Source organism: Apodemus sylvaticus, chromosome 13, assembly GCF_947179515.1.
Source record: "Apodemus sylvaticus chromosome 13, mApoSyl1.1, whole genome shotgun sequence".
Taxonomy (NCBI): Eukaryota; Metazoa; Chordata; class Mammalia; order Rodentia; family Muridae; genus Apodemus; species Apodemus sylvaticus.
Window position 1 is genome coordinate 71,440,037 of NC_067484.1, and position 136,633 is coordinate 71,576,669.

General features: G+C 43.0%; 2 protein-coding genes and 1 pseudogene across 3 annotated transcripts; 2 read left to right on the plus strand and 1 right to left on the minus strand.

The window, feature by feature from the left end:
* The first annotated feature begins 3,380 nt into the window (after window positions 1-3,380).
* Window positions 3,381-91,116, plus strand: Fam13b (family with sequence similarity 13 member B). The gene is given in 23 exon segments (XM_052156122.1): window positions 3,381-3,484; window positions 32,841-33,007; window positions 34,541-34,732; window positions 35,152-35,364; window positions 37,919-38,096; window positions 38,393-38,534; window positions 45,031-45,191; window positions 56,572-56,704; window positions 64,490-64,554; window positions 66,711-66,759; window positions 67,449-67,599; window positions 70,230-70,295; window positions 71,619-71,829; window positions 75,510-75,639; window positions 76,203-76,284; window positions 79,865-80,043; window positions 80,045-80,095; window positions 82,874-82,957; window positions 83,211-83,306; window positions 85,841-85,924; window positions 86,017-86,180; window positions 87,424-87,525; window positions 88,942-91,116. Coding segments are annotated over 21 exon segments (2,622 nt in total). The 5' UTR covers window positions 3,381-3,484; window positions 32,841-33,007; window positions 34,541-34,575; the 3' UTR covers window positions 89,066-91,116.
* A 1,590-nt stretch (window positions 91,117-92,706) lies between these two features.
* On the minus strand, window positions 92,707-117,017 carry Pkd2l2 (polycystin 2 like 2, transient receptor potential cation channel). 2 transcript variants are annotated; one of them, XM_052155845.1, is made up of 14 exons: window positions 116,939-117,017; window positions 116,527-116,628; window positions 113,948-114,081; window positions 111,838-112,094; window positions 109,709-109,930; window positions 103,389-103,617; window positions 101,494-101,664; window positions 100,725-100,906; window positions 99,006-99,126; window positions 98,558-98,659; window positions 96,274-96,338; window positions 94,601-94,655; window positions 93,300-93,412; window positions 92,707-92,797 (listed from the first exon to the last, which is right to left on the minus strand). In XM_052155845.1, exons 1-14 carry the CDS (start codon window positions 116,967-116,969, stop codon window positions 92,713-92,715), a joined length of 1,869 nt encoding a protein of 622 aa, XP_052011805.1. In that variant the 5' UTR covers window positions 116,970-117,017; the 3' UTR covers window positions 92,707-92,712. The 2 variants fall into 2 exon arrangements, with proteins under 2 accessions (XP_052011805.1, XP_052011806.1); XM_052155846.1 differs by lacking the exons at window positions 99,006-99,126; window positions 100,725-100,906.
* Window positions 104,444-109,518, plus strand: LOC127664110 (protein SET-like; annotated as a pseudogene).
* Window positions 117,018-136,633: the final 19,616 nt, after the last annotated feature.

A 136,633-nucleotide genomic window follows, 5' to 3' on the forward strand; every position in this document is an offset into this window, starting at 1 on the left:
TTTCCTCAGCTACTTTGTGAGTCTTGAGACTCTGTCTCAACCCAAGAAACGGAGGAGAAGGAGGAGGAGGAGAAGGAGGAGGAGGAGGAGGAAGGAAGGAAGGAAAACTGTTGATTTTGTTGATTTCCTACCCTGGCTCAGTGAGTTATCAGCTCTAAGAGTTTCCCACGGGAAGCTTTAGGGTCTATTAAGAGTCCTGCGAATGGAATCAAATGTTCTTCCTTTCACATTAATATCCTTTCATTTCTTTCTCTTGTCCATTGCTCTGGCTAAGCCCTCAAGCACTATATGGAGTGAGAATGGAGAGAAGAGGAATATTTTTAGTATATCCCTAGTCAGGATAATGCTGGCAATGGGTTTTGTAATGGCCAGCAGGTAATTGCACTCACAGTGAGAGTAAGCGTTAACAAGAACACGGACTGAACCGATTGTCCACAGGATGAGCACAGAACGCCACAGAAGAATGCAGACGCTGGGCTGTGATGGAGGACATTTATTTATGTAGAGACGGGGTTTCTCTGTGTAGCCTCAGCAGTCCTGGAGACACATCCACTTTTTAAAAGTCTCATTGTGGTGGCTGCTCTTGGCTGTCAACCTGACTACACTTGGAATTAACTAAAAACCCAAGGAGCTGAGCACACCTGTAAGGGGTTTTTAGCTAATACTTGGTTCATTTGCTAAGACTCACCTTAAATCTGGCTATTGTGAGGCGATCTGCGCCACGTCTCACGGCAGCCTATATAAAAGAGGAGAAAGAAAGTTCTCTTTGTATGACTGCCCTTGCTGGCAAGGCTGCTCCTTACTGTGAGCCTTTCCCCCCCTGGGTTCTGGTGTATATGGAAGGCCAGCTAAGACATCCTGCCCATGGACTGAAAAACCACTGGATTCTTGGACTTTTGTCAGAGGACAGCTGCCATTGAACTAGTAGGACCACATTCTGTAAGCCATTTTAATAAATCCATACAGGCACATGAATATGCATGTGCGTGCGTGCGTGCATGCATGCGTGTGCGCGTGCGAAAACACACACACACACACACACACACACACACACACACACAATTAGTTCTGGTCCTCTAGGAACCCTGACTGATTTAGCCATGAAAATCCTTAACCTAGAATTGTATCCTGAGTCAAACTAAGACTTGACAGCACAGCAAAGAGATTCTTAGGTACAGTGTTGATACTTCTCTCTCACACATCTTGAGAAAGGATCTCATTTGGCTAGCCTGCGGGTTCTCAGCCTTCCTGATGCTGCAGCTCTTTACAACAGTTCCTCGTGTTGTGCTGACCCACAACCTTCAAATTATTTTGCTGCAGCTCCATAGCTGTAACCTTGCTAAGGTTATGGATTGCAATGTAAATACTTTTGGAGATGGAGGGCTGCTAAAGGGGTCTTGGCTCACAGGTCAAGAACCACTCTTCTAGGCTGACTCCAGTTCACTACATAGCTGACACTCTGTAAACCAGGTGGCCTGGAACTCAGAGAATCACTGCCTCTGCTTCCTGAGTGCTGGGACTAAAGACGTGAATCACTGCACTGGGCCTGGCCTTGAAGCCTTGAGACTCAGGGGCTCCACCTGGGTCCCAGGTACTGGGAGTTTGGGCGTGTTCCAGCACACCTGCCTTTGTGCAGTTTCTCAAGAAGCAGTTTATCTAGGCGGAGAAGTCTGCAGGTGTGTCTGTCTCACAGCTGGGATGAGAGGCTGTAGGCAAGGCCTGCAGGGAAGTATTCCTGGCTTGAACCATAAAGTATTTGTGGACGTGTGACTAGTCAGGAAGGCGACAAAGGCAGATGAAAAAGGATGATTACCAAAGTCCAGATGCTGGCCAGCTGGGAACACAGAGGGAGAGGGAGAGAGGGCTGGGGAGATGGCTCAGTGGTTAAGGACATGTACTGCTCTTCCAGGGACCCAGCCTGGTTTCCCAGCGTCCACACGGAGTGGGTCACAACTTTCTGTAATCCCAGCTCTGCAGCTTCTGAGCCTTTTGGGTCTCATCCAACATCTGCATCCGAGATCACAACCGCGCATAACTGGTTCTTTTGTTTTGCTTTGCTTTTCTAAGACAGGGTTTCTCTGTGTAGCCCTGGCTGTCCCAGAACTCTCTGTAGACCAGGATGGGCTAGAACTCAAGAGATCCGGGTGCTGGGATTAAAGATATATACCACTACTGCCTGGCCACATGTCTGTATCTTCAAAAAATAAAGTAAAATTAGAAAGAGGTGGGGACTGTGGCCAGAGGAGCATCTTAGGGGGGCTGGCACTGTTTATTTTGGGATCTGATTTTGTTTTAAAATACAGATTTTGCTTTACAATTCCATGTGACTCCCCTCTGACCCTCCCTTACCTTTCCTCCCTAACTCTCTACGTAAACACATATGTCATTTTCTGTGTCCTTTCTATTTCATCTTGTGTGTGTGTGTGTGTGGTTACAGATAATTGTGAGGGCTGAGAACCTAACGTGGCTTCTCTGTAAGAGCAGCCAGTGCTCTTACCCGTGAGCCACGTCTCCAGCCTTTCTAGTATTATATTTTAAAATAGACTACTTAAAGACATTGCGGTAGCCCACGGCTCTACCACCCTGTAGGCTCCTGGTCCCGTCTACAGACAGCCAGTTGTGGTGGTGACACCCTCATCCCCAACACTCAGCCAACAGGATTGCCATGAGTTTGAGGTGAGTATGGCCTCCATAGCGAGACCCCACCTCAAAAGCAAGCACTAGAGGAGGGTATAGAATATGGGGGGTGGAGGTGGGGTAGGGGGGCAAAGGCAGGAGGATCGCTTCAAACATGAGGCCAGTTAGGACTATACAGTGTGACTCTGTCTCAAAAGCACAACAGAACAACAACAAAAAGCAAACCCAAACAGAGCTGGAGAGAGAGACGGCTCAGTGGTTGAGAGGACTGAGTTTGATTCATAGAACCCACATGGTGCTGCACAACTGTCTGCGATTCCAGTTCCAGAGGAAGCCAATGCGGCCTTCTGGCCACTGCTACCAGGCATGCGTGTGGTGTCCAGAGTACACTCCGTCCATAAGCTTGAAAAATAAACTAAAACCCCCAAATTAGCCAATAAACCACAAAAGCCACCCAAAAAGTGCCTTTGCCCTCTGAGCCATCTTCCTGACCCCATTAAGGTATTTCTTTTGGCCTCAAAACACAGCGGAAAATTCCCGAGACACTATGAGTTCTTTGAGTAGAGAAAGTTTGGGAACTTCCAGTCTATAAAAAGTCCTTGGCGCGTCAAAGGTGCTCAACAAATGCTATATAAACTGTTAAGGAGCTTTGTACAAGGGAGGAAGCTCCTTCCATTGTATTTGTGGAGTTAGGGGAGGTCATAGCTAGATAAACAACAATCTGCCATAAACAGCATGTACACAGCCACGTACACAGCCACAGCCACATACACAGCCACAGCCACGTGGGGCACGTCAGCCGACTGAGCTTGGTGCTGAGGACAAGGACCAGAACAAGACCCTCAAGGTGAGTAACGTTCTCACAGCCTACACCGGCACAGTGCAAAGCACAATTTGTTGTCTAGTTCTGTTTTCTATCATCAAATCGTTCTGTTGTAGGATTTCTGCTTAATAATGTTCCACAGAACACCAACAGGTTTGGAAGCGGTTGGCTGCAGTCTGGACCGAGTTGACAACAGGCCTGGCTACATTAAGGAAGTTGTCTCAAGTGAGAGTTGCGTTATAGAAAAAGCCAATCAGCTATCGTTTTAACCTAGTTCACTAAGCGTTGCTGCTTTGTGAACCATTATAGAACCAATGACAACTGATAATCTTCCAATATCTTGGCATTTAAAAATTACACAAGAGCCGGGCGGTGGTGGCGCATGCCTGTAATCCCAGCACTCTGGGAGGCAGAGGCAGGTAGATTTCTGAGTTTGAGGCCAGCCTGGTCTACAGAGTGAGTTCCAGGACAGCCACGGCTACACAGAGAAACCATGTCTCGAAAGATCAAAAAAAAAAAAAATTACACAAGAGCTGGGCATGTGGCTCAGCTGGTCAGATGTAGGTTCAGCCAGTTTGAGCCAGTTTGTTGCGTGGAACTCCATAAACAAGGCACGGAGGTGCACCCCTGTAAGCCTGGCAATACACAAGTAGAGGAAGGAGGATCGAACTTCCGTGCTCGGCTGTGTGCTGAGTTTTCGATCAGCCTGAGATACAATAACTGGATAAATTAACTTAGAAGAGAAGATGTAATTGCGTTCTTTATGCAATGGAGCCGGGCCACCTTCCTTAGTCAGCGCAGCATCTCCAGTGACTGCTGGCTTGGTTTGTTTGCAGGCTAGCTGCTAGGTGAGAGGTAATAGTTACTGAGAATTGTTACATTTCATTAATTTGTGTATGTGTATACATGTGTGCTTGTACAGGTCAGCGTGCGCGTGCAGAGGTCAGGAGAGCAGTCTGTGGGAGTGGGGTCTCTTCTTCTACCGCAAAGTTCTTGGGGATCGAACTTAGGTTTGTCGGACTTGGTGGCAAGCATCTTTCCAGCTGAGCCATCTTGCCAGTCCCTGGTTAACAGCTTTAACGTGGTAGGAAACACTAGTCTCCTAAACTCCGTCTCCCTTCCTTCGTGGCTTTAATCTCTAAGCAAAGCTTTGAGAGCAGGCAATCCTTTGTTCCTGGTCCCATCGAATAGGAGTCTTTATGACAGAGAGACAGGTTTATTGAGTACTTGCCTCATGGTGGAATGCAAGTCGTAGCCTTGGACTTCTGTCTGATCGTGGTTCCTTGCCTTTTTACAAATCGGGATGCCTTCTGGCAGGTTTCTTGAAAAAAAAAATGAAGGATGCAGTTTATGAGGATAACTTTTAGAAAATGTGTAGTTGAAACAAAAAACCAGGGCTGGAGAGATGGCTCAGCGGTTAAGAGCACTGACTGCTCTTCCAAAGGTCCTGAGTTCAATTCCCAGCAACCACATGGTGACTCACAATCATCTGTAAGGGATCTGATGCCCTCTTCTGGTGTGTCTAAAGACAACTACAGTGTACTCATCATATATATTAAATAAATAAAAAAAATTTTTTTTTTGGTTTTTCAAAACCAAAAAAAGGGTTTCTCTGTGTAGTCCTGGCTGTCCTGGAGCTCACTCTGTAGACCAGGCTGACCTCGAACTCAGAAGTCCACCTGCCTCTGTCTCTCAAGTGCTGGGATTAAAGGCATGTGCCACCACTACCCGGCTAAAATCTTTAAAAACAAAACAAAACAAAACAACCCAGAGACTGTTTCTTCCCAATCTTTCTCAGATTTTAAAATTTTAGACAGGATCGCCAAGGGCTGGGTGGAATACATTTTTAATCCCGACACCTAGGAGGCAGAGGGTAGGTGGATTTCTATGAGCTCAAGTTCAGCTTGTCAAAATAGCAGTGAGGACCCTGCCTCAAAGAAGTGAAAACCGGAACTGGGTGCAGTGACCCAGCAGAGGCAGGAGGATCTCTGAGCTTTAGTTCAGCCTGGACCACACAGTGAGCTCCAGGATAGCCAGGGCTACATGGAGAGACCCTGTCTCAAAAAAAAAAATGAACTCAAAACAAACTCAAACAAAAGAATGGGACTGGAAAGATGGCACAGTGGTTAAGATCACGTGTTGCTCTTGCAGAGCACCCAGGTTCTGTTCCCTTTAGCTCTGTATACCATTTTTAATAGGATTGTTTGGCTCTCTGGAGTCTAACTTCTTGAGTTCTTTGTATATATTGAATATTAGCCCTCTATCAGATGTAGGATTGATACAGATCTTTTCCTAATCTGTTGGTTGCCATTTTGTCCTATTGACAGTGTCCTTTGCCTTACAGAAGCTTTGCAATTTTATGAGGTTCCATTGCCAATTCTTGATCTTAGAGCCTAAGCTAATACTGTTCTATTCAGGAAAATGTCCCCTGTGCCCATAAGCTCCAGGTTATTCCCCACTTTCTCTTCTGTTAGATTGAGTGTATTTGGTTTTATGTGGATGTCCTTGGTCCACTTGGACTTGAGCTTTGTACAGGGAGATAAGAATGGATCAATTTGCATCCTTCTACATGTTGACTGCCAGTTGACCCAGCACCATTTGTTGAAAATGCTGTCCTTTTCCCAATGGATGGTTTTAGCTCCTTTGTCAAAGATCAAGTGACCACAGGTGTGAGGGTTCTTTGAGGTAGGAGACTCCCGAGTTCATCCTGAGTTCAAAGAGGCCTTCTGACGTGGGTTCTTTCAGAGCTGAGACCTTCCTCAGCCTTCGGTGAACTTCAGTCAGAGTGCTAGGGTCCAGGATGGCCAACATGCAGCCACATGAAGCCAGTGGCTTCTCAGTTCCCTGTCTCGTGTCCAAAGCTCGTTGATTGGCTAGTATAGCTAGGTTACTCCGGAGGGACCCTGCCTCTGCCTCCTGAGTGCCAGAGTGCCAGAGTTCTGGAGCCGCAGTGTGTCTGCTTGGCACTTACACAGCTGCTGGGTCTTCTGATGGTCTTCCCATTTGGGCAAGACCACTGACTTCCCACCAGCTAAGCCTTCTCCTCACCCCTCATCCTAACTTTCCAAAGGTTGGAGTGTTTTAAAGTTTAAGACTCTGCTAAGTGTGGTGTATGTAAGCCCAGTCCAGGAGGCTGAGGAGGAGGAGGGTGTAGAGTTCTAGGCCAGCCAGTGCTACACAGCCAAGGCTACACAGTGCTACATAGCTACGTCTAAACAACAACATGGTACTATTACACAGAATATGTACACAGACACACACCCACGTCTCAACAGCAACATGGTACTACATGCCCATGTGTAAACAACAAGATAGTAATATATAGCCATGTTTGAACAACAACATAGCATCCTGAAACTAATGTGCATATACCACACATACCACACATATACATATCATACACACACATACAGATATTCACCCACTACACGCATACCACATACATATAACACACACATATCCACTCACACATGTAGCACATATCACATATACACACACACAGAACTCACATATATATTCACCTCTACACATACACACACACACACATTGCATACACATACCTTGAACATACACACTATACACATTGCATACACATACCATGCACACACACATTACATACATATTCATCCCCTATATGTATACCACACACATACACACCAGACACACAAGACATACACATATTCACCCCCTATACACACACTTACACCCACACAATACACACACACACACACACACACACACACACACACACACAAACCGCCTCTGTGGTCTCTTTCTAACTCACTCCACCCTACCAATTGACAGAGATCTCACCCTTCTCAGATTAGATTATCACAGGAAAACAAAAAACCAGGAAGGAAAGGAAAGAAAAAGTCACGAGGCCCCAGGAGCATTTCCGCAGGGGCTCCAGGCTGACTCCATAGTCACAGACCCTTTACTTGAAGAGTCAGATAACATGCTTCTAAAAGTGCCTGGAAGCTGGAACACGGTCAGAGATGGTTGTCAGACACACGGCTTTCCAGTGTCCAGCCCAGGGCCTGGCTCACTTTTATTCTATAATTATTGGAGGTCTTTAATTAGGTAGAAGTGGAAAGAGTAGCTCTCATGGTTTGAATATGCTTGGCCCAGGGAGTGGCACTATTTGGAGGTGTGGCCTTATTGGAGTAGGTGTGTCACTGTGGGTGTGAACTTTAAGACCCTTGTCCTAGCTGCCTGGAAGCTAGGCTTCTCCTAGTGACCTTCCATGAAGACATAGAACTCTCAGCTCCTCCTGCACCGTGCCTGCCTGGATGCTGCCATGTTCCTGCTTTGATGGTAATGGACTGAACCTCAGACCCTGTAAGCCAGCCCCAGTTACATGTTGTCCTTATAAGAGCTGCCCTGGTCATGGTGTCTGCTCACAGCAGAAAACCCTGAGACGGGAGCTTAACATGCTTTCGTGTATTCATCCTTCAACAGTTTCAAGCTATTTTCAATTTATTACACAAGTATCTTGCTAATGTGGCTGGAGGAAGAGAATTTAGTGATTTCTCAAATGTGATTCACTAAGCCTTCTCTCTGAAAGACAATAATTAATAGAGCATAGGTCAGAGTATTATTTATTATGTTGTATAGCTTACTCAGATTTTAAGAAACCATGGCGGGGGGGGGGGGGGAGGTTGGAAACAGAAAAGAAACAAAAACCCCAAATAAGAAAACAAAACATGCTAATTTTTGCTTTGCTTTGTTTTCTGCTGTTAGAGACAGTTTTGCTATGTATTTCTTTCTGATTGGTCTGGAACTATGTAGCCCAGGCTGACCTTGAACTCACATCAATCCTGCCTCAACATCCTGATTGTTAGGATTACAGGTGTGAGCCACAGGGCCCAGAGAAGATAATTTTAGGAAGATCCTTTCATTGTGAGCTAGTTAATGAGAGGAAGATGTGAGCTAGTTAATGAGAGAATTATAATTACTTTGATTACATAAAAAGAGGCTGAGACTGTCTATTTGTTATTTAGACTTGTAATTAAAAGTTCATCTAGAGGCAGCTCCGCATACCTTTATTCCCAGCACTCAGGAGGCAGAGGGAGGTGGAGCTCTGACTTTGAAGCAGGAGTGGTCTACGGAGTTAGTTCCAGGACAGACAGGGCTACACACAGAAACCCTGACTCCAGAGCCAAGTCAAGTCTCCAAAGCTCAGCATGGCATTGTATTGTAATTGCAGCATCTCTGAGGTTGAAGTAGGAGGATTCTAAGTTCAAAGCCAACTTAGACAACGTAGTGAGATCTTGTCTCAAAAATAAGAGGGAAGCTAGGACAAGAGAGTAGAGAGCCCAGAAAGCCTCAACTCCCTGAAAAAAATCAGTTGTCCAGGACTCCTTCTTAAAAAATTAACACATTTGTGGGAGGAGGGTAGATCTGAAAGTTTGTCACGCTCTGGGTCCCTGCTTTGCCGAGATGTGGATTGAATGGGGCCAAGGTCTCTATGTTTCTTGGTGTTCCCATTTTATTTATCTTTGACCCTTGTCCTGTGGGCTGGTTCTTTATCTCCTAAGGACGGAGATAATAGCCGGCCAAGTCGGCCTGAACAGCCATTTGGGCTGCATTCCTCCTTGTTTCTGGGGAGAGGACCGGATGGTGAAAACCTCTCTGTTGACTGACATGAGTACCTTGGGCTGAGCCGGGTGAGTCCCTTCCCTCTGAGGCCTCCCTGTGAGTGGAAGGAAGTGTTGGGAACGGCAAAGGAAGTGGCACTTTTAGAGTAAAATTGGCTAGGGCTTGATTAGGTTAGAGGTGGTGGTGCATGCCTGTGGTCTTATGGAAGGCTGAGGCAGGAGGATTGCCAATTGAGTACAGGATGTGCTACATTGTGCTACCCTGTTTTAAAAAATGAAAGCCCCGTTTAATGTGGTAACTGGCTCACAGCCAAGTGCTCTGTGTTTATGATCAATATGAAGAAATTGAATGCAGAAAAATAGGCAGCAGGGATGGATGGGAAACTCAGAGGTGACACTTGTGTCCCAGGAGCAATGTACCTTCACCTGTTGTTACAGAAATGCAGTTAAACACAGGAAGAAGCCACCACTGCTTCTTAGCCTCTTCAGATGAATGTATGTCAGGTGTGGTGGCCCAGGCCAGCAATCTCAACACTCGGGAGACTGAGGCAGGAGAATTGCTGTCAGTTTGATGCTGGCCTGGGCTACACAGTAAATTCCAGGTCAGCCTGACAGGGTGAGAGCCTGTCTCAAAAAATAAAAAAAAAGAAAAGAAATTATATACAGCATCCATTGTTGGTCAAAGTCCACGTGTTTTTACTGTCTTGATTTTTTTTTTCTTTTTTAACATTTACTTTATTTTGAAGCAAAGTCTCCTGTAGCTCTGGATGGCTTTAAACTTGCTATGTAGTTAAGGATGACCTTGAATTCCTGATCCTCCTGCCTCCACCTCCTGAGTGTTGGAATTACAGGTGTGGGCTACCACACCCCAGCTAAGTGTCTTATTTTTCTACCTGGTTTTACTTGGTTGCTAGGATCATGTTCTCTACAAATATGTGTGTGAATAAGCAAGCATCTCCCAGCACCTTTTCATGGAAAAACTGAGAACTAGTGCACAGATTGGGCATATTTCTGTGGAATAGTATATGTAAAAACTAGATGGAAGCTTTGGTGGTGGCACACGCCTTTATTTCAGAGCACTTTCCAACACTTCAGAAGCAAAGGCAGGGGGATCTCTGTGTGCTTGAGTACAGTCTGGTTCCAGCTCAGCCAGGGCTATTTTATATATATATATGTGTATATATATATGTATATATGTATGTATATATGTATATATGTATGTGTGTATATGTGTATGTGTATATATATGTATATATGTGTATACATATATTGTATACATATATATTATATACATATATATTATATATACATGTATATATATACACATACATACACACAACACATACACATACATAATACATATATACCTACAGACACACATATACATACATACATACTTACACAGGTACAGACACACACATACACATATACACATACATACATACGCACATACATTGTTCTGTTGCAGAGAACAAAACCTTCCCCCACAAAGTAGATGGAATATTATGGGACACTTTTTTTTTAAATTTGATACAGGCATGTTAAAGGATACACTTCACAAGGTTTACTTCTGTAGGAAAGGGAGTAGAATTTAGAGATGGAAAAGAAACTTTTTTGGTTCATAAAAATATTTAATTTTGTGTATATGCATAAGTGTATGTACGTATGTGTATCACATGTAAGGGGAGCCCATGGCAGTTCCCGGCAACTGTAAGCTCCTTGTCAGTGCTGGGGACTGAGCTGGCCCCCTGTGTGGGCAGTCAGTGAGCACTCCGGCTGCTGAGGCTGAGCCGTCTCTTCAGCTGTCTTCTTGGGATTTCGAGACAAGGTCTCACTCTGTAAGTCAGGCTGACACGAAGCTTACTATGTATGCAGCGTGTAGCTTAGACTGACCTCAAACCCATGGCAGTTCTCCTGCCTCAGTCTTCCAAATGCTAGTATTCCAGACATGAACTGTAATACAGGGCATTCTTATGTAGTGCAGGCTAGTCCAGAAATGACTACACAGACCAGGCAGGCCTCAAACCTGCAGTGAGCCTCCTACTTCAGAGGGTTGAGAGTATAGGTGTATCCAATATTCTCTGCCGTGAGAATGCTTTTCCATATGTTGTTACTGTGTGTGTGTGTGTGTGTGTGTGTGTGTACATAAACTGTACCCATGGGCAAGCTAAGTAAGCTAGGCAAGAATTCTACTATCACTGAGCTACACCCATCCTCCATTGCCCATTTTTTTATTGTTCTGAATTCTCAATGACTATAATATATAGTCATTGCTTGTGCCTAAATCCAGGAATATGTATTATTTCAAATCATTTCATTCATTCATTCATTCATTCATTCATTCATTCACCTATTTTGTGTGTGTATGGGAGACTATGCCACTGTGTTTGTATAGAGAACGGAGAACCACTTTTCTCCTACCTCGTGGGTCCTGGGATGGGTTATCAGGCTCGGTGGCAGGTGTTTTTACCTGCTGGGCAATCTTTCTGGGCCCATATATTTCTTTCTGACTTGATAAAATGATGAAGCTGGCTGTGGTGTCACTGGGGAGGCAGAGGCAGACAGATCTCTAAGATCAAGCCCAGCCTGGTTTACAGGGTGAGTTCCATGACAGCCTGGCTTACACAGAGAAACCTTGTCTTTAAAAAAAAGTCAAAGAAGAAGAGGAGGAGGAATAGGAGGAGGAGGAAAAACAGTAATGGAGCGCCCCAAACTGTCTCTCTAAGACCCTCTTGATGGTCTTGCTGTATCTAGCTTCCAGTTGGGTGAAGTTTGGTGATTCATTCCAGAAGCACGAGAAGAACTCGAATTGTAGAAGGAAACCCTTAACAGGAAAGAACCAGATTAGAAAGTAACTAGAAGGAGAAAGGAGAAGGGAGGGGGGAAAGTGGGCCACAGGGCATCGTGGAAGGCAGAGACAGAAGGGTCAGAGTTCAAAGTTGTCCAAGGCTGGCTTGAGGTAAATAGAAACCTGCCAATAAAAAGGAAAGGAGAACTTCCAGTTTATGGTGGTTGGGACTGCCTGTCAGGGTCACTAAATTCAGGAGCGATGGTCTGAAGATGGCTGATTTGCCTCTGGGCTCCTGAGGAGTCTGTGGCAAGGAGCCCTGGTCCCATCAATTCCCTGACAAATTAAGGGTGAGGCATCCTTCCTTCCCTCTTCCAATCTGGGCATTAATTTCTCCAGCATCTGTTTGCTTGTAATATGCATGTTGGCCCTTCTCTAGGCTCTTCTGTCCCAGAAGATTAGGGTTCCCTGAACCCTGGGGTGTCCCTTATCCGTCCCCTGAGCACAGTCACTGCTGCTCAGGACGATCTTATTCTGACTGTCATCTGCAGAGTCAGGTTATTACAAAGCTTTTGAGCAATCTTTAATAACTGGGACCTATTGATGCCCTCAAACCCTTCTTCTGAAGTTTCTTTCTAATACCTTAGAAAACTGTATAACAAAAGAAATAATTGGCTGCTTGCTGGCTTTGGGGGTATCTAGGCCTATGGGGGTAAACATCCCGTAAGTTCCTAGATGCTCTCCAGGAACCCACAGACAATTCTAGGGGTTCTTGTAGTACCTCACCTACCTTAGACAGATTGGTAGGTTTTCTTTTCTTTTCTTTTTTTTTTTAACATTTATTTATTTATTATATGTAAGTACACTGTAGCTGTCTTCAGACACCAAAAGACAGATGGTTGTAAGCCACCATGTGGGTGCTGGGATTTGAACTCATGGATTGGTAGGTTTTCTAGCAACTAACTGCCGTTAATCCTCCTCTAAGGGCCTGTTGTAAGTTTCCCAGCCCTGCCTCCTTACCTTGGTCAGTGCTGGGGTCCTGCTCAGGTTAGGCAGAGGAGAAAACCCCCTCTATCTGGATATACTGATCAGTAGTGATTCCCTGCCCGATCTGACTGTTCCTCAGCTATGCAGAGGAAGAGGATGACTGTTGGCGGTCATCCTAGGCCGGCTAGTGACAGACCGTCTCAAGGAGGCCAATGAGATCCTGAGGCTTTTTAGAGAATGGTGGATTCTAAGCTTTCCAGTTATACAGATCACTGGTTGGAAAGAGACATAAACTATGAGAAGGGCAAACACAGAACATTCAGGGGTTGGGCCAAAGGGGAGGAGCTCATCTCCCTTAGAGGGAGAATGGGGGGGGGTACCCCTTCCCCATGGAAATTTCTCCCAGAGCCCTTGTAGCCAGAGTCACTCTTGAGTGTGTGGAAGGGAGAGGGGACCCAAGGTAGAATATACAACCCACCCACCCCAACATAGCCAGGGGATTTCCTTCTTAAGGTGGGGTGGGGTGGGGTGGTGCTGGACATTCAAAAGGGAAAACTCAGCTTCCTCCTGTGGGGCTGAGAACAGGCAGAGGTTTGGGGTTTTCTGGTTAACCTGGCCAAACCAAGAGGACTCAGGTCCCCAAGGCAAGGACACAGGTCTTAAGCCAAGATCTTGTACCAGAGAAAGCCATTGGTGAGTGTAGGGAAATTAGTCAGGGTAGCCTGAGTTTCCAGGCACTATGTTCCAGACAACCTGAACTGCTTGGGGGTCCAGAGATCTTCAGAGATCACCGAAGGCCTGGAGTTTCCCAGGCTAGAAACAGACACCCCAACATTGTCTTGAGACTGCTCACCCCACCTCCTATCACAGCTTTAATCTTGTAGCCATTGACAAAGCTTGAGGAATTGACAAAGCCAGAGGGACAGACACACAGACAGGAAGCAGTAAAGACAACCAGGAGAGGGCACTACATAGACTTAAACCAGGAGTTCTAGCGATCTCTCACATAGATCCAGAACACTGGAATTTGGGCTGTGTCCAGTTTTTCCTAAGCATACCACCCAGAAGGTGCCATAGACAGACTCAGCTGTACAGGAGACAGATCCAGGAAATGCTCTGTAACCTCCCATCAAGGGTGGAGGCGTGGGAGCCTGTAGGGCACCAGGAGTAGAGACCCGTGCAGTTCCTGGGGCCCTGGAATGTCTTGGGGTTTGCACTCCTAGGAACTGTCCTTTCTCTGTGCTGTTTGCCCCTGAGATAGCCCAAGACTCCCAGTGTCTTGGTGTCTCAACCTCTAGAGATTTTGCTGGTCCCTCAAAAATGTTGCGAGGTAATTCCATTAGAGAATGCAGAGAAACTCTTAATGCTAAATAGAAAGTCTTTGTTACTGCCCAGGGAACATGTGAACAAAAATCACATCCTGGTTGACACACTTCATTTAGCAAGAATGATTAGCAACGAGAAGAACTACAGAAGGCAAAAAAAAAAAAAACCAAGGTTAGTACATTTGGAGGCTTTCCTGGAGCCTGGAACTACAATCAAAGACTCTGCCTTTGATTGATTAGGTCTTTAATCCTATTTTGGCACGTGTTGGAGCCTGTGTACTGGCTGGGTTTTAAGGTCAGCATGGCACCTCCAACTTGGTGTCACGTGTGCTGAGGTCTGAAGTCCTGTTAGAAGTGCACTCAACTTTAAGATCCTAGAACATTCTTCCAGTTGGTCAGGCCGTTGTTTACTGTAGGGGGTACTTCAGCCTACAGCATCTGCTTTCGAACAGGGATGGTAGCTGAGTGAAGAGGCTCTAGTTTCTTGTTTGTGAGTAGCTCCTCTAGGAAACAAGTGGATTCTGGGTGACACGTCTCTCAAGTCTGAACAGAGAAAGCACTTTCCCTTGGGTCCCTTGGCAGCTTCTGGGAAAGGGTCTAATAATTATAGGTAACTACATTCTGATCTTCAGTACAGATGAGCAGGCAAGGTTAGAGAGGTGGTCGTGTAGGGATGCAAAGTCAGTTCTGGAAGATTCCAGGTGAATATAGGTCACTGAGGGGGAGGTGAAAGTCTTAGGCTTAATCACAGTGCATTTATGACAGGCAAGAACCACGTCCTGAAGGCTAGAGTACAAATGCTGAGTTTACTGCAATGTTTCCAGCACCAAGCACCAGGCCTAACAGATCCTAGGACTCAGTGAATACTATTTACTGAATGGATAGATACTCCAGGAGAAAGAAACAAAGAAAACAAGAAACAAATAGCAAAACGTTACTATAAAGGCCCAGCTGGTAGCATACCTGCCCATTTAATCCCAAAACTCTGGTAGTAGAGGCAAGTGGAGTTCTGGGCCAGGCATACTGAGATCCTGTCTCAAACACACACACACACACACACACACACACACATACACACCCTAAATAAATATAAAAATATCAATACCTCCTTACTATAACACAACACATTGGGTTAAACTATGGGTGCACTCTCTTCCTTTGTTTTATTTTGTTTTTGTTGTTGTTTTGATTGTGGCGGAGTCTAATGTAACCTAGGTTGGCTCTGAACTTGCTATGTATTAAAAAGTCTGTCCTTGAACTCCCCATCCTTTTTGCTTTTAGCTTTTTGCTGGTATTACAGGCTTGGGACACTACACTAGACTCTTTCTCTGAGACAGATCTTACCATATAGATTTGGTTGGCCTAGAATTCACTATGGGGGGGGGGGGACAGAGAAAGGTTTTACTATTTGAAATGTAAATGAAGATTATATTCAATAAAAAAACAAAACAGAAAAAAAAAAGACTATGTAGATCAGGTTAACCTTTAACTCATAGACATCCACTTGCTCTGTCTCCTGAGTGCTGAGATTAAAATCGATCCCAGGCTAGTGCGCCCAGTCTCTGAATGAGCACTTTCACACTAGTTATCTCCTGTTGCACCCTTGCGCTAAAACTTAGCACACTAAGCATTTGGACCATCAGTCTGCCACAGACAGGCTCCAATGAGAGATGGGTGAAAAGGAGTCTGGGCGGCCAGATGTGCCAGACCCTCAGGGCCTCTGAGGTAGAGATGGGCTCTGCAGAACACGAAGACCATTTCAGGCCAGATGTGCCAGACCCTCAGGGCCTCTGAGGTAGAGATGGGCTCTGCAGAACACGAAGACCATTTCAGGCTGAGGAGCAGACAAGGGTTTATTGTTCTGTGAAGGTCACCGTCTGAGGCTCTGTAAATTCTGTTTCCCTACATGAATACGAGGAGAGGGAGAGAAAGAAAGGAGCATCTACTCATTGATATTTATTTCACTTCTTTATTTCTAAAAATACTGTTCAGTTGTAGAAAATAGATGATTGTAGGCATTTCATCAAGAAGCCAAAAGAAATTTGTCTACAGCAAATGTTCACATTATTGTCATACAAAGAATTCCAAATCATTAGGCCAAAAAATGTGGACTTGGCAGAAACGAGCGTTACTGTCAATTGTCGCAGCTCCTCAAACTCGACGTGGCTGGCACTAGGGCTTCTGGGAGTGAATATAGCAACAGAAATCTACATTGTGTTGACTTTGGCCCTGTTCCAAAGCCATTCTATTTCAGAGAGATGCATGATGAAGCCTTTACAGGGCAGAGATCATTAATTCTCCAGCATATCATAATAGTTGCTCAGGAAATATGTGTTAAGAAAATAAATGACACAAACGCCACTTTGGGTTGCTAAGGGCAGAACAGTATCTGCCATTATTTTGGATGCTGGCGTGGGATTTGTACTCTCTGGAACAGCCTCTTCTCTTTGCAGCTAGGAATTTTTTTGTTGTTGTTTATGAAGAACATACGTTCTTGCACTGGTACACTGGTCCTGGGCAAATGGTACAGACAGCCTTCTTGTGCATCCCTCAGAAGAGGCAGCAGTGTCCCGCTCTAATGGTAAGTTGTTTCTCCTCTATCAGAAGACTGTAGTTTGGTAGATTCTGAGTCCTTCCTCTCTTCTCAGGAGAGGGAGGAACTTCAAGGAAGGGGAATTAATGAGCTAAGTTTGACTGACTGGGATAGCATTGCACACTGCACGGCTCTTCGAGAATCAGAGTTGACTATCTCTGTCCCTATTTGGCAACGCCTCACCCTTTCCCTAAACAGCCTGTGTTTTCTCACCCCTATCTAGAGGCATGGCTTATCTTACAAGCAGATCACATAACTATTCTTCTAATTAGGGAAGAGAGTCTCTTTTCTTTTTTCCTTCTCTTGTCTTCTCCTCCCTTCACTTCTTTTGCCCTCCTGCCCCATTCTCCTTCTCCAGCTCTGAGACAGGCTCTTTCTAGGTAAGGCTAGCTTTGAACTCACCATGTAGCCCAGGCTTGCACTGGCCACCCTGTCTCAGCCCCTGAGCACTAGGATTGCAGGCATATATCACCATACCTGGCAGGAAAACATGTCCTGTAGAACATGTCAGTAGATCTTTAAAATAGCACCAAGAACAACAACTTCTTCTTCTTCTTCTTCTTCTTCTTCTTCTTCTTCTTCTTCTTCTTCTTCTTCTTCTTCTTCTCTTCCTCCTCCTCCTCTTCCTTCTCCTCCTCCTCCTCCTTCTTCCTCTTTCTCTTCCTCCTCTTCCCCTCCCCATCCTCCTCTCCTCTCCTCTTCTCCCCTCCCCCCTTCTTCTTCACTTTTGGTTTTCATCTAGCATATTGACCAGGGACAGAGTGTATAGCACAAGGTTCTGGGTTCGGTCCCCATGAGTTAGAGGCTAAGCTGGTCTACAGAGTGAGCCCCAAGACAGCCAGGACTACATAGAGAAACCCTGTCACATAAAACAAAACAAAAAAGCACATAGACAGACAGATGAACAAGCATTTGGTAACATCTGGGAAGAGTCTCCACATAGAGACTCATACCTAAAGATCACTAGAAGCAAAATATTTCCAGAGATATCATTTTGGTTTCAGAGAGGAGAGAAGTGAAAAAACATTGTAGCATACAGTTCATAAAACACCCTTTAATATATAAATTCATGTCAGTTTTCCCTTCCTTTCCCTTTCTTTCCTCCTCCTCCTCTTCCTCCTCCTCCTCCTCCTCCTCCTCCTCCTCCTCCTCCTCCTCCTCCTCCTCCTCCTCCTCCTCCTCCTCCTTTTTTGTGACAGGGTTTCTCTGTGTAGCTCTGGCTGTCCTGGAACTAGCTCTATAGACCAGGCTAGCATCAAACTCACAGAGCTCTGCCTGCCTCTGCCTCTTGAGCACTGGGATTAAAGGTGTGGGCCACCACCACCTGGCTTATATTAGTTTTTCTATTTTATCATTGGGAACTCCAAGGTACTTGACCAGACCCACAAGGCTAGGGACAGAGTCTACAACTCAAATCGAAGTTTTCTTATTCTAAGTTCAGTATGTATATGTACTAAATGGTTGTGTATTTAACTTTGTAAGTTATAGAATTGGGGATAGAGATGTCTTTTTGTGATTGCTAACTTCTGTGGCTCATTACTTACTAACATTGCATTAAAGATATAATGGCAATCTCGACTGAGCAAAACTGGCCCACTCCAGCACTCAGATAACTCTGGGGTGGGTGAGATGAGTAAGGACGGGACACTCAGTTTCTCCTCAGCAGGCAGAAGAGATGGCTTAGAAGCTTTACACTGAGAGGAACTCAAGTCTACCATGTGAGTGTTAGGGGGCGTCGGGAAGTCTGTTTTCATTCTCTAAGGGTTGTAAAGTGACAGAAGACAGAGTTACTTAGGCCTCATCCCAGGGAGCCATACGACCCCTAGGGGTCAGACATGCTTTCAGTTAAGGCATGTGCTACCCCTCTCCAGTGATTTCATGCACAGCCTGACCTCTGGGATTCATAATGCCTGAGTTCAGAGAAGGATGAAAGACTTGTTTTACTGCGCTAAAAATCATCTCAAAAAGAAAAGATGAACGATAATCTGTCTTAGTCAGGGTTTCTATTCCTGCACAAACATCATGACCAAGAAGCAAGTTGGGGAGAAAAGGGTTTATTGAGCTTACACTTCCACATTGCTGTTGATCACCAAAGGAAGTCAGGACTGGAACTCAAGCAGGTCAGGAAGCAGGAGCTGATGCAGAGGCCATGGAGGGGTGTTTCTTACTGGCTTGCTTCCCCTGGCTTGCTCAGCCTGCTTTCTTATAGAAAACAGGCCTACCAGCCCTGGGATGGCACCACCCACAATGGGCCCTCATCCCTTGATCACTAATTGACAAAATGCCACAGCTGGATCTCATGGAGGCATGTCCTCAAGGGAGGCTCCTTTCTCTGTGATAACTCCAGTCTGTGTCAAGGTGACACATAGAACCAGCCCGTACACTGTCCCATTTCTAATAATAACTCTCCTCACCTGGATTAATGTCAGGGGTTCTTAGGAGCACACAGGCTTCGTCACTTTTCATCCTGGCTAAATAGCTGTAGTTTGACACTAGAAATATATAAAACTATGAGGTCTAACCCAGTGTGGTGACATACACTTGCAATCCCAACACTCAGGAGGTGGTGAAAGCAGGAAAATCAGGAGTTCAAGGCCAGCCTGGTCTATGAAACTGTGTGCTCCCTACTCCCGCAAGTAAATCAATGTGAAAAAAAAAGTCCCATCGTCACTGTGGAGCATTCTGTGCTGTGTGTAAGATTCGGCAGCAGCCTTGGTAGTTACTACCAGGTCTGTCCAGATCCATCCATCAACAACGGATCTATGCAGTGGTCCCAAACTTGTCCTGGTTGGGAACTATTTTTGTAATTAAAAGCACTTATTATGCATGTACTTGGGAGGGGTGGGCAGTGTGCTGGCATGAATGTGGAGGTCAGAGGACAACATCTAACATCAGTTCCTGCCACCCACCTTTACTCCGGGTCTGGGGATTGAACTCAGGTCACTAGGCTTGCATGGAGTTATCTTGCCCACTGGTGAACTACTATTTTAGTGGAAGTACCATGAGTGATCTTTGAGGTACATCCTTTTTAGAAATTCTAGACAGTAGTGGGACCATGACACTAAATATAGTTATTTGTCAAAGGTGATGTGAGAACTATTGAAGATTCCTTTGGGGAGTGCAGCTGTATGCTGTATGCTGCCATCTTACCAGAGGCAGGCACCTATCTGTCTCTTACCTTAAGCAGGTGACAGGGCACTTCCGTGGAACTACTCAGCTCTTGTCATGTTTTTCTTGCAGTTAGAAGGCATAGTGGTCTCTCTCTCTCTCTCTCTCTCTCTCTCTCTCTCTCTCTCTCTCTCACACACACACACACACACACACACACGCCCCTCCAAGCAGACTATGGAGAGTTGGTCTTGGACAGTGACAGGGCCCAGGGCCTTGGCCTTACAGCTAACTGACAGGGTCCTCACAGATGAACAGTCTTTCCACAAGCGGCTGAGGGAAAGCAAAGCTTGTGTGCACAGGGTTCTGCTCGGATCACAGGCAGACCATGACAGGGCGGGCCAGCCTCTGAAGTTAGGACCCATCATCAGGAAAAGTCATTGTTAAAGACGTAAACCTAGGGAGTAATATCTGTTGGCATGGAAGAAATCCCCTTGCTGCTCCTTTCCTCCCCTCTCCTCCCTGTGGCTCTAGCTAGCAAAGAGGGGGAGGAGAAGCAAGAGCAGGCAGTGTCCCCGCTGAAGAAGAGGGCAGGCTCCCTTTCTTGTGACTCGCCCATCACAGGACTTTCTATTCCTAAGGGGACCCACAAAGCACATGAACTTTCTTGTCTTTTCAATTAGGTTATGATGATTCCCACTGGACAGATTCAAAGGGATGGCAAAAGGTTTTTAAATGAAAGAAAAGTCACTGCCTGTGCCTATGATTAGGTCAGAGAGCAACGCTGGGTGTGGGTGTGGGGTGGGGTGGGGGGTGGGGTGGGCTCAGGACTTTCCTCCCACCTTGTTGAGGCTGGGCTCATTTCTGCGCTCTGCTACCCTGGGTTAGCTGGCCCACGAGCATCCTGGCAATCCTGTCCCCACCTCTCATCTTGATACAGGAATGTTGGGATCCCACATGCATCCAGCTTTCTGTGGGTTCTGGGACTGAGGCCGGCTCTCAGGTTTGTGTGTCTTGTGCCTTTTCCTGTAGAGCTCCCCCAAGGCTAGCCTTTGGTTGGCTGGTTGGTTTTGTGAGAAAGGTTCCCTGAGTAGTTTCAGCTGGCCTGAGCTCACAGCAGCCTCAAGTCTTTGCTTTCCGTAGGTCTGCCACTGCTCCTGACAAGATTCTGTTTTTATTTTAGAAATTATATCACACGAGCTCTGCATACTCAATACTCTAATTATTAAGATCCAGAATTTGTTTTCTAAGACATGTCCTTGAATATCCCAGGGGGGAGATGTTCAGTGAATCAAGTCACTAGTTTTTTGAAAACCTGTACTTCAATAGGGGCAGGCGGGGAGCTAGCGTCTTGGGCTTCATACAGAGTACCTATTCCAGGCAGGTGTGGCCCCAGGGCCGTGCAAGTGGGGCGCCGGCAGCCTTTGTGCTCTCTCGGGCGTTACTCCTACTTGCTTGTGATTACACTTTGGAAACACGCTGCCCCAGTTTCCAACCGTGGACTTTTAGGTAGAGGCTTTATTCAAACTGTTTAGCTTGGTGGAATTTTTTTCTTATAAACATTTTAACATTTATTTATTTACTTACTTACTATGTGTTGGTGACACAGTATGGGCAGAGGCCAGAGGCCAGCCTGTGAGCATGGGGCTTTGCGTTTATCAAGGACATACATACGTTTTCTCTCTTCTGCCGAGGTCTGTGATTTGGACTCAGGTCCTCAGGCTTGGAACAAGTACCTTTACCTGCTGGACCATCTCGCTAACCCAGCAGTGGTGGAATTTTCAGTTCTAATAGTTTCATACTTTTGTGAAACATTTCTAGTGTTTGTTCTTTGTTTGTTTGTTTGTTTGTTTTTTCCCTGAGACAGGGTTTCTCTGTGTAGCCCTGGCTGTCCTGGAACTCACTCTGTAGACCAGGCTGGCCTCCAACTCAGAAATCTGCCTGCCTCTGCCTCTCAGAGTGCTGGGATTAAAGGCCTGCGCCACCACAGTCTGGCTTCCAGTGTTTTAAAAATCCTCTAAGAATTTGGAAATGGCTGACAGAAATTAATATTGGTGTATTCCCAGAATTCATTATTTGAAGAAAATGTTGTAAAAACTGAAAATATAGTTCCTTTACTAATGGATCTTAAAAAATAATCAGTTCCTTGAGAATTCCATACAATGTATTTTGATCGTATTTATCCTTTGCCTTCACTCCATCCAGATCCTTACCAACCTAACCTTATGTTCTTTCTTTTAAAATTAATTTTTTTTGAGACAGGGGCTCTTTCTCTAGCCCTGGCTGGCCTAGAACTCCCAGAAAGGCACCTGCCCAGTGCGGGGATCAAAGGCTCTGTGCCATCACACCAGTCTTTTCTTTTCAGACAGGGTTTCTCTGTGTATCCTTGGCTGTCCTGGAACTTTGTAGACCAGGCTGGCCTCCAGAGATCTGCCTGCCTCTGCCTTCCAAGTGCTGGGATTAAAGGTTTTTAATCCCAATACCTCCCAGAAAAGCCCACAGTGCCCTGAATTCCAAAGCAGTTTCTATCTATGTACTAACCAGGTTAACCCTGCTTAGCCTCTGAGATTGGATAAGATCTGTCAATTTCAGGGAGGGAGGGTCACAGACTTGTTGGCCTTTTGTGATTCTGGGTCTCATGTTGTCTGGGTTTGTGTCAAATCATATAGTTGAGGATGATCTTGAACTTTTGATCCTTCTTCCCCCACCTCTGGAGTGCTGGACTGAGTAATCGTGTGTGGGCTCAACAGGTAGTGTTCCTCTCGTAAGTCGGTTAATAAGTTAATCGGTTTCCTTATTTCCAAAGCAAACATTTAAAGAAAGGTACGAGGCAAAATGTCAACTGCACCCTGAGCTGCTATGGTGCAGGCTTTGGTCATTGGTTTGGCAGGACTTTTTACATTCATAGTGTGTGTGTGTGTGTGTGTGTGTACATGCATGGAAGCATGTGTGGAAGTCAGAGAACAATTTGTAGAAGTCCCTTTGTCTGTCTGTCATGTAGGCCCCAGGATCAAAATCAGGTTGCCAGACTCGGCAGCACCCTTGCCTGCTAACCTGTCTTTGCTGGCCTAGTTTGGCAGATGTGGAAACCTGAATTCCACTTGCTCAGGTTTAATTAGGCTTTGAGGAACTAATTTGGATGGAACAACTTCAAAATTCAACCCAGTGGATGGAACCTAATTTATCAATTATGCTGAGAGTGGACTGAGACTGGAAAGCTCTCCAGCTGTCACCTGGCGCCCTGGACTATTTGACTGCGTGTTTGGAGGGACCCTTGAGGGATGGAAAGGCTACTGGCTGAGTTTGACATTGGAGCATGGGGCTTTGCGTTTATCAAGGACATACAGGGTTTAATTTTGCTAGGAGATACCCCCCCACCCCACCCCAGGGAAGAATTCTATTTGCTAATGTGTCCAAAGAGGCTAGAGTATAGTTATTTGTTTGGTAAGTATTGATTAAATGACTGTATGAGAACTGTCTTAGTCAGGGTTTCTATTCCTGCACAAACGTCATGACCACGAAGCAAGTTGGGGAGGAAAGGGTTTATTGAGCTTACACTTCCATGCTGCTGTTCATCACTAAAGGAAGTCAGGACTGGAACTCAAGCAGGTCAGGAAGCAGGAGCTGATGCAGAGGCCATGGAGGGATGTTTCTTACTGGCTTGCTTCCCCTGGCTTGCTCAGCCTGCTCTCTTATAGAACCCAATAATACCAGCCCAGAGATGGTACCACTCACAAGGGGCCCTTCCCCTTGATCACTAATTGAGAAAATGCCCCACAGCTGGATCTCATGAAGGCACTTCCCCAACTGAAGCTCCTTTCTCTGTGATAACTCCAGCCTGTGTCAAGTTGACACACAAAACCAGCCAGTACAGAGGACTACAGGTTTTTTCTCCTCTGAGTCTCAAATGATGCTCAGGACTGTAATCCCAGACTGGGATGCTGAGACAGGCAGATTCATGATCCCAGGTCAGCACAGGCTGCAGAAGGGACAGTCTGTCTCATGAACAAAACAAACTTTTTTGGGGTGGGGTGAGAGTGGGTACTGGAGATTAAGCTGCTAAAGTGTTTATCCACTGACATATACCTCAGAGCTTTACATTAGGGTTTTTGCCCTGATATTGGGTATATGATCCTGGTCATCAGAGCCAGCTATTTTTCTTCTGGACAGAGTGGGAATTTCTCTCTCTCTCTCTCTCTCTCTCTCTCTCTCTCTCTCTATATATATATATATATATATATATATATATATCACAAATACTTTTTTTTTTTGATTTGGTTTTTTCGAGACAGGGTTTCTCTGTATAGCCCTGGCTGTCCTGGAATTCACTTGGTAGACCAGGCTGGCCTCGAACTCAGAAATCCGCCTGCCTCTGCCTCCCAGAGTGCTGGGATTACAGGCGTGCGCCACCACTGCCCGACACACACAAATACTTTTAACTATTTTATTTTTAATTATATGTGTGTCTGTACATGGGAGTGTAGGTGGCTAAGAAGCCACATCAGTGTGTCAGACCCGTCCCTTGGACCTAGAGTTCCAGGCAGTCTGAGCTGCCTGACTTGAGTGCTGTGAATCACTCAGGTTTTGTTGAAGAGGAGGAAAAGCTCCAGAGCCACATCTCCAGCTCCTACAGTCCATTCTTATCTAGACGCCATGGTTCTAGACTTCCTGTGGACCACACCCTTCACTTATGACAGCATCACCTGCACATGCGACCCTTATCTTACAGATATTTTCAGTCTCTCTGATGAAGTTTGGGAGCTACTTTGGTCTCTAACATTTACAGATAGATCATTGCATAGGGTGACTTTTTAATAACTTATTTCTATGAGCATTATATTAGTGTTTTGCCTATATGTATGTCTGTGTGCGGGTGTTGGATCCCCTGGAACTGGAGTTACAGACAGGTGTGAGCTGCCATGTGGGTACTGGGAATTGAACCTGGGTCCTCTGGAAGAGCAGCCAATGTTCTTAATTGCTGTGCCATTTCTCTAGCCTTCCAGGAGTTTTTATTTTATTTTTTTATTTTTTTTAAAGATTTATTTATTTTATGTATATGAGTACATGGTAGCTGTCTTCAGACACACCAGAAGAGGGCATCAGATCCCATTACAGATGGTTGTGAGCCACCATGTGGTTGCTGGGTACTGAACTCAGGACCTCTGAAAGAGCAGTCGGTGCTCTTAACAGCTGAGCCATCTCTCCAGCCTCAACTTTTTATTTTTATAAATCTTTATGGATTTTTCAGACAAGGTAGTCCAGGTTACCTTAAACTCATTATGTAGACCAGGTTGGCCTTGAACTTCTAATCCTCCAGCCTTTACCCCACAAATGCTGGGATTGCTTTTCATAAATCTTGTGTCAAGGTCTGTGAGGTTTTGTTTTTGTTTTTTGTTTTTTTACGTTTTCCAGGTTACTAACTGGACAAAGGCAGACGGGGAATTGTGGTCGTTTGTTTTTTATTAATTTTGTTGTCTTTTGAGGCAGCTCGGAATGGTTTCCTACTTGTTATACTTGTTATAGGTTGGCCTCCAATTGGAGGTGATTCCCCTGCCTCAGCTTCCAGAAGTGCTGAGATTACAGAGGGATGCCTCCACACCCCTGTTGTGGTTCTCATTTTTTTTTTTTTTTGAGACTGCATTTTTTTTTCTCAAAGCCACTAACAGAAGAGATGATGTAATCATATTATTGAGGATGCGAGGGAGCTGCAAAATTGGTCTACGTAGTCACATAAGCAAGGTCATAATCCTAGGCTCACAACTCCTCTCTTCCTGCCCTACAGCTCTGGTTTAGTACCACAAGTTCTCTGGGAGCAAGTAGTCTATTAACGGCCATATTCCGATCCCTCCGGGAGCCACGGCTCGTCCATCTCTCTGAAGTCTAGGTCAGGTACCTAGGTAGACTACGCGGGGTGCGGGTGGGATAGGGAGAAAGGGGCGAAGCAGAGCCCCAGGAATCGATCCAAATCGCCGGCGTTAGGAAATGGCTAACATTACGGCCGGACGGACAGCTTCGTAAAGGTTTATGAAATCCTCACTGTTAGAGACTCCTGGACCTTCTGCCCGCGGGCCCTGGGGCGCAGCTTAACAGAGACCAGGCGCTCCTCAGTTTCCCCTTTATCCCTCCCAAGCCCTCCCCCTCCCAACGTCCCTCGGCTGGCGTCTGGCCGAGGACCTTGGAACCCACTAGTGGGCGGGCCGGAGCCGCCCGCAGTCCAGCGCCGAATCCGGGTTGTCCGGGGCGTCGCGAGCTCGCCCCGCCTCCCGCGTCACTTCCGGCCCGGCCGCTCGCCCTCCGCCCTGTTCCCCTCCCGCTCGCCGTTAGGGAGGCTCTGCGCCTCAGCCGCCACCGCCTCCGCCGCTCCCGCCCACTTCTCCGCGTCTGCCGCCGCCGCTGCCCGGGGTCTCCGGGGGGTCGCTACCGGGCTGGCCCTGCGCCACTGCAGTCGCTTCAGCCTCGCGCTAGAGGCCGCTTTGGGAGGAGACCCGCCGGCCGCCGTGCCACTTAGGGCCTCAGTGCTCGCCTTGTCGACGTCGCCAAGGGTTCTGGAGAAGCGGCCAAGGCCGGGGAACGGGGCTTCGCGGTTCCAACGGTGGGTAAACGGGCGGGTGCCCGGCACCGCGCATGCGCAGCTGGTCGCCACGGCGGCCCTTCCCCCCCCCCCTACTCTGCGGCTGCCAGGCAGCCCGGGGTCCCACCCGCGGCGGCCACTGGGCGACGCCGTTCGGGGTCTGGGAGATGCGAGGCACAGCCCCGGTGGGCATTCGGTCGAAGGGGCGCTTCTTGTCTGCTGGGAAGAGGAAGAACAGGCGGTGGCCTTGGCTGTCGGGGGGGGTGTGGCAGCCTTGAGTCTCCAGCCGCTGCAGTGAGCGCAAACGGGTGTGTGCCTCACCGCTCAGCCTCGCCTGTCCACCGGTTCTGTGCCACCTCTGCGCCCACTTCCTTCAAGCTGGGCAGAGTTGATGCAGGCCAAAAAAAAAAAAAAAAAAAGGGTGGTGGTGGTGGTAGTGGTTTATTCCGGGCTCAGCCGCGTCCCTTTTTACGGTCACGTGAGTTGAGTGGCTGCTGACTTCCTTAAGTCGCTCAGAGAATATCGCCAAAATTCGGCTGCTGTTGGTGCACTGGGACCTCATTTAGAAGGCACTCAGCCAGAGCCAGGCCTGAGGGGTCCCTATGTAGGGCGTTGAGTTTGAGATGGGGCGCCCAGCTAGATAAGATTATAAAAAGTGGAATCAGTTGGCACACTCGCCTAGTGGGAACTTCTTTGTAATCAATTAAACCCCAAAACTGTTGCATAATTTCATCCGGTTCCCTGGTAGGCCTTCTAATCAGCTTGGAGGAAGTCAAACTGGAAATGGCATCCACAACTGCAGTATATTTGGCTATTTAACATTAAATAGCCGTGGCGTGCAAGTTTGTAGGAGTTATTAAAGGATAGTTTTGAATATTAACTTTCTGTTCTTGGGTTAGTGTGAATTTGTGCCTTTAACACTCCCCCTTTCTTAACCTGAAGTGCAGTTTGACCTGGGTTTTCACAGACCCTGAATACTTGTTGAGTGACCTGGCCATTTGTTTGTCTTTTAGTGCCTCCTCTTTATCCTTTAAAATTAGGATGTTTTCTCCAGTTTTACCAGTTACATATCTGTAACATTGTTGAAGTTCTTGCAGTGTAGAAGGGTCTACCTTAGTGACATTATAGTCTTCATTGGATAAAGTAAAAGTGACAGTGTGATTTACCAGTATTTCCCCAACAATAAAAAAACAGTTTTATTTTGTGACATGGTCTCGTGGAAGTCTGACTTACACAGCTGAGGAAGAACGACCCCCAACTCCCAACTCCTGATTCTCCTGGCTCCCTCCCAAGTGTTGGGACCCAAAGCATGCACCATCACACTAAGATGCAAATTCCTTTTTTTAAAAAAATATTTTTAATTGTTTATTGTTTGTGTGTTCTTGTTCCATGGCAAACTTTGCAGGCTAGAGTACAGCTCTCAGGAGTTCTGACTGTGCCTTGGCTTCTGGGGTAGAACTCAAGTCACCAGACTTGGTGGCAAGTGCCTTTACTCCTTGTCTTCTCTCTAATCTCCAAATTATATGTATAAAATTTACCGTTTCATAGCTGACCTGCAGTTTTAATTTTTGAGCTTGTACTGAAGCTCCCTGAGTGCTGGGATTACATTACAGGGCACCAGCACATCCAGTTGTAGCAAGTGTTTTTTCTTCATAACACCACTAGTTTCTGCCCAGAGTGTGTGTACCTATTCCAATGCCCCTGCCTTAAAAAAAAAAAAAAAAAAAAGAGCATCTGTGTGGCTTTTTTACAGAGCTCCCAACAGCTGAATCTAGGTATTCTTCCTGACTTTGGACTTGGGATGCTCTTCCTTCAGTGTTGAGGTTATAAGCTTGCGATGCCAGTTTTTGTGGGGTTGGTACTGACTAGGGCTTTGTTTCTGATGCAAGCACTATTGTCTACTGAGTCACATTTTTGGTTTTTTGGATTTGTTTTTTTTTTTTTTCCCCCCCCCCCCGAGACAGGGTTTCTCTGTGTAACCCTGGCTGTCCTGGAACTCACTCTGTAGACCAGGCTGGCCTTGAACTCAGAAATCCGCCTGCCTCTGCCTCCCAGAGTGCTGGGATTACAGGCGTGCGCCACCACCGCCCGGCCTGAGTCACATTTTTAGCCTCTCCTGTGCTTCTGATTTGTATGTCTCTAAAGACTGGTAGTAGGCAACTTCAAAAAGTTTTTAGCTGTGCGTAGGTGTAGGTTTTTGTGTCATGGTGTGTAGAGGTTGTCATAGGACAACTTTGTGGAGTTGGTCATTCCTTCCACTTTTTAATGTTTCTGGATGTTTTGCATGTATGTAAATCTGCACCATATGCATGCCTGGTGTCGCTGGAGCCTCAAACTCCTGGAACTGGACAAGATTTAAACAGCTTGTGTGGGTGCTTGAACCTAGGTCCTCTGGAAGACCTGCTAGTGCTCTATCCATTGAGCTCTCTAAAGCTCTCCTTTTACCTTTTCGTTGATTCTGGGGATTGAACTCAGATTGCCAGGCATGTGGGGCAGCGAGCAAAGGTGCTTTATATATATATCCTTGAGCCATCTTGCTGGTCCCAAGATAGCTTTTCTACGCTTACTGTCCTAGTTAGGTTTCTCTTGCTGGGATAAAACACCATTACCAACAGCTTGGGCAGGAAAGTGTTCATTTTACCTTATCTGGTGATAGAAGTGTTTCACTGAGGGAAGTCAGGACAGGAATTTGAAGCAGAACTGAAGCAGAGGCCATGGGAGAAGGCTGCTTATTGGCCTGCTCCTGGCTTGTTCAGCCTGTTTGCTTATACAACCCAGGACCACCTTTTGGGATAGTACTTAACATTAGTGGATGAGATTCTCCCACATCAATCATTAATCAAGAAGGTGCTCCACAGACTTGCTCACAGGCCAGTCTGGGTTCCACCTTCCCAGATGGCCCTGGCCCCTGTCAAGTCACAAAGAACAAACAGCTAGCACACTTACTGTGTGATATTTTTGGAGAATATCTCAAATCCATACCCATTTTTAACTTAGTTGTTTCCTTGTTGACTTGTAGGTGTGGTCTTTTTATTTTCTATATGGGTTAAATCTTGTTTTTAAAGACCTAACATTTCTGAAAATGAATTATTGAAAATTAGTTTTATATAGCATCCTATTTTATATAGCATCTGTTTTACAGATAAGCAGCAAAGAAGCTGATTTTATGTTTATTTATTTATTTATTTTTGTAATGGTTCTCTCTGTAACTTTTCTTTCTTTCTTTCTTTTTTTTGGGGGGGGGGTAGGTTTCGAGACAGGGTTTCTCTGTGTAGCCCTGGTTGTCCTGGAACTCTCTGTAGACCGGGCTGGCCTTGAACTCAGAAATCCACCTGCCTCTGCCTCCCAAGTGCTGGGATTACAGGAGTGCACCACCACCGGCTCTCTCTGCCCAGCTCTCTCTGTAACTCTTGCTGTCCTAGAACTCTCTCTATAGACCAGGCTAGTCTCAAACTCAGTGATCTGCCTGCTTCTGCCTTCTGCATGCTAGGATTAAAGACATGCACTACCAGCTTGATTTTTATATTTGGAAAAGGGTCTTAGCCTAAATTTAGACTAGATATGTCAATACCAAGGATCTGTTTCTGTCACATCAGTATTAAAAAGGCATGCCTGGCAATACACTTTAAATTCCAGTGCTTTGTAGGCAGAGTACGCCCAGGTATGTCTAGGAGATCCAGGTTAGTCTTGTTTATGATTGGTTTCTAGGCTAGCCAGGGATATAGAGTGAGACACTCACTGTTGGAAAAACAAAACCAATGAATTAATGAATAAGTATTTTTCAGATATATCTTTGTTAATAAAGTATTTTTGTAGCATGCCAAGAATGTGGGAGGAGTTAGCAGTCTAGAAAAAAGAAGCAAGGAAATGTATAGATGAACTTGCCTACAATTTGTGTTCCCCAAACTTGAGTGTATTGGAACTTCTCCAAGAGAGAACAGAAGGTTAATTTGTGAGTAGCTGATTTTAACTAGAAATGGAACAGTGAAGGATTGGAATAGAGTATAATACATGTCACTAATGCAGCAACTCATTTCACATGGTACATTAAACATGGGAATGACGCTGTGGCTTCATACATTTTAAGGAAAATTGAAGCAGCAGTTTCAGTGGGATCTATATTTGTTAGCTAGAAAGGGCATCCACTTCATAGTCAGTTGCAGCCTTAGGCCTAAGCTCTGGAAGTTGACCAGTTTTATCAGCTCTCTGAGCCTTTTTCTTTTTTTTCCTCCTTACCTCACTGGATGGTTGAAGGATTCTGATGTGTAGTGAACTGGAAAGTACTGGAAATGATAGCATCAGGTCAAATACTTGGATTCTTGTGTTGGTTAGTTTAGAAGTAGAAACAAAAAAATGAAGTAGTCTTTATTGTTGAGATTTGCTCAAGGTTCACAAAACAAAAAAGTATACCTTTTTCCATTTTGCAGACATTAGGATCAAACCCATGGCCTTTTGCATGTTAGGTCAGCGCTGCTTTTGTTCACACGCCTATCTCGTGCGTGCGGTTGTATGTACTTACAGGCACATATGGCTGTGGATGGTAGCGTTCCTGTGTGAGTTTTCATTTGCCATCCACTTTGTTTTTTACACTAGTCTTTGACTGGGAGCTGGGGCTTGCAGATTATTCTAGGGCTCACAGTCTACTGTGAGTCCCAGGATCTATCTGCTTCCCCAGCACTGATTCCATGGGCATGCCACCATGTCTGGCTTTTTATATGGGTGCTGCAGATGAAACACAGGTCTTCTTTTTTGTGGGGTGAGCACTTACCTCTCTCTCCTCAGTCGCCATCTTTCCTTTATTTCCCCCACCAAAGGAATTTTTTGCCAGCTGTGTAGAATGAGAAAAGTTTCCATTTCTGGAAACCAATTTGTCTAGAGTAAGTTATAGAATTCCTTTAATACCTTTTTCTGAATAAAACAAGTGCATTGTAATTTTATATTAAAAAATTTAAAAAATGAGTTATCCAAGTATGGTTTCATAGTACTCAGGAGGCTGAAGCAGGAGGATCTTGAATTTTAGACTAGTCTTGACTACATAGTATGACTCTGTCTTTGGGAAGAAAGAAACAAAAAAGATGGGTTGGAGAGATGGTCCAGTGGTTAAGAGCACTTGCTGCTCTTGTAGAGGACCTAAATTAGGTTTCCAGAACCCACGTCGGGTGGCTCACAGCTGCTTGAAACTCCAGCTCCAAGGGATCCAATGTCTCCTGGCATCTGCATCTGCAGTCTCACACAAACGCATTCTCTCTCTCTCTTCCTCTTTCCCTCCCTCCCTCCCTCCGCCCCCCCCCCCCCACGCATATACACACAGGATTTCTCTGTAGCCCCGGCTGTCTGTCCTGGCACTCCCTCTGTAGGCCAGGTTGGCCTCAGACTTACAGATCCACCTGCTTCTGCCTCTTGTGCAAAGGCAAGTGTGTCTTTATTACTTTCAGCTTTAGTACAGTTTTCATTTCATTCTGTTTCTGTGTGTCTCCCTCCCTCTCTCCCTCTCCATGTTCCCCATCCCGTGGGTGTGGTGGGTGCGTGTGGGTGTGGGTGTAGGTATGGGTGTGTGGGTGGGGGAGGGTGTCAGAGGACAACTTTCAGGAGTTGGTTCTTTCCTTTCACCAAATGGGTCCCAAGGATCAAATTTGGGTCATTAGGTTTGGCAGCAAGTACCTTCCTTTACTCACTGAACCCTCTCTAGCCTACCCTGTGGGCTGTGACCCCTTTGGGAGTCACAGATCAGATATTCTGCATATCAAGTGCTTACATTATGATTCCTAACAGCAAAATTATAGTTATGAAGTAACAACAAAATAATTTTATGGTTGGGGTCACTACAGAGTGAGGAACTATATTAGAGGGTCATAGCATTAGGGAGGTTGAGAACCACTGCTTAAGCCTTTTAAATTTCTTAATGTATTATATCTATGTATGTTGTATATTAGTGTATCATTCACAACTCTGTTTTAGAAAAACAAGATATGTGTAGATATGTGCTCTTAATCCCTCCACCCCAGAAATACAGAACTTGGATAGTGGGAGACAGTTGAGAGATTTTGTTCATTTGGATGATTAGATTTGGCTGGGAGGCAGAGGCAGGATGATCTCTGAGCTTGAGGCCACCCAGGTCTACATAATGGGACCCTGTTTTTTTTGTTTTTGTTTTTGTTGTTGTTCTTGTGTTTTTGTTTTGTTTTCTAAGATATTTTTTTTCAACACCTATCTAGGAATAGTTGCTAGATCTTGAAATCCCAGGTGTTTTCTGGGAGTTCATTGGCTGGTTATTCTACCTAACCTGGTAAGCTTCAGATTCAGTGAGATTCTATTAAAAAAGATGGATTCTTACTCTTAAAAAATAAGAATAGAAGACCACACACATAAAACTATGAGAATTGAAACAGTTGTTTTTTTCTCTCTTTATAGATTAACTGCTGAAGTACTGATCGAGTTCTGCGTTTCTTCAATGAGGAACTACAGGCTGATCTTCTGCCATAATCTCAAACAACCATAAATGACAGAAAGATGCTTGCTCAGTGAGGGTAGCTGGTGCAGAAGCCGTTTTTTAAACTTAGGTGTTTAAGTACTCAAAGGTAAGCTTTCTTAGTAATGCTCTATAAATCCACAGATGCTTTTAGAGTTTGCTGTTTGTAGCTGCTGCTAATTTTTCTTCCATTTATTATTATTATTATTATTTTATTTTATTTTGCTTTCAATGATTCATGTAGTTACTGCTATTTGGTTAACTTTGAGGTTTTGTATTAATTAGCTGATACCAAGTATATCAAACAATAGATGTTCTTTTTCTAAGACTATGTGAATTCATGATATTTTCTTGTCTCTAACTCAATTTTTACCATTCCTGAAAATTGGATTGTTTCCTGGTCATGCTATAGTGCCTTTTTTTTTTTTTTGGATTTGTCTCCCTCCCTCCCCCAGACAGGGTTTCTCTGTATAGCCCTGGCTGTCCTGGAACTCTCTCTGTTTACCAGGCTGGCCTCGAACTCAGAAATCCGCCTGTCTCTGCCTCCCAGAGTGCTGGGATTACAGGGTTTCTCTGTATAGCCCTGGCTGTCCTGGAACTCTCTCTGTTTACCAGGCTGGCCTCGAACTCAGAAATCCGACTGCCTCTGCCTCCCAGAGTGCTGGGTTTAAAGGTGTCCGCCACCACCCCCCTGTTATCCTTTCTCTTTTTAAAAGAATGGATTTTTACTGGGATTGGTTACTTTTTTGGACTAGTTATTTAATGCTTCAGAGACTGGAGACAGTTATTTCTTTTCTTTACTGATCTCTATCCTACAAAATTAAGACAACCATTTCTGGACTAGCTTGAGGATCTGGAATTTTTCCTCACTAAAGTTGAAGTATGGTGATGCACACTTTTAATTACAGCACTTGGGAGGCAGAGGCAAGTAGCTCTCTGGGGTTGAGGCTACCCTGGTCTACAAAGGGAGTCTGGGACAGCCAAGGCTTGTTACTCAGAGAAACCCTGTCTTGAAAAACAACAGCAGCAATGATTGTTACTCTTGCTCCTCTCAGGCCTTTGTTTATAAAAAAAAAAAAAAATGATTGTTAGTGAGGAGTGTTACATGTGGAGTTAGGAGGCTAAGGCAGCAGGGTCTGAGGATAAGGCCAAGCCCAAGCTTGAAACTATGTCTCAAATAAGACCATCGGTTTATAGAAGGAGATTCTTTTCCTGATTACCCACTTTGTGAACTGAGGGTTCATATTGTGGGGTTCAGAGTTGGATTGGGTTTGGCTTCTTCTAAAAACTTCATTGTTACTGTGTTTCAGAGTGAAAGTCTTGGGGCTACATTTGGCCCTTGGGATCCCCTTGTCTTGGGATCTTAATGTCACTTTCCAAAAAGTTTTAGATGACTTGTTTGATGGGGATAAAGTGTCTGGATTTTACAGAGCATTGTATAGTAGAGAAAAACTTAGGTAATTATGCTGAGATTGTTGGCTGTCTCATGGGCCTGATAACTGGAACATATTTAAATAGATGAGTGCACATTCAGGTGTAAAAGCATTTTTTCTTTAATGTATTTATTCATATTGCCACCTGTTAATTATTATAGTCTTTTTTCCCCCTTTTTCTATTTTCTTTTTTGTCTTTCATTTGGCAGAAAAGACAGCTTTGATTTCTGGCTGCAAAAAAGCTATGAGGAAGAGCTCCTCCCCTTCCTTGAGTAACTGCAACTCCGATCTTGCTAGCAAAATATTTGGAATTCCACTTGATGAGCTGCAGCAGGGAGGACATCCAGACAATGAGGTTCCGTTCCTAGTCCGCCACGTTGTGGACTATATTGAGGAACATGGTATACATTTCCTTATTTTGAGGGCTAGCTTTTGTTGTCATAAACACAATTTACCCCTTTTTGATTTTAGATTTAATTTTTTTCTTAGTATGGATAGTGCAAAGTATGAAGAACAATATAAACACTAGAAATGATAAATATTTTTACTTAAATTGATTTACCTAGAAATCTCAGTTGCCCAGCTGAGGGCATTTTCGGTGGGGTGATAGGGAATCTGAGAATGAGGCTACAGGGTGGGGTGAGACGGGGCGTCCCTCAGACAGTGTGTGCTAGGTGGTCATAGGGTTTTTAGTTAAACCTGGGGAGCCAAGAAAGGCTTTCCAACAGTATTAGCATTTTAAGTTGAGAGTGAATATTAATATGAATATGTGGCTAGACACTTGAAGGTGTAGCTTAATTCTTGCCTTGAACTAACATAGGAGGTCTGGAGCAACAAGGGCTGTTTCAAGTCAATGGGAATGCTGAGACAGTGGAGTGGCTCCGGCAGAGATACGACAGTGGAGAAGAGGTGGACTTGGTTAAGGAGGCAGACGTGCCCTCAGCTATTAGTCTCCTTAGGTTCTTCCTGCAGGAGCTCCCGGAGCCCGTCATACCTGGCAGCCTGCACAGCCACTTGCTGCAGCTTTCTCACGGTAACCATTGGATTTCATCAGTCATTTATTAGTCTTAGACTCTTTGCCTTTTAGAAATCTGAGAAGTGGTTTAGTTTAATATATATTTCAGAGATTAATTTTTATTTCCTTGTTTGCCCTCTGGGTATATAGTTAAGGGAGTGGCAGTTTTCTTGGATCTTTGTAGTACTTTTTAAGTATGTATTTTTGTGTATATGATGTATGCTTATGTGTACGTGTCCCACTGTGTGTGTATGGGCATCAGGACAGCCTTGAGTGTCGTTACTCACCTTTCTACGAGATTCAGACAGTCAAGGAATTAAACTTAGGTTTCCAGGCTTTGTGGCAAGTTCCTATACACGCTGAGCTAAAGCTTAAAGGTATATATAGAGAAATAGATGATCAATACAAAATAACATTATGAATTGGAGATATTAGGTATATTTAGTGCTAATTGAATTTTGCTTTTAGATGATATAAGTGACTTAAAAGATTATTTTTTTTAAGTGTGTGTGTGTGTGTGTGTGTGTGTGTGTGTGTCCCCGTGTGAGTGCAGGTTCCTGCAGAGTCCCAAGATAGTGTCCGATCCTTTTTTTTTTTGTTGTTTTGTTTGTTTTTGGGTTTTTTTTTTGTTTTTTTTTTTGAGACAGGGTTTGTCTTGCCCTGGAACCCATTCTGTAGACCGGGCTGGCCTCGAACTCAGAAATCCGCCTGCCTCTGCCTTTCAAGTGGTAGGATTAAAGGCATGCACCACCACCGCCCAACCGCCCAGCCTGTCTGATCCTTTTGTGCTAAGGAACTGAACTAAGAATCTCTGCAAGAGCAGCACATACCAAACTGTTGAGAGCACACACCCACCCACCCACACCCTTGTGTGTGTGTGTGTGTGTGTGTGTGTGTGTGTGTGTGTGTGTAAGCTCTTCAAAGATGTTAACAAATGCTTTTTCACTTGTCTGTTTATGTGCTTTTGTGTGTGTGTGTGTGTGTGTGTGTGTGTGTGTGTGTGTCAGAATCTCTCTATGAAGTCTTTGCTGTCCTAGAGCTCTCTATGTAACCTCTGGAGTGCTGGGATTAAAGGCGTGTACCACCATATCCAGTTACAATTACAACTAATTACAGACATGATGTCTTAAAAACATTAAATTATTGAAATATTAAATATAACAAAAATATTAAAATGATGTGGTTGTTTCTGTAATCTTAGGCATGTTTCATTCAATTGTGAGGTCAGAGTACTAGTATATTTGAATGTACAGTTGCTAATATCACAAAGTATAGGAAAGTCATTGCATTTAAAAATCTTAAATCATGTGACTATACCCCTTCCTGATACACTTTTGAGTGAGTGAGTGAGTGTGTGTGTGTGTGTGTGTGTAGACAAGAGGTTGATGTCAGTTGTCTTTTGTCATTCTCTACCTAATTTTTTGAGATAGATTGGCTGGCCAGCAGGCCCCAGGGTTCCTCATGACTCTGCCTCTCTGGTCCTGGGGTGACCAAGCCATGTCTCTGTATTTGGTTTCTTATGGGGTGTTGGGGATCTAAATTCGGGTGCTTATCCTTGTGCAGCAAGAATTTTACTGACTTAAGCTGTCTCCCCAGCCCCTGATAAATTGTTTACAAATCTGTTGTCTTGCAGAAATGGCCAGTATTATCATGGCCATAAATAACCTTTTACCACCCCTCCAGGTGAATTTTAAGAAACCTGCAGGATAAAAATGAAAGTAATTAATTACTTTATTTTGAAGTACCTCTGAGAAATTCTCCAAAATTAAACCATCACCCACTAATGGGGTTTCTAAAACTCTAGTTTTTGTTAGTAAAAACTCATTGATATAACAAACATAAGGCCAGCAGCTTCTACGATCACATGCACTTGGTAAAAAAAAAAAGAAACCAGAGCCAGGTATGGTGGTTTATGTCTGTAACCCCAGCACCAAGGCAGGAGGATTCCCTATGAGTTTCAGGCTAGCCTGGGCCAGTCAGTCTAAGCTACCAAGTGAGACTGTCTCAAAAACAAAACCCAAAAATTTAGGGAGAAAACCAAATGAGAAACAGAAAACCTTTCAATTTAGTTGGACCATATTACTTATGTTTAGTGATTCTTTTCTGAGTGCCAAGAGAGAAGAAAATCTTCTGTCACTCTGTTCATTTCTTATTTTCTTATTTGTTCATGAAGAAAATTGTCATTGATAATTGCTTGCTGATGACTCCTTAGTAGTTTTTGTTGACTGGAGGTCAGAGTATTTTGACTTCTTTGAGTTGGCATTTGTTTGGAGACCCAGGTATAGTCATGCAGGAGACAGCATGCAGAAGAATTAGAGACTTGGGGCACCTGAGTAACAGCAGGGGCAGCCATCATACAGTAATTGAGGGATGAGTCCTTTTTCTCCACCTCCCCTTTAAACTCTTAATAAGGGAAGTGCAAAGCCCTAAGGTGTTTGGCCTCTCCAGAGGAAGTGCAGAGGTTTGAATTGTTACAGTAAAAAAATGATGTGGGTGGAGTAATGTGAACCTGGCAAAATATCTGAGCTTTACTTTTTACTTCATTAAGAAAACCTGTCATTATGTTTTATAGATTATAATAATGAAGATGAATTTGGAAGAAAGTTGAGGTTCCTCTTGCAACAGCTTCCACCTGTTAATTACAGTTTGTTAAAGTTTCTGTGTAGGTTTTTAGCCAATGTAGCATCACATCATGAAGAAATTTGGTCTGCAAATTCTTTGGCTGCTGTTTTTGGTCCAGATGTCTTCCAGTAAGTTATTTCACAACTTTTGTTTAAGTTTTTAAAAATTGGATTTGTGAGAGGGAATCATTATATTGTCTTCCCAAGGATCATAGGACTCTTGGTGAACCATTATTTTTTATAGTATATCTGATTAATTCTCAGAGCATTGCTGTGTTCAGGGTACAAATTAGGTTTTACGGATGGGAAAACTGAGGCACAGAATGATGACATAAATTGCTCAGGTTCATAAAGTGACTCACTGGTGGTTTTCTCATTTTACCTGTAATTTAAGAACTCAGCTCAATTTCAGCTTTTATTCTTAGCATTTACACAGATGTGGAAGATATGAAAGAGCAGGAAATTGTGAGCAGGATAATGGCGGGACTTCTGGAAAATTATTATGAGTTTTTTGAGAATGAAGAGGAAGATTTTTCATCAAATGATTTGAGTTCAATTACTGAGCAGGTGAGCATATTTAAAATTCTATTTCTTAGAAATATAAGCATATGCTCTTACTGGCTTGACATGAACTTACATAGAATTTACTTTCTAAACTAGAGGTGGTTCTCTGATTGTTTTGTAATTAATCCATGTGGCATATGATTGGATTTCATACCCATATCCATACCCATCAGATCAAACTTTCTGAACTCAGTATAGGTACTAAGCAAAAGGCATTTATTATAAATTAACTTATGGTGCTGGGGATTGGACCCAGGGTTTTGAACAGGATAGGTAAATCATTCTGTCATTGTCTGTAAATGTTCAGCTAGGAAAAAGTCAAGAGTACACGGTAGAAATTGTTTTGTACTTTATTACCCAGCCCCTCCTTTAACTTAGAAATTGTTGATTTTGTGTAGCCCAGACTGCCCTTGAAATCTAGATAACTTCTTTTTTTTTGAGTGCTGAGATTTCAGATATACCAACACACCTGGCTAGTGGATAATTTTAAATTCTGTAAATTTAATAAATTACTTAAATACCATGATTTTGGTATTGATTTTTGGATTGTTTTATTTTTGGCTTTTATTCTTTGTGTGAGGATAGGGTCTTAATTTAGCTTAGTCTGGCTTGACCTCAGTAGGTAGCCTAGGCAAATCTTAAATTGCAGTAGCTTTCCCAGTGCTGGGATCAGCTTCCATGCCTGGCCCTTAAAATCCATTGTTTAAACTACATTGTTTTTCTATTTTCTTTTGTTGAGGGAGGATCTCCTGGCTGGCTTCAGACTTGCTGTGCAGGCAGGAATGACCTTGAGCTTCTGATTCTCCTGCCTCTACCTCCCTGGTAGAACTTTAGGCATTCCCTACCACACTTGGTTTATGAAGTACTATTCACACTCTGCCTGAGGTATAGCCTGAGTTCCTACATTTTTACATTTTTCCTTTTCCTTTAGGAATTAGGAATTTTAAGTCTGAATAATTGCAATTTTTTTATAAAGTCATTATTAATTGAGACTCCTTAGGTTTAGAATTTGTGAATTAGAGATCTGTTTGAAATTTTTTTTCTTACAATTTGAGTGGTTTGTCACAAGAATTTTTATTTTTTCATTGAGACAGAGTGTCATTGTATATTTCTGTCTGGCCTGGAGCTAACTGCAGATGACAGACTGGCCTTCATCTCACAGATCTGTTTGCCTCCGCTGCCTGGGTGCTGGGATTAAAGGCATGAGCCTTTAACTGGGATAGCTTCTCGATGTGGGGTCTTCTGTAGCACATAGTGAGGTCTTGACCTGGTTGTGTAACATAGATTGGTTTTGAATTACTGGTGCCCTTAGTTCAGGTTTCTTTTTGTTTGTTTGTTTGTTTGTTTGTTTGTTTTTGTTTTTTCAAGAGAGGGTTTCTCTGTGTAGCCCTGGCTGTCCTGGAACTCATAAATCCACCTGCCTCTGCCTCCCAAGTGCTAGGATTAAGGGCATATGCCACCACTGCCCGGCTTCTTATTAGAATTAAGAGTAATAGCTGTTCAAAATAAAATAGCAATATATATGTTTATATCATTTATTTTTCTGTTTTCAAGATTTTTTTATAGATGCCTAAAATTTGCAATGTATGCCTTGATTGTGCTTTATATTGTGATAGAATTTTGTTTTTTTTATAATTTCCTTACATATGAACTATATGTCTATATGTATTATGTTAGTATTTTTATATTTTTTCAAGCATTAGAAAAATCAATTTTAAAATATATTGTGGTTTACTCTTCAAAGGACGATACTTAAGCAAGACTCAGAAAAAATGTTGAAATTCTTTCTGTTTGCCCATGGATGGAAAAGATATTAGTAAGGCTGGCATGGTTGTACATGCCTTTGATCCCAGCACTCAGGAGGGTCTCTGAGTTTGAGGACAGGCTGGTCCACAGAGTAAGTTCCAAGACAGCCAGGGCTACACAGAGAAACCCAGTCTTGAAACAACAACAACAACAACAACAACAACAACAAAAAAAAAAAAAAAAGAAGAAGAAAAAAGAAAGAAAAGAAAAAGATAATAGTATATTGAGCAAAATAGCTCCAAGACATAGGGTAGGTTCTGAAGTAGGGATGTATGTTTAATTATCAGTTGGTAATTACTGGTATTTCTTTTCTTTAAAGAAACATTTAATTTTATGTTTATATGTATGGGTCTATGTCTATGCACCATGTGCATGCCTGGTGCCCTCATAGGCCAGAAAAGGGTGTTAGGTCTTCTGGAACTGGAGTCATATATGCTTGGAATTGAACCTGGGTACTGGAAGAGCAGCCAGCACCTTTAGCCATTGAACCATCTCTCCAGTCCCTGGGGTCTATTTTCTTACCCATTAAAAAATAAACTTCTTGTTTTTCTTTGAGTAGTTTTGATTCATTAGTAGAATTGATGAGGTTTCTGAGTGAAATTAAGATAGTTTCAAACTCTGAGCAGTTGTATTTAAATTGCTTTAACTTAAATACTTAAGCTTCATTTACTTATTTTAAGATACCTATAAGTATGGCTGTCTGGCAGTGCTTTGCTTTTTATTTTAATTTTGATATCTGAAGGAAGCCAAGTTTATTTAGTATTGATTTGGAGTTTCGTTCCATTGACCCAGGTATTTACTTGTTAAACTCTCTTGAAGGTAGTAGGTAGTTTTATTCTTTGTATGTGTTGAAATGATGAATAGGGAATGTTTGAGAAACAACTTGATAAAGCCAAGTGGACTTTTAATGGGCTTTATAAATAATGAAAATCCAGTAAGGTGGTTTGAAGTTGGAAGTGATAATTATGTTTCTTTATACATTTGAGAAGACAGGTAGCAGCAATCTTCACAGTCGAGTCTGGAGAGCAGGCATTTCCCGGGGCCCTAGAGAAGGGAATTAGAGCAGTCAAAGGAGGAAGAGATGCAAGTGTGGTGAAGGCTGTCCTTAGGTGAAGTCAAAGCAGCTCCATACTGCAAGCTCCAGTTAACTTATGGATAGAGAGTTGTTGAGCAGACGGCCAAGTGGACAAAGGAAAGATGAAGAACTTTCATGGATTGATTTGGAATGAGAGAGGACATTTTACTGTATCCTTTATGTCCTCTCTTGCTCTAAGTAATTGGACCGGTCATTACTGGAGGAAATTCTATGGATTGTACTAGGAACTGGAATTGAGAAAAATCCTACAGGTTATATTTTTAGTTGATTATAATAGTGCTGATGAAAATATTGCCAGTTATGTAAGGCTTATTGACTAGATACATTCAGTATGAAGTAACATAAGACTTTCATAGTTCCACTTTTTTTTAAAATTTTTTTATTTTTTTGGTTTTTTCAAGACAGGGTTTCTCTGTGTAGCCCTGGCTGTCCTGGCACTCACTCTGTAGACTCAGAAATCTACCTGCCTGTGCCTCCCAAGTGCTGGGATTATAGGTGTGCGCCACCACCGCCTGGCCATAGTTCCACTTTTTAAAAATAATTATTCACTTTTTTTTAAATTTTTGAGAGTGTGTGGTGTATGCATATTTGTAGGCTAGAGGACACTGTGTGTCTTCCACTGTTGCTCTCTACCTTATGAGAGGGGGGGTCTCATTGAATTAGGTGCTCCCTGATTGGTCAGTGTGTGCTGGCATCTTCCTGACTGTGTCCCCAGTACTAAGTTTACAGATGGACATGACCACGTCTGGCTTTATATGGACATGACCATGTCTGGCTTTATATGGACATGACCACGTCTGGCTTTATATGGACATGACCATGTCTGGCTTTATATGGACATGACCATGTCTGGCTTTATATGGACATGACCACGTCTGGCTTTATATGGACATGACCATGTCTGGCTTTATATGGACATGACCACGTCTGGCTTTATATGGACATGACCATGTCTGGCTTTATATGGACATGACCATGTCTGGCTTTATATGGACATGACCATGTCTGGCTTTATATGGACATGACCATGTCTGGCTTTATATGGACATGACCACGTCTGGCTTTATATGGACATGACCATGTCTGGCTTTATATGGACATGACCATGTCTGGCTTTATATGGACATGACCATGTCTGGCTTTATATGGACATGACCATGTCTGGCTTTATATGGACATGACCACGTCTGGCTTTATATGGACATGACCACGTCTGGCTTTATATGGACATGACCATGTCTGGCTTTATATGGACATGACCATGTCTGGCTTTATATGGACATGACCATGTCTGGCTTTATATGGACATGACCATGTCTGGCTTTATGGCATCTGTGGATCTAGACGGAGGTCCTCATGCTTGTGTGGCATGCTGTCTGAGCTAACTGAGGAATCTTAACTTAATTAGTTTATACATATATGTGTTTGTGATGGATATGTGTTCATATGTACATGGGCACACTTGTGCAAACATGCATGTACATGTGCATACCTGAGTGTGGAGGCCAGAGGTTAATATTGGTGTCTTCCTTGATTACGTTTTGTTTATTGTGGTAGGGTCTCTCATTATGCCCAGACTTCACTGGCTTGGCCTAGTCTACTAGCTAGCTAGCTTGCTTTGGGAACCCTGACTCTGCATCTTGAATACCGGGATTACAGGCAGGCCATCATTCTTACCTGGCTTTGTACATGGTGTGGGAATCTGACCTCTAATCTCATACTCGCATGTTATACACTTTACCTCTGAGCCATCTCTTTAGTCCCCAAAATGATTTGTAAAAGTGATACATGTTAAAATAGTACCTTTTAACCAAAAATAGGTGGACTGAATTAATAATCTGTTTAAATAAAAATTAGTTCTAAATCTGTTGTGTATGTGGTTAATGTCATGGCTCCTTGTAGAGGTTCGAGGACAACTTGGGGAAGTTGTTCTAGGGAACAATCTTAACGGACATCTAGTCAGGCTTGATGGCAAGTACCTGTATCTGCTGAGCTGTCTATCCAGTTCATTGCCCCCTTTGAGGTTTTTTCATCACTGTTTTATGGGGGTAGATGAGGCATTACATTTATAAGCACGAGTTAAATGGAGTCTGTCATGTATTTACAAATTGAAGCCATTGACTTTTGTTGTTGTTGTTTTGAGGTACCTACGGTAAGTTATACCCATAGTCTTGGGTATGCTAGGCTAGTGGTACAGCGCTGAGCCGTATCCTCCAGCCATCTGACAGATGGTACCAGTTATTGTTGAGAAGCTCCCACTTGGGTTTATTTAGTTTTGTTTAGGCAGCCATGTTGAGAAGACTTGGGTATAGTGTTTGACACTTCTTCCTCTGACTTTTACAGTCTCCATGCTCTCTCCATCAGTGTTCACTGAGGTTTAGGTGCAGGAGTTCTTGTTAATATATCAGCTGGGGCAGGCACCCACACTCAGCTTGTTTTCTGTGTTTTGATGAGATGTGGTTGTCTGGTTAGTTTGACTAGGCCCTGACACAAGATGCACCGCTAAGTGTTTTAATGACTGGTACTAGCTTATAAAAGTTATTATGTATTTATACTAGTCTTCTTTGGTAAGATTTATTTTTGAGGCAGGGTCTTGTGAGTAGCTCATGTTGGCCTGAAAGTCACTGTGGAGCCCAGGCAGGTTGGACCGCTGCAGGTCTGTGCCACCACATCCAGCTGCTGCTTTTAGACAGCCTCAAATATATTTCACTTAAAAATGGCTTATTAACTTTTCTTTAGTATTTTAGTGGTCTTTGATAATTTGTTTTTGTTAGTGATTACTTAATAGCGTTGATTTGATGATGGAGATAATATATACATCCTACTAGAAAAATATAATTATAACATTGTACTTAATAGTTAAAATGTGGGGCTGGAGAGATGGCTCAGTGATTAAGAGCACTGCCTGCTCTTCCAGAGGACCTGGGTTCACTTGCCAGGACCCACATGGCGGCTTACAACTGTCTGTAGCTCCAGTGTCTGCTACCCTTATATAGCTGTACATGCAGGTTAGAAGCCAGTGCACATGAAGTAAAAGTAAGGTACTCAAAAAATAGCTACAATATAAGTTCTTTGTTTCAGGATTTTATTTTGTTTTGACTTTTTTTGGACAGTGATGGAGCCTAAACTCAGTACCTTGTAAATGCTAGGCAGGTGTTCTTGCCAGCGCTATGTCACTTGCTAGCGTTCCATTTCTTCATGGAAAAAAATGTGATCAGAAGTTAGCTGACACTTTCTTACTGTTACATGCAAGCTTTTTTTTAAAGATTGCAACATTATTCATATTTGTTCTGCATCAAAATGCTGTTTGACATAAAATTAAAAAGTTAAATTGTCTTGTTTTTATACTTGTTTATTTTTATTGTTATTTATTTATTTAGTTTTGCAGTGTTGGGGATTAACCTGGGGCCTTGAGCATGTTAGGTAAATGCTTTTCCTGTTCTATAATTTTATTTTGATATAAGAAAGTTGGCACTTTATAGGAGAAATTAGATTACGAAATTTAAAAATGAGTTACTTGCCTTTATACTATTATTTTAGGATAGTGTATTTAGATAAGGTTTATTAAATTTAATCCTGAAATTCCTTTGAATGTAGGTTAATGAACTTTCTGAGGAAGAAGAGGAAGATGAAAAGCTGGAACATATAGAAGAACTTCCAGAAGAAGGTGTAGAAAAGTCAGCTGGCATGCCAGAGGTGTTGCAGTTGAGGATGACTGAAAACCTCCTGGACTCAGACAGTGTTACAGCATCAACAAGGTAGTCAACTTTGACTGTAGAATCAAGCACGGAGAGATGCTTGTGAAGCTGAGTGGGGCACAGCTACTGTTGGAGAGTTTGTCTAGCACATGTAGGGCCCTGGGTACTGAAAAGGAGAAAGAAAAGGAAATCATTTTGGCTGGATATGGTGGCATGTTCCTGTAATGCCCGCATTTGGGAGGCAGAGGTAAGAGGTTCTCTTTAAGTAGGAGACCAGGTCATGCAGGCTATATACAGTAAGACCCTTTCTCAGAAACAAAGACATTTGAGTATAAAAAAAGAGCAAAAAGAAAACTAAAATCCATTAAGGATCTTTCATTTGCTGATGTCCAACTTTTCTTCAGAAATAAAGCCTTGTGTATATTTTCTTAAAATTGTTTTCATATTAGATAGATAGTTGGGTTGGGTAAGATTTTATAACCTTTGAAATAGAATTTCTGTGCTGTGACAGAACACCATGATTAGTTTCTAAAAGAAATCATCTAATTGGGCTTATGGTTTGAGGGAGTTAGCGTCCATGATGATGGGGCAGAGCATGGCAGGGACAGCTCAGAGCTCACATCTTGATCTAGAGGCAGGAGGGGAGAGAGAGCGAGAGCAAGACAGAGAGACCACACACAGAGCCTGAGCACATTGGGCATGCTCTAGCCTTTTAAACCCTCAAAGCCCTGCTGCAGTGACACACTTCTCTCAACAAGGCCACACTTTCCTGTTCTTCTCAGTTTCAGCAGTTGGGGACCAAATATTTAAACATAGGAGCTTATGGGGACTACTCTCATCCAGATTACCACATTGACTTTTAAATATTTCATTTTAAATTATGTGTGTATGTGTGGAGGTATATACACACACACACACACACACATATACATACATAAATGCAGTGTCCATGGAGGACAGAAGAGGCTAGCAGGAATTGGAGGCTTTTGTAAACTTCCTGACCTGAGTGCTAGGGTCTTATGTACGCTTAGCTTCTTAACTGCTGAGCCACGTCTGGGGCCTTCTGAATTGACTTATGTTTCTAGCTTCTAGGTTGGGGTTGGGTTGAATATGGGCACAAGGGTAGAACTGTGAGCATGATGGAACGGCTTATCAATTTCTGCCTTTTAAAACAAAGATTATTTAGTGTGATATGTGTTCTATTGTGTTCTCTCTCATTTTCTGTATGCATGAGTGTTTTGCATGCATGTGTATATGTACACCATTTTCATGCTTGGTGCTCATGGAAGTCAGAAGAGGATATCAGACTTCCTGGGATTAGAGTTACAGATGGTTGTGAGCTACCATGTGGGTGCTGGGAATGAACCCAGTTCCTTTGTAAGAGCAACCAACACTTTTAAACACTAAGGCAACTTTCAAGCCTTGAAAATAAATATTAAAACAAAATCCCACAGATCATTTTATTAGCTCTCTTCAGTATCATCCTGTTTTATTTGTAATAATAAGCAATTCTCAAATGAGCTAGAGAGTCATGTAACTAATCTTCACACACACACACACACACACACACACACACACACACACACACACACACGCCCACACCCACCCAACCATCCCACTGGCAACCACCTCACCTTTTTTTTAACTTTGACTCTTGGATAATATGCCTTTGGTCATTCTCTTCTGGCTATAGCAGAATTCCTCAAATGTGCTAAGTCATATTCCCCTTTTTGAGCCTTTGCAGTTTCTTTTTATTTAGATATATATCCCCCTAGATTGCTTACTTCTTTCAAATCTTTGTAAATGTTACTTTTTAATGATGACTCCTGCCCCCCCCCCCTTCTTTTTAAATTCTTTTCTATATTGTCTGTAATGGTTGTGGCCATGTAATTGCTACATTTTGGATCTTTAATGCCCATCCGAGGCTTTAAAGTTGTGTTCTCCAGAGTAGTGGTGTTGGGACGGGATTAAACCTTTAAGTTGTAAGATCTAGTAGTTTTCTTTAGGTTATTAAAAGCCCCTGAATGGGATTTTGGGGTCCCTTTCTCTTCTTTTTTGTTTGCTTCTTGGCCATAAGACTAACAGTCTCTGCTCAATTTCCCTCTGATATGCTATATAACCATTGGACAGAAACCACATCACCAGCCACTCAATGGATTAAAGCTTTCAAAACAAGGAACTGAAATAACTATCTCTTGTTAAGTTGGTTAGCTCCAGTGTTTTGTTACAGTGGTATACAGAAAGCTGACTGATGAGTGACATATGCTAATTACTGTCGTCTTCCAGCACTGGCACGCAGAACGCAGTGGGCTTTTGTTTACTTACATCCTTTTTACTTACAGGTGTCAGTCACATGCATGTGTGCATTCCTTTGTGCACTTGTGTTCAGCCATGAACCACTCACTGAACCTAGATCCTGCTTAGGCTAATTTTAAACTGGCTAAAATCTTAAGAATCTGCCTGTTTTTCCCTTCTCCCCCAGTGCTGGGGTTATAGATGCATACCATGCCAACTTTTGTATGTGTACTGTAATCTTAACTCTTCATTTTTGCACAGCAAGTCTTTTACCCAGTGAGCCATCTTCCCTATCCTACTTCATATTTGTAGCACTAAGTTGCCCATCAAAATGCTGACTATCAGTGGCATGATGTACAAACTTTAGTTTTCCAATGTAAACATATTTTTTATTCACCTGAGGTAAATGTTGTCTGGAGGCTTACTGCTAACCTAGGCCTAGTCCTGGACGCTTCTAGCCTCTGTCCAATCTAATTTAGGCTTAGAATGTTTTCAGCCTCTGAGACTTACTGTTGAGTAAGTTCACCTGTTCTTGTCTGAGCTCTGACTAGCTCTTTCAGTTCAGCTCAAACTCCTCTCCAAACGATTCAGTTTGGCTTCTCTCTCTCTGCCTCTTCGGAGCTGCTCTGCTTGATCTCATATTAACCTTGTCAGTCTGTTCTGATCTTCTGGTTCCTTCTCATTCTCTGGCTCATTCTGTCTGCATCTGTATTTAGCTTGTTCTCTCTCTGCAACCTGTCCTTGTACAGCTGTCCCAGTAAAATGCTTCCCCCTTTCTGTACTGCCTATTAAGTAGCGTCCCTTTTCTCTTTCTTTTCATGAGAGTTGGGCATATTCTGTTAAATCTTTCTCTGATTTGTTCCTTTGTCTGCTACTCAATTAGAAATCACTTTCAAACATGGTGGGTGCTTGCTTCTATAAACTAACTTTCTCTTCATTGTTTGGGATCAAAGGTGTGTACTAAGGGCATGTCTGTATTCTAGCCAGAGAGGCTAAAGGTAAAGTGGAGCCTCACCACATTTAGAAACAACATTTTTCAGTAAATAACATGATCTCAGGGTTCACACTGTGATCAAATATCCTGCAGCATTTCCCCATTTTGTTTAAATAAAAGACTCTTTCTCTAACATCAATAAACTATATACTGTCTGGTAAGAATTACACTCACGCTGGCGGTGGTGGCGTATGCCTTTAATCCCAGCACTTGGGAGGCAGAGGCAGGCGGATCTCTGAGTTCGAGGCCAGCCTGGTCTACAAAGTGAGTTCCAGGACAGCCAGGGCCACACAGAGAAACTCTATCTTGAAAATAAACCAAGAAAAAAAAAAAAAAAAAAAAGAATTACACTCACAATGTCTAGTTCATTTGTATTTGGTATCCTTAGAGAAAATACTTTACTATATCCTATCTTGGTGACTCCAAAGTTATGTACTAAATCATTTTCTATCATAACTTGAACTTATCAACCTAAAACCTTCAGCCTCTTCAGAGACCTGAGAAGGATAAATATTATCTCAAACAGGAAATGTAGAGCAAGCAGCTTCTAAAACTGTAGAAATGCTGGCTGTCTAGACAGTCACCTAAGATTCCTCTGCAATGTTGGAACATCTATCTATTCCACCTACTAGCTTATAATATCTGATAGAGTTTTCTGTGAAACAAGAATTATATGAAGGAGTTAACATACCTTGTCCTGGCAGAGTTGAACATTTGATTTTCTTTGTGTCCTGCTTGTCTACCGCTTATACGGCAAACTGTCAGCAGTTAAAGCAAGGGCAGTCTCTTGCCCAGTAGCAGCTTTCTGCAGTTGAAGGCAACTCCATAAGGAGGTTCTTCAGTGCTCATTATCTTCTTTGAAGTAGTATGGGGGTGCTACCAGGAGCTGACATGTCTCATGGTCAAAAAAGTCTTAATAAGATGTCTTTAAATGCCACATTATGTAGATCACCTATCAGTATATTTGAATAGGCAAATGATGCTTGTTTCTAGTTATTTACTATCTGATTAACTTAGAAAACATCTGTGATTAGCTGAACCTAACAAAACCATACATTTGGTTGACTATTAACTTGCATTTCTTAATTATCCTAAACAATTTGTAATGGTAGCTTTCTTTCTTTTTTTCTTTTTTTAAAGATTAATTTATTTTATTTATATGATTGCACACCAGAAGAGGGCATCAGATCCCATTATAGATGTTGTGATTCTCCATGTGGTTACTAGGAATTGAACTCAGGACCTCTGGAAGAGCAGTCAGTGTTCTTAACTGCAGAGCCATTTCTCCAGCCCACAATGATAGCTTTCAAATGAACTGGAACAGGTGTCCACTGTTTTGCACAGAACTTGGTAGTAGAAGAGGCATGGAACAGTTTTGCCCAGTGGTATTGAGATGCCAAATCTTTTAAATTCAGATTTCATTTTAGAGAACCTGACCTAAGTTTGAACTAACAGGTTGGTATGTAGCATTAGTTTCCAAGTTGTCCCCAACAAAACCTAGCCCGAGTCTCTAGCTAATCCCCAACAAGACCAGAGTTTCCAGGTTACACCCTCAACAAGACCAGTGTCTCCAGGTTATTCCCCCAACAAACCTACACCCCCAGGTTACAAGCCCACCCCTTGCCTAATGACCACCAATGCAGAGGGAAGCAAAAATTAAGTTTATGATAGTATTCCCAGCACCAGCCAATTATGTTAAAGGCCATAGCAGCTTTCCAAATATATGCTTGCACATGTACTCCCTGTTTGCTGCTTACTATAAAGCCTTGCCCCATAGACATTCAGGGCTCCCCTGCACCAAAACTGTTCTATGTGACGATGGTGTGTTGGGGGGGCCGAGCTAGCTAGAATAGAATAAAGACCCTGCTGTAAGTTGTATCAGATGGGCTCCTGTGTGTGTGTTTGGGATCACTGACGTTTCCCTGGCATCACAGTATTGTTACTACAGTCCAAGTGGCTCATTATTATGGGATCCCCCTCATCATCTTGGAAACCATTGGGCGTTTATATTATTTTTTGTGGGACATTTTTTACTCTTTTTCGTAAGGTGTTTCATTTATCCAGTGGTCTCCAGAATCCTTAGTTGTATGCTTTTATTCTGGGAAGATACAACAAAACCCTGCCCCAACCCTAATTCTGGGGTCTTCCTTTTTTGGCCAGTTATATCATTCCTAGGGCAAGATGTTTTTTGGAAATAGAGAGTTAGCTAGTTAGTTTGTTTCTTTCTTGTTCTCTTTCTTTCTTAAAATTATTTATTTGTTTGTTTGTTTGTTTATCAATTTATTTATTTATTTATTTATTTATTTATTACATGTAAGTACACTGTAGCTGTCTTCAGATATGCCAGAAAAGGACATCAGATCTCATTACAGATCTGTTGTGAGCCACCATGTGGTTGCTGGGATTTGAACTTAGGACCTCTGGAAGAGCAGTCAGTGCTCTTAACTGTTGAACTATCTCTCTAGCCCCCGAAAATATCTTTCAATTGATACTAAAAAAATTCTTTTGAATATTTGAAGCCAAATATATTTTTGTGGATAAATACACCTATTTCTCTCCTCTCTCTCTCTTTCCCTTTTTTCTCTTTCTCTTTCCCTCCCTGTCTCTCTCTATATTTTTCATATATATAAAATTACACATATATAATTAACATGTATGCATAAAAGTCTAACCATGTTTATTTTCAGATCACAAAGAACATTCACTTTGAATTTCAGCTTGTTGTTTGCAGGCATCTTTTAAATTTAAATCACTGTAATTCTTATATGCCTGCCTCTACTCTCCCAAGTATTGGGATCAAAGGTGTGTGCCTCCCAAGTGCTGGGATTAAAGGTGAACCATCATCACCCTGTCCATCGTTCACTTTAGAAAACAGCTAGTTTATAGAGAGCTGCCTGTCTCTGCTGGGATTCAACGCATGGGCTACTTGCCTTCTTTTAAATATTTTATCTTAGCTCCAAATCATTCCAATTCTTAGAGATTTAGAAAACAAGTTTGAATTGTGTTATCCCTTTGAATTTACTTAAGATATTTTAAATCTCTTAATTGTTTTTTTTTATACCAAACAATAAGAATATCCTTTTTATTGAAGAAGAAAACTTAAAAGCTGATGTCCAAGATGGTGTGGGCCATGTGGCAGTCTACAGTCTAATATTCTAACGTGGAATTAAGACAAGTCGTTTAAGAAAATCCAAGACACTTTTCATGCCAGTAAGGCAAGTATGACTTTGGCAAATTCATTTTAATGGTAGGGTGGTTGGTACCTTTTGAAAGACCAACACCTGCCTAGTCCTGTTTATGGACAACCTGGACAATCTGTGAATGTTCTTAATACATTTTAATATTTTTCTTACAAGCACTCTTTATGGTTTGTTTCTAAGATTGGAGGAATGTTACTTCTGTGTTTTCCATTGCTGCAACAAATTACCTCCCCATAAATTCATGGCTATATTAGCCACATATGACTTGAATTTTCCTATTTATCTTTCTGACCCTATATATTTGGCCTATCTTGCATTTTGTTTTACTTGAGATAATGTTCTAATCCCTAGAATGTGAATATTTACCTCCTGAAGAGGCCAATCTGGATGCAAAGATTTTGGTGACATTATTGTTACATCTGCTCCTGTGTCTACTGAATCTTTGATTTCAATGCCATTTTTCTGTATTTTTAGCTTTGGTCTCTGATTATTTATAGCAGTTTGCCAAATATACTTGTTTTCTGGTCTCTCCTGAGTTTTTTATCTATGGAATCTATTCTGTCCTTCCTTATATTCAGAGCAGTGTTGTTTGTAACAACAGGCATTAAATTATGTAATTGCTCTGTGGCTAGTGTCTCTGATGATGACATATAAGGATTGAATTGAATTTGATTTTGGGGCCTGTGGGAGGGGAGGCCCTTCAAAGCATTTCCCAGTGACAAAAGATCATTCTGAATTCCAAGATTTTTTGTGAAATGAGAGTTACATCAGCTCCTGTATCTACCAGACTGTTAGTTTCAATACCATTTACTTGCAATTTCAATTTTGATCTGAGGAGTCCTTTCACCTGCGTTAAATTGCATCTCTCTTTTTACACAGGCCATAATTTTAATTTCACCTTTGAGTTCTTGGATTCATGATGAGTCCTTGGGAAGTCAATCCACTCCTTCCCAAGATTATCCCTTCTCCTTCTCTCCCTGGGAGCAACGGATCTTCAGCTCCAGTAGTTATTCTATAGCATCAAGCTTTTGGGGACAGAATAAAATGTTCACCTCTGCCCAAGCCTAGAGCCACACTGCCTGAAGTAGCTTGTATTTAGACTGCAATATTTACTTGAGAAATTTCAATCTACATGTTACTCCTTGGCTAAGCTCGTACTTTTTGCTGTGGAGCCTTGAGCCAGGCCTCCCATTTCGTTTCCTTACTGTAGGAACTTGCCTTGGATACCACTTTTGGACCAGTGACAACCCTTGCCATATCACTTGTATACCCCTTGAAAGCCCAGGCCTTTTTTCTGGTCTATATTTTTTAAAACATACTCTTAGAGATGTCTGCAATTGAAGCACTGGGCGTTTTTAGCTATAACTTGACATATAATACTAGCATAGCACATGCTAGAACCAGTATTGGTTGCATCCCTTATCCACTTGTCCAAAGGTGCTTCTTGTGTCTATAATAACTTTTTAACGTTAGGTATTCACATTTTCAAACCACATGGTCTCTATCAGCACCTGTGTTGCATCAGGATCTGATATGGCTTTGTTCACAACTGAGACTAATCTTTATAAAAAATTCATGAAGTTTTCTCCAGAGTCTTGTATAATCTTTGTAAACAAGGTGGACCTTTTTTCCTGGCTCCTTAACTTAGCCCCAAGCTCTTAAAGCCACTAATTGATGTTGTTCTATAGTAGTGTCATTAAGTTGAATTTGTTCTTATATATCATAGTACCACCCTTCACCCAGCAACTTTGACTTTTCATTCCCCTTGCTCTGTTTCACTGTTCAATATTCCTGACTTCTTCCCTCCATCAAGTTAGCCATTGCAGCTGCCAAGTGGCCCTAGGACAGCTGTCATCAATTCCTTCCACTCTTGGGGAATACTTTTGAGTGTCTCAGTTATTTAGAATCTGTTTCACATAAGGTGAGTAGTGCTTCCCATATGAAATCACAGCTTCTTTAAAATGCCTTAGATTTATCATTTCTATAGGATGCCATCCTGTCTCATAACCTTGTTCCACACCATTAGCAGGCATATGCTGTATGGGTACTGGGAAAGTTGAAGATGGTAGTTTTGGAACTCTGGGCCACTCCTCCTCCCACTCTGGTGACTTGGTTTGAAGTTGGCTGTTTCTATGGGCGTGGGCTGTATCATTAGGTTGTCCCCCAGCCTTTCCAGCTTTGTTCTGACCCGCTGCCACAATTTCTTCTTTGCTTTCCTCCTGAGGGAAACTCCTAATCTCTTGCTCAGGCACCAAAATTGAGAGCCCCTTTGTTTTCCTTTTTCCTGCACTCCTTGACTCTCAAGCAGTTCCACTTTCACCCACATTTTTTCCAGTTTCAAAGCCAACTGCAACCTTTAAGAAAGAAGAGAGCAGACATGGACTGGACCCTCTACCATTAATCAGTAATCAAGAAACTGCCCCATAGCTGCATCCCATGGAGGCATCTTCTCAATTGAGGTTTCCTCCTCGTGTCAAATTGACATAAACTAAGTATAAGACAAAGCCATGGAGAGCAAGCCTGTAAGCAGTACCCCCAATGGCCTCAGCATCAGCTCCTGGAGTTCCTGCCCTAATTTCCTTTAATGATGAAATATTTATTTTTTGAGATAGGTCTTAGCATGCTTACCAGGCTAGCCTTGAATCCACAGAGATCTGTCTGCTTTGCTTTTCCAGTGCTAGGATTCAAGCCGTGTTCCATTACACCCCAATGAAAATATGTTTTAAGTGGTTTTCTATGTAGTGAGGAATTATTTAGTAATTCTTCCCACCCTAGTAACAATAGTGGCATTATGGATACTTTATATCAGATAATTGATTGATAGATTCCTCTTGAAAATTTGAGTCACTATATATTATTTTCATATATTTTTGCGTCTCGGTTCACCTGTTTACATGCTATAATAGTTTATTTGCTTATAATTAGGCTTTATATTAATATGTCCAAATACGGGTACAGTTGGGGTGAATGTTTCTCACTGCTCTATGTTCTGTTGGTAGCATTTTGGAATGAGCAGCCAGAGCAGCTGTAGCACAGACGAATAGCCAGGAAGAAACTTTTACTGTTATTTACTCTAAAGTGCTGTGATTAAGACAGGTGTGCCAATGGCCAGCTGACATTGCTCTAGTGTATGTCCTCATTTGAAGGAAACAATGCATTTAACACCTCTGTTACTATTTAAGTTTTTTTGTTTGTGTTTTTTAAGATAAGGTTTCTCTGTATACCTCTGTCTCTGGAACTTGCTCTGTAGACTAGGCTGGTCTTGAACTCAAAGATTCTCCTGCCTCTGCCTCCTGAATGATGGGATTAAAGGTGAGAGCCACTTCTGCATGGGTGTGGTTAAAGGTGTATGCCATTACTCCTGGATAAGTTGTTCTTACACCAACCACTGCCACGGGATGTTGTTAGATTAGCTATTAGTAGTTGAATGTTGTTAATTTGGTCTTGCTCTGATCTGTTATCTTTAACTGCAGTGGATAAAGACGTGCTTCCTTACTTGTTAGTTACCACAGCCCTGCATTACTTCTCTCAGAGACCACAATGAAGTGGTTTTCATATGTTCATATATAAGTTTGCATTTTTGGAAACATGTGAAAGATATACCCATATTTTAGAAGAATCATGATAATTGATGGGTGAATAGGTTTATTTTGAAGATTTGTGTGTATGTATGGTATATATGAGTTTATGTGCATCATGTGGGGACCAGAGGGCATTGGATCCCCTGGAGTAAAAGGTTGTGACTCACCCAGTGTGGGCTGGGAACTGAATTCAGGGCCTGTGCAAGAGCAGTTCATGCTGCGTCTCCAGCTCCTGAAGATGATTTAACGATAACTAACCAAAATAACTATTAAATATGAAATGAAAGCTGGTGGCAGGAATGCTTGTTTTCAGGTACCACGCTATCCAGCTGCAAACATGCCATGTGTGTCTTGCCAGACTCTGAAGCTGGGTGGTGGTGGCCCTGGCTCATATGCTCTGATGCCATGGTTTGAACTTAACTGGCTGGGACTGAGCGTGGCTGTGTGGTGGAGTGCTTGTCTGCTGTGTGCAGGGGACTGGTCCCAGGTGTGGCCATTGTAGCAGTAAGAAGGGTTTGTGAACCCTGCCCCAGGTCAAGTAGGAAGAGGACAAGTGGTATTGGTAGAGGGAGGAGGGAGGTGTGGGAGAAAGGTGATAAAAGAAACAATAAACTGACTTCTGTAGCATTTGATTTCGAACTTTGCATGTCTTGTTCAGATACTGCTCTCAGTATTCATCAATGGAAAGAATTCTGAAGGAAATTGTTTAAACACAATAGTTTTATGAGAAGTTTTACAGGGTCTGTTAATAAAAGAAGAATAAAAATAAATGTTGCAGATTTAATCTAACTTAGCAAGAAGAAAAAAGGACATTTTTATGATGATATGTTTTCTTTAATAAATAAACATGACATTGATGGTATATAGGCTGAACTAGAAGTGTTCCCCAGTAGTCAGGGGAGAGCCTGGTTATAGCAATTGCAGGCTCCTTATACAGAGAGCCAGCTTCTGTACTGTCTTCTTTCGGGTGGAGTTCATGATGTTACACTGGCTCTGATGAGAGCAGAGAGGAGCTGCCAGCATCCAGGAAACTGAGGCAGGCAGGCAGGCAGGCAGGTAGGCAGACTGTCAGTTTGAGGTCAGCTGGACTACATGATAGGATCCTGTCTTAAGACAAACACAGAATGACCTCACCCCCAACCTCAGATAAGTAAAGATTTCAGAATATTTGCTTTGAAATGTGGATTCAATGTAGTCCAGACTGACCCCAAACCCTTGCATAGCTTGGAATTATCTTGAACTCTTGAACTTCTGTTTTCATCTCCTATGTGCCAGGATTACAGACTTGTGCTGCTACGCCAAACCCATGTTGTGATTGGTATACGATTGTTTCAAAGGCCTGATCTGTTTTTTTTTAAAAATCTTATTAGGGTTGATGCTGCTGCTGCTACTCCTAATGCCAGTGATGGTAACATAAAGTGTTCAAAACCTGTGGCTGGTACTACTGCAGATAATGAAGTCATGCAGCGAGATTTTGTATTTGAGGATCAGAAAAATAATGAGGTAAGATTCTAGAAGCATCATTCTAATTGTTTTAGAAGTTAAAGTTACAGCTGAGTAATTTTGCTGACATACTTGTCTCTGTTGTAAATCCCTAAAAATACACATTCTCTGTAGAATTTAGGAATCATGTTAGGTAGAAAGCTAAGTTTAAAGCACTTACTATATTTTATTATTTCTAATCTTTTGTGTGTGTTTGTGTGACAGTGTGATTTTACGCATGCATGGTACATATGTGAAGGTCCGAGGACATCCTTTGGTATTAGTGATTGCATTCAGCCTTGTTGGAGATAGGATAGGCTATTTGACCCAGGAGCTTCCAAGGACCCATCTGTCCAACTTTGCTGTAGGCACTGGGATTGCAGACTTTACTGCTGCACTTTATATGGGCTCAGGATTTAGCTTGTGTGGCAAGCACTTGTACCCAAGGACAAGTTTTCTGTTTCTGTTTTAGACAGGGTCTTACTGTATATCCCTGGCTTGCGCAGAGTTCTCTGTATAAACAAGCTGCCTTCTTCTGTTTCCCAAGTACAGGGATTAAATGTGTGTGCCACCATGCGCAACATCCAACATATTTTAAAAGTATTTCTAGGGCAGGAAGTTTATGATGGTGGCTGAAGTAGTTAGTGGTATTGTGGTTGAGCTTTTATTAGTTTCAAAGCTTTCCATATTTCTTCATACTTCTGAAGAACATAATATAGTACATTTTTCTCTCTGTTTCCTTTACAGTTCTTAGTTGAAATAGACCCGTGTAACAAAAGACAGATTTAAATAATTTTTTTGTACCTTCTTATGTTTGATGTACCACATGTATGCTTAGTGGAGTTCCAGAGGCAAAAATGGGAGGCATTGTATCCCCTTGAGACTGGAGTTAACAATTGTGAGTTACCACGTGGGATCTGGGGATTGAGTCTTGGCCCTCTGAGAGAGTAGCCAGTGTTCTTAACTGCTAAACCACTTCTCTAGCCCCTCCCCTCTTTTGTTTTTTTTAAAGATAGAAAACTCACTATATAATTCTGTCTGGCCTGGAACTAACAATGATCAGCTTGTCTTTCTCTTCTGAATGCTGGCATTAAAGGAGTGGGCCACCAGACCAGGCCTTTAATGTGAAGACACATTAAAGAAGAGAAAAACAAGCTCAGTAAACAATACCTCAAGTACAGGTGGGAAATGGAATAAACACTAAATCTCTAAAGGGTAGCTAAGTGCCACCAATATCCAGAAATGAAGTATAGATGTGTAGGAAATGACCAGGAAAAGGGTTTGAGTAAAAAAAAAAAAGTATTTAGTTCTGTTACAGCAGAGTGATAGAAATCCTAGTGACATAGCCATCTCTCTCTTTCTTTCTGGTAGGGGAGATATCTAAATTGAGGATATCTTATGTATTTAATGTTCTGATACAAAAGGGTGATGTGTTTGTTATTTTCTATTTCAGCTCAGAGTAATGGGTCCAAGAGGGTATGTTGGTATAGTGTGTTATGTTACAGATCTTTTGCTATGATGGGAAACCTGGACTGAGCTCTTGGTGGTACTGCTTAAGCTTTTGGCATAATTCTTTTTTTTTTTTTTAAAGATTTATTTGTTTATTATATGTAAGTACACCGTAGCTGTCTTCAGACACACCAGAAAAGGGCATCAGATCTCATTACGGATGGTTGTGAGCCACCATGTGGTTGCTGGGATTCGAACTCAGGACCTTCGGGAGAGCAGTCATTGTTCTTAACTGCTGAGCCATCTCACCAGTCCGGCATAATTCTTTAAAACAAACAAAAGTTCAAACATAGAAGCTGGGTTTGTATATCAGTGTCTGGATGGTAGAGTTCCTGGATTTGATTCCTAGGACTGAAAGAGAAACAAATACAAATGTAGTATCTTGGACATTCTAAAAGACATGCTTCTCGACATATTTATTTATTTATTTAGCTTTTTTGAGACAGGGTCTTACTCTGTAGCTCTGACTGGCTTGTAACTTGCCCTCTGAGTGCTGGAATAGGGGATGTATAACACCACACCTGGCATTTTTCACACTTTTAAATAAGGAAGTTTTCTTTAGTATATTACTGTGTAAACCATATTAAAAAATAGGTATAATAACAAGCACTTTAAAGTGCTTGTTATTAAAGTTATTTCCCAAACTTAGCATCCCTTTGTCTTTTTAGTATGTGATGTCATGTTTTAGATATTGCTATTTTTGATTATAGGAATTGGCCTCAGTTACAAAATAATCTTCTTTATTCGTATTGGGATTGTAAGCATGAACTGCCACAGGGGTGTGTTTGTCTATATTTGTATATTAAGATGTTTATTGCACATAGAAGCCAGAGATACTAGATCTTCCTGGAGTGAGTGGAATAGATAGTTGTGAGCTGCTTTTTACTTAGCTATAGGAAGCAGGTAAGAGTGATTGCTATTCAGTACAAGATCAAGATGAGGAGAAATAGGCCGGGCAGTGGTGGCACATGCCTTTAATTCCAGCACTTGGGAGGCAGAGGCAGGTGGATTTCTGAGTTCAAGGCCAGCCTGGTCTACAGAGTGAGTTCCAGGGCTACACAGAGAAACCCTGTCTTGAAAAATAAACCAAATCCAAAAAGACCAAAAAAAAAAAAAAAAAAAAAGGCTCCTGTCTCTGCCTTGAGAGTGCCAGGATTAAAGGTGTGTGCCATTACACCTAGCTGGGCTTAATTTTTTGATCACAGTTATTCAAAAAAAGAGAGTGAGCTAGATTCAGTCTCCTAATGTACAGTTTACAAAGGTTTTTATTAAGCAAATGAAATTGTACAGAATTAAATTGGGGGTCTTTAGGATATTCAAAAGTAACCATCCAGAATACTTAGGTAGAAATAGGTCCTCAGGGATGAGGAAATGTTAGCAAGGTGGAAGCACTAAGTATGGATGGTAAGGAATGGGTTGAGGGACGATTGGAAATGCTGCTCAGGTCTTAGTGGTGACTGCTCCTGGCAGTCAGCCCTTGACACCACTGGTGTGATGAACATTGCGACAGTTTACGTGTAGAAGATGAAACTATAGGTCTGAGAATGAGGTTTAATGGAGGGCTTGCTTAGAATGCACAGAGCCTTTGTTTATCCCCAGCACTACAAAAACTCTACAGTGGTGTACTTGTAATTCTAACCTTGGGACAGAGGGAGGTGAATCAAAAGTTCAAAGTCATTCTTGGCTACTTAGTGAGATTTAGGCTAGCCTAGGACACAAGAGAATCTGTCTCAGAGAAACAAAAGGAGGACTAGGAAGCCAAGTGGGGTAGCACTACCTGTACCCTCAGAATATGAGAGGCTGGGGCAGTGGGGATTGCCTTGAATTTGAAACTAGCCTGGGCTATGCACTGAGTTCTAGAATAGCCTGGACAAGAGTAAGACCTTTCCTCAAGAATATCAACAGGGCCTGATGAGATGAGAGCTCTGTGGTTAATAGCAGTTAAGCCTTTGCAGGGTTGAGGGTCAGTAGTAGCACACACGTGAGTCACAATCATCCATAAAATTTGTACTCAAGGAGTCTAACAAACACTCTTTTAACCTGCGAGAGCACCAGCCACGAATGTTTTACACATACACACACACACACATACACACACACATATAGGTAAAACATGTTTGTTTTAAAATTAGTGTGCACGAGCGTGCTTGTCTTGCCATCCCTATGTAAGTATTCTTAAAGAGGAGAAGGTTGGTTTATGACTGGAGAGACAGGAAGACCTTTCTGCTGAAGGCGCTTCTCCTTAGGGCTTCCCTTGCCACCTGAGCTCTCCAGCTGAAGGGTGACTTGAGACCCAGAGTGCCACAAGTTCCCTGTGGAGACCTGATGGAAAGACACATGGGGAGGGAAGGAAGGGGAGAAAGGGAGGCAGGCAGTGACTTCACAGGAAGAGGAGCAGCCTCTTCTAGCTTCCTGTACCATTTTCTTTTTTCTTTTTTTTATTTTCTTAATTTTTGTTTTTGGTTTTTGGTTTTGGTTTTGGTTTTTGAGACAGATCATATAGTTCTCAAGTACTAATATTACATGCCTGTGCCTCTGCAGATGGTTCTGGGCATGAGAATGGTTTTCTTGTCACTTTTCTCTGTATGTGTGTACATGCCAGGGGACAACTTTTAGTGTTCCTATAGAGTTGGTCTATTTGTTTTGAGACACATATTTCACAGACGAGGCTAACTGGCCGGTGAGCACCAGAGTTTTGGAGATCAAAACTCAGGTCTTCATGCTTGTAAGACAAGTACTTTACTGACTGCTCTTTCCAGCCCTTATTTTTCTCTTGTATTACTTCCAATTGCCCCTTTATTTATTACTTCAATAGTTGAAAAGTGCTTTTAAAAGTTGAGCATAGTGGCTCATATATAATCTCAGGGTGGTGCTGCGGCCGGAAGATCACAACTAGGTTGGCCTAGGCTACACAGCAAGATTGATGTCAGTTTGTAGGAATGTAACCATACCTTTCTCCAACTAAATAAACTTAGGGTTGGTGTGGTGATTTAAATGAGAATGGCCCTCATAAGCCCTTATGTTTGAATACTTGGTCCCCACTTGGTAGAACCAACCATTTAGGAAGGATTAGGAGGTGTGGCCTTGTTGGAGGATGTGTCGCTGGGCTAGGTATAGCTAGCCCACACCATTCCCAGTTAGCTCTCTGCCTTCTACTTGTGGATCAGATGTTAAGCTACAGCACCGTGACTGCTGCCATGATCCCCATCCTGACGGTCATGGACTCCAAGTTGCCTTGGCATGGTGTTTTGTCACAGCAGTAGAAAAGTAATTCAGACAGCTGGGGTGTGGCCACTGGCAGAGTACTTGCCTAGCTCCAGAGGGCCCTGGATTTGATTCTCCAGCACCCCTCACTCCCCCACCCCCACAGAAATAAAAATAAAACAGTTGCACAGAGCTAGGCATGGTGGCACATGCCTGTCATTCTAGCACTCTTGAAATAGGGGCATCTCTAGTTGGAGGCTAATATAGGTTAGGCCTTGTTTCAAAGAAAGACACAGGCATTGTGCCAGTTATTTCAAAGTAAAAGTATAGGTTACGTGAGAATTGGTGATAGGATAGCTTGTTTTTATAATGCAGGTTTCTAGATTACCTGATAATCATACTTCTTCCCCCACAGGTCAGGGTTTCTCTGTGTAGACCTGGAATTCATTATGTAGACCAAGCTAGTCTCAACTCACAGAGATCTTCTACTTCTGCCTCACCAATATTGGAATAATATGCCACTATGCCCAGCACAATCTATTTTTTAAATTCTGTCTTAAAAACTAAGGCATATGAAATACTGGATTTTTTTCATGTGCTAGTGGTGGGAGAGCAGGGAGCTAACTGGTTTGGGGCAAGACACAGGTGGAAGGAACAGGATCTTTATTTGAGTGGATAACTCCTGTAGGGTATGTAGCACAGTTACTCAAAAGGAAGGCCTGGAGCTTTTTTCCTTCTGGACTGAGTGCTGGTATAAAATGTTGGCTGGTTACCAGGTACTATCTAGTTGTGGGTTTGGGTTTATTGACTGTTATCCTTTCTGTCTACTGTGGAATCTGGGTTTCTGACGTTTGCCATACCTATTTCTCGTTTGGGTTTGGATTTGGATTTGCTTTCTTACCCTGCTGATTCTCAGCAGGGACCTGTCAGCTCTAGGTAGAATCCTAGCTTGTCCTAGTTCTTCAGACTTTGACCTAATACATAGAAACTTTGAGAATGTATGCCTGCATTTCTAATAACTTTTGATTTTTAGACCGTTGGTTTTCTCACACTGAGTTTCTTTATCTTTTAAAAATAAAACGTTTTGAAAAATCTTAGATTGTTTTGTTTATATGGGTATATTAGTATTTATCATCATAGTAAAATTAATTTAAAATAATTTATTAAATAAATTCATTCATAATTATTTTTTCCACTTATTTTTGTTCTATGTGTATGGGTGTTTTGCCTGCCTGCCTGAATGTGTATGCGCCACATGTGTCAATTTTTTTTTTTCCCTTGGAGGCCTGAAAAGAATGTCAAATCCCCTGGAACTGGAGTTGTAGATGTGCAGTGTGGATGCTGGGCATTGAACCTTGGCCCTTTCTTTGCAAGAGCATACGAATTCCTAACTCCTGAGCCACCTCTTTAGCCCCTTATTTATGATAATATTAATGGGATTGTTTCCTCTCTCTCCTTTGTTCCCCTACTCTGTCTTTGAAGCACTCCCTCCTTGTTTCTCAGTGTGCCTTGAATCTTCCTAGCTTTAGTCTGTTATCCTCTGAATAGTTGGGATTATGGGTTCCATCATGTTTGGCTGGAGCCTTCCATCCAAGTTTGTGTGAGTTGTACACGTGTGTGTGTGTGTGTGTGTGTGTGTGTGTGTGTGTGTGCGTGCGCGCGCGCGCGTGCATGTGGAGGTCAAAGGCTGACATCAACTCTCCTCTTCATTACTCTCTGCCTTAGTTTTTGAGACAGAGATTCTTGCTGAACCTGAAGTTGGCACTTTGGTAGATTTAGAAGCCAGTCCGTCCCATGGGGCCTCAGTCTCAGCCTCCCCAGTGCCTGCGCTGCTGGGGCTAGCTTGTCATGTAGGTCTTCATGCTCGCAGAGACACACTCTGTTAATAGGCTGAGCTCTTTCCCTAGATACCACCTTTTTTTTCTTCTAAATAGCTGTTTTCATAAAAGGTTTCATTTGTGGGATTGCATTCATTTATGTTTGTAAATTTAATGCCTGCTTAAAGGACAGGTGGAGGAGTCTCCTATTTGCCTTTTGTATTCAGTACACTGCTGTGGATTTGACTGGACAGAGAGTAGCAAACAGTTCAACTTCGTGGAGATACGTAGTTGGAAATGTAGCTTCTCAAGAGTCTAAGAAGGTTAGCAAGAAAAGTGCATGCCACACAAGCCTGTCAGTCCCTAGAACCCATAGAGGAGGGAGAGAATGAATTCCTACACTTGATCTTAGCCAAAAGGCCGAGAAGCGATGAGAATGAATTCCTGAAAGTTGTCCTCTGATCTCTACACACGCACTTTGGCATGTGTGCACATGCAAAAACATACTAATAATGAATTAAAAAATAGGAATTGAAGTTTTTGCTGATTTTAAAAATTATAAAAGATGTGAAAATGTTTATACACTTTGTAGTAATTTTGAAGAGATTTGTATTATATTTGGGAGGTTTTTATTTTGTTCATTCATATAGCTTAGGCTGGTCTGTAGCTTAGGATGAGCTCAGATTTTGAGTCTAATTGCCTCTGCCTCTTGAATGCTGAGATTAGAGGCATGTGCCACCATACTTGGTTTTCTTGTCAGGGGTAGTATTAATAAACTCATTGAAAAGTAGATTGTTCTGTGCTTCTGAGGCTCACGTGCCCTCCCCAACCCTTCCAGGAAAGAAATTATTTTAAATGTACACAGGCCAGAGCCTTTCCTATCAGTTCAGAACTGTCACTTTTAAAGGACAGAACCCTCCCCCCCCCAGACAAGGTTTTTCTGTTGTAGTCTTGGCTGTCCTGGAACTCACTCTGTAGACCAGGCTGGCCTTGAACTCACAGAATTCTGCCTGCCTCTGCCTCCCATGTGCTGTGATTAAAGAAGTGCACTACCACTGCCTGGCCAAAAGAGAATTCTAAGCAAAGAGGATATTAGTGATTATTAATTACAAGGAGAGAGAAAACCAACTTCTCTGCAAATACTTAATATGTGTCAGATTTTCAGGGAGAGTAAACTTTGTGTGAAGAACTGCTCTAATGCCCTAATCCAGATTGGCACCTTTCTCTGATGCCCAAGTATTGGAGCTGATAAACAGTGGTGGTGTTCTTTTGTCAGTCTGTAGGTATTCTCTTAGAGCCTTGTAGTGACCACGGGGATAGTGAAGATGGCTGTCCTGAGAGGTAAGCCTTTTTTGTTGTTGCTGATAAATTGTTTTGAGAATTGGAACAACCTCTTCACAGTTTTTTGGTTGAAAGTTGGGTTCATCTATACATTATAAGACATAGGGTAAAAAGAAAATCGGGCTTCTTTAATTTTAATGGTAGTTAGATATATTAATAGCCACAAATATTTACAGTTTCCTAGCCACAGACAAATATTAGTTATGAACATATTCAGAGAGAACACAGCTTTCTTTAGAGATAACGAAAACTTTGATTTATAGAACAATTAGAACTTGATACTGTAAACAGACCCAATTGTCTGGGAATTGTGGCCAGTCAACCAAAACTTTATAAAATACTTGCTTAGATGGGCAAGTAAGTGTGGGATATTTTTGGTCCCTGCTACTCCTCCTCACTGTGTCCAAGGGTAATCTTTCTATTTGGTGCTTGTTACATCACCCCATCCATGTTAGCGTGTCTGAGACACAAGGTCCACCAAATGTAGTGTCTCCTCACATACAGTCCCTTTAAGGAAAAGGGGTTTTAGTCAGTGGATGAAAGTTTTTTCCAGTCTCTTGGGTCTTGTACCCTTTGCATCATTCTTTCAGAAGTCACCAGGATGTATAACTTCATAGTCTTAGCAAAAGTGATACTCTGTAATGAGAGCTCTGATAATACTACATTTCTGGTTTGCTGATAGCCTGTTGGTTAGGTAATGTTTTAATGCTGTTGTCTTTGAGTAGAAACCTGTTGTTGGAGGGTAAGTAAATTCTTTGGAGCCATGTCTCTGGAGTGTCCTCACACTCTGAAGGTCCACAGTCTTCCTGCTTACAGCAGTTCCTTGTGCCTCCTTTCAGGAGGCAGGGCTGGTCTTCTTCCCAGCCCAGGGAGTTTTAGAGCTATGGGCTGAAGATAAAAGATGAACAGGCATCTCCAGAAAGATGACATCAGGATATGGTAGAACAATAAGTATCTATTTAGTGAGGACCCAGTCTTTTTGGAAAACTCTTTGCTCTTCAAGTCCTGTCTAGGTTAGCAAACTTGTTGTAGATCCAGAGTACTTTGTCTAGGTAGATTGCATTTTGCATGGTTAATACTCAAGTTTTTTAGATTTAGATAGTTATGTCTTTCAGAGTAAGTCTTGAGAGTGAATCTAACTTATTGTACTATATTTGCTCTCAGCCTAAATAAAAGATGTTGAAGAAATCTGGTGGTGGTGGTGCACACCTGTAGTCCCAGCACTTGTGAGGCAGGGGTGTAGAAAAGAGTGCAGCCTGGTTTACAGAGCTGGTTCCAGGACAGCCAGGGGCCATGCGGAGAAACCCTGTCTTAATCCTCCCACCCCACGCCCCAAAAAGAAGGTCTTGAGCAGTTCAGGGGCTTTAGTTTATTTCTCAGGCCACCGAGGGTAAGATACTTCCATATAAAGAGATAATTTCTTGTGTTTAAATCAAGGCTTGGCTTCCAAGTGTTCACCACTTTTATGACCACTTAAAGAGGCACTTAGGTATATGCATTTTAAATTAACACAGATGTGTTTGAGGAGAATTTCCCATCGCGGGCATCAGTAACACTTGCTTTGCTTACTGGCCAAAGAGGCCAGTAAGAGATTGTGACAACTTACATGATTCTTAAATAGAGGTTCATTTTTCTGGGGAACTACAAGGTGAATTAAACTTTCCTTTTTTCCTCTTTCTTTTTTGATGTAACCTTGGATTACAGTATACACTTTCAATAGTACTTGGCCTTAAAGGACAGACCAAAACTTCTTTAAAAGTCTTTGCATGGATAGAATAAACCTGTTGGTTAAAACTAATATTTGTTTTATGGATTCTTTTTCTAATATACATCAGTTCTCATTGGCTGCTGTAATTGGTTTTTAATTTTCCTTTCATAAAGATTTTTCTTTTGGGGATAGTTTATGTGGGGAGGGAGTGATAGAGAATATTACTTAATTTTCTAAACCTGAAGTGAGTCTGTGGATCTTTTCAGTATTGTGTGATCTTTTCAGATATAGGGCTCCAAAGAATGGGCATATGCCCTGTTGATAACTTTTTCCTCTCAAAATTTTAAATGCTAATTATATTGGGTAAGAGAAGAAAGAATCTAGGTAAGAAGTATTAAAAGTAACCTTTCTATTCTTTGCTTGCTAATAACTATATTTGTGTTTTTAGGAAGGAATATTTATTATGTGACAGTGATAAATTGCCACACTTGATTCTGGTAAGAACTGTCTTTATATTATAGTTCTTAAAAATGTTGCTTAATGTGCCAGTTATTATATCTGGCCATTAGTTCTTATATTGGATAAGTTGAAAGGAGTCAAATATATAAAAGTTAAGCAGTAACTAATGTTACAAAATTATGGGTTAAGAAAGTACTTTCCTATATTTGAGACCCAAATTTGGTTTCCTAGTAAGAGATTATGAAGTGAAAATTTAAAATTGAGTGTAGTTTGCTTGGGGCTGGAGAGATGGCTTTACCCATTACGAGCACTGGCAGCTCTGCTTTTTTAGTGATCCTGAGTTCAATTCCCAGCAACTACATGACTTATAACTGTCTATTCATAGGATTCAGTGCCATCTTCTGGTGTGCACAAGCAAAGCGAGCACCCATACCCAAGAAATTCAGACAAGCCTTTCCCCCTGGGCTTGATTCTTAGCACCCATACGGTGTCTCATAGCTGAGGCCCTCTTCTGGCCTCCTGGGCATTAGGCATGCATGTGGTACATATTATATATGTGCAAGCAAAAGCCGTCTCCCCTATGTACAGATAAGTAGAAATGGGACAGTTGGTTTTGTTGGCCCAATAATAAAAAGTACACAGGGATATGTGTATGTGCAGATTGTCTCTGAGCCACTTGTAAAGAGAGTCATGGTTATGAAATGCATTTTTTTATTTTATAATACAGGATTCTAGTAGCAAGATACGTGATTTGAATGCCAACACTGAATCGGAAGTAACCGAAGGTCAGAGTGTTGGCGGCATTCAGGGAGAAGCAGCATGCATACACATTGCACATTTAGATCTGAAGAATGTTTCTGATGGTGATAAATGGGAAGGTAATTTTACCCAAGCATGTTAATTTCCCAAATACTGTTACTTGTAACTGAAATAACCCAAAGCATGACAAGACTCCGACCCTCTTCTGGTCAGTGTCTGTCTTCCTGATCTGTTCTCTCTGAAAAAAAATGAAGTTTACTATTTGTTTTGTTTTTCCCAACTGTACTAGTAGGGCAGTTCTCTCATGGTAGAATGTAACTGGGCTATTAGCTATGCTAGCTGCCAACGTGCAGTGATGCATGCCTGTGACCTCAGCATTTGGGGAGAGCAAGGTGATCGTGAGTTTGAAGACCAGACCATCTCAGCACCCTTCCCCAATGCACCTCCCTCAAAGAAAGATCAAAATTTATTAAAAATAAAAAGTGCCCTAGATTAGAATAAAATAGATTGTTAAACAGATGCTATCTCTTGGTCTTTGAAAATTCAGCATATTAAAGTTTTGAGGATTTTTACCAGTTTAAACAGGGTGTTTAGCTACCTTATAACCATCAGCAACAGGTTTTTATGTTTTTAATTCTTCACTGGTACTTCTAAACAAAGATTGTACTATATAGATTGTGAAAGTATTTTGAGGAGATGCTAAAATTTCTTAAAACTTAGCAAATTTACACTGAAAATTTTTGGTAAAGGTTTTATAGTAAAAATACCATAAATTGTAAACAACTATGGGATTTAAGTGAATTATTTACATGCTAAAATATTTACTTGGGAAAAACACTGAAGAATCTATTATTTACTTAGAAGTCCATAAAAAAAAGATGGCTGATGACATGGATAAATACTGTTAACAAATGTGGTCCAGTGTCCGTGGTTAGTTAGAACCTCTGTCAGCACTGTGTCCTGTATTGTTATCAACTGTACTGTAAGTTTAGATCCATGACTCTGTGATCCATCAGCCTTCCTAATGAGAACATGGAACAACTCAGGAGTCCTAAGCCCAGCTCCTGTTGGTACGGCCAGAGACACCCCCCACCCCCAGGTTGTGTCTTGGCAAGTTATTTTGACGATAGACACACAGTGGCAATAGCAGAGGAATCACAGTGCCAGAGCCCTGAGTTCCTTTGCCACTCCATCTGACTGTAGTTTTAATGTGTAGGTTTTTGTTGTTGTTGTTCTTGATTTTTAATCTAAAGTCCAGCCGTGTGTTAGAAGTTTTTTGGCAAACCCTTGTCTGTGCCAATATTTATTACTGTGACCCTGCCGCATCCATAACCATTCTAGGTCTCCGTCTTTGCCATATGTAAGTGGCCTATTATGAGGCTAACTTCAACTAAATGAAGGCTCTGACTTATTCAAAACTCTTAGACTTAATGCAGAAGGTCCCCTGAGTTAGGAGATGTTAGCATATTGGTGACAGTGAAGATTGCATGTTCTGTATGTGGAAAGGAAAGGAACCTTTGTAAGAATGGAGTCTCTGAACATAAGGATTAGGATACTTTTGTCTCTTCTAGTGGGAGATGGCAAATAACTAACCTGTGATCTCTGACTGGAGGCTCTGCCCCTGTGTTAAACACAAAAGAATGAACAATTGCCATGGTTTGGAGAGACTGTCTCTATAGCTTGAGCTTTTTAGAGGTTGTTCAAGGAGAACCTGATGCTGGACTCCCCACCCCCACCCCCCATCAGGATTCCTCTTGTCAGAGGAAAGGAGAGATCCTGCTCTTTAGTGCCTCCCAACCCCCATCAGTCACAATAAGTCTGCGAAGGTTTTTCTCTTTCCAGAAGTGGGTGGGGGGGGGGGTCAATGACCTTCAGAACCTCAGTGCTAGTGGACAGATGAGAGAAGGGTTGTCATTAATGTTATTAATGTTGTTCTAACTTTGCCACAAATGAAATATTGACTTTATTTTACAATTAGGTGTTAGAATATTTTTGCTAAATCTCAAGATAACAGCTTTCTTTAGACTGTATGTACTTTGAAATCTGTAGACATATTTTGTTTGATGTGACTCCAATAGAGAAAGGGGAATAATTTCACAAATTCTGTCCCTCTTGACTAGTAAGTGAGGCTTTATTTTTTCTTTTTCCTCAAAGGGTAGTTAACAGAACACAGTCAGCAGGCAGGTTGTATATCCCTACCTCAGCCAGTATGAATTTGTAGTAGCTGTTCAAAGAGTCATAATGAAGGTGGACGCCATCTTTCCCTCAGATTTTCTGCTGATAACCTTGGAATGACATACAACAGTAGTATTTTTATGAAGTATGAACAAAAGGGAGACTTTTCGTTGTTTCTTTTCTCTTTTTGGTCCTGGGATTCAACCTAGAGTCTTCTGGATGCCAAGAAGCACTCTACCACTTAACAATACCATCCTCAGCCTTCAAAGGGAGGGTTTTTTTTTTTTTTTTCCCCTGTCAACCATACTAAAAGGCTTCAAACATGTGGTTAAGATGGTTTGGCTCATCAACCTTGTGTCTGAATTTTAATATCAGTTTTGAGTTTGCTTTACTTGCTGAAATAGAAATGTTAAAGTTTGTTAGTAATTTCTTTGAAGCAGGTTTTTGAGCCGAATTCCTGGCTGGTCCTGGGGAAATGCTTTTGTGCCCTTGGCATTGTGTTATGTGTTTGGTTTGTTCTGCCTGGTCTGTGTGTTCACTTTAGTATTTTTTGCCATTTTTTCCATTTTATTAGCGTCATGCCTTATCACTTTCCCCCTCATTGATTTCAAAACAATGCATCTGCAGAGAGATGGGGAGGGTAAGTACGGCTCGCCATAGCTCAGCTTTGCTTCGCTTCTGTGGTTCACTTGGTTTGTCTTTGTTAGCCCTTCTCCTGCTGTCCCCAAAGGAAACTTCTGTGTTAAAAACTCAGAAAAAGTTGTTTGTAATTTCTTTTCTTAAAATGTTAAAATTTTTTGTAAAATGTTCATTATTAGTATCTCTGCTGGGACACAGGTACAAGGGTTGCTTTGAAATCACTGTATTGTTGAGTTATTGTGGGATTACATACTTGTTACCCAAGTTTTAGTCAACCAAAATGATCTAGGCCTTAAAGGCAAGGTAAATTATTTTCTAAAAACCATTAAAAGATAATGCTTAAATGGCTAATGCATAGCATTAAACTAAATTGCTGAAGTGGCTATCTTGATTATCATTTAAAGAAAAATACAGCTTTTTAAATTTTAATATTGTTAATACATTGTTCCATTTGTTTTTGCTTTTGCAATAGCTATCTCAATCAAGATTTAAATTTTTAGTTCTAAGATATACCTAGAAGTTCTTCTTTCCCCAAACTCCAGTGATGCTTACAATTAATGTTGTATTTGGCATATATTTATAGATGGTATGAGAAGAGATAAAAGTTATTAACATGGCTTCAGTGGAGAGTACACAGGATCACTGTAATATAGTCAGTGTGCTTAAGGGGGAACCAGAGGTGTTTCATTTTCATTAAATACTGTTGTGGGATTAAAGTAAGAGAGTGTGTGTGTGTGTGTGTGTGTGTGTGTGTGTGTGTGTGTGTGTCTGTGTCTTTTATTCATAGGAACCTAATATCAGGAAATCACTTAACATTTTAATGTTAACAGTTAACATTATTTCCTATTATTTAACATTTTGTGGACAGGTTAAAGTTAGCTCCTCATTTGGAATATTAGAATTCTTACAGCATTAGCTCCATTTCTTAGTATTCTGTGTAGTGGGGGAGGGGGGCTTTCATATTTTAACATAGTCAGCCACTATCTGATAGAAACTGTTCACTGTTTCTAAGGAAAGACTTGTATTTGAAAAAATGCTTTTCTGTATATCATTTTTAGAATAATGAGTTAGGATTATGTTATATGACATCTTTAAAATTAAATTTAAGAAACTTAATAGTGTCCTTTCTTGCCTTTTAGTGGGTTTAGGCATTTAAGTGGTATTTCTTAGTGAGTGAATATGAAGAATGTAGAATCAGCAGACATTATGAATATGCTAGTATTTCTTGCTTTGATGGTTTTCTCTACTATATATAAAATGAAGCCACTATACAATGATGTAGGCTTAAGACACCCATAATCTTATCCTTGTGTTTGTTTCACAGAGCCATTTCCTGCATTTAAGTCTTGGCAGGAAGACTCTGAATCTGGAGAAGCTCAGCTGTCTCCACAGGCTGCAAGGATGACTCACCATCCCCTGGGAGAGGACTGCCCTCCAGTATTATCTCATCGTAGTTTAGATTTTGGGCAAAGCCAACGTTTCTTACATGATCCAGAAGCATTGGATTTCTCGTCAAAGGCACTGTCCTTCACTAGGTATGTGATCTCTTGTATTTGAGAGACAATTATTACTCTGTACATAAATCTTCCAGGCCTGAATTGAAATCTGTCTCTCCATCCGACTGCTGTTGAATTTTGAATTTATTGAGGTTACATATTGGGGTTTACTGTTAAATTGTGGGCGGTTTTTGTGGTTTAGTTCTCATGTATTCACTAATAATTGGAGTGCAGGAGTCTGAAAGGGAGAAGCTGACTGGTTTGTACTGCTCTAATTGAAATTTAATGTTAATTGAGATATAATGGTTTGGGCCTGAGTGTCTACTGCCAAATGGATCTCTGACCTCTATGTTCTATGTGGGAGAAGCGGGGCTGGGATGGGGTGGGGTGGCGTGAGGATACAAAAAGAAAATGCAAAAAAGAAAAACAACAACAAAAATCCTTGAAATGTCCAGGCTGGCAGAGGCACAGAGAACTTTTGTGGAAAAGGGACTGTTGTCTCTCCTGTAGAGTTCCATGGCTTCATTCATTTGGTTTGGCAGTGCCAAGACAGCAATGTCTGTCTTCTAGATTCAAGCTGGAATGCTTTTTTCAGCTTATGGAGTTGGAACAGTATCAAGAAGCCAGAGTTTGCTAAGAACCAACACCATAGCTTGTCGTTCATATTTAACAAATTAATTTTGCTGTTGAGTCTCTGATTACTTTTATTCAGATAAGTGTAAAATGTCTTTATGATGATGTGTTGGGGACAGGCTCTTGTCCTGTGACAGGTATGTGAAAGGGAAAGGACAGCTTAGTAGAGTCAGCTCCTTCCCTTCTACCATGACTTGGGGTCTGCCTATCAAACTCAGGTCATTAGGTCTGCACAGCAAACACCTTTCTTTGTCTGTTGATGGTCTGAAAAGATAGACACTTGATGGCGCACATGAAGAACAGATACTAACGACTTAACCTCTTCCAAAGAATGCCTCCACATGAAGTAGGCAAGTTTCAGGGTTGCTGCTGCATCTTGAGGAAATTTGAGTAGCCATAGGTTGAGATTTAATACTCCTTTCCCAGCTAGTCTCCAGACTTACAGTGAACGGGAAACTTACATAGTCCATAACATAAACCACATTTTTTTAGGCTTAGAAAGACTTCTTTGGGATGGGAACAAGTTGCATCATCAGACCTTGGAACCTGTTATCTATATCTCATAAATAGAAAGGCTCATTTGAGCACCCCAGTCCTTCCAGTATGCCTATATTCTGAGTTCTGAGCTCCCCCAGGTGGCTGACCTGAATACATACTGTACTAAGGAATGCTAAAGAACTAGGACAGAAGTTAAAAACACAGAAATCCCTCAGTGGCCTCTTCTCACGGCAGAGGCAATACCTCTGATAGGTTCAGCGGCATGACAAGATGCTTTTACGTTAACATTGTCAAAGTAAAATTCAAGTTATATAAGAGCTTTAAAATACTTGCACAAGCCAGGAGGTGGTAGTTCATACCTTTAATCATAGCTCTAGGGAGGAAGAGGCAGGTTGATCTCTGAGTTTGAGGCCCTGGTTTACAGAGCAAGTTTCAGGACAGACAGGGCTACACAGAGAAAAAACTTGCATAGGTAAAATGACTACAAACAAGTACTCTGGTTAATAAAAGCAGCTTTTCAGAAATTATAAAATTCTTTGTTTATTTAGAGACAGGGTTTTGTGTGCTTCACCTATGTTCAGAGTGCTAAGATAACAGGCATGCATGCTATGCCTGGTTTATATGGTGCTGAGGGTCAAGCACAAGGCTCCCTGTTCCCAGACTTCCACTTAACATGCATTTTGCTATCAGATAGTTAATTTTGTTTAGTAGCAATGAAAAGAGCTTATCATCTTTAGAGCTAACATTGAGGTGGGGGTGACTGGAGAGATGGATCCAGAGGCTAAGTGCTTATAGAGGGCCTAAGTTCCATTCCATGCACCCACATTGTATAGCTAACAACTGTGCATAATTCCAGCTTCCAGAGATCTGATGCCTTTTTGTGGCCTGGAAGGTGGCTTGGTGACTGAGAGCATACTGATCTTGCAGAGAACCCTGCTTGTTTTCAGCACTTGGCCGTGTAGTCCACAGCTGCATGGAACTCCATCTCTAGGCGTGTCTGATCCCGCTGGCCTCTTCTCAGGAAACCGCCTTGAATATTTTCTGTAGGAAAATATGGAACAAGCAGACATTAGAAATGATACTAAATAGGAAAGAATCTCTTGGTAGCACAGCAGCAGTGCATTTATTTGTTTGTTTGTAAAGAACCTTTGTGTAGGGTTGGAGCACAGTAGAGGAGCAGAGCTGATTCCAGTGCCCATATCAGTGGCTTACAGCCCTGTAACTCAAGCTTCACGGGGCCCTGCTGCCTCTGCCTAAGGTGGACACTGCACTCTCTAGTTCAGGTTGTCCTAGAACTTGTTTTATAGACCAGGCTGCCCTTGAACTCATAGATTGCCCTGAAGACTCTACAGTAATTTTAAAAATGTATTTATTGTGGGAGAGGGAAAGGACTGTATGTTGTGAGGGATCCATATCACTTCTAACTCTTTGTGGGTTAAAGAGATTAAACTCAGGTCACTAGGTTTGGGCAGCAAATGCTTTACCTGCTGAGGCATCTTGCCTAGCTCTTGTGTAGAATTTTTACAAGTTATTTACAGCAGCTTTAGGATGCAGATATTATATGGAATGAGATAGTGATTATTGGTAAATTTAAGAATGCAAGATACGATTTGAAGTCTTTACTGTGAGTTGCATGATTTGTGTGGCTTTTTCTATTACTGTTGTGTCCCTTTTTGGAGGGTTTTTAGCGTCAGCATCGAATATAAACACAAGGTTTTAACCTCAGTGGGAGAATGTGTGTGCAATGTCACTTCCTTACATCCAGCTAGCATTCTCTACTATAATTCTTTGGTGTTGGGAGATGACTCAGTGGTTAAGAGCACTTGCTGCTCTTGTAGAGGACCCACAGGCTCAGTTCCTAGCACCCACGTGGTGGTTTACAACCATTTGTAATTCCAGTTCTGAAGGTGTGATACCCTTTTCTGGCCTCTGAGGACACTGGGCACATAGTGCTGTATAGGCATATGTATAGTTATGTAACAATATAGGCAAAATACCCACCCACACCCAAAATAATAGCAACAGCAACACCAGAAATAATAAACAATACAAAACTTCTGACAGGGTTACAGTAACACAACACACAGCCTTCCTGTATTATATGTTATGTTGCCTAAATGACAAGAGAGTCGATAAGAAATCTTAGTCATTTAAATACATTTTATATTGCCCTCCCATTTTAATTATGTGTGTATGTGTTTTTCTGGTGTGGGTTTGTATATATGAATGTAGTGCCTCCAGAGGCCAGAAGAAAGTGTCAGATAGCCTGGGATTGGAATTACAGGTGTCATATGGGTACTAGGAACTGAACTTGGGTCCTCTTGGAAGAACAGCCAGATTTCATCTCTCCAGCCTGAGACTCTTTGTTACCAAGTTATGTATTGACTGTCCTTTAGTAATAGAAATTTAATTTTACTTAAGATGGCTGTTAGCATTGTTATTGTGTTTGTTGCTCATGCTTTCACACTGCTTCTCCTTTCATTTGTAAAATGTCCTTACTGGTAATAGGAACACAGCAGGACAGTAAGTAATGCTATGTTGACACTTGAAATTTTAATGCACTGTGTTGGCCTGTTGTTTTAATTCAGAATTCGAAGGTCATCCTTTAGTTCAAAAGATGAAAAAAGAGAAGACAGAACACCTTATCAATTGGTCAAGAAACTTCAGAAAAAAATCAGACAATTTGAGGAGCAATTTGAAAGGGAAAGAAATAGCAAGGTAAGTTTGTAGCGCTGCCTAGAACAAACTTGAATTTATGTTAGAGCCAAGGGGAGGGTCTTAGGAGAGTGTGCTCTGGTTCTTCTCTGAGAGAGAGTACATCTGAGATGCTGGGGAATAGTGGGGATCATACAGGCCTGAGCGCCAGTGGGGCCTTAGTTGCTGATTTCTGTGCCAGTGTTCTTAGTATTGTACAATGTGTTTCTGTGTTTTCATTTGCAAACTTTTTTTTTAGAATTCATAAACCAAATTCTTTATATTAACAAGTTAATGTTATTTTCTGGCACAAACCACACTAACAAAAAGGAAAGGAGGAAATGAGGATAAGTGAGTGTTTGTAATGATTAGACCCTGTGTATAATGTCTGATGCCCAGAGATGAAAGACCTGCCTTTAGACTTGGCCCCTTCCAGTTGTATGACCTCTGCTTTAGAAGAGCTTGATATCAAGTTAAAGAAAATTGAATGAAATTTTATGTTCCGGGAACTGTAAACACCATGAGGATTAAATTAACGTAGCTATTGGGCATTGCAATGTCAGTGACCCTGTCCCATAACTTTGCAGCCCTCCTACAGTGACATTGCAGCCAATCCGAAGGTACTAAAGTGGATGACGGAGCTGACAAAGTTGCGGAAGCAAATTAAAGGTATAAGTGCATTTAGTAGAAAATCTGCATCTTTGAAACATTTGGGGGGGGGGGGACCTGAAGAGATGGCTCAGCAGTTAAGAGCACCGACTGCTCTTCCAGAGGTCCTGAATTCAATTCCCAGCAACCACATGGTGGCTCACAGCCATCTATAATGGGATCTGATGCCCTCTTCTGGTGTGTCTGAAGACAGCGACAGTATATTCACATACATAAATTAAATAAATAAATCTTTAAAAAAATTTATAATTCTGTGTAAAATACAGCTATAATTTTTGAATTATGGTGACACACCCTTTAATCCCAGTACTAGGGAGACAGAGGCAGGCAGATCTCTTGAGTCTGAGGCCAGCCTAGTCTACATAGAGAAACCCTATCTTAAAAAAACAAGATTAATAATAATAATATATATTGGAACTTTTTTTTTAAAAAAAGTTTTCTTTTGTTCTATTGTTAAGGCCAATGTAAATGCACCGGGCAGTGATGGTGCATGCCTTTGATCCCAGCACTTGGGAGGCAGGGGAGGCAGAGGCAGGTGGATTTCTGCGTTCCAGACCAGCCTGGTATTCAGAGTGAGTTTCAGGACAGCCAGGGCCACACAGGGAGACCCTGTCTTGAAAAAAACAACAAAAAAAGAAGAAATGTAAATGTAATTTTTATTCCCCTGAGTTAATTGTCTCTAAGGCTTAAGGTCTCATCTACTAACCTAGGCCTAGTGCTGGAGGCTACTAGCCTCTATATAGTCTTATTTAGGCCTAGACTGTTTTTAGCCTTTGAGACTGAATAAACTCATCCTTTCTAGTTCTTTTCTGAACTCTGGCTGGCTGATTAAACTCAGCTGTTCTGGCTCAAACTCCTCTATAAGCTGACGGATTCAATCTGGCTTCTCTCTCTGTCTCTCCTGAATAGCTCTGCGTGGCCTCATCCTAACTTGAGCAATCTGTTCTAATCTTCTGGTTCCTTTTCATTCTTTGGCTTGTTCTGTCTTCACTGTGTCTAGCCTGTCTCCCTGTAACTGTCCCAGTAAAACTGCCTGTCTGTGCACTGTTCTCTTGAGTAGCTTTCCTCTCCTTCCCAACTCATAAGAGTTAGGAATATCATATTCTATCACATCTTTCTCTAATTTGTCACTTTGCCACTTAATTAGACATCATTCTCAAAGGTGGGTGATTCCTTCTGCCAACTAATTTTACCTTCATCCTTTGAAATTAAAGGTACTAAGGGCGTGTATGTATTCCAGCCAGAGGGATTAAAGGTGTGTGCTTAGGGATGAGCCACACTACTAGAAACAGGGTTTTTTCAGTAAGTAACACAAACTTGGGGTTCAAAGTATGATTAAATATCCTGCAACAAAAAAATGGGAATCTTTGCGTTATGTTTTTCCAATGTCCTCTTTATTGTATGAGTATTAGTTTTTTGAAAGATAACCTAGGTTATATTCATAGATGAATTGATCCTATATAGTTTATCTGAAATATATTCTAAGTATTGAGATGCTTTGAGTTTTGGTAGATATTTCATTAAGATCTTTGTGCATGGGCAGGGAGTAAAAATTTATCTTTTTTTTTTTTTTTGTAAAAATTTATCTTAAGACAATATAATTAGGAGCTGTGAGTTTTGCTCAGTGGTAGAGTATTTCCCTGCCATGTGGGAGGCCCTGTGTTGGATCTCCAGCCACTAGGAGACTGTGACTCCAGCCCCTTTGACACTGTGAAAACTTAACTCTGTCCACAATGGTGGCATATGCCTTTAATCTCAGAGGCCAGCCTGGTCTACAGAGTGAATTCTAGGACAGCCAGGGCTACATAGAGAAACCTTGTTTCAAAACAAAACAAAATAAAAACAACCTCTGAGTTATAAACTTTTTAAAAATGTATATGTATGCTTGCTTATGTTTATAGATTTTTAAAAATATAATTTAATTTTTCTTCATACATTGGTATGAGGGTGTCAGATCACTTGGAAAGTAATTCTAGACAGTGTAAGCTGCCATGTGGGTACTGGGAATTGGACCTGGGTCCTCTGGAAGGGTAGCCAGTGCTCTTAACCACTGAGCCATCTTTCCCAGCCCCTTGTGAATTCTTTCTAAACCATAAATTATGCTATGTGTTTTTAGATGTTAGTATGGTGTTGCTATTGTGAAATTCTATTTATTCTGAGTATGCTTTAATAATTACAACTACTTTAAAAGTTACATATGAGCTGGGCAGTAGTGGCGCACACCTTTAATCCCAGCACTTGGGAGTCAGAGGCAGGCAGATTTCTGAGTTTGAGGCCAACCTGGTCTACAGAATGAGTTCCAGGACAGCCAGGGCTACATAGAGAAACCCTGTCTTGAAAAAAACAAAAAAACAAACAAAAAGTTACCTATGTAAAGACAGTGTTAACACTTTGTATCATTGTTCTAATTTATTCATTTGAACTTTACTAAGTGTAGAAATTGTAGTGTAAGTGTTCAGACACTCTTCCTCATATGGACTTTGCAGACTTACTTTAAAAGGATTATTTCCCTTTATTATTCTATTAAGCATTTCCTTATTTAAACCACTTTGCAGCCGTTGTTGCCATTAAATTGCCTAAATAGTGTACTGTTCCAATTATCTTCCACTCTTACTGTCCTGAAATCCATCGTTTGCACAGCTACCAGAAATATCTTTAAAAAATATTATATTCCTCTTTTTAAAAAATTCTCTCAGAGGGTTTCCCTTTCTGTGTAGAATTATTCACTCTAGACTGTGGCTCTTAAGGGTTTACACACACTGCCCTGCCCTTTGTAGGTTTTGATCATGTTAATGTCTCATTTTTTGTTTTCATATTTGGAGGAATTTGCCTAGACTATTGCCTCAATTGGCCATAAGTGCTTTCCCCCTCAGTTTTGTATGCTAGGTTTAGCTCCATGTTAACCAGAATGCACTGTTCAGAGACTGCCTTTGTTAATCCCATCTAGTATTGTTCCCTCCACAAAGCACACTCTCTTTATAACTCTGACTCCTACCACTTTTATTTTATTTTTTGGTGTGTGTGTGTGTAGGTAGACCAGAGTTCAATGTCAATCTTCCTCAATCATCAAAAATAAAAAAAAAATCAGCCGGGCGTGGTGGTGCACGCCTATAATCCCAACACTTGGGAGGCAGAGGCAGGCAGATTTCTGAGTTCGAGGCCAGCCTGGTCTACAGAGTGAGTTCCAGGACAGCCAGGACTACACAGAGAAACCCTGACTCAAAAAACCAAAACCAAAAAACAAAAACAAAAAAAATAAAAATAAATAAAAAAAAATCAAATTTTTGTTTTTTTTTTAAGACAGGGCCTCACTATGTAGCCCTGGCTGTCCTGGAACTCACCATGTAGACGACTGGTCTTGAACTTACAGAGTTTTCCCCGCCTTTGCCTCTCTAGTACCACTACGCCCTGCCCATGCTCAGCTCTTTTGTGAAACCTGGAGTTCACTTCTCAGTGCTTATCAGAATATTGTGCTTTACCTTGGCTCCTGTGGGTATTGTTTGAAAGGACAAGTGTACTGTATCTAAATGTGTGAGCCTATGTGCTATGAGTTATTAATCCTCTTATTTCTGAAATTTAGATGCAAAACACAAAAACTCTGATGGAGAATTTGTGCCTCAGACGCGACCTCGGAGTAACACTCTTCCAAAAAGTTTTGGCTCTTCCCTAGACCATGAAGACGGCGAGAGTGAGGGTGAGCCCAGAGTCATTCAGAAAGAGAAAAAGCCATCTAAGGAAGCGACTCTCGAGCTGATTGCAAAAACGATTGAAGGAAAACCGTGCTGAGCGGCACCTTCCTGAGGATATCAAGGTAATTCTGAGCTACAGTCTCTGCCTGGGGTGGCCTTTAGAACCCTGGAAACAACTGACCAGCATAGCAGGGTGAGAGCTAGGTATCCTGACTTCTCTACTCTTCAGATTAGCAACTCCAAAATATGCTTTTAAACCTAGAGTACTATATATTAATGCTTGTTGCAGACTGTCAGCAAGATGGATGTGTAGAACATAAGGTGGCTGCATTTGAGGAGGAGCTGTGTGTACTGAGTTCTCGGTATCCAGCATAAACCATGAGGATTCTCTCACTTGGTTTGGGGTTTTTTTTTTTTTTTTCTCCCTTTTCCAGCAATCCTATGAGAGATATAGATGTGATATTAGCCACTGAAAAAATACTGTCTTGAAAGCCTGGCATAGTGACACATATTTGTAATCCAAATACTGGAGAATTGGAGGCAGGGGATTGGGAGTTCATCTATATAGTGAGCTTGAGCCCAGCCTGGGCCACATGACACCCTGACGAAAAGAAAAGCCAAAGGAGAAAAGGTTGTATGTGTGTGTAGTGGTGTAGTGATGGCCAGAAGTTATGAGCACTGGCTACTCTTCCAGAGGTCCTGAGTGGTTCTTGTACCCACATGGTATCTCACAACCATCAGTAATAGGATCTGATGCCCTTTTTTGTCATGTAGGCATATATGAAAATAGAGCACGCACTCATATACATAAATAAATCTTAAAATTAAAAAACCAAGCTTGGCAGTAGAGGTGCATACTTTTAATTCTAGCACTCAGAAGACAGAGGTAGATGGATCTCTGTGTGTTCAAGGCCAACCTGGTCTAAAGAGAGAGACCAAGGACAGCCAGGGCTACACTGAGAAACCCTTTCTTCAAAAAGAAAAAAACCCAACAGCAACAAAAACCAAACCCAGCTGATCTATTGGCATCAGGAGAACCTGAATCACATTGTTTTAGGAACCATTACTCTTATGTATGGTCTATGCATGTATCGATTCATGCACTTCCGCGTACATGGAGGCTAAAGACAACTGTCCCATGACCTGTTCTGTTTGTCTCTGCCTTACTCGCTTAAGATGTCACTGCACCTGAAGCAAGCCCCTTTATTCCAGAAAGCCTTCTGAGGCATCCAGGCAGAGCACTGGTAACCAAGTTGTGTGAGAGATGGGGTTGCTGGGGGAAATAGTCTCAGCTGAATTTTTGTCTAGGAAGTGGTGAACCAGACACATTTCAGAATATACCTCCCTCTCTCATGATGTAAATATTGGGCTGTTTGTCTTCCTTGAACAGGGCTAAGTTACTCATTCTCATCACTTCCCTCCCTCCACTTTTTTTTTTTGATCCTCTTCCTTTTTGTTAGGACAACAATCTCTTCTTCCTGCAAATAATTGGATTGCATTAGCATTATTCAGATTTGTAATATTAGACCTAAGGTTCAAAGTTGAAAATAAAATGACAGTATTTTATAAGGTCTATACTCTGTTATTGCCCTAGTGCATGAAGATAATTTGAAGTGATTTTGTTATACAGGGTGACTCTTGTGTGAATTGTTTGTTATCTCTAATTTCCTTTAGTGAGAGACTGAAACTGTTAGCCATTCCTGGAAATATGTAGAATTTATTCAGTCTAGTTGAAAGTTATCTTGTGAAATTGGTTCATTGAGATAAAGGCTGAGCCTGTGAAGCAGAAGGAAAATTTTATATACAAATATACCCAGTGAGTTCTGCCCTCTCTAAAAGAGAAGTATATTACACTCTAAAGAGTGTGTGCGCCCATACAAAGGGAAACACGAGGTCTAAGGTTGCAAACGGACATTTTGAGCTCTCTCTCGGATCTTTATACTGCTTTGGTTTTCCTTAGTAGAGTTGTGACATGGACTCAGAATCTGTTTATCTACTGAAATGTGTGTCTGCATCCCCCCCTTTTTTGTGTGTGTTTCCTCCCTCCCTCCTCTTCCTCCTTGTCCTCCTCCCCTTCTTCCTCCCCTGTCCTCCTTGTCCTCCTCTTCCTCCTCCCTCCCTCCCTCCCTCCCTCCCTCTCTCTCTCATCTATCCATCCATGCATCTATTATTTATATTTATTTGTGGTGCCAGTTGACTTCAAGTTTGGCTCTTGTCGAAAGCTTAGCACACGTACCACTGAATTCCATTAGCAGCCTTCAGTTTTTTGAAAAGGGCCACATTGAGTTTAAATTTGAAACTCTTCCTGCTTCTGCCTCTGGAATGCTAGGATTGTAGGCCTCTGCATCACGGTGCCTAGCCTGTATTCACTGTGTGAGTGTGGGTGTGTAAATATGGGTGGGTGTTTGAGGAGTTAGCTCTCCTTCTTTCCCATGGATTGAGCTAAGGTCTTCAGGCTTGTGGGACAGGCACATTGAAACTTGCCGAGCTAGCTGTCTGTATTTATGGTTGTAATAACAAAAGCCTTTGCAGCATTATAAAATGTCAGACAGGTATGAAAGTTCCCTGTGTTACAGAAGCACTGTTACAAGTGCTTTTACATTGATGATTTTAGTCCTTTGAGCTCTTTGAGGAAGAATTTATAGATTGGGATATTGATCACAGGATGGCTAAGGTACCCAAACTATAATTCATAATTCATACAAAATACAGGTTAAGCCATAAAAGGCTATTCATTTATACATTAGGAGGTTAGTTTGTATAGCAGACTGAAAAATGTTGCTGCAACTCCAGAAAAAAGAGCGCATTTGCTGCCTGTATTGCTGACCACTTGCCCTTTCACCTAGCTGATTACATGCTGGGTGAGCAGAATGCTGACACCAGTGCTTTCCCCGTTCTAGAAAATGACAAAAGATCACTTGATAGAAGAGAAAACGTCTCTGCAGAAAAGTCTGCTTTACTATGAAAGTCAACATGGAAGGCCGGTAATTCTTTTCTTGCTAAGACAATTTGATTTCTTCAAAAGAGCATGAATAACTTGTGTGGTCTGTGTTCTTTAGAGCTGTTTTCATCAACATTGTCTCTGCTAGTTGGGAGATTGCCTACTTAAATTAAATCTGGGGTGAGGGGGTCACACTGCTTACTGTTTCTGATACCTAGATCTCTGATAGCAAGGCTGCTTGCTTCACTTTTTGTTTTGTTTTGTTTTTTGTTTTTTGTTTTTGTTTTTGGCTTCAGGTGACCAGGGAAGAAAGGCACATTGTTAAGCCTCTCTATGATAGATACAGGCTTGTAAAACAGATGCTGACAAGAGCTAGCATTACTCCTGTCCTTGTAAGTAAAACAAATGCTTGATTTTGTTTTTAAAGACAGGGTCTCACTTTGTAGCTAAACTGGCTTGGAACTCACTAGCCCAAACAAGCAAAACTCCTAAGTTCTGTAGTTACAGGCACGCATTACCATGCCTGGAACAAGTATATCTTCAGTTCATTTGGCCAAAGTATATTTAAGAAGGAAGACAGATGAAACAACAACACATTTTAGTAGTACTTTTGGAAACATACATAGCCAAGGATGAAAAGTTTTTAGTTGAGATTATAGATTTTAAAGGGTAGAAAATGTCTGTATTTCTAGGCAACTTGTGAGCACTCACAGGCATATAGTACTAAGTCTTGACAAACAACACGAGTTAGGGAATGATGCTGAGATGGAGGGAGTGCTGTGAGCAGGCTTACCTGTACAGACGACGGAGGTAGGACTCGAGGTAATGCCTTACCTCGCTTCTGTCTGGATAGATGTGTAATTATTACCTCCAATTGCATTATGACATAAATGAGTTCAAACATTTATTTATTTAAAAGGCTGTGCGTTTGCCATGGTAAGAGTATTGGAGGTCAGAGGACAGATGGGGGTGGGCGGTTCTCTCCTACAATGCAGGTTCTTGGGGATGGAACTCAAGGATGTCAAGCTCGCTAGTGAGATTAAACCATCCTGCTGGCCCTAATGATGGGTTTTAAAGAACCCATTAAGATAATGCCAATTACTAAGTGTCATGTACTTTTAATCCTAGCACCAGAGGCAGATTATCTAGTGAGTTCAAGGACAGTGCAGTCTATGTAGGGAGTTTCAGGGCAGAGAGGGAGAAAGGAGAGAGAAGGGGGGGAGGGAGGGAGGGAAGGAGAGAGAAAAAAAGAAAGAAAGGAAAGAAAGAAAGAAAGAAAGAAAGAAAGAAAGAAGAAAGAAAGAAAAGAAAAGAAAAGAGAAAAGAAGAGAAAGAAAAAAAGGAAAGAAAAAGGTGACGATGGCCTGTACCTTTAATCCTGGCAAAGACAAGAGGATCTCTTGAGTTTAAGGACAGCCTGGTCTACAGAGTGAGTTTCAGGACAGCCAAGGCTAGACAGAGAAACTCTGTCTCAACAAATAAAAAACTAAATTAATAATATTAAATGTTAATTCACAGTGCCAGAGAGATAGCTTAGCAGGAAGAGGTGCTTGCCATCAAGTCTGATGATCTCTGACCTTCATACACATGCTGTGGCACACCATCTCCCCACACATACAAGCACACACTAGAAATGTAATAAAATATTTTAAATAATGCTTATTTGTATTTGTGAACATTTAAAAAAAATAACTTTAAAGTGGGGTCTTGTGGAGTTATCCAAGGTAGTTTCAATCTGTGAGGCCATGTGTTTTCTAGCTTCAGCCATCTGAGGAGCTAGGCCAGTGAGTAGGCCAGTGTAAGGAGAACTGAGATCTCTACTACTCAGATGCAAACCACAGGGTTTTGCCTGGAGGATGTGATGCCAGCTAGTGAAAGTTAGCATGACCCTGTCTCAAAATTTTCTTAAAAGTTGGGGAGTACTAGGAAATAGTTACGTTGTGTAATGATAACCTAGCATACTAGGATGAATATTACATCCTAGCTTTTGGTTCGGTTTAGTTTTGTTACTAAAGAAGACTTTCATGGGGTTCTCAGACTAAATAGAATAAAGATATTTGAGCTGAGTGTGGTGGCATTTGCCTATAATCATAGCATCTGAGAGAACTGAGGCAGGAGGGATTTCATAATCTACATAACCAGCCTGTGCGACATAGTGAAACCCTATCTCAGATGTCCTCACCCTCATTATGTATACATCATACCCTGGCCCTTGAGTGTGGAAGATGGGCAGCATGGATTGAGTCCTGTAAGGCTTTGCTGTACTATAAAAACAAAATACGGGGCCGGAGAGATGGCTCAGTGGTTAGAAGCACTGATTGCTCTTCCAGAGGTCCTGAGTTCAATTCCTAGCAACCACATGGTGGCTCACAACCATCTGTGATGGAATCCAATGCCCTCTTCTGGTGTGTCTGAAGACAGCTACAGTGTACTTATGTATATAAAATAAATATATCTTTAAAAAATATATAAAAAAATAAAAATACTGGTTTATTAAGGAACTCATTGCAAATTTGAAAGACTGCTTTAAGATTTTGAAAGATTTTATATATTTTTTAATTTCTATTGAAAATGTTTTGCTACAATATTATTTTGTTTATATTTTTCCATCTCTCAAATTTCCCAGATCCTCCTTACCTTCCTAAACCCCCACCTTTCAAAAAATAAAAAGAAAACCCAAAAAAGTAGATGGCCAACACAAAACACACTCTATGGGTTTTTTGGTGTACCCTTAGTTTTACTTTGGTGTTTATCTTACTGATTTTCCTTTTAGTTTGTCTGTTTTGAGTTTTGTTTGCTTGTGTTTGTAGGCTGCTGGGGATTGAGCGCCTCTAGTAGGTGAAAGTAACATTATATGATAGGAAGGTGAAGTTGCACTTACTGTAAATGTGTGCAGTGTCAAACTTGGTGCTGCCGATTGTTGCAGGGGTCTCCCTCCACGAAGCGACGGAGTCAGATGTTACAGCCAATCATAGAAGGAGAAACCGCACACTTTTTTGAAGAAATCAAGGTGCGTATGTAGAAAAGTTTCTTTCTCATTATGTTCCTAACAGGAATATAGGAAGTCACGGCCTGTGTGGCTCTGCTTGGTTGTCATTTTAGGAAGAAGAAGAAGATGGTGTCAGCCTCTCCTCTGAGTTAGGTGACATCTTGAGCACAGCTGTACACACACAGTCGTCCTTGGAAAACTCAGAATCCGATGCTGAAGAAAATCCAGAAAAGCTGGCTCGGGACCTCTGCTCGTCCAGCACTCGGGCAGCATCTATGTACGTACTCGGGCTTGTGACCTCAGCTCACCTGGCAGGAGTGGTCACGAGGGCAGATAGATGGGAGTTCCATTTCCTTCCTTTTTTTTTTTTTTTCTGGTGCTATGGATGGAACCCAGAGCCTTGTGTGTGAGAGACAAGTACTACATTCCCAGACTTTTCTTATTTTCCATTTTAAAATTGTATGTGGAGGTCAAAGGACAACCTCACGTACCTTGTTTAAGGTGTGGTCTCTTGCCATTTTGTGTTGTCTCCACCTCACTTGCATTGCCATAGAGTGCTGGAGTTAGAGATGTTTAACATGTTTGTCATTTTATATGGGTTTCAGGTGTTGAGCTTGTGCATCAAGCACTCTTGACTTGCTAATAAGCCCATCTCCTCAGCTGTGGTTCCTATTTCTTAAGTATTTCATTCAAAAGTTGTGTTCAATTTATGACAAGGTTATAGGAACCAACTGAGAATTTGTCTGTTTTTTATTGGCCTACTTACCTTTAGATGGATTTAATTATGTGTATGTGTGGATAATTACACATGTGTTGGGGGCTTCTGGAGGTCAGAAGACTGTATCGTGATCCCCTTGATGTGGAGTTACAAGCTACTTGAGCTGCCTGACACATAGGTGCTGGAAACCAAACTCGGGTCTTCTGCAAGAGCAGTATGTGTTTCTAACTACTGAGCTATTTCTCCAGCACCCATTCATTTTTTAGTTATTTTTATGTGTATGGGTGCATTGCCTATATTTATGTCTTTGCACCACGTGTGTGCCTGGTGCTCCTTGAGGGTCAGGAGAGGTCTTCAAGCCTCTGGGACTGAAATTACAGATAGCTGTGAGCCACCCTCTGGGTGCTACGGACTGAACCAGGGTCCTCTGGAAGAGCAGCCAGTGAGTGCTCTTACCCACTGAGTTCTCTACTCACATCCCCCCTTTTTAAACAGCACCTCTCACTGACGAGGGGGGCTTGTTGATTACTAGCTGGCCAGACATTTTTGAAGAATTGGGATTATAGGTGTACAACACTGCACCCAGAGTTTTTATGTGGGCTCTGAGGATCAAGTTCAGGTTCCTCGGAGTTGTGCAGCAACCACTAAGCAATCCCCCAGCCACAGGAAAAAGTTGAAGTAGTGAAACCTTAATCTCAGTTAATTGTATGTTTCTAAAAACTGTAGCCAGGGGTAAAACCACTGCTAATATAATGAAGAACCTGTAGTATTTAGTGATGTCTTGTCACCATTTTAACTCTAGGCCTGAATTACTGGAACAACTTTGGAAAGCCAGAGCTGAGAAAAAGAAACTACGGAAGACACTACGGGAATTTGAAGAAGCATTTTATCAACAAAATGGAAGGTTTGTTAAGCATTGGACATGTTGACATGTTTCTCCTTTAAGTCATAAAATCATGTTAATATAGTGGGATACTTGGAGACACAGGAGTAGGTGCTTGCTGACAAGGCTGGTAACAGCCTGATCCCCAAGACCTACATAGGAAGAAAAGAACCAACTCGTAAGTGGTGTCTTCTGATCTCCATAAGTATGTCATAGCATATGTGCCCTCATGGTTCCCACACTAAGAAAAACCTTACAGATATACTGCTTATGGGTTGTTAGCCTTCAAAGTAACATTACAGGGTTAAGATTAGCTTGGTGCAAGAACATTTGGGTGCAAGGCCCTTGGGTTCAATCCCCAGCACTTCAGAAGGAAAAAAAGTAAAGAAAAAAGAAAATAAATTTTTTTTCATAACTTTTTTTGAGTCAGGGTCTCTCCTGGAACTGACCAGGCTGGCCTCGAACTGAGATTCACCTGAGTCCCAGGTGCTGGGATTAAAGGCATGCACCACCTCCTGACCAATTTTATAACTTTTTTTTTTTTTGTGCTCTCAAGACCTGTTGTTATTTCATAACTGGAGTAAACTTCTCATATATATTTTATAAGTTTTCCTCAGCAATTTTCTTGTTTGTAGTGCTGGAGCTCAAATGTATAAAGCAAATACTCTACCACTGAGCCTTATCCCCAGCCTGTGGTGACTTTATTTTGTTCAGAAGTGATTGTAAACTGATCTCTGTCTTGATGGGATCTCGCTTTACAGCCATATCTGGATCTTGTTATGTAGACCAGGCCAACCTAGAACACAGATTTACCTGCAGGATTAGAGTGAGCCACCCAAGACATCTCATAGGAAAGATCCCATAGTCGAGTGAAATCCTTGACTGGGATTTTTTGTTTGTTTTTTGAGACAAGGTTTCTATATAGCCCTGACTGTCATGGAACTAACTATGTGGATCAGGCTGGCCTCAAACTCAAGAGACCCTGACCCTCTTGCCTCTGAGTTCAGGGATTATCAGCATGCACCATTGTTCCCAGATGGATTCCTTCCTATTCTATAAGCTTGAGTTGCCTCTGTGCTTAGGCTATTTGTTGGGCTATCCACGTCATTCCTGGAGGTGTAGGTGTGTGGCTCCTATAGACCATTGTGCCGTATGCCTTTAACTGCTGTGTGGAGTTGACAGCTGGGGAGAGGTACAGATTGGTATGTCCCTGTGAACAGCCAGTCCAACCAAAAACTAGCAGCTTCAGGCTCCTCAGTGAAAAATGATAGAGGATACCAAATGTCTTCATGTGGCTTCTGCAGGTACCCGTGCACACACACTTAAAAAGTGGTAGTGGCAGAATTGAGGTAAAGTCTCACAGAGCAGCTTTTATTTTATTCCAGCTTAAATTTGTAATACTGTGCTCCAATTAGAACAGAGTTCTCTCTTCCCTAGGAATGCCCAGAAGGAGGATCGTGTTCCCGTGCTCGAGGAATATAAGGAATACAAGAGAATTAAAGCCAAGCTTAGACTTCTTGAAGTTCTTATCAGCAAACAAGACTCTTCAAAATCCATATGAAATATGTTCCTTGAAAGTTGACACCATAAAGTGATTGTGTTCCCTGACAGTTCACCATGTGTACTTGGCTCGTACTTGCGTTCACTGTGTCGGGCGCTCAGAGAATCCCATGTTGTCCTTGTTTGTGGTTCCAGTAGGCAAGGAGAGCTGTCCCACATCACTGCGGCTGCTCTCCACACTTAGTGACCATGCAGGCTCCTCCATGGCTTCCCTGCAGGCACATCTGTTAGCAAAGGACAAGAGTTTATTCTGTTTACTTCAAGAACTTTGGAAATATAAAGCTTTTTTTTTTTTTTTTTTTGGTTTACTTTTTGTTTTTTCTTTTGCATTACTGAAGAAAATTGAGAGGAAAATCTTCATACTGAATGAAATTCTTCGGTTGCCTTTTCTTATAAAAGGACTGAAAATGTAAAAGAATAGCCTAGAAGTGTGACATATGTAATGGTATTGTTTGTTTTCTAGACAACCAAACTGAATTTTCAAATCCTACATTGGGACACCTTTCTGTGTTGATCCCAAAGTGACACCTGCACAGATAGTACTGAGCCAGGGTTTGCAGTTCAGTGGTCACAGCTCCTGAATGAAGACGACTGCGGGTAGACCACAAAGCAGCCTTGCTTAGTCATTGCAACACTACACACATCATTCACAGAGCTGAGTCACAGCACATGCTGCCTACAGGACTTCAGTTACTGTCACCAGCTGGCAATGCTGACTTGTCTGGATCAAACCCTGTGCTGTCCCCAAACCACCTCCAGATAATGTGAGAAAATAGCTATGCCAGTGTGGAGGGACTCGGGAGGTGCTCGGATCCATGTGTGTGGTCCATGGGCCTCAGAAGAGTGGGCACAGTCAGTGTGTTCTCTAAGGGCTAGACCACTGCAGCTGTCCATGTCTATTCAGGGGCTTCATCTCCAGGTGAGCCCCTCGTGCCCGCCGCCGCCGCCCGCCCACCCACAGGAGGTGTAGTGGTGTGCTCCTTGGTGTGGACTCTTAGCATCTTTTTCCCTTTGGCTTTGCATGGCTGTTCAGATAATGTGCTAATCATTTTTATGGGATAGTAACTTGTGTTACTACAACGGATGTGGGTCAGGCTTAATCTAAGTGGGTCGTCCCTCATACCCCACCTCCACCCCGGTGCTTTTTTGAATTGATAAATGTCTCACTTTGCCCATGCTTTGCATGTAATGACTCATGCATGATTTTCTTAATAGTTTGTTTCATACAAATGGAATTTCACAACATCTTTAATAAGGTGAGGAAAGCATGAACCTTGAACGCTGCCACTATTATTACACAGTAAGAGCAGGAAGTAGTTTGATAATAAATAGTGTGTCTAAGTACTTCACATTTCACGTGTGTGTGCAATGCCTTTTTTGGGGGAGAGGGAAAATCCAGCAGTAGTGAATGTGTAGTTGGAGGATTTTTTTTTTTAAGTACTGAATCATCCAGCCTTGTTTGTGTGGTTTCCTTCTGATAATGCTGTCATTCATGATGTATTTTTAGAAAAGTAATTAAGAATGCCAAAAAACTATCATTTGATTTGAACCCATCATGTGGTGTACTTTTTAGGTTTTTTTTCCAGACAGGATTGCTACATGTAATTTTATGTGCACTGTATATTTTTATGAATGTTTTATTTTGTATACCACATGCAAAAAATGTTCATGTGCACTATTTAAATGTTTTAAATAATATATTCCTTCTCTATGATGCTAAATCTATTTGAGTACAATATTTTTATAAGTCTGTAGCCTGACTGGTTTCATTGAGTTACAGCTGCTTCCTAAGTTGGGTGTTGGCTTGGGCTGAGGAGAGGAGAGGCGTGGTTCATGCTTCCATGCGCTCGTGCTGACTCATGGCTGACAGTGGGGATGGCTAGGCAGCTTGCCAGAGTTTTACTTTGGTACAAATAAAAATTATATCTATATATAAATACTATATAGATATGTGTGTCCACCATATACTTACATTGCTGTGTTTGTTTGGCACTTCATTGTACAGACTTTTATAATAAAAGAACTTTACTGTTCTAAGTCACTGTAAATGTACGTTTGTTTTTCTAGGCGGTATTAACTGTTCTAGGCTTATTTTAAGTTACCCAGTGATGATGTCAGGAGACACAACCAGGTTGCTCAACAGTTTAGTCAGCAGAGTTATGGGGAGAAGTCCATGTCTTGCTTTTTAGCTGGGCGTTGGTGGCGCACGCCTTTAATCCCAGCACTTGGGAGGCAGAGGCAGGTGGATTTCTGCATTCGAGGCCAGCCTGGTCTACAGAGTGAGTTCCAGGTCAGCCAGGGCTACACAGAGAGACCCTGTCTTGGAAAAAAAAAAAAAAGGAAAGATTTATTTCAGGACCTCTGGAAGAGCAGTCAGTGCTCTTAACTGCTGAGCCATCTCTCCAGCCCCATATACTGCTTCTTAGAACTATTAAGAGAAGCTGCAGAGAGAATGCCCAAACTACCTTCATTTTTATTTTCCAGACAGTTTCATTATTTCGGTCTTGAACTTGCTATGTAGGTCCAAAGACTTTGAACTCTTGTTCCTCTCTGCCTCCCAGTGCCAGAGTTAGTCATCTTGTTGCCATGAATTACTGCATTCAAAAACAAACAAAAAACCTGGATGCTCCTTGCTTTGAGGGGGGAGGTGGGCAGTAATTTTTAAGTTCCTTTATTTACTAGGCACGGTGTGATATACACACCTCTAGTCCCAGCTACTCTGGCCACGCAGAAGGACCCTCTAAGCCCAGGACTTCCAGGGCAAGGCTGGGCAACATTATCTTTTATATATATATTTACCTCAAAAGTTTTAATTTTTAAAATATGTGCCTTATTCATGCTGTAATTGAGTGTGATGGCCCTCAGACCCATAGGACAGAGGCCTGGCTATTGTTGAGGGACTTAGAAATATAATGTTTCCCTTCAGTCTCTAAAATACCAGCCATACACAACTTTCGAACACGGCGGCTCTCAAAGCACCCTCCTACAATTTCCATATATAACTTTCTTATGCTGCTAATGAGCTGCCATCTATTCTACTTTTAGGAAACTTGAAATGCTGTTCTAGATTTCTGTTTTTAGCTGCAGAGTTTGTTTTGTATTTGACTTTTTTTTTTTTTTTTTTTTTTTTTGATTTTGAAGAGTGGAGATTATGTTGATATATAATACCTTCTTGGAATCTTATGACTTAACATCTGTCCAAAGCAAGTGAGACCCTGGGACATATGGCTGAAACTACCACAGAGTTCTTGTACTCTGTACCTAGGAGAAAACCATCTCTGCCTCATCCAACCTAAAGGTCTTACCGCCCCCAACCCCCCACGAGTGAGAAGCAGTAACTTGTACTTTCCCTTTTATACCCTCAGAATTTAATAGTCTGATAAAACCCTCTCTGTGCCCATGTGCAGATGGTGGGAAGCACTTGATTCACAGAATTCATCCTATTATAAGTGGTCGCTGCTTCAGTGCCTTTAAAATCTTTCTCGGTTGCAGACCTAGCTCAGCCCTTAGCATTTGCAGGCTGCTGCACTCAGTCCCTAGCACTGTGTGAGAACAGTGCCGTGTTGTAGGGGACACTACAGTAAATGCCCCTGGGTATTCTAGGACCCAGGCTCCCGTGCAGTCTCACCTCCTCCACGTGTCAACATGCTAGTGCAGCTTCCTCAGCACCTGGTTCAGTTTTAAACTGATGTAGTGTAATTCCTTCTCAAGCTCCACCGCATATAAGAAGAGTCTAGGAGAGAGTTGAGAAGCAGACAGTGGCTTATTACTGTGCTGTGACGTGCTTTGAGAGGGAGGAGGGGTGACCAGCTCCTAAAGTGCATCCCACAGGGCACAGGGCAGGTGATGGAAAGCTGAGGTGAGTCTGCTGTGCCCGTCATCGGGAGCTTTTGCTTTAATATGTTTTGCCTGTGTGTCTGTCTGCACCATATGCATGCCTGGTGCTTGAGAGGTCAGAAGAGGGCATTGATCTCCTGGGGCTGGAGTTAGAATGCGAGCTTCCTATGGATGCAGGGAATCAAGCCTGGGTCCACAGGAAGAGCAGCCAGTGCTCTTCCTCACTGAGCCCTCTCTCCAGCCCCCGATCTTACTTTCTAAGGAAATGGAGTTGTGTGCTTTAATTTTGAAACTGCAGAAAATGAAGAATTAGGTATAGCACATATAACTCTGGCTCAAAACAATAAATATAACTTGTGTCCCATGTACCCTAGTTGGTACACATCACAAATGCTTACTCTCGGAATTCCTGCTGAGTGACAGGCTGGAAATCGCCTTGGATTTCTGTAGAATAATACTTTCTTTCAAGCCTTTCCTTCCACCGTTTCATCTGCTCTGCCTCTTGGATCTCCTGTCAGTTTAGAAGATAAACACAGGCTGAAGACCCCAGGCTCCCCACAGCCTGGAGCGTGTCTGCTCCGAAGCCTGGGCAGGACAGGCAAGGAAGTGCACTTGCTTACTAACCTCTCTCCCTGCCTCTTTCCTCTGCCGTGGCAGTGTCTCTCCTGGGTTTAATCAGGACTAATAGACTCTTTTGTCCCTCCTTTTCCGTGCTGAGTCCAGAGTCTCATATGAGCTATGCTGTGCAGATGCTCTGCCCACCATGAGTCATACCCCAGCAAGGCCATTCTTGACGGGTTTCCTGCCAGACTTGCACTGAAGTGACTCAGTCCATTGTAAATATTCGCTGCCTTGGTTAATGGTCTATGTGTACCAGTATCATGTACCCAAGTCTCTTACACTAGAAAACAAGTGTGACTGCCCCTTCTTTGTCTTGTGTCCAAGTACACTATTACATTTCAGTGTTTTTCATGTGCATGTTAGGATAACTTGCAGGGTCATGTGGGTTCTGGAGTTCCAACTCAGGTCGTTGGACTGGATAGCAGGTGCCTTTACCTGCTCAGCCATCTTGCCTGCCTTATTTTTCTCAAATTTAGGGTGGATAAAACAAATTTGTGAAAATTAGAGACAACCCCCGGAAAGGAGAAGGCCGTGTCTCCAGGTGTGACCTAAGTGCTCAGTAAGCCAGCTATGTTGCATGTGCATGATGTATGACAGGCTAGAGCAGGGCGATGAGAATTGGAGGCCACCCAGGCCACACCACATAGCACGATGTGTCTCAAGAGAAGCTGGAGTTGGCTCAGTAAAGCACCTGCTAAGAAAACAAGGGGACCTGAGTTCAGATCTCCAGCAGCCAGATCAAAAGCCAAGTTGTGACATTGGGTACCTGTCATCTCGGCTAGTCTGAGACAAAACCTCTGGACTGTGTACATGCTCACTTATTACATGATATACCCACACATACATGCATAAAACCCCAGATTTGTGAAAATTGACATGGGCCCTTTTAATAGAAATGAGCTATTTATATTAAATCCTATAAATACATGTCTCCATTGTTCTTTAAGCGTTTACTATGGCAAATGGGAAAGGCTCTCGATTATGAGAGCTATATTGGAGATAAAACTGTTGCTATAAATTATTTCTATAATCAACTTCTAATAAAGCTATCAATTTAGAAAAATGAATAAAACCTTACACTTTCATCAAAGCCTTCTTTTCTGGCTCGTTGGGCCAAGTCTCCAGCGGTTTTCCTCCTATGCAAAATAAATATGTGAGTAACAGGGCATGCAACCAGGAACGCTCAGACCTGCACAAGGGGCGGGCTGCGTCTTCTTTCTGATGACAATGTCACTCATTAAGAAGATGTAATTAATAGGATCTTAGCCATAAAAAATCACTTCTTTGCTGTTAACACACACAAGCATCATGTTAAGTCCTGTACATAAATTATTGTAAAGTGTTTTATTTCCGTAATTAAGTTGTGTGCTGCATGCAGACTAGAGTTGCCTTATACTTGTGCGAGGGACTCTCCTAACATCCTGTTAAGTCTTTCATGAGTGGGAAAATGTGCTGTGTGTGCTGTCTTTTCAGGGGTTCTGTGGAACCCACTGCCTCTGGCCCACCCGAAGCCTCATGTGGGGCCATGTCCTCTCCCACGGGACTGCTTAGCAGCTCCATGCGAGTGTTAAATGAGAGTGCCACAATGGCTTCAACGCTTACGGGATGGTCTGTGAAGATGGTATGCTTAGACTCACGGCCAACCTTAACTTTCATTTCTCCCAAAATATTGGTAGATGTTCTCATTTTAGTATCAGTCTGATTTCTTGACTTCATAATGATACAGAAGCAAAAACCATACTTTTTCTTTTCTCTGTTCTCTTCTTCTTTTTTTTTTTTTTTTTTTTTTTTTTTTTTTTTTTTGGTGACAGGGTTTCTCTGTGTAGCCCACCCTTGCTGTTGTGGAGCACACTCTGTAGACCAGGCTGGCCTCCAACTCCCAGAGATCTGTCACCTGCCTCTGTCTCCCAAGTGCTGAGATTAAAAGCTGTAAAAGCATACACCACCACCTCCTGATATAGAAATCATACTTTAAAATATGAATTTTGATAATTTCACAGGGTGGGAATATGTGGTAAGACTCAGTATGCTACACATATAGCAGTTAGAACTCCCTGTCAGTCCTGTGGTCATGAGAACAGTCAACACTACAGTTGGCAGTGTTGGCTAGTGGAATTTTAGAGCTAATAAATTACATGATGATCAACACATAACAAATAGGATTGTTCTAGCTACAGTAACTCTGTCCTAAGTTGGATTATCAATATGGTGGAGCACCATCGGCTCCTGCATTTGAAGACTTGCCCTCCAGTCAATGGAACCGTTTTGGGCGGGATTAGGAGGTGTGGTCTTGCTGGAGGTGGTGTGTCACCTGGGGGTAGGCTTTAAGGTTTTAAAAGGTGTGAGCTTTCCTTGTTAGTTCTCTTCCTGTTTGTTGATCAGATGTAAGCTCTGAGCTACTGCTCCAGCACCATGCCTGCCTGCCTGCCTGCTGCTGCCACGCTCCCTGCCTGCCTGCCTGCTGCTGCCACGCTCCCTGCCTGCTTGCCTGCCGCTGCCACGCTCCCTGCCTGCCTGCTGCTGCCATGCTCCCTGCCTGCCTGCTGCTGCTGCCATGCTCCCTGCCTGCCTGCTGCTGCTGCCACGCTCCCTGCCTGGATGGCCATGGACTCTAATCCTCTGGAACTGAAAGTCTCAAAGTCTTTCTTTTAAAAGTCGCCTCAATCATGGTTTCTCTTCACAGCAATAGAAAAGAAACTAAGATGTTCTTTAAAGAATTTGAAAATGATAAAAAAAAAATTAGTATCTTACATTTTCTTGTCTTCATTTTCTTCAGCTTTCTTGAGTCTGAGTTTCTCGAGAATATTAAAGCAACTCTGGTTTAATTAAAAAAAAAGTTTGAGAATTCATCAAAACTTGTTTCCTCTGTTGTTCATATTCAATCAAGATGCATGAACTAAAAGGACTCTTGTCTAAGAGGCGTCTGGACGGCAGCATGATTCTTTCTCCATGCCACTGCCTAGCATCCTGCCTTTATGAAAGGGAGGGGCTTTGTCGGGGGCATCACTAGAATGTGGGCAAAGGTCATTTTAGCCTTTAGCATGTGAGCTGGAGAGATGGATCAGCAGGTAAAAGTGACATGGTATTCTTTGAGGGACCCCAGCTCTGTTCCCACCACCTGTCAGGCAGTTTGCAGCCACCTATATCCAGCCTCGGGAGGATCCAACACCTCTGGCCTCAATGGGCACCTGCACTCCCCGTACACAGACACACCCATTGCCCTGCTAATTAAGATTGAAGTCTACCATGGACTGGATAACCTGAGCTCAGTACATAATGGAGGAATCCCTTCATTGGCAGGGTTTCCCCTTCTCTGACCTTGTCAACACTCCCCTTCAACCCTCACAACTGTCCCTGCAGAATGTCTTGTCACACATATCCATACACACAATTAAAAATGTTAAGTGTTAACATGGGCTGCGTTAAGTATAGTAACACTCATGTTAACAGTATTCTCTTACAGATGACTTTCAAGACAAAGCTCAGCCGACAGGTCCATAGCTGCTGGCACTTCCGTGAAGTGCTCTTGGAATTGCCAGGATGTGCAGGTTGGCAGAGAGGCATGCTGGGTGGTTTTATCCAACATGGCACAAACTAGAAGCGTTTGTAAACAGGGAACCTGAGCTGAGAAAATGCCCCTACCATATTGGATTCTCTGTGGTATTTTCCTGATTAACGATTGAGGAGAGAGGACCCAGCCCACTGGGGGCAGTGCCACCCTGGGCCCATTGTCCTGGCTGGTATAAGAAAGACTGTAAAAGGCCGGTAAAAGCAGCACTCCTCCACGACCTCTGCTTCAGACCCCTGCCTCCACATTCCTACCCTGAGTTCCTGCCCCAAGTTCCCTTTATTACAGACTACAAGCTGTAAACTGAAATAAGCACATTCCTCTCCAAGATTACTTTAATCATTGTGCTTTATCACACCATAACTAAGGAGGTATGGCAGGTATGTAACTCAGAATGAGCCAGATGTCAAAAGGACGGTAGATTCCGCGCTGTCAAGAACAGAAAGTGGCCAAAAAAAGAGAAGAGCTATGAGAATAGTTCGTGGGTAGAGAATGGCGTGAGAAGGCAGAGAGCATGCGCATTACACAGACAGCGAGCATGCGCATTACACAGACAGTACTCAGGAGACTGCTGTTGATTCAAGGCCAACCTGGGCCACACAGCAAGGCCCAGCCAGAGCTGCATAGCGAGACCAAGGCTGGAAAGGTAGGTAAAGCTCCAGCTCATGATAGTTGAAGGTAAGGTGGGACTGGGAGGCGTGTGGGGTCTTGGGATAGTTGGGAGAAGAAACTGGGCTTACTTTGACAGGCCTGGGGAATCTGCTAGAATCAAAGCTGGAATAGCTTGGAGTCAGGTTAGAACGGGTAAAAGGCGTTATCACATGGAATGAATGCCCTATGGTCTCTTGGTGCCAGTGAGAATTCAAAGGGTCCTTGAGATTCAGCAGGTGTGAGCAAGACCTGTGTCTGGAGAGAGAGGCCGGAAGCCTTGAGGACAGCCAATGTTTGGGGCCAGGAGAGGCTGGATAACGCTGCCGTGAACCGCAGGAGAGCAAGGCAGACATGGTGGGCAAATGGGAGTCTGCCTGGGGAGGTTTGCTTGGATCTAGCCGGATACACATTTGGGAGCAATGTGACACTTCCCACTTGTCATCTGACAGTGCTTAGGGGTTAGCATTTAGTATGTGAAACTCGGAAATAATTTTGGCAAAATTGTCAAAGCCAGAGGGGCTGGGGATGTAGCTCAGTTAAGATTGCTTTCCCAGCATGCATGAAGCACTGGCTTCCCACCCAAGTACCACATGACTGGACCTCCTGGATAGTGCTTGTCTACAGTGCTAGCACCCAGGAGGTATAGGCAGGGGGATTGTTAAGATTATTCTCAGCAGCGTAGTGAGTTTGAGGCAAACTTGTAGACCTGAAATCCTTTCTCAAACAATGAAAAGACCCAAAGGGCACATGTCCCACTGGAGGATTTAAGTGATAGAAAGTTTTTAGAATTATATTTAGTAAAATACTTTAACTTACCTTTTTAATTATTTTACCAAGTTCAAAATCTGGTCTTCTGCCTATTGAATAATCAGCCTTCACTTCAGAATAGGTGTCATTAATTATCGCCAAGAACATGTTCTGGGGAGAAATATTCAAATGATTGTCAATAAAAATTTATGTAGGGGAGGGCATAATAGCTCAGTGTTAGAGTGCTTATGCAGAATGCTAAAAGTTCTGAGTTTGATACCCCAGCATCATCCGAACACACACACACACACACACACACACACACACACACACTTTTAAAGTGGGGTAGTGGCTCAAGTGCCTATAGCTTGCCTACTTGGGAAGCTGAGCCTTCCTAAATCAAGGCCACGGCTCCTAAACCTCTCCAAAGGGCACCCCCAGGTGGGGACCAAGTGTTCCATGCCACAACTCTGTGACTAGTCTACACAGAAGGAGGAAGAGGGGGAGTCATTCTTACCAGGAGCACAAAGAACACAAAGAAGATGAACGTGATGAAGTAGATGGGCCCCAAGATCCAGTTGGCCTGCTGGATGCCAGCGAAGTTAAAGTCCCCGAGGACAATTCGAAATTGTGCAAATCTTTGGTGAGAAGAAAAGCATTAGAAAATGTTCCATCTCTTCATTCGCATACGTGACAGCTTGGCGCTGCTAATGACTGGCTGCATAAGACACAAGCACTTCACTTTCTTCAGCGTTGGGGCCTAAAGCCAAGGCCTCATACATGCTAGGGAAGTGCTCTACCACGGAGTCACAACCCAACTCCTCCTCTCTGGCTTCTATTATGCTGTGGCAGCATCCTAAAAATGGACCAAGCATGGTAGAACATGCCTACGATCCCAGCACACCAGCGGTTGAAGCAGGAGGCTAGTTTTTCAGTGGAAGCCTCTATAACATCACAAATTTAAGGGTTTTGTAGGCTATATGGTACCCTCTGAAAAAGTAAACATTTCTCTAAAACCACTAGCACGTTCTCCCCAAGGTGGGGCTATATAGACGGCTCATCTGGGAAAGGACCTGACACCCAGGCATAAGAACCTGAGTCTGGGTCCCAAGCGCCTGGGCCAAAGCCAAGCTTGGAGGTCGGGGGTCGGGACAGAAGTGTGTGGATTCCAGGAGCTCGCTGTCTGCCAATCAATAAGGTCAGACAGACCTTGCCTCAAAAAAAGAAAAATAAAACGGGCGGAGGAGGCAACTTGGCAGGTGAAGGGCTGGCAGCTAAGCCCAAGGAAAGAACTGACTCCCACACGTTGTCCTCTGACCTTTACATGCAAAATCCCCATCCCACCCCCACCCCCATTAAAGACAACGTGGAGAGCCACCCAGGAAGCACCTAATGCCAACCTCTGGCCTCCTCCTGTATATTCCCCTGCACACACGTACACACGAGGCCACACGGACCCGAGTGTACAGCACACATGCATACACATACACAGAAAAAAGTCCCCTAAGGCATGATTATTGGAACTTCAACAGCTGATCAAGTAGCTTAGCTAACTGCCCTGTCCCCACACATGCAGTGGAGCATTACTAAGCCACGAAGGGAAGGGACATCCTGCCATCAGCAGGATGGAATCGGAGGACACCATGTTCAACAAAAGAAGCCACAAACAGAATTACAGTGACGAGCCGCCTTACTGTCCTTTGAGCAGCAAGTACTCTATCAACTGAGCTGTATCCCTAGCCAAAAAATAAGTAAATCTATGAAATATTTCACTTTTGAAGAAAATATATAGCCCAGGTTGGCCTCAACTGAGATCCTCCTGCTTTGCCTCCTGAGTGCTGGGTTTTAGGCACACGCCACCACACCTTGGCTCAGAAGGCTACTAAGTCTGGCACATGAGCAAGAAGTCACTGAGTTAACAGGGGAAAAGATTCTAGAAATGATGCCTCTGTAGAAAACACTGCTCTCCTCCACTCCAAGAGTAAGTGCTAGAAAAACCCTGGGACCCACTTATGTTATTTTGGGTAATATTCTCTCTTTAAATTAAAAAAATTTTTTTTCTGACTTGACCTACCAATGACTAAAAAAGAGATACTACTGTCTAGTTTAGTTCTCCAGTGGCAGACGTCATTTGTTTAGTCTTAGGTGAAATACAGAACCAAGCTTTAAGCGAGCAACTTATCCTATGACTTTCTGTGAGAGGACATTTGTATCACATTTGTATTAAATGGCTTACATGGAATTCTGGAAAGTGGAAAAGTCATCAACCTGTGACCCAAAAACAAGAAATCCCAGCTGGGCGTAGGCGGAGAATATGATGAAGAACATTATGGCGAACCCTACGATGTCCTTCATGCAGCGGGACAGCGTTGACGACAGCTGAGACATTGTCTCATTGAAGCTGATGAATTTGAATATCTGAGAGAGAGAGAGAGAGAAAGAGAGAGAGAGAGAGAGAGAGAGAGAGAGAGAGAGAGAGAGAGAGAGAAGCAAGCAGTCAGTACATTCCAGCTGTGCTGCTTACCTTGGGTAAACTAATTCCAGAACAAAGAAGGCAATGACAAGCATTGCCTATACACACTCATGTGTGAAGCTCCATACACACTCATGTGTGAAGCTCCATACACACTCATGTGTGAAGCTCCATACACACTCATTTAAAGGTCAAGTTAATTTTTTAATTACTTTTTTTGGGGATTTGCCTAAGGGATGGGGGTTTGTGGGACAGTATTCCACAGCCCATGGAGAAGTCAGAGGACAACTTGTCGGGACTGGTTCTCTCCTTCCCAAGGATCTAACTCTGGTCACCAGATTTGGGCAGTGTGCAAGAAGTCACTGAGTTAACAGGGGAAAAGATCCTAGAAATGATGCCTCTTACCCAGTGTGCCAAATTGCTTCTAAAAAATCACTTCCTATTGGGGGAAATGCTGTCCCTCCATACAAGGTAGTACTTTTACTAATGCACATATGCTACTGGATTATGTACTAGAGTGAAATATAAATACCTTTATCCATGCAAAGAAGATAGTGATAGCAATTACGTTGTTATAGTAAATGTGCCAGTATGCAAGAAAGTAAAAGTCCGGATAGCTTTCAGTGTTTTTCAACAGCTGTCCAAGTAAGAGAAAGCTCTGCAGGTTACAGTATGCGTAGAAAAACACAGCAAGAAAACAGAGCTGGAAGGGAGAAGAAGGGTTAGACTGAAGATGTTTCTGTCTCTAAATGTCTCTTAGCCTCTGAAGAAACACATGAAGAAAGTTCATTAAATGCTTAATAAAAAGGGAGGAAAAAGATGGGACATAGCTTTTTAAACAATTCTGTTAAAAGTGGCTTATCAAGTCTGATTTTGTACCAAACACAAGGGAGCCTTTGACTCCTCAGAGGGAGCAGAGAGCGCCTTGGTCAAGCTCTGAGTCCAGGAGCTTACCAATGTCTTTTTTGCCAAGTCTACTGTAGTAATTTGGCTTTTACTCTGAACTGTGTTCAGAACTCCACATCGTATCTCCGTTGTCTCTAGTCCCAACTACAACACTATGCAGGTAACGGACCTGCCTAACACCGTACGATCAGTTTCCCTCCACAAGCCTTGTGGGTATGAGGAGGTCATGCTGTCTCCAGCTGTAGAGCCGAGACAGGAGCGTCCACCTCTCCCGAGGCACAGCCCCGACACTGTAGCCCAGGCAGTGCCTTGCCTCAGTCTCCTTGCTGTCCTGTCTGGCTTTGCCTTTCAGCTGTGGTCTTGGCGGACTCTGCCTGGCACGGTGACAGCCCAGTTACAGCAGAGATGTTACGGAATGACACTTGAGTCACTGTATCTCAGGAAGAGACACCGTTTACTGGCCCCTCCTAACATGCCAGCCCGTTACTCTATCGTCTAAGGGCTTCTGTGCCACCATACCTAAAAGCTTAGGCTTCCCTGCTGTGTAATACTACAACAAAAATCTTGGCAACCTACAGGAACCGACCTCCTGGGAATACTGCAGTGCGCCCTTTGAAAGACCACTTCAGATCCAGGTCATCGCTGGCATTGGAGATTTAGAACTGCTTGAAATTTTCCTTTGATTTTTTTCTTTGACAGAATACTTAAGTAGCATTTGATGTTCTGCTCTTTGTTGGACATTATTAGGGAAACTAGAGAGATAGCTGGGACATTCTACTTCCTTTTTCTTTTCGGTATGCATGTGTGTGCAGATGCGTGCCCCTGGAGTGCAGCGCTCCGGCATCTGCCCACACAGTGCTGGGGTCACCAGCATCTTTATATAGTGCTGGGGAGTCTGACTCAGGACTTCACTGCTCTACCCACTGAGCTATCTTCTAAGCCTTTCCCCCCCCTTATTTCTAATTTTTAGATCAGATTGCCCTAGCTGGCCTTGACCTTCTGGAGCCTTTTACCTCAGGCTATAAGCGCTTGGGAGTAAGCGTCATACAAATACATGTTGGGAGTGTGGCCCTCAAGACCTCGCATGTGCATTAAATCATAACACAGGCACACGCTTTAAATCCACACCCAGGAGGCAGAGGCGGGGCAGGCAGAGGTTTAAAGGCCAGCCTTAGTCTACATGGTACATTTGGTCAGAAGGAGAGAGGAGAGGAGGGGGAAGGAGAGGGGAAGGAGAGAGAGGGGGAAATGAAGGGATGAAGAAGGGAGAGGAAGTGGGGACGGAAGAGGGGAGAGAAGGGAGTCATTACGTATGGAGCCCCCAAGGCTTTCACTGGCCCTCTCAGAACTAAATCAGAGAAAACAGATTTCTCTCTTTTAGGGGCATAGGATTAGCCTGCCCTCTAATCGCTCATTTTATATTTGATACTTGTAGCTTTCGAAATAAGTCTTGGATGAATAGACAACCCCTGTAGGTTCAGATGGGATCCCCTTACATCAGGCCTCGGGCCGTACACTCACCAGCAAAAGCAGCAGTTCTAGCCAGTTCCAGACGCTTCTGAAATAGGCAGACTTAAACCTACTCAGTTTTCTCAGTTCTTGTATTATGAAGACAAAAAGAAAAATACAAAATATGATTTCACAGGAGGCAATGAAGTAATCGTAGTAGGAGACGTATCTGAGGAGCTTCACGGAGTAGAACTGCCAGGAGGTGAGAAGCCCTCCGGTCGCGGGGAACTCTGCCAACAGCCTAGAAAATGAAGGTGGTGAGTGTTTATGCTGTAGTATCCAGGTTGCTGTCAAAGTTAAATCAATGATGACATGTGACCCAATGCTAACCATTATTTTGTACAAATGCGCTTCCATTAGGGGCTGGGGAGATGGCTCAGCAGTTAAGAGCACTTCCTGCTCTTCCAGAGGATGGGAGTTCAGCTCCTCACATTTACAGGTGGCCTTGTGAACCCTGACTCCAGGAGACCTGGCGCCCTCCTCTGGCCTCTGCAGGTACCATACATCTACATGGTGCACACCCATGCAGGCAAAAACCCATACACACAGAATTTTAAATTTTCCTTTAAAAAAGGACCAAGTCTCAGAAACTCAGATGCTGATGCTGGATGGTGGCCAGTCAGTTTGGCTATAGAGTAAGAGCTATTTTTCTGCTTGGGTTCGACTAAAATCCTTCCGTTTGGGATGGTACCCACGCGCACTGCAGACACAGGGATAGTGGGTGAGCGCTGTCTCTCTGGCCTGCTGCTTCGGGAGAACTCACTTGACACACCTTTAGCGCCAGTTCCTCAGCTCAGGCCCAGCAGTCACCCACATGGTCCTGTTCTAAAGGCAGGGTACTGCCAAAGGATTGCTCAAGAGCTGACCTCAGCCCTGCCGAATGGAAGGGGACGTTAGTCATCGCACTGGGTGGCAGAGCCAGCAGATTTCTTGTGGTCTGTGAAGTGGCTGCCAGTTTGCTGGATTCCCATTTATCCATCTTGTTTTGGATCACTATGCCAAGGAAGAGCGACACTCCAGGCCCCAAGAACACTGGCATGGCAAATGTAAATCGGCAAATACCCGGGATGACGGTGCGTGGTGTCGTAATGAGGCAGTGATGTCATCAAGCATCTGAGTGCCAACAAAAACCAAGAGGGTCACTGCGCTGAAGAGACCCTTTGTTGGTGATGGCTGTCCAGTGTGTGGAGACCCAGATCTGCCCGGTAAACTGACACCTGAGAGAGACCAAGTCAGGACCCTCAAAATGGTCCATCAGCAGGGTCTTCCCCGCCATAAGCATCTACAGCTATTCACCCCAGAAAAGTCTCAGTAAGAGCCCTTCTAGTGCATCAAGGACCACGTATAGACGGCAAAACCCACCCATTCTCCAATTTATAGATACTGCTCTACATTTTTTTGTTTTACATTTGTGTGTGTGTTTGTGTATGTGTGGTGTGTGTGCATGTATGTGTGTGTGCGTGTGTGCGTGTGCGTGTGCGTGTGTGTGTGTGCTGTGTGCCTGTATGTGCCTGTGGGGGTGTGTGGGGTGTATGTGTGTGTGCAAATGCACGTGTACATCTTGGTGTAAATGGAGGTCCAAGGACAACCTGCCAGACTCCCCTCTCTACCATGTTGGTCTCAGGGACAGAACAAGGTTGTCAGCCTTGGTGTCCTTCCTGGGACATCTTGATGGCAAATGGCTTCCAACAAAACTCCTGGTCCCCCACTGAGACGTGGTCTACACCACAGTAGCACATGCTCAGAGCATTTACCAGTCCTGAAATTTCTTTATACTAAACTGAATTTTCCTTTAAATCATCAGAAGTCATGGTTTTCTGACATTAGCATCATTAGTCTGAGTTATACATATGAGGGCTGGTTTTTATGTCAACTTGACCCAAGCTAGCGTCATCAGAGAGGAGGAGGCTCAATCGAGAAACCGCCTCCATGAGAGCAGGCTGTGGGGCATTTAGTGATTGATGGGGAGGGCCCAGCCCGCCGTGGGTGAGTCACGGGGGGGGGCACTGGGGGTCCCTGGTTCTGTAAGGAAGCGGACTGAGCAAGCCACTGAGTACAAGTCAGCAAGAAGCTCTCAATGAATCAGCATCCGCTCCCTTCATGATGAACTGTGGTCGGGACATAGAAGCTGAAATAAACCCTTTCTTCCACAAGTTGCTGTTAGTCACAGCTTTTAATCACAACACTAGAAATCCTAACAAAGATAGTATATATGCTGGAATATATATGAACCAAACTTTTAAGAATAAAACCATGGTGGTGGGAAGAGGAGGTGGAGATGGAGGAGGAAGAGGCAGTGGAGGCTCAGGGCAAAGAGAAGTGAGCAGGTCTTGAGACCAGGAGCCCAGCCTTCAGTGAGAGCCCCTGCCTCGGCTTCAAGCCCCTCGGGCAGTGCCAGGCAGCCAGGTGAGGGTAGGCAGGTGCGTGCTGGGAGGAGGTGACAGGGCGGGTGAGGGAAGGCTACTGACCTCCACCTTGGGCGTCCCTTCACTCCCACTCCCCTGCTCCCTGCCCTGACCCTGGAGGGCACCAAGTCTACGCCCAGGGCCAAAGCTGGTAAAAAGGAGCTCCACCCAATCACGACGCGGCCAGGGCCGAGGAGACCTTAGAAAAAGAGCAGCAAGAAGCAACTGAACACATTGATGAAGTACAAAATGAAATAGACGGAATTCATGAACAAGCCAGGGAGGACATTTTGAAATAGAACAAAAATGTATCAAACTCCGTCAACCATTTTTTCAGAAGAGATCAGAGTTGATCGCCAAAATGCCAGATTTTGGGGGTAACAACATGTGTCAACCATCCACAAGTGTCTGTGCTGCTTGGGGAGGAAGACGAGGAGGCTCTGCATTGTTTGACCAGAGTTGAAGTGACAGAATTTGAAGACATCGAATCAGGTTACAGAATAGAGTTTTATTTTGATGAAAATCTTTACTTTGAAAATAAAGTTCTCTCCCAAGAATTTCACCTGACCGAGAATGGTGACCTGTCTTCAAAGTCCACCGAAATCACATGGAAGTCTGAAAAGGTTCTGACAAAGCGCTCAAGTCGAACGCAGAGTGAGGCCAGCAGGCAGAGGTGGCAGGAAGGGCAGGGAGCTCCTTTTCCTGGTTTACTGACCATTCTGACGCTGGTGCTGACGAGTTAGGAGAGGTCATCAAAGATGATATTTGGCCAAATCCCTTGCAGTACTATTTGGTTCCCGATATGAGTGATGAAGGAGAGGCGGAAGATGATGGCGATGGTGAAGAGGAGGAGGAAGGGTTGGAAGATATTGATGAAGGAGATGAGGATGGTGAAGATGAAGATGATGATGAAGGGGAGGAAGGAGAGGAGGAAGGCAAGGATGACTCGCACAGAAGACTGATGGATTCCAACGGTTTGGGTTTGTTCTTTTTCTTTTTTTAATTTTCCCCAGTCCCTGGGAGCAAGTTGCAGTCCTGTCCTCCCCTGTGCCTCTCCCTCTGCGCTCAGTCGCCCTGGTTTTGAGGTCTCAACATCATGGTTCTCAGCTAATTTGGGGGAAAATATCTTGAGCAAAATACAAGAGGAAAAGAATCTCCACGTTTCTGTTCTAAATTTTTATCCTTTCTCATCTCAAAAACTGGATTCAACACTACCACGGTGCTCTGTGGGGAAAAAGAAAAGCCCTCCGGTTCCCTCGGCTCCCTGCAGGCTCGAGGAGGCTGGCCCCTGTGCAGGAGTGCATAGAATTCTAGCTTTTTTCTCATCTCTGTATATTGGTCTCAGAGATTACACTGTGTCTCTGTGGTTAGCATTTACCAACATGTACCTGCCCACTTCCTCTTATTTAATAAAAAGAAAAAAAGGGGGGGGTATAGACAGTCAGCAAGGGTGGGTTTCAGATGTCGAGGGGGTAGGTGGGCATCTGACAACACGGCTTCTCCTTTGGCAGGTTTGATGGTAATGTTTAATAGACATCCTTGCAGGTTAAGGCGAAACTTTTAAAATAAAATTCTCTCCTGACGATCGCTTGAGCCCTGCCTCTCACTGAGAGAGTCAGCAGAACCCGGAGGGTTCTATTTGGAGTTGACATTCTCTGTTGTAACTTTATTTTTAATTTTTTTCTTTTTCTTTTCCTTTTTTTTTTTTTAATCTTTTCACTGGAAGGAAAAAGATGCTTACTTTAAATGTTGAAGTCCACAAGTTGCTTTGTTACCATAAAATCAATGCATACACAAAGGGGAAAAAAACCCACGGTGGTGGTCAGTTGGTCAGCCTCCAAGCCTGACTATCAGTTCAACCCCTGACCTACACAAGACAGAAAGAGTCAACTCCCAGAGTGTCCTCTGTCCCTGACACGAGGGCCAACTCAGAACAGGAACAATCCCAAAGGAGGCTTCAACCTGGGGCTGCATTTTAAGGCACTGTGTAATTTTCTTCCTTCAAATGCTAAATGTAAAGTGTCTCATAAAACATTTTGAAATAAGTAAGCTATTTGTAGATTAACTTCTTATTGGTGCCAGCTTTTCTATTCCCCAACAAGTCACACAGCTCAGAGATACTGAAAAGCCTGTGGAGTAATGTCTCTACCCAGAAGCCACCTTGCTAAGACTACTGCAGCTACGGAGGGGTTGGGGGGGGGGGGGGAAGCTCTTCTCTCAGAAACCACGGCTCATAATGTCAAAGGGAGGAAATTGGTTGTTCTCCTTGGCTGTTTTCTCAGAGACCTCTCTGGCCTTTAAAAGTCAAGAACACACCATCTGTTAAGACAAATATTTGTGTAGGCATTGGGTATTGGACATGATGAGCTGTACACAGAGCTATAACCCTTTCTTTCAAAAAACCAAAATCTATAAAGACTTTGAGGTTGTTCACTGCTGTCCCAGTTTCTCCACAATTTTTGGTAATTAAGAACGGGCAGTAATTCAGGGAGGCAGCGTTTCTACCACAATATTACAGTGTAATCCAACTGTCTGTGCAGCTGTGTTCCTGCAAAATATACTGGCACTGAAATAAAGACAGACAGACAGACACAACCCAGCAGCAGAACCGTCTCCTCTGCGTGCACAGTGGATGCTCACCACTGGGTAGGGGGAAGGAGAACGTTCAGAGTGGCAGACAGAAAGGAGGAGACGGCACAATTCAGCTTACTTCCACCAACAATGAGACAAAGAAGTAAACAGATAAAAGCAATGCTCAACTTCCCCCTCCCCCCTTTTTTTAGAGACATGGTCTCTCTTCATAGTCCTAGCAGTCCGAGAACTCACTATGTAGACCAGGCTGGCCTCAAACTCAAGGAGATAAACCTGTCTCTGCCTCTGGAAGGCTGGAATTAAAAGTATATACAGCCGTGCTCAGCATAACCATCTCTTCTTAAAGTGACCCAGGACACACACACACACACACACACACACACACACTGCAACAGTAAAACATTTCCAAATGTGCAATGACTAAAACTTAATTCACATCAAATGTGCAATGAATCAGACCTGTTTCAGGCTGTGCCAACCAGCACTGCATGGCTTCCCTGCAGCCTGTGTTCTGAACACACCACAAGGCCCTGAGCAGCCTCCCAGCACACACACAAGTGTCGGTGCTCACACACCTGGCTCACATTCCAGACTGCAGCCCGAATTAGGGCTTTTATTGAACATGCAATGTTTTCTGCTCCTAAAGAAATGGAATGATTTAATACTGGGGAACAAAGGCCCAGCGTTACCCTTCCATCGTTTGTGAGCATGCAGCTATCTAAGTAACAGATCTCCGAATTCTGCTGTGGGAGGACCTTTGGCTTAAAAACTACTGTTTGCAGCCAGATGTGGTGGTGCACACTTTTAATCTGAGCTCCTGAAGGGCAGAGGTAGGGGGTATCTGTGAGTTCAAGTTCAAGGCTAGTCTGGTCTACATAATGGGGAAATAAGAAAGAAAAGAAAGGGAGAAAAAATGAAAAAAAATGCTGTTTGAATTGTGGACTTGAGTCATTTAAAAGTAACAATGAGTTGTGGCTTGGGGTCAGGACATGATTTTCAACAATTTCTGTTATGGCTCCGATCAGATTTCTGCCATCTGGAACTATTTATGTGAATTCTCAGCACTGACAGTCATGAAACCCAACTATCAGTCAGCTCTGGAACTCGCTGTGGGCACGCTGCATCCTGAGGCCTCAAACGGTTGAGACGCGATTGCATGGATGCTAGAAATTATTTCATAATTTACTACTGGCAGTGTGCGACTTATATGTACCCGGGGTCAGGAAAAATATCTTGGGCAAAATGTGGTCCAAAAGGAGAAGAGCTAAAGCAGCTCTGTGGGAGACAGTAGGCTTTGATCCAGTAACTGACAGACACGGCTCCTGAACCACTCACCTGATGATGCAAAACAGGTTGACATTAGCATTGTACAATGAGAAATCAATAAAAACAGCCCTGGTCCCTCTGCCAATCCAGTTGTTCAGTCGCAGGTCAACAAATTTGGCTTTGGTTTCAGATTTTGACTTTGACAATGTGACTATATATCCTCCATCTCGGTACACACCCACAAACCCCCAGTGCCATGGGGCGGTGCCTGAAGAAGGCAAGTGCTTCCATCTGCGGGGCACCAAAGAAATAAGGGAGATGAGAGAGCATCCCAAGAATTGAAGGAAACCTGGGATTTAAAACAGTTGAAATAGAAAATTCAAAAGTTGCCTAGACACTGAGTTAGTTTGTTACAAGGGCCCACACCCAGGATGTTCTACTTGTCATGGGCAGTGGACTCATCCAATGGCTTTGTGGTACCCTTGTGGTACAGGTGTGTCTGCATTCACACAGACACAGATACATACACACACACAGACACACACACACAGGAAGACACACACAGACACACATACATCTTATTTAATTTTTTGTCAAAAAATGTTTAAAATTTCATTTCTCCATCTTTCTGGCTTTTAGCTTATAATAATTACAAGAAAGCCAAAGGAAGAATACCTTCAGTCTCCCTATCCAGTTTCCTCCAAACATATCTGAAAGGTGTGTCATTACATTTGTGAATTTAAAACCTTTATATAAATGATGTAAGGCCTCACGAATGCCCCAAACTCAGCCAGCCTGGGCTATATATGGCAATACCCTGAGTAGTAAAATTAATGTAAATCTCCAGAACTCATATGAAGAATAAGACAACACACATAAAGCAATAATCCCGGAGGTTGGGAAGTATAGACTAGATCAAAAGCAATCAGCTGCGGCCAAGAGGCTAAGACCAGAAGGTTAAGTGCACAGGAGGTGGCAGAAGAGAGCTACATTAACAGATCACTGGCTAGGGCAGGAAATGCACGGGACTGTAAAGTCACAACTCTAGGAGGATATTACTTAGAAACAGTAACACATGGCTACAAGGGAAGTAACTAAAAGGACAAAGCATAGCTGTTTCTAGGGAGCATGATGAATAGAAGAGCATCTGAATAACTGTAATAAATAGGGAATACAAAAAGGTTGACCCTGCCCTATGGCCATGATTTGCATAGGACACCTGACACCAAAAGTGTAAACAGCACTGACACCAACATCATTGTCTAGAGGGGGAGGGGAGGGGAGGGGTGCCAGCAGCTTTGGCCTTTCACATTTCAGTGTAAGGTGGTGGGTCTGCATCCCCACCCCGGGGCATGAGAGTCATGGACTCTAACCTTCTACAACTGTAAGCCCCCAACAAACATCTGTAGGCTGTTTGGGTAGCTTAGCTCAGAAATAAATAGTAACTAAGATAGCACCTTCAGTAGGCATCATCGTGAAACCAAAGAGTCTGCTGAGCCACGGGCTTTACTTAGTCTGGGGACAGCGAGGGAGGAGAAGGGCAGAGAGTTCCTCAGACGCTCCCTAAGGATCCTACAAGGCTTCGGGCCACAGCTAGAAAAGCTACCAAGAGAGAAAATTTGTTGTTTGGGGGGCTAAGCAGATGCCTACAACACACAAAGGGCCAGAGATCAGGTCTCCAGAACCTCATCAAAGCCAGCTGCTGGGCCATGGATCAGTAATCCCAGAGCTCAGGGGGTGGACGGCTGGAGAGCCCTGGAACAGTGGAGCAGAGTTAGTGAGTTCCAGCTTCAGTGACAGACCCTGTCTCAACAACGAAAGGCGCAGCGTGATTTTGAGAGATACCTGATGTTGAGGTCTGGTTTCCTGTGCAAGTGCACACACATACGAACATACGTACGCATGCACATACATGCACACGTGCACACATGCATGCATATAGACTGATGCCTCTCCCCGTTCCCCCATCCACTCTAACTATTCATTTCACATACGACACTGACAGCCACCCCTCCATCAAACTTATATTGTAAGTGCCTCCATCGTCAGGGCTTCTTCCTGTACTATTTACAGCAAGAACCACTCCACCACAGCTCCCAGTTCTTATTAAAGCTGGAAGACAGACTTTTGTTTTTAGATAATGTTGTAAAGATACAAAGGTAGTTGCTAGCAAAAGCTACTAATTTCATATTTCTTACTCTGGCTTGTGTCTGAGGCCAAAATCAGAGAGGTCTTCGTTTTTCGCCGTGTACTTGTTATAACAGTCGCTGACCAGTGACTGGAAAGCCGGGTAGACCTTGCAAGTGTTGTTTCGGACTCGCAGCTGCCGCACTCTGGGGACGCCAAGAAGAATGTTCTCGTAGTAGATGCGGCTGCTGTTCTTCGCATTGTACAGCTGTTTGTTGCTGTACCACGAGTCCCAGTACAAGCCGTCCAGGAGGGGTCCTTCCATGAACTTCAGAGAAAGGCAAGGGTCATGGGGGAAAGAGGAACTCCTGGCAAAAGAAACTATGCCCACACCTGTGACCCTGAGTATAAGAACTGACCAAGGCCAGGGCCCCAGTGGCCGCTGCTGCTCACTTTGTCCCTGTCCCATTCTGTGACCCCAAGCCCAAGACTCACTGTCTGTACCTCTGATCTTTGCCACCAGCCACATAGCACAATTAAAGGAGAAAGGACAACTTGGACTCCTCAATTGTCCTACGAGGCCAATGACTTAGGGCCACTTGGACTTTATCTGACATTTAACCTCTTTCTTACTAAACCTTTTTGGTCACTGTGGCAGAATACCAGCTGAAACACCTTAAGGGAGGCAAGATTTCAGTTAAGTTTCAGTCTGCCTTAGTATGAAGGGTGCGGCACAACAGGGCAGCCCTGAGAGCAGTGGCCCTGCAGGGGTGAAGGTACTGCCTGTTCTCTCCTAGTCCAGCCCACCATAGTCTGTAGATGCCGCCACCACATTCAGGGAAGGTCTTCACTGGTGGTGGACTCTCTCAGAAAAACATGGTCACAGGCCACACCTAAGGTCTGCTCTGCCAACCTAACTGCTTTTCTGTGTTCCTAAGTTAGCCACCAGTTCGGCCCATATGCCAAAGACAACTGTTTCTTTAGTAAATCTCAGCTTCCCAGTGTGACAGTGTGATCAATCATTTCAACTTCATCTTCTCTATGTTCACACCTCATTCAGTTCCACACGCGTGCCCACAGCACAGATTGTCCCCTACTCTTAGAGTACCTTTGTTTTTTTTTTTGTTTTTTGTTTTTTTTTTTTTTTCTTTTTTCGAGACAGGGTTTCTCTGTGTAGCCCTGGCTGTCCAGGAACTCCCTCTGTAGACCAGGTTGGCCTCGAACTCAAGAGATCTGCCTGTCGAGTGCAAGGATTAGAGGTCTGCACCATCTCTCACTGTGGATACTTTTCTTTATTGATCCTTTAAAATGGACCCACGCTGCCATCACTTCTGGAGAGCCTTCCCTCACTGTCTCAGCCTTTACATCCAAAGGTTCGTGACATGGGAGACCAGCAGCTGCTTCTCTCCTGTTACTCTTCCTTCGGGATGTGACTTGTGCTATGTGTAACAGAAAACCTGTCTATTCCAGTGCTGAAGGAACCTCTCTCATGGGATTAAGTTATATTACACATTGCTTTTTTTTTTAAACTATGCACTACATATTACTGTAACACAGATAGGGTTGCATACATAAATTATAAATATCTGTTCTGGGAAATGAACAATTTGTAAGACGGTCCCTCATGTGGACTTTATTTACACAATCAAGGTTGGTTTCAGTGCTCATAGGACAAAGCTTGTGTTTTCTAAGGGAAATGGGAATATTTGAAAAAGTATCAAAAAATAGAAGTTATAAAGAACAGCATCACCTTGTGGACAAAGATTCACAGTAAATACTATTGGTTGACTTTCTAATAAAAAATAACACTAAATTTTATTAATTCATTTAAAAATCTTTCCTGAGCGTTTTCAGTGTGTGGCAAGGGTTAGGACTGGTCTGTGAATTTCATCCCCCCGCCCCAGTCAGGGTTTCTCTGTGTGGCCCTGGCTGTCCTGGAACTCACTCTGTAGACCAGGCTGGCCTCGAACTCAGAAATCCGCCTGCCTCTGCCTCCCAAGTGCTGGGATTAAAGGCTGGTGCCACCACTGCCCGGCTTCTTTTTTTTTTTTTTTTTTTAAACCTTCGAGTTGGGGCTCAAACCCAGGGCTTTTCACTTACTAGGCAAGCATTGTAGCCTAAGATAGCCCAGCCACTGGCTAATGGGCTATCTGAGGCTACTTCATCAGGTTCACATCTTACCTTCCAAAACTCAGTTATGCTCTGAATGGACCTAAAGCTGCTTCTTTCGTCATCAGGTAGAGAAGTGTCCACAAAGAGAGATGACATGACTTTGTTTAAGTAGTACATGTGTGGATTGACCATCCCAAAAGTCACTAAGGAGAACAAGTTGTTTACAATTTGTAATTGAAAATTCCATTTCATCAGTGTTCAAAAATATTAATTTCCCAGATTAAGTAAAAACAGCGTTATCTAAGTATTTTTACACTTATCTTTTGTGTGAGGTGTGTGTGTGTGGGTATGTATGCACGTTTGCACAAATGTGCACATGTCGTGGTACAAATGTGGAGGTCAGAGGACAGTTTGTGGGAGCTTGCTCTCTCCTTTGTGTGGGTTCCTGGGATCAAACTCAGGCCCCGAGGCTTGGCAGCAAGCCCCTTTATCTGCTGAGCCCTCTTGGCAGCCCTGTTGCATCTAATCATTAAAGCCAGAAACACACAAATTAGGAAGAAGTTTCTTTCAGTCCTTGTACTAAAGTTAGACATGAATTCTTCAGGTTTATGTATATATTTAATATTCTCTTTAAAAACTGAAGTCAGATTAGGGCTGGTGAGAGGGCTCAACTTTTAACTTGGTGTGCAAGAGCAACAAGATGGGGAGAGAGACACACGCAAGCCTGTTCTCTGACTACCCGGGCATGCGGCTCCCTCCGCCGCACACAAATGCACACAAATGTGCAGATAATATATCTTTATAACTGAGGTCACATTATATCCAGGATTCTACTGTTTGCATTTTCTCTGCATTAAGAGGCAATATCATATAGTGAGCGGTTAAGACTATGGACCTTGAATTCAGCCAGAGAAGGGTTATAGAGCTCATTATAAGGCCACGATCTCTTACTGCATGGCTGTGTCATATTTATGGAACGTGTGTGTGTGTGTGTGTGTGTGTGTGTGTGTGTGTGTGTGTGTGTGTGGTGCATGTGAAGGCAAGAGATGAACATCAGGAGGCCATCCACCTTGGTTTCCTGTTTTGAAACCTTTCATTAGTTTTTAGAGTCAGCTAGGCTGGACAGCAAGCCCCTGGGTCTGCCTGGTTTTCCTCCCCAGGCCTGGCATGACTGGCATCGCCATGCTCTGCTCTTCTCTATGGATTCTGGGGATCAGACTCGGGTTTTCATGTCTGTGTGGCAAGCACTTTACAGACAGAGCTATTTTTCTGGCTGAACCCATGCTTTGGAACATAGTAAAATTGTTTTTAAAACTTAATCAGTAGTATTTCTTTTTCTCCTTTTATAAACTATTGTTTCTTTGCCAGACCTCCCCAGTTAAATAAATAAAATAAAACAAAACAAAAACTATGTGGGGCCAGCAAGATAGAGATCAGAGGGAAAAAGACTCAAGTCACCAAGCTTGACAACCTGAGAGGCACATGACGAAGGTGGGAACCAAGTTGTCCGCTGACCGCCACCATCTGTGTGGGGCATGCACGCATGCGCGCACAGCAAATAAATGACTGCCATTCTTCAACAGTTGGGTTTATGTCATTGCATATTCGTTTAAAATTTTTATTTCATGTGCATTGGTGGCCTGCCTGCATGTCTGTCTGTGTGAGGGTGTCAGAAGCCCAGGAACTGGAGTTAAAAAGACAGGTGTGAGCTGCCGCGTGGGGGATGGGGATTGTCCTGTGGGCAAGCAGCCAGTGAGCACTAAGTCATCTCTCCAGCACCTTCACGGCATATTTTACGATGGTTAATGAATCCCCTTGCTTTAGATATAGGTTGTTTTCTTTGTTATAAGTACTCAAAAATCTCTGGTGGCATTATAAATAATCTTTTGCCTCACATTTTTTTACTGCCTAAAATGCTTGGTAATGAGCGCATGTTAGTGTTATCTCCAGAACTAAGCTTTTTATAAAGCAGCCTAGGATACCTTATCAAGCTGGCTACAGCTGTGTTTTATCTCAGACACCTACCACTGCAATTCCAATCGACTGTAATTGGTGTACAGCTGCACTTCGGAGATGAGAGAAATCCTGTATGTTAGCTTCTAGCTACACGCATTGGGCAGTTAAAATATAAAACATTAACAAGCTTTTTTACATGCTAAGTCGATGCCAAGGACCCACGGGGAGGGGTGGGGCTCACAGCCTGCGAGGGCCTCTCTGCCCTCAAACATTTGCGTTTATTTACTCTGCACAAATGTGTACTTCATTGCTGACTGGGCAGCAGTTTACTGAAAAACACGAAGCGTGGGGCCATCCCCAAACTTTCTATTGGCTCCCGTCTGAACCTTTTCTTTCTGGAACCAAACCAATATATCTCTATGGCTCTGAAACAAATTTAATCCAATTGTCAACCCAGGGGATTAATGTTTTAAATAGAGTCTCCAAATTAAAATAATAATCATATTCAGCCAGTGTTGATGTTGGAAGCTTTCCATTACATCTGTGACCTGGTTTTGCTCCTTAAAACTCAAGTCAATCATAAGATAATGATCTCTGAGATTGGTCATAACGATCTCTAAAAATTTGTCAGTTTTTTGAGTTTTTATTTTAACTACTAGCTCAACCAGCATTTTTACCTACTGTGTACTTACATATGCATAGATTTATTAAAAATATAAAGTAGAGTAACAACTCCTCAAGTGTGGTGTTAACCTCCGCTTCCCTTCTGTAATGCAGGTCATGTTTTGAAGTCCCTGTGAGATGTAAAACAAGAATTTTCTTCATATTACTGGGTAACTATAACATATATAAGTAACCAAGATGGGGAAAACACGACTAGTTTTTGTGGCTTCTGGCTCCAGATGTAGCCGTCAAGGGCGCGACCCCCTCAAGCGACCCACACCCACGGAGGTGACAGCCCAGCCAGAGGAGTCTTCTCTCCGCTGACTGGTGGCAGCCTGGCAACTATCACAGGAGTGCGGGTATGGGGTAAGCTCCTTTCTGGGAACCTGGAGTTGCCCCTGGGCCCAGGGTTACCTATCCTCTAAGCGTACCCACCCTCACCTCCTCGGTACCACCAAGTCGCCTGGGGCATCGCGGACGGGGACCACAAGGTCGGTTCCGCTCTGCCGGCTCCACCCTAGTCTTGGCCCCGTGCCTGCGCAGTAGTGCTGCAGTGCGCTAACCGAGCAACTGTGCTCGCCCCGCGTGCGCGCGTCCCCGCGTTCCCGGGCAGAAGGCTAATGCGCCTGTGCGGACAAGGCACCGCCCTAGGCTAGCAATTCACCTGCTCGGAGTTGTGTGGCTGGAGGTTTATTTATAGCTCACTTTTCTGGGTGCAGAAAGAAAATAAGTGTCACCACCTATAGTTTTAACACGAGTGGACAAAAACGTATCAGCCCTCCCTTTTGTCTTATTGTTGATTTAATAGAAAGAACTAAGTTAGCAGTATCGCGCGTGTGTGCTCACCACACACACACACACACACACACACACACACACACAACCCATCGATGGTCATGGCGGCCCAATTCTGCCATACAAGCCCTTAGGAAATGAACACTGAAGGGTTCGGATTTAGAGGATAACATTGCCCTGTATATGTGGAGCCCCGACCTCAAAAACCAAACCCATTGAGCTCCAGCTATAAATCTTCAATGTTCTCACAATTCACTTATTAAATACATCTACGTGTGGATTAAAAACCGTGTTCAAACCTAGATGCCCAGATGTGGTTTTGTTTATGCATGATATGATCTGGCAGTTTGTAAATTAAAATTTTTACAGCTTACAATGAGATGTAAAGTGATCAGGAGGTGGGGCACGAGAAGGTGACATTTTAGAACAAAATGGAGAAATTTAAAGTATACATCGTGCATTAGTGGTCTCTAGGGGGAACATTGGGCATAGAATTGATCTAATATTAAAAAGGAATATTTTAGAGTGACTTACAGGCTGTGGTCCAGCTATTTCAACAATGGCTGTCTCCCAATGTCCAAGAATCAGCAGTTGTTCAGTCAGCTAGACTGGATGTCTCATTTGCTCTTCAGTGTGCCGGAATCCCAAAAGATGTAGAATCTGATGATAGGGAAGGCAGAGCAAGGGTGAGGGGGCAAGCAGCAACTTTCTCTACACTGCAGCGGTGAGAAGGTGTGGCCCCGATTTAAGGTGGGTCTTCAGACTTCAAATGATCCAATTAACTAAAAATCCCTCACACTTGTGCCTAACGACTTGGGTTTTTTAGTTAACTCCAGATGTTGTCAACAACCAAAAATAACCATCACTTATCATAAACACCTTTTCTAGCAGCTATATGTACCTGACCTGCCTGCGTTGGTCAAGGGACATGTTGGAGATTTCCCTTAAGCAGATATGAGCGCTTTTGTTCTATGCTGTGGTTATATGGTTGTGCCGCAGAATTTAATTGTTTTTTTAAAGGCTTGTTGACTGGCTCGTCTTTTGACATCATGAGTTGTGCTGTTAGGAAACCCTTGTGTGTGCTTTCTGCCTTCTTCTGTCAGCATGGTGTATCTCAATCCCATCATTTGCTTTTCTTCTGTTAGCCCCAAATAGTATCAGAGGTTTTTCCTTATTTCAAATGAGACAGGACATCCCCCACCAAAACACCCATACACACACACACATACACACACACAACAAAAAAGACATTGGATATTGAAGGGGCGACAGAGGGAAAGAGAGCCCCTCAGGCTGGAGTCCTTCTTGCTGACTTAGGACTTCAACACAGTTGCACAGTTACAAAAGCCAATATTCCCTGAGGAGACCATCTACATTTTCCTAATGAAATCATGATAACAACACCAAAACAATGCATGAGCCAGGTGTGGTGATTCACTTCTGTAATGCCAATGCTTGGAATGTGGAGGCGGAAAGGTCAGTTGTTCAAGTTGTTCTTGGTTACATAGCCCATTCAAAGGTTATTCAAGAGGTGGGGCGGGGGGATTGGCAGATAGTTCAGATCAAGTGTGATGTTTGATCTTAATTGTTAACTTCATACATTTGAGAAGCAAGGCCCTCTTTTGAAGAATCAACTTCACTAAATTGGCCTGTGGGGCATTTTCTTGATTGCTAATTGATGGAGACCAGCCTACCTGCCCTATGGCGGGCAGTGCTGCCCCTGGGCAGATGGCCCTTGGTTGGGTAAGGACGCAAGCTGAACAGAAGCAAGAGCCAGGCCAGCAGGCAGCAGCATCCCTCCGTGGCCTCTGGCTCAGTGTGCTCCCAGCTTGGTCTCCCTTGATGGATCATGATGGGAGTTGGAGGATGAAAGAAACCCCTTGCTTTCTAACTTGATTTTGGTTGCTGTCATATCACAAGAGAAACCAAATTAGGACATCTAGAGCTTGCTACACAAGTGTCAGGACCTGAGTTTGATTCTCGGAACGCAAGACAAAAACTCGGAGCAGGGTGGTGGTGGCAGTGGTGAGAAAGTAAGTCCCTGGGGTTCAGTGGCCAGTCAGCCTAGCCTGCTGTGAGCTCAGGCCACTGGGAGACCCTGCCTTAGCAAACAAGACAGATGGCTCCTGAGGACTCGCCCTTGAGGCTGTCCTCTGGCCTCCACATGCATTGGCGCACACATTTCATGCTCTCTCTCACACACATGTGCACCCGCATGAACACAAACACACACATGTGCACCCGCATGAACATGAACTCACACACACACAAATGAAATCTGATTTGTTGAGGCCCAATGTTTATGACCTAGGGTTTTTAACATATTAGCACTCATCCCTAATCTGTCTTCCAGAACTGTCAAACACACTGCCTAATCTGTTGTAGGGTTATGGGTGCCCTGCATCCGCATCTGCTCCACCACAGGGCTCAGGCCACCTGGAAGGTGAGAGGTTTTGACTGTTTTTCACCCCAGGCAGGTACCGGGCAGGTGTTGGATTATGGGAAGCCTTGGTGTCTGGGGGTAGGGGAGCATGCAGTCTGAGTTCCCAGGACAGCTGGCTTGGGGGAGGGGGTAGGGGAGAAGCTGAGGTCTGCAAGGAGGCTGGGCATGTCTGGTTCTCAGGCTCTGGGGCACCCAGGAGCCACTGGATACTGTGGAATTGCTGAGAACAGGGTGGGTGTTGCGGGCTGGATCTAGCCCAGGGCAAAGGAGAAAAGAGGGGAGTTCTGGCTGGGTTTCCGAGAGGATGGAGGGGGAGTCCCTGGTTTGGTCGGTGGGTGGCTCAGCTTGGTGGAGGCCTCGGCTGGGAGCACTGAGAGGCCTTCTGCAGGAGATTAGACAGCTGGCTTTTTAGGAAAGGCCTGCTCCATGGCTCCCCACAGCGGATCCCGATGAAAAGAGGCAGTCCATGGTTTTAAGACATTTGTTGTCATGGCAGAAAGTGGATGAGTAAAACCATACCCCACTCCTCAGGGTGGGCCTGAGGTTAAATCCCTTTTTCAGGGAGGAGTGTCTGGGAAGGAGAGTTTATTGGCTCATTCCTCCAGGCCTTTAGGTACCTCTTTAAAACGGAGATCTGTCTTAAGGCTGCGTGACCACAGATAACATCCTCTACCTGTGGAGGGGCGAGGGGCTTGGGGCACTGCCCTTACGTGACTGATGGCCACAGATCTATGGAGGGCTGCGGCCTGTGTCAGGAGCCTGATGTCTGGAACCAGGAAGAACTCTTGCTGTCCCTCAGGGTCACTGGGGTTTCCACCTTAGCTCAACCAGGAACTGGGCTGCCTCTCACGGTCCTACAATCTGTCCCTAAAATTGTCTAGTTTCAGAAACCATAGATAAATCGACTCAAAAAGAGGATGGTGGTTAAGAATGGATTATAGATATGGGTGTAGTAGCACATGCCTGCATATCTCGGCACTTGGAAGGCTGAGGCAGGAGGATTGGGATTCAGAGCTGAAGCAGCATGGACGTGTTTAGGGGTGACCACCGCCTGCCTTGGGTCCCTGCACATCTCAACCATTGACAAACACTCTCTGGAGAGGTTTCCTCTTTCCCAGAGCTCCTCAAAAGCCCACAGTTCTCTGCCTCTCCCAAAGCTCATCTTATTTAGCCTACAGGAGACAGGCCAGGACCTCAGGAAGTCTGTGGCAGGTCTTTCCCTACTGCGTCACGTCCAGTCATCTGTCATCTGGCAAGAGAAGGGAGAAGACACATGGTTCCTGATGACCCTCGAGCCAGAGCCAGTCCTGGAGCACCCATGTCCTGATTCTCCTACACACCTAGAGACTCATGCGCATCATCTAAGTCATGATACTTTTTGCTTGTTCTGACAGCACCAGCTTTCTCTTTATGTGGAGATGTCCTCGCATCCAGCCCTTCATCCCAATTCCCAGCCCCAAGATCAGGTAGACATCAAAGCCAGGCTGCAAAAGACTTAATGTTGGGTTATTTTCTGGATTTGCAGAGAAAGGAATGTTTTTGCTTTTTGCTAAGCTTGTCTGAAAGTTAGTAACATGGGCCCCGGGACTTCTGGTGCCTTCTCTGCTACATTCAAAGCAGCCTTCAGGGGCTGCGGAGCCAAACACAGTGGAGCAAGAGAAAGAAAGAGGAGAAACCAGTGTGTGTGTGTATGTGTACGTGTGTGTGTGTGTATGTGTACGTGTGTGTGTGTGTGTGTGTGTGTGTCTGTGCACGTGCCCGCGCACTCACATGCATGAGGTCAGATGACTTAGAGGAGCCATCCTCTCAAATGGTATCCATCTTCTTTGAGGCAGAATCTCTCATCCTGCAGAATCTCACTAATTAAGCTAGACAGACTTGTCAACAAACCCCAAGGATCTTCTGTTCAGCCTCCCCAGCTCAAGGACTAAATTCTGAGGATTAAATTGGAGCCCTAATATCTACAAGGCTAGCATTTGACCGAGTGGGCTATCCCCCCTGGCCAATTTCTGGTCATATATTTTGATCCCTGGAATGTAGCTGAGGTCTGACCTACATACAATCCTTGCCTTTTTAGTTGTTTCTGTCGATGCACTTTCCGTCATTTCTGGCATTCTAAAGTGATTAGTGTGACCCAACTGAGCCTCAGGGTCAAGGGTCAGGGTCACATAAGAGTGAGGCTGCAGCCCAGCACTTGGGACGCAGAGGCAGTCGGTCTCCGGGAGTGCCAGGCCAGCCTGGTCTACAGAGAGAGTTTCTGGACAATCAGGGCTACACAGACAAACCCAGTTTCAAAACAAAGAGTTGAGGGCAGATCACTGCTTTTGGATGTGGTTTGCCTTTCTGGGTCTATGGGTTGAAAACTAGGTCCTCAGTTGGTGGGAGATGGTGGAGCCTTTCGGAGGAAGGGCCTAGTGAGAAGGCCTTGGCCAGCTGGGAACATTCCCTCAGAAGGATTAATCAGTGTTTCTCATAACTTCTTGATATTCTTACAAAAATTGTTATAAACGCCAAGCCTGTCCTACACAGGTATGTCACTACCAGTCTGGTGATGTGTCATGTGCTCCCTCCCTCATTCCAACTTATGTTTTATATTTATTATTTGTGTGTATGTGTGTGTGCATACACCTATATGATTTGGCACGCGTGCCATGGCACATGTGTGGTCACCCCATGGGAGTTGGTTCTCTCCTTCCACTGTGTGGGTTCTGGCAGTGAAACTCAGGTGTCGGTTTGGACTGCAAGCACCCTTGCCCACGGAGCAATCTTGCTGCCCCCTTCTCTTTGCCATCCATCATGGGAAGGGTCCTCACTAGAGCTAAGCTTGTACCAGCATTGTGCTGTACCCTTAGCTTTCAAAGCCATGGGCCAAGAAAAGCTTATTTATATAGAAATTGCCTTGGTGTTTTGTATACTGATTTTAAAAAAAGCATAGCTGCGTAATTTTTAAAAAGTTAGAACATAATTGGCAGGAACAGAGCCACAGTACCAAGAGTACAGCGTCAGATAGAACCCAAAACTTAGACCATTTTTGGCACTGTTCTAGACAAGGGTGACAACCAAAGCTTGGAGAGCTTGGAAATACTCCCAACTACAATAATAAAACTGGGGCTGGAGAGATGGCTCAGAGGTTAAGAGCACTGACTCTCTTCCAGAGATCCTGAGTTCAACTCCCAGCAACCACATGGTGGCTCACAACCATCTGTAATGGGATCTGACACCCTCTGCTGGGTGTCTGAAGACAGCTACAGTGTACTCATATACATAAAATAAATAAATCTTTAAAAAGACAATAATAAAATCAACACATAGAAGAGGTAGGATATCTGCAGAGATCTGTCTCATAGACCCAAGCAGGAAGCTCAACTGTCTAACCACGAGTCACTAAGAAAGACAAGTCAATAAAGTGCAGAGGGGAAGGTCTGAAAGTGTCCTAAGATGCAGGATGTGGACTGACTGGCCTATGTCCCACAGACTGGAGACAGGCTGAGCAGCCAACTCGACCATTCATCTGCTTGGCAACACCTCTATGTAATGACATTATACATTAAAATCTCTCAAGCCACACTGCTCCACACTGCTTGACTCTTCAAACAGACTGGAGGTTGAAACTTTACAACTTGTGTTAGCACAACTAAGCCATGGTCTTGGAATGAGAGAGTCCAGATCAAAACTCCCCCAGATAGCAGAACACCAACCTGCAGGCCAGGTGCAAACACGAGGTCCCGATGGTGCTGAGGATATTGAGAATTTACGGGACAGATATAGAACCAGAAGGGACAGCATTGGGAGAGGAAACAACAGTTTCCAAGCCAGAGATAGCGATGAAAGATCAAGTTGGAAATGAAGAAAAGGATTTGGGCAACTGTTAGCATCAAACTGGGGAGGTCCAGGCAGTGGAGGGAACTGGCTTGCAGGCAGGGAGGCAGGTGGATGGGAGCAGGATACACTGCCGTGGTTCTTTTTATTTGCATGGTACAAGGATCACTGTTGGCTGGGGTTCAAATGCTTATTTTCATTCATGTTGCCAATGTCCTAAAGCTTTTTGTTTTTTTTTTCTTTTCATTTAAAAGTGTGAATATCCACAAGGAAAGTAAATACATTAAACTTTATCTCAAATTCAACAGTCTAATCAAAAACTTTTTAAGGCAGACACAAACACCTTCTACCTGACTACTTAAAAATAGTCTCATTGTTTATAGAAGTGAGTGACTTTCTAGAAGTTAATTTTCCTGACTTTGCATATGAAAATTAATACAAATCAATGAGAGGCTTACCCAGAACAAATAATGCAGGCAAAGTATATGCGTAGTCCAAGCCACGACTGTTACTATGCAAAAGTTATTACTTCAAACATTTGCTCACAAACTCCATTACAGCCATGACATTGGGGTTATGTCAGCCATAAGGCGATACGTTCTAAAATTCTACAAATCTTAAAGTTTTTGTCTAGCTTTTAGATAACAATGTCTTCATATACATTCACTTGGGGAAGAGAAACCAAAAATGACCAAGAGGCAGGCTGCCAGTTCTGAAAGAGCTCTTCATTTGGCTCTGTTTCAGTACTTCCATTAAAATATGTTCACAACATTTTCTGCAGAAGAGGGCTTGCGGTGCTTGAGCTCGGAGAACATGGTAATGCATCTACCTTAGAGAAGCTATCCACTCAGGCAGAACTCTACAATTAGAAAACAACCTATGCAAAAACACACGCAGGCTTTCACAAAGTCAGAGCTTCGTGTGCCAAGCACCAGCCCATTCCATACAGGCGCTGTGCTCTAGTGAATGACTGAGGTGTTGCTCAGTCCCCTCTCCTGCTTTTATCTTCAGGCTTACCTGTGTCCCCTCTCTTTCCTTTCCCATATAGCCCCACCCCTACTCCCAGAAAACGGTAAAAACTGGAAGAGAGAACTCACATTAAGTATGTTTGGAAAAGCCAGAAGGGAACCTACTATTTTATAAACTTCATATACGTGTGTGTGTGTGTGTGTGTGTGTGTGTGTGTGTGTGTTATATGTTTATTTGGAGTGATCCTACCCAGGGGATAATGTTCCACTCCCAAGCCATAGTTTTCACCAATGTGTGACATTTTCCTTCACAGAGATTCGCAAAGCAACACAGGCTATATATAGCCATTGCTCTTAGTTGCCCACAAGAGCTTGTTGGTAAGACCCTATTGCTGAAGAGACCACACACTTTTGTCACAGACATGACAAATCAAGCTGGTACTAACAGGGAAGCCTCTCTCAGGTGGCTAGTTTTCATGGTCCTGAAGGTTCTCTGTACGCCATTAGGGAAGAACCATGATCAAGAGTCTTACCCGGCTGAGAGTCCTGCAAGGTACGCCACTGGCGCACTCGTGGTGTGCATGTTACAGATTGGCTAACTGCCTTCTACCGGTGGAAATGTGTGAACTCGAGGCTGGGGACTGCATAGACAGCAGGGATAAACCTACTGCTTTATTTTGCTAAATGGACATAATACCAAACCTAGGGATTAGTGTAGCACCTAGCCCTCATTAGAGAGGCTTCTTTGTGCAGTTGATGCAGATTAATGCAGGAACTCATGACTGGTTAAAGTACAAAGAATGAGTGTCTGTGGCATGCTCAGTTCTCAGCCACAAATAGGGCATTTATAATACACCCACTTTCCCAAAAGGTTTAGGGAACACCACAGAAGAGGGGGTGGGGTGTTGGGAGGACACAGTGCCTTCTGGACATACAGGACCTATGCACTCATGAAATCTCCAAGGCTGTGGCTGCTTGCACGGGACCTTTCTAAGATCAGTCATCATTCGGGCACGGGTAGGGAAGGAGCTCGTGATCACTTACCACAAGGTGAAGAGCTATAGTTGATAGCTGCAAGGACAGGGAAAGACAGTTTATTTTAAGGGTGTTTCTCTTTGTAGGTTGACCACATTCTAGTGGTGTGGCCCCACACCCATGCATAGACTCACAGCACAAATCGAACTCAGTGGGTTATAAAAAACAAAACCAGCACCAGAGGATGTGATGTTGGAAAAGAGAAGGAAGGTATTGGTTAGCCGTAGCCCTGGACAATGGCTGTATAGATTTCATTTGTGTGACTGTCCTTCAGTTGGCCTTAGTGTGCATAATTATTCTATTATATCAGACTTTCCTATTTCTTTCTGCCTCTGTGCATTGCACACAATAACTCTCCTAAGAAACTCAGTGTTTTTGTTTTGACTTAGTTTTACATTCTTATCCAGGAACCACTCTTAAATGTTACGCAAAACTTATTTCATAACTTCAATAGTTTTTTCCTTTCTTGGGGTCCCAATGTTAGCTCTATTTCATTTTCTAGTAATTTCTTCAAACTTTATTTGCAAGTCAAGCATTAATCTGGAACTACCATTGTGCAGTTATTGCATTGTTTCCAAGATAAGAGCCCACAGCATGCATCTGGGCCATTAGGATGGTGCTGTGCTGGGCCCCATGCCTCAAATTTTAATTGTTTAAGAACCATTACACCAAGGAACATCTAGTTCCACAGAATTCACCAGAGCAGAAGGAGAACAACTGGTTTTGGTTTTTTTTTGTTTGTTTGTTTGGTTGGTTTTTTTTGTTTTTTTTTACAAAGAGCTGCTCCGGACTACTGAGATGTCTCCATTCTGGCCTCCTGCAGGCAGTCCCTTATTTCAGATGGCTGGTCCCCTGGAGGGATGTGTCTCCTGCTTCTCAGGGTCCCAGGCTACATGTTTTTGTACAGGGAGCTGCTGCAGGCTTCTGAGATGTCTCCATCCCAGCCTGCTGCTGGCAGTCCCTGTCATGGTATGCTGTCCCCAGCAACTGCCAAGGTATGAGTGCTACTACTGCACCCTTTGGGTTATTGTGACACGTTGGTCATTGTTGTAGTTCATAGGCATTGTGATGGCTATTCCCAGTTGTCAACCTGACTATATCTGGAATGAACCACAATCCAGAAATGGAGAGCACACCTATGATCAGGACCTTGAGGCGGAAAGACACAGGCTTTTGATCCAGATTTTGAGGCATAGTAGCCACAAAAAGCTTAGACCCAGGTAAGGTGGCACATGCCTTTAATCCCAGGAGACAGAGGCAAGTAGATCTCTGAGTTCAAGGTTAGCCTGAGACAGGAAAAATTCCAAGTAAAGAACAACTTAGGTCTAGGCATGGTGGTACACATCTCTAGTCTGGGCCATACCTTCTGCTGGAGGCCTACATAAGGACAATAGAAGAAGGAAGACTCCCTCTTCTTTGCCTGATTTCACTTACTTGCCAGCACATCTGTTGGAACACATTTCTTCAGGTTTCCAGCTTCTACAGAAGACCAGCTGAAACACCCAGCTTCCTGGGACTGAGCAACTACTAGATTCTTGGACTTCCCATTCACAGCTGCCCATTGTTGGGTTATTTGGACTGCAGACTGTAAATCATTCCAATAAATCCCCTTAATATAGAGAGACATTCCATAAATTCTGTGACTCTTGAGAACCCCAATACAGATACTGTAGGTAGGGAGAACTACTGGTTGCTTCTCTTCCATAGAGGCTCATATGGAACCTTCTGGCATGGTACCACAGAGAAAAGACAGTTCTCACAGAGGATGGTGGCTTCCAGCTGTTATGTATGGGTATTTTACCTGCATGCATGTCTGTGCACCACCTGTGTGCTTACAGAGGCCAGAAGAGGATATAGGATCCTCTGGAACTGGAGTTACAGATCGTTGTGAGGCACAGGGGGGTACTGGGAATTGAATCTATTCCCTTAGAAGAGCAGCCAGTTGTCTTAACTACTAAGACATCTCTTCAGCCCCACATTCAACTCTTTTAAATAAGTAGACAAATAGATATGGAGATTTTTTTAAAAGATGTAATAAAAAAGGTTATGATTTTTCTCTGTATTTCTTTTGCATGGTAAAAACTTAAATGAGTTCACTTATTCTTTTGGGTAGCTGACTGTGGTTTGAATAAAAACAGATCCCAGAGACTCACATATTTAAATGCTTGGTTATGGGGAAACGGTACTATCTGAGAAGGATTAGGAGATGTGGCCTTGTTGAAGGAGGCACGGCCTCGCTGGAGGAAGTTTTATGAAGTTTTAAAAGCCCTTGTCAGGCCCAGGTCTCTCTCAGCTACTTGTCCAACACCACAACTGCCTGCTTCCCTACGCCCTGCTATGAGCCTGAAACTGTAAGCAATCCCCCAACTAAATGCTTTCCTCTGTAAGAGTTGCCTTAGTCATGGTGACTCTTCATAGCAATAGAACAGCAATTAAGGCACTAATATTGCATTGCTTAATATTCTATTGGGTAGATGGATCTCAAATTATTGGCGGACATGCAGTTTGATCCTAGGTTTAGTTTTTTAGTTTTTGATTTTGTTTCCACAAAATGGCCACAATGGCTGCTATTAGGTGCCCCTATTTCAAACGGGAGTGAGATTACTGAGTCAAAGGTGTATGCATTTTGAACTGTAAGAGTTATTGGCAGACACATGACATTCTTTATAGCCTGTATTGGATTCATAACTTCAAATGTCATAAATAAGCATGCTTGCTGCGTAGTTGCCCATTACCACCTGTTGAGGTTTGGTTTATGCTGTGTAATGTAATGCTAAATTCTACACCCCAAGGTCTAGGCCGGTGAGTGACTTCTCATGTTTACAAGCTTCTGTTGTGCAAACCTTGTTCCTTGATTTTAAACTATTCATTAAATAAAATTGGTTATAGCCAATTACTGGAGGGATTAGAAGTAGGTGGGTTTGGAGTGACCAAGTTGGGAAAGAGAGAAGAGAGAAGCGGAGGAAGGAAAGGAGAGAGAGGAAGCCACCAGGAGGGGAGATGGACCAGAGAAACAGGAAGTATCTGGGGTACACCTCTGGGGAGGTAGCCAGGCCAGCAGTTAGAAGAGCAGATTGGGGTGAATCCCAAGTAATTGTGAAAGCCAAGTAAAATAATCATACTCCGAGTCTCATTTATTTGTAAGCTAGTCAGGGATGGTATTCCTTTAACTATTGAATTTAGATAAAAAAAGATTGCTGGGCTTTTCATCACTATCAGTTCATTTTTATAACTTTACCTTTAATGTGCATAAGAGGAGTTTTGAATAGGAAAGTTTAGGAGGAACAAAATCTTGTTGTGTAGCCCAGGCTGGCCTGGGTGCTGGGCAGAGACAAGATTTATTACATAACAGTAAATAAGTATGTTGCTCCAAATTTGATCCTCAGAAGCCATGTGGTAGAAGGAGAAAATGGATTCCTACAAGTATCCCCTGCCTTCCACACCCACACTGCTCCACATACACTTTCTCCCCACAAATAAATTTTGTGGGGATTTTTTGTTTGTTTGTTTTTTCCCCTCTGAGTCAGGGTTTCTCTGTATAGCCCTGGCTGTCCTGAAACTTACTCTATAGACCAAGCTGGCCTTGAACTCAGATCTGACTGCCTCTGCTTCCCACGTGCTGAAGATAAAGGTGTGTGCCACCACTGCCTGGCTTCACAAATGAATGAATGGTTTGTTTTCCTAACTTAAAAAGAATAATTTCGCAGTTGAGATATTGCTCACCTGTTAGGGCAAAGGTGATGGGTCTTTATGACTTTATGATCGCGTGGGTCCTAAAGATTCAGAGGAAGCACATGAATGAACTCTAAGGTAGCACAGACAGCAACTGCACCAGAACTGGAGCAAAAGGAATTCTCTGAAGTGGATCTTTCTCTCCATCATTGGGTAGGTTCTGGGGACTGGCGTGGCAGCTAGCCTGACCACCAGAGCTGAGTATGAAGAACCCACACGACACAGGGCGAGAACCGACTTCCTCACGGATGCACGCCACTGCAATGGGCACTCCTGCACATATATCCACAGCTAAGAAATGCAAAGAAAAATTTAAAAATGTGCACCTAAAATTTTGGTTAATAAGAGTTAGTATTTATGGTCTATGTGCAAGATGAGTAAACAGAGGAAGGTAACACAGACAAGAAACAGAGACAGGAAAAGGAAAGAAAGAAATGGAGGCAGAGAGAACAGACGCCACACCCGACTTTCCTGTTCACAGGCTCTGCGCCCTGTCTACGGACAACTGCACCTCAGGATGCATTCAGTAGGCGCTCGTCACTGTTGCACACTTGAGTGGGTTTGGGGTTTTTGCTCCTTGTGAGATGCAAGACTGAGGTGGGACAGGAAGAAGGGCATGATCCTTACTCTGTTTCCGGTTTCCTGATTAAAAAGCTGAGGGGAGGAAGGGTTGGGATATGGAGATATGCAACCCAAATGTTTCTCACTGGTCAGTGTATTATCAGGTATGTGAGTTTGCATGTATGTTCAAGTATGTACACATAGGTGTCAACGTACGTACCTGTAGAGGCAGGAGGACTACCTGAAGCGACTCCTCGGAATTGGTGCTCCCCCACCACACCCTCCTCTGAGGCAGCGTCTCTCACTTGTTTGCATTTCACCAAGTATTCCACGGCTGGCATTCCTCAGCAACCCTTTTGCCACTTTCCACACCAGTATTACAAGCATGCCTCTGGCTTTTTTTTTTTTTTTAAAAATATGGGTTCTGGGTATTAAACTCAGGTCTCCTTCCTTATAGCCCATCATGAAGAGAAGCCAAAGCAGGAACCTGGAGGCAGAAACTGAAACACAGACCACAGAGGAATGCTGCTTACTGGCTTGTCCTCCATGGCTTGCTCAGCCTGCTTTCTTATACCACCCAGAACCTGCACAGGGACGGCAGTGCTCCACGGGCTGGGCCCGCCCGCATCAACCACTAATCAAGAAAAGGCCCCCCCCCAGGCTTGCCTGCAGGTCAATCTGATGGAAACATTTTCTCACGTGAGGTTCCTTCTCTCTAACGTACACAAGTCAAACTGTTTTCAAATCTAGTGACTGTGGTTAATGTAAGATTATCTTCCTCAGATATAGAACAAGAATTCACTGTTTTCAAATCCAGTGACCATAGTTAATATAAGAGCATCTTCCTCAGATATAGAACAACAACTTAGCCTGAGGATAGTCTTACTTTCAAATTCCATCTCTCAGAACAAATTTTCCTCATTCTTAAAATCCCAGCTTTGTATTATCCCCAAGAGTCATAGACTAACAAAAACCAGTACCAGGTCTGAGAAACTGCCTTTCGAGTTGTTGTTGGTCCGGAGGGTCAGAGAAACTCCCAAAACACAGACTATGCCTGTTGTCCTTGGTTGCTTCCTAGAAGCTGAAAGTAGTCCCCAGTGCAGAAAACAATCCTGCTTTTGGACATAGGACTCAGTGACCCAAAAGACTCTTCCCTGAGGACTAGCTTTTATATAATTCCAGAAGATGCTGAACAACTTTCCAAAGGAGGAAAGCCCTCAGAGGTCCTGCCCAGCCGTGATGCCTTGAACCACAATGATCCACAGCCATGATGCCTTGAGCCACAATGTGTTAGGGTAATAGTGGCAACTGTATCATTGGGCTTACCAACAGCTGTCTAACTGGATGGACTTAAGGCCTTACTGAACAGCATGGGTTCGTCCCAGGCCGTCGCTTTCCTAATAATCACCAGCATAATTATTTCTAAGTGCATTCTAAATATTTATTTTTTTACCCACAGATAAATGTAGCTTTCAACCCAAGCTAGGCATGGTGGTGTCCACCTTTAATCCCAGTACTTGGGAAGCAGAGGCAGAAGAATCTCTGTGGGTTCAAGGTCAGCCTGGTCTACAAAATGAGCTCCAGGACAGTCAAGACTGCATAGAGAGACCCTGTCTCAAAATAAAACAAGTTTCCTTTTTTTTTTTTAAAAAAAATAACAAATGGAGACCATTACAGAAAGTCACAATTATTCACAATGCAGAGGACAACTGAATATGGAGGCTCCAGCCACAGCCGATAGATATATCTACAGCACAACATGTCTAAGGGAACATCGAGGAAGAGTAGCTGGCGCGACTGTAAGAGCAAGAGGACCAGGAAGTCTGCTGGAAGATGTGATCTTCTGAATGTGACAGGAAATCTCAACAGTATGGCTGCTTAAGCAAGACTAGAACAATGACATCACAGTTGGGGGATCCAACAGGGGCTTACTTACTCCTTACACGAGGAGCTACAGTCATTAAAAACTACAGAAAGATGGAGACTAATGAAGTTGAGCATTTTTTAAGATGCTTTAGTCATTAGGGAAATGCAAATCAAAACAACCCTAAGATTTCATCTTACACCAGTCAGAATGGCTAAGATTAAAAATTCAGGAGACAGCAGGTGTTGGAGAGGGTGCGGAGAAAGAGGAACACTCCTCCACTGCTGGTGGGGTTGCAAATTGGTACAACCACTCTGGAAAGCAGTCTGGCGGTTCCTCCGAAAACTGGGCACCTCACTTCCAGAAGATCCTGCTATACCACTCCTGGGCATATACCCAGAGGATTCCCCACCATGTAATAAGGATACATGCTCTACTATGTTCATAGCAGCCCTATTTATAATTGCCAGATGCTGGAAAGAACCCAGGTATCCCTCAACAGAAGAGTGGATGCAAAAAATGTGGTATATATACACAATGGAGTACTATTCAGCCATTAGAAACAATGAATTCATGAAATTCTTAGGCAAATGGATGGAGCTAGAGAACATCATACTAAGTGAGGTAACCCAGACTCAAAAGGTGAATCATGGTATGCACTCACTAATAAGTGGTTATTAACCTAGAAAACTGGAATACCCAAAACATAATCCACACATCAAATGAGATACAAGAAGAAAGCAGGAGTGGCCCCTGGTTCTGGAAAGACTCAGTGAAACAGTATTTGGCAAAACCAGAACGGGGAACTGGGAAGGGGTGGGAGGGAGGACAGGGGAAGAGAAGGGGGCTTACGGGACTTTCGGGGAGTGGGGGGGGCTAGAAAAGGGGAAATCATTTGAAATGTAAATAAATTATATCGAATAAAAAAAAATAATAGGGGAGAGATACAAAAAAAAAAAAAAAAAAAGAAAGATGGAGACTTAGTGTTTCCCAGCCTGAATAGTTATCCAGTCACATGTGATCAGCTCTAAAATAAATTTTAAAAAATTATGCATACAAGCAATACTAAGCTGACACAGCAATTGCATTTATATGTTTACTTGCTTATATCATGTAATAATCATGATATAAGCAAGTAAACATATAAATAATAATAATAAAAATAATTATTAATTATACCCAGATACCAGACAGACTTTTGAAAGGTATGGGGGGTGGGGTGGGAAGTGCTAGAGGGAAGAGGGAAATGATGTCATTATAATTTAATTTTAAAATGTCAATTATTTTCCAACAGATTTCTAGACTTCTGGATTTCTAGTTTAAAAAAGAAGCTCAGATTTTGTTTATTTCATGATGCTTTACCAGCAGTTGTTAGATTCCACTTTAATCATTAAATTCCTTTTCTAAAGTCCTATAATAGGTGGCAAGTTATCACACTCTGGATTTTAGTTCCTGGGGGTCTTATCTTCAGAGCTAATGTTTGTAGGGTTTTTGACGACAGATGGGGTCTTTCACATTCATTTTGAATGTCCTACAGATGAATGCCTTGCAGAGATGACCTTCAGTGAAGGTATAAGCGGGCTAACGTTTCTTAAGCCAGTCAGCAGTTATACATTGCTAAATGAAGGCCAACTCAGCTAAAACTAACATGTGACCCCCACTTGCCAGATTTCCCAAGGGATATAGATTAGAGCCTGTTGATAATGACACTAAAACCAGCAGTGGACATCTGTATGCGCCTGTCTAGGGACGATAAGCTACTGTCTTAAACTTGGACACACGCCTTAGTAAATATGCTCCTATCCTATAACTATGTTTATAAAATATGGTAGTCACTCCATAAGTACACACACACACACACACACACACACACACACGCACACACACACACACACGCACACTCTCTCTTTCTCTCTCTCTCTTTCTCTCTCTCTCTCTGTATAGCTCTAGCTCTGCCGGGCCTGGAATTCTATGTAGACCAGGTTGGCCTCAAACTCAGGGAGGTCTGCCTTCCTCTGCTGGGATTAAGGGTATATCCCATCTTGTCTGGCCATATTTACTTTTTGAAGTGTTAGTAGCCTGTAACTGAACTTTTGACTACTTTATTTCTTTTTCCTACCATCCTTCTCCACCCCAATCCTTTCCAAGCCCCCAACACTAGGTAGGAGAGAAAGGTTAGAATGGAAAGGGAACATTAGACTACTTCCTGCTGGTTAGGGGCATCGAGTTCCTTAGCGCAAATCCACTCTTCATTGTCAGGATATCAGTGCCCAGCCACCAGCCACCACCACCAGCTACCAGCAGCATGGGGACCAGCAGTCACCTCAGCCTCTTGGGGCTCTGGCATTTTTATATCTTCTTAAGAATTCCCAGAATTCCAAACGTAACTATCTTCAACTGCAGAATCCTGGCCCTTCCAGAGTGTGAAACAAACCCTAGTCAACTGCTGTGGCCAGTCCGAAGCAGCTCCATATCCCACACCTGGATTAAAACAACACCATGTTCCCACAACATTTTTGTATTTTTAAAGAAACCAAAATTCTCATTATAGTAACTTTTCTTCCTTTCAGGTTGATCATACTATAAATGTTGTTGTATACCATTCTCATGCATTTTTTCATATTTTTGCCACATTTGACTGTATCAATAATTAACAAATATTACCACTGTGATTGCTTTAAAATTTTAAATGCTATCTTTTCTCCTTATCACTTTATAATCTCTTCACAATGGATTAATAATATTTGTAAATTATTTCACTTACACTATACTCCACAACATTTATTTTGATACCTAAAACTTAAATTTAGCAAATTTATTTTCTAGTTGATGCAGATTTAAATAACTTAAAGGTTTTTCTAAGGTTCAAGGGATTCATCACTACATGGGATGTTGTCTGTATCTACTTACAAACACACACACACACACACACACACACACAGGAGCTTCTCCGTGGTGCCTATCCACAAAGACAGTTTCTGAGCATACATTTCAAATTTGATAATATCAATTAGCTCTTCAAAGTGGCAATCATAGCCAGGCAGTGGTGGCACGCGTTTTAAATCCCAGCACTTGGGAAGCAGAGGCAGTTGATCTCTGTGAGTTTGAGGCCAGCCTAGTCTACAGAGTCTGGTTTCAGGACAATCAAGACTACACAGAGAAACCCTGTCTTGAAGAAAACAAAAAAACCCCAAACCAAAACATAACCAGAATGGCTCTCAGGACCTAATCCACCGGGCTCTCATTTCTCCCATGCCCTTGTTGGTTGATGCTAATTTTGTCAGCACAGAGAGACTTCAGTTATCCACAGCCTGCACTGCCCGCTGTATGACTCACAGGGATCAATAGGTTGTAGTCCACCAGTTCCTCTCTGTTCATTTATAATTCAAAGGTTCTCAAACTTCCTAATGCTGTGACCCTTTAATACAGTTTTGTGGTGACCCACAACCATAAAATTACTTTTATTGCTACTTTATAACTATAACCTTGCTACTTTATAGCTATAATCATAAAGTAAATATCTGTGTTTTTAGATGGTCTTAGGAGAGCCTCCACCCCAGGAAAGGTTCCTTTAACCCCATAGGGGTCTCAACCCATAGGGTGAGAACCACTGGTTTATATATGGTTTATATTACTACCATATCAAGTGCTCTAGTTTATTTGGCCAGCTGACTTACCTGTTGACGGAGATCTCCATCCTCCACTGTGCTTTGGGTTATTACCCTGATTGTATCATTTTCTCCTGCGATCTTCAAACTGTTATCATTACTATTGTCTTGTTTTGTTTTATTGTAATACTGAAGAGTGAACCAGAGGGCCTTGGGTACACATATACTCTAACAATAAACTACCTCTCAAATGTTTTGTTTTTGTTGAGACAGGATCTCCATATGTAACTTTCACTGGCCCCAAATTCAAAGCCCTCCTGCCCCAGCATCCTGACAGTACACATGCATGCCATTATAATCAAAGCTATGATTACTAATTACTGTCTCCTCGTGATTATTCTTTTTATCATTATCGTTATCAGTATATCCCTTTTGGGCTCAGCAAGATGGTTCACCAGGTAAGGGTACTTCCTGCAGAGCCTTATAAGTGGAGTTCAGTCTTGGAACTTGTGTCAAGGCAGGAGGGAAACAACTCTACAAAGTTATCCTGTGGCCTCCATATGCAAGCCATGGCCCATGTGAGCATGTGTCCATACATCATACACACATGCAGTAACAGTAAATAAAAGCTTTTATATAAAGTTTGCTTTTATCCTAAATGATGCTCCTCATTTTATGAATGTGCACTGTGTGTGCCTAGAATAAGAAGAGGGGGTCTGATCCCTTGGGACTGAAGTTATGGATGGTTGTAAACAGACACATGGGTGCTGGGAGTTGAACCCATGTCCTCTGAAAGAGAAACAAGTGCTCTTAACTGTTGAATCATCTCTCCAGTCCTGTTTCTCATTTTAAATCTCTCATTAAATGCTGTTAACAGTTCCATATATTCTTCACACACACACACACACACACACACACACACACACACTTACATTTGACTCTTTGGTTTTCAACTTTATGAATGGTTTTGCACGTGCCTCTTGAGCCATTTTTCATTGTTTGGTTATGACATGAGTGCTCATGAAACAGTTGTTTTTTGATCCCTGAGTAAGTGAATTCTTCAGTTAATGCATAGTGCTCTGGGCCTAGTGGGCTCTGGTCTTACTAGTCTTTCATTATTACTAGTTCTTTCCTCTCTTCTTTAGGGCACCTCAGAGTCTCCTCCGAGATCCATGACTCTACCAGGTTTCCAGCACCAGGCTTGTTCCCTCTTGCTGCGTGTACCTTAAGTCAATTAGAGAGCTGTTGGCTGCTTCCAGGGTATGTGTGCCACTACCACCTTCTTACGGTTACTGTGCCTCGCTGGTTCCT

Coding starts and splice junctions, on each gene's coding strand:
- Pkd2l2 (XM_052155845.1), bottom strand. CDS start 116,969: ATGCCCCAGGCGACTTGGTGGTACCGAGGAG. Junction 114,082..116,526: donor TTTAATAAATCTATGCATAT/GTAAGTACACAG, acceptor TGTTCTCCTTAG/TGACTTTTGGGATGGTCAAT. Junction 93,413..94,600: donor AAGAAGGCTTTGATGAAAGT/GTAAGGTTTTAT, acceptor CTAAACTGACAG/GAGATCCAAGAGGCAGAGCA.